The sequence below is a fragment of the Anomaloglossus baeobatrachus genome, chromosome 9 (genome assembly GCF_048569485.1).
Source record: "Anomaloglossus baeobatrachus isolate aAnoBae1 chromosome 9, aAnoBae1.hap1, whole genome shotgun sequence".
NCBI lineage: Eukaryota > Metazoa > Chordata > Amphibia > Anura > Aromobatidae > Anomaloglossus > Anomaloglossus baeobatrachus.
The window spans coordinates 151,491,068-151,635,246 of NC_134361.1; the positions used below are offsets into that span (position 1 = coordinate 151,491,068).

Consider the following 144,179-nt stretch of genomic DNA (forward strand, 5'->3'; position numbering starts at 1 on the left):
CTCCCAATAGGAGCTAGAAGAAAAGGAATTTACGGTAAGTAAACAAAATTCCCTTCTTCTTTGTCGCTCCATTGGGAGACCCAGACAATTGGGACGTCCAAAAGCAGTCCCTGGGTGGGTAAAAGAATACCTCGATAAAAGAGCCGTAAAACGTCCCCTTCCTACAGGTGGGCAACCGCCGCCTGAAGGACTCGCCTACCTAGGCTGGCATCTGCCGAAGCGTAGGTATGCACCTGATAGTGTTTCGTGAAAGTGTGCAGACTCGACCAGGTAGCCGCCTGACACACCTGCTGAGCCGTAGCCTGGTGCCGCAATGCCCAGGACGCACCCACGGCTCTGGTAGAATGGGCTTTCAGCCCTGAAGGAACCGGAAGCCCAGAAGAACGGTAGGCTTCAAGAATCGGTTCCTTAATCCACCGAGCCAAGGTTGACTTGGAAGCCTGCGACCCTTTACGCTGGCCAGCGACAAGGACAAAGAGCGCATCCGAACGGCGCAGGGGCGCCGTACGAGAAATGTAGAGTCTGAGTGCTCTCACAAGATCTAACAAGTGCAAATCCTTTTCACATTGGTGAACTGGATGAGGGCAAAAAGAAGGTAAGGAGATATCCTGATTGAGATGAAAAGGGAATACCACCTTAGGGAGAAATTCCGGAACCGGACGCAGGACCACCTTATCCTGGTGAAACACCAGGAAGGGGGCTTTGCATGACAGTGCAGCTAGCTCAGACACTCTCCGAAGTGATGTGACTGCCACTAGGAAGACCACCTTCTGCGAAAGATGTGAGAGAGAGACATCCCGCAGCGGCTCGAAAGGTGGTTTTTGAAGAGCCGTTAGCACCCTGTTCAGATCCCAGGGTTCTACCGGACGCTTGTAAGGAGGGACAATGTGGCAAACCCCCTGCAGGAACGTGTGTACCTGCGGAAGCCTAGCTAGACACTTTTGAAAAAACACGGAGAGCGCCGAGACTTGTCCCTTAAGAGAGCCGAGAGACAAACCCTTTTCCATTCCTGATTGGAGGAAGGACAGAAAAGTGGGCAAGGCAAATGGCCAGGGAGTAAAACCCTGATCAGAGCACCAGGATAGGAAGATTCTCCACGTCCTGTGGTAGATCTTGGCGGACGTTGGTTTCCTGGCCTGTCTCATAGTGGCAATGACCTCTTGAGATAACCATGAAGACGCTAGGATCCAAGACTCAATGGCCACACAGTCAGGTTGAGGGCCGCAGAATTCAGATGGAAAAATGGCCCTTGAGACAGCAAGTCTGGTCGGTCTGGTAGTGCCCACGGTTGACCCACCGTGAGATGCCACAGATCCGGGTACCACGACCTCCTCGGCCAATCTGGGGCGATGAGGATGGCGCGGCGGCAGTCGGACCTGATCTTGCGTAGCACTCTGGGCAGTAGTGCCAGAGGAGGAAATACATAAGGCAGTCGAAACTGCGACCAATCCTGAACTAATGCGTCTGCCGCCAGCGCTCTGTGATCTTGAGACCTTGCCATGAATGCCGGGACCTTGTTGTTGTGTCGGGACGCCATTAGGTCGACGTCTGGCATTCCCCAGCGGCAACAGATCTCTTGAAACACGTCCGGGTGAAGAGACCATTCCCCTGCGTCCATGCCCTGGCGACTGAGAAAATCTGCTTCCCAGTTTTCTACGCCCGGGATGTGAACTGCGGAGATGGTGGAGGCTGTGGCTTCCACCCACAGCAGAATCCGCTGAACTTCCTGGAAGGCTTGACGACTGCGTGTGCCGCCTTGGTGGTTGATGTACGCCACCGCCGTGGCGTTGTCCGACTGAATTCGGATCTGTCTGCCTTCCAGCCACGGCTGGAACGCCTTTAGGGCTAGATACACTGCCCTTATCTTATTGATCTGAAGAGAGGACTCTGGTTGAGTCCAGGTACCCTGAGCCCTGTGGTGGAGGAAGACCACTCCCCACCCTGACAGACTCGCGTCCGTCGTGACCACAGCCCAGGATGGGGGCAGGAAGGATTTCCCCTTCGACAAAGAAGTGGGAAGAAGCCACCACTGAAGGGAGGTTTTGGCTGCCCGAGAAAGGGAGACGTTCCTGTCGAGGGTCGTCGACCTCTTGTCCCATTTGCGGAGAATGTCCCACTGGAGAGGACGCAGATGAAACTGCGCAAATGGAACTGCCTCCATTGCTGCCACCATCTTCCCTAGGAAGTGCATGAGGCGCCTCAAGGGGTGTGACTGGGCCCGAAGGAGAGATTGCACCCCTGTCTGTAGTGAACGCTGCTTGTCCAGCGGAAGTTTCACTATCGCTGAGAGAGTATGAAACTCCATCCCGAGATATGTCAGTGATTGGGTCGGTGTCAATTTTGACTTTGGGAAGTTGATGATCCACCCGAATCTCTGGAGAGTGTCCAGAGCAATGTTCAGGCTGTGTTGGCATGCCACCCGGGAGGGGGCCTTGACTAGAAGATCGTCTAAGTAAGGGATCACAGAGTGTCCCTGAGAGTGAAGGACTGCTACCACTGTTGCCATGACCTTGGTGAAGACCTGTGGGGCTGTCGCCAGGCCGAAAGGCAGTGCTACGAACTGAAGGTGTTCGTCCCTGATGGCGAAACGCAGGAAGCGCTGATGCTCTGGTGCAATCGGCACGTGGAGATAAGCATCCTTGATGTCGATTGATGCTAGGAAGTCCCCTTGGGACATCGAGGCGATGACAGAGCGGAGAGATTCCATCCGGAACCGCCTGGTTTTCACATGTTTGTTGAGCAATTTGAGGTCCAGAACGGGACGGAAAGATCCGTCCTTTTTTGGCACCACGAACAAGTTGGAGTAAAAGCCGCGACCACGTTCTTGAAGGGGAACGGGGATCACAACTCCTTCTGCCTTCAGAGTGTTTACCGCCTGAAAAAGTGCATCGGCTCGCTCGGGGGGCGGAGATGTTCTGAAGAAACGAGTCGGAGGACGAGAGCTGAGCTCTATCCTGTACCCGTGAGACAGAATGTCTCTCACCCATCGGTCTTGGACATGTGGCAACCAGGCGTCGCAAAAGCGGGAGAGCCTGCCACCGACCGAGGATGCGGTTTGGGGAGGCCGAAAGTCATGAGGAGGCCGCCTTGGGGGCGGTTCCTCCGGCGGTCTTTTTAGGACGTGACTTAAACCGCCATGAATCAGAGTTCCTCTGGCCCTTCTGTGGCCTATTGGACGTGGAGAATTGAGACCTGGCTGAGGGCCGAAAGGACCGAAACCTCGATTGTATCTTCCGTTGTTGAGGTCTGTTTGGTTTGGACTGGGGTAAGACCGGTTTGCCAGAAAATGGCAAACCGGTTAAGAACTTCTTGGAAGCAGAGTCTGCCTTCCATTCGCATAGCCACATGGCCCTGCGGACTGCCACTGAATTGGCGGATGCTACCGCCGTACGGCTCGCAGAGTCCAGGACAGCATTCATGGCGTAGGACGCAAAAGCCGACGCCTGAGAGGTTAAAGACACAACCTGTGGAGTAGAGGCCCGTGTGACTGCATTAATCTCAGCCTGACAAGCTGATATAGCTTGGAGTGCCCAGACGGCTGCGAATGCCGGAGCAAAAGATGCGCCTATAGCTTCATAGATGGATTTCATCAGGAGCTCTATCTGCCTGTCAGTGGCATCCTTGAGCGATGAACCATCTGCCACTGCAACTATGGATCTAGCCGCCAGTCTAGAGACTGGAGGATCCACCTTGGGACACTGAGCCCAACCCTTAACTACGTCAGGGGGGAAGGGGTAACGTGTGTCATTAAGGCGCTTGGTAAAGCGCTTGTCCGGAAAAGCTCGGTGTTTCTGGACTGTATCTCTGAAGTTGGAGTGATCAAGAAACGCACTCCGTGTACGTTTGGGAAACCTAAATTGGAATTTCTCCTGCTGAGAAGCTGACTCCTCAATCGGAGGAGCTGGAGAAGGAAGTTCTAACACCTGATTGATGGACGCTATAAGGTCGTTTACTATGGCATCCCCTTCAGGTGTATCAAGGTTGAGAGCGGCGTCATGATCAGAGTCCTGATCTGCCACCTCCGCTTCATCCTCCAGAGAGTCCTCATGCTGAGACCCTGAGCAGTGTGATGAAGTCGAGGGAAGCTCCCAGCGAGCCCGCTTATCCGGTCTGGGACTGCGGTCCGTGTCGGAGTCCTCACCGTGGGACCTATGAGTCGCCCCAGGAGCACTTTGCTGCGCCGACCGAGGGGGGTCTGAGGGCAATGATTCAACAGTGCCCGGGGCCTGTGTTACCGGTCTGGACTGCAAAGCTTCTAATATCTTAGCAGACCATCTATCCATAGACTGAGCCATGGATTGAGAAATTGACTCAGAAAGTTTGTCAGCCAATACTGCAAACTCTGTCCCTGCCACCTGGACAGTGGCAGCCGGTGTTTCTACCTGGGCCGAGGGTCCCACTAGTGGCTGAGGCTCCGGCTGAGTGAGTGTCACAGGGGCCGAGCATTGCACACAATGAGGGTAGGTGGAACCTGCAGGTAGCATAGCCGCACAAGAGGTACAGGTTGCAAAATAAGCCTGTGCCTTGGCACCCTTGCTTTTTGCGGACGACATGCTGTTGTCTCCTCTTAGAGCAAACAGTGAGGGTATATAGCCAAAAGCAAATAGTGCGGCCGAATAAAGTAAATGTATACAATATAAGTATATAAATATACACTTCGGGACCCAGGGGGGCCAGCACCTAGTAACAGGTGCGGCTTACCGACCGCCCTCAGCGGTTGTGTGACCACCAGATTCCCTGCCTGGGCCTCCCAGAGCTATGGAGCTCGGCTGTTGTCTCCCCTCTGAAGTTCTCCAGCGTCAGACGTGCTGATAGGAATGGCTGCCAGCGTTCTGAGAGGAGGAGGGAGCCGTGGGCGTGCCTCAGAAAGTGCGGGAATCTGGTGCCCCGCAGTGCTTAGTGAGGGGGGAGGATACCTCAGTATGCTCCAGCCCTCACCGCTGACGTCTGGTCTAGCGTCCCGCCCTTACCCCTGACTGGCAGGCCCGGGGGCGGGAGTTTGCGGTACTAGGCCGCAAAAGCCGGGGACTAAATTTATTAGCGCGGCCGGCAAACAAGCGCGGTCGGCGCGGTAGTCCGGCGACACAAATCACCCAGCAGCTGCTGCAGCGTCCATTACACAGGCGCTCTATGCGCCGTCCCCAAGGGGACACAGAGTACCTCAGAGGAGCAGGGCCCTGTCCCTGACGATACCCGGTCTCCTGTCCAGCAGATTCCCCCAGGGGCTGCGGAGGGAGCACGGTCCCAGTGCATGGTGACCGGTTAGGATCCCACTTCACCCAGAGCCCCGAAAGGATGGGGAAGGATAACAGCATGTGGCTCCAGCCTTTGTACCCGCAATGGGTACCTCAACCTTAACAGCACCGCCGACCAGAGTGGGGTGAGAAGGGAGCATGCCGGGGGCCCTTATGGGCCCTCTTTTCTTCCATCCGATAAAGTCAGCAGCTGCTGCTGACTAAAATGTGGAGCTTGCGTGCATGTGTGCCTCCTTCAACACAAAGCATAAAAACTGAGGAGCCCGTGATGCACGGGAGGGTGTATAGGCAGAGGGGAGGGGTTTACACTTTTAAGTGTAATACTTTGTGTGGCCTCCGGAGGCAGAAGCTATACACCCAATTGTCTGGGTCTCCCAATGGAGCGACAAAGAAAAAAGAGAACATGGACCTGAAAAACAAACGTGAGACACGTACATTTTTTATGCGGAAGTGTGTTTTAGGCCTTTAATGGTGGTGTATGTACTATGCAATACAGCTCCTATAATGAGCTATGTCTATAGAGAGTAATACTGCCACCTTGTGGTCATAATATGGTAGTGCAACTCTTAGGCCTAAGCCACACGGCGAGAAGGGAATTTTGTTTACTTACCGTAAATTCCTTTTCTTCTAGCTCTAATTGGGAGACCCAGACAATTGGGTGTATAGGCTATGCCTCCGGAGGCCGCACAAAGTATTACACTTAAAAGTGTTAAGCCCCTCCCCTTCTGCCTATACACCCCCCGTGCTCCCACGGGCTCCTCAGTTTTGGTGCAAAAGCAAGAAGGAGGAAAAGATTATAAACTGGTGTAAAGTAGATTCAATCCGAAGGAATATCGGAGAACTGAAACCAAACAACATGAACAACATGTGTACACAAAAAACAGGGGCGGGTGCTGGGTCTCCCAATTAGAGCTAGAAGAAAAGGAATTTACGGTAAGTAAACAAAATTCCCTTCTTCTTTGTCGCTCTATTGGGAGACCCAGACAATTGGGATGTCCAAAAGCAATCCCTGGGTGGGTAAAATAATACCTCGTAATAGAGCCGTAAAACGGCCTCTTCCTACAGGTGGGCAACCGCCGCCTGAAGGACTCATCTACCTAGGCTGGCATCCGCCGAAGCATAGGTATGCACCTGATAGTGTTTCGTGAAAGTGTGCAGGCTCGACCAGGTAGCCGCCTGACACACCTGCTGAGCCGTAGCCTGGTGCCTCAAAGCCCAGGACGCGCCCCCGGCTCTGGTAGAATGGGCCTAGAGCCCTGAGGGAACCGGCAGCCCGGTAAGCTTCGAGAATTGGTTCCTTGATCCACCGGGCAAGGGTTGATTTGGAAGCCTGTGACCCTTTACGCTGGCCAGCGACAAGGACAAAGAGTGCATCCGAGCGGCGCAGGGGCGCCGTACGAGAAATGTAGAGCCTGAGTGCTCTCACCAGATCTAACAAGTGCAAATCCTTTTCACATTGGTGAACTGGATGAGGACAAAAAGAGGGTAAGGAGATATCCTGATTGAGATGAAAGGGGGGTACCACCCTTGGGAGAAATTCCGGAACCGGACGCAGAACCACCTTGTCCTGGTGAACACGCCTGGACCAGGGAAATGCAGTGGATGTTGTGTATATGGACTTTTCAAAAGCTTTTGATACGGTGCCACACAAAAGGTTGGTACATAAAATGAGAATAATGGGGATAGGGGAAAATATGTGTAACTGGGTTAAAAACTGGCTCAGTGATAGGAAACAAAGGGTGGTTATTAATGGTACGTACTCGGACTGGGTCTCAGTTCATAGTGGGGTACCACAGGGGTCAGTATTGGGCCCGCTTCTTTTCAACATATTTATAAATGACCTTGTTGGGGGCATGCGGAGTAGAATTTCAATATTTGCAGATGATACTAAACTCTGCAGGGTAATCAATACAGAGGAGGATAATTTTATATTACAGGGAGATTTATGTAAATTGGAGGATTGGGCTGAGAAGTGGCAATTGAAGTTTAATGTAGATAAATGTAAGGTCATGCACTTGGGTAGAGGAAATAACATTTATGATTATGTACTTAATTGTAGAACACTGGGTAAAACAGACACCGAAAAAGACTTGGGTGTATGGGTGGATGGTAAACTTCACTTTAGTGGACAGTGTCAGGCAGCTGCTGCCAGGGCTAATAAAATAATGGGATGTATTAAAAGAGGTATAAGTGTTCATGAAAAAAATATAGTTCTACCTCTGTACAAGTCACTAGTGCGACCGCACTTAGAATACTGTGTACAATTCTGGTCACCGATATATAAGAAGGACATAGCTGAACTGGAGAGGGTGCAAAGAAGAGCGACCAAGATTATTAGAGGAATGGGGGGGCTGCAATACGAAGACAGGTTATTAAACTTGGGGTTATTTAGTCTGGAAAAACGAAGGCTTAGGGGAGATCTAATCACAATGTATAAATATATGAGGGGACAGTACAGAGACCTTTCCAAAGATCTATTTACACCTAGGCCTGCGACTGGAACACGGGGGCATCCGCTACGTCTTGAGGAAAGAAGGTTTAATCATAATCACAGACGAGGATTCTTTACTGTACGAGCAGTGAGACTATGGAACTCTCTGCCACATGATGTTGTAATGAGTGATTCACTACTAACATTTAAGCAGAGCCTGGATGCCTTTCTTGAAAAATTTAATATAACCAGTTATGTATATTAGATTTTATGACAGGGTATTGATCCAGGGAACTAGTCTGATTGCCGGATGTGGAGTCAGGAAGGAAATTTTTTCCCCATTGGAACTTGTTTGCCACATTGGGGTTTTTTGCCTTCCTCTGGATCAACATGTTAGGCTGCGGGTTGAACTAGATGGACTTAGAGTCTCCCTTCAACCTTAAAAACTATTATACTATTATTATTATACTATTATACTATTATAACCCCAGGAAAGGGGCTTTGCACGACAACATTGCTAGCTCAGACACTCTCCGAAGTGAAGTGACTGCTACTAGGAAAATCACTTTCTGCGAAAGGCGTGAGAAAGAAATATCCCTTATTGGATCGAATGGTGGTTTCTGAAGAACCATCAGCACCCCGTTCAGATCCCAGGGTTCTAACGGCCGCTTGTAAGGATGAACGATGTGACAACCCCCTGCAGGAACGTGCGTACCTGTGGAAGTCTGGCTAGGCGCTACTGGAAAAAACACAGAGAGCGCTGAGACTTGTCCCTTAAGGGAGCCGAGCGACAAACCCTTTTCCAGTCCAGATTGAAGGAAGGACAGAAAAATGGGCAAGGCAAAAGGCCAGGGAGAAAAACCCCGAGCAGAGCACCACGACAGGAAAATTTTTCCACGTCCTGTGGTCTTGGCGGACGTTGGTTTCCTAACCTGTCTCATAGTGGCAATGACCTCTTGAGATAATCCTGAAGAAGCTAGATCTAGGACTCAATGGCCACAGTGTCAGGTTGAGGGCCGCAGAATTCAAATGGAAAAACGGCCCTTGAGACAGCAAGTCTGGTCGGTCTGGTAGTGCCCACGTTTGGCCTACCGTGAGATGCCACAGATCCGGGTACCACGACCTCCTCGGCCAGTCTGGAGTGACGAGGATGGCGCGGCGGCAGTCGGCCCTGATCGTGCGTAACACTCTGGGCAACAGTGCCAGCGGAGGAAACACATAAGGGAGTTGAAACTGCGACCAATTCCGAACTAAGGCGTCTGCCGCCATAGCTCTGTGATTGTGAGAGCGTTCCATGAATGCCGTGACCTTGTTGTTGTGCCGGGACGCCATTAGGTCGACGTCCGGCCTCCCTCAGCGGCAACAGATCTCAATGAAACACTCCCGGGTGAAGGGACCATTCCCCTGCGTCCATGCCCTGGCGACTGAGAAAGTCTGCTTCCCAGTTTTCGACGCCCGGGATGTGAACTGCGGAGATGGTGGAGGCCGTGGCTTCCACCCACATCAAAATCCGCCGGACTTCCTGGAAGGCTTGCCGACTGCGTGTTCCGCCTTGGTGGTTGATGTAAGCCACCACTGTGGAGTTGTCCGACTGAATTCGGATCTGCTTGCCTTCCAGCCACTGCTAGAACACTTTTTAGGGCAAGATACACTGCCCTGATCTTCAGAACATTGATCTGAAGCGAGGACTCTTGCTGAGTCCACGTACCCTGAGCCCTGTGGTGGAGAAAGACTGCTCCCCACCCTGACAGACTCGCGTCCGGCGTGACCACCTCCCAGGATGGGGGTAGGAAGGATTTCCCATGCGATAATGAAGTGGGAAGAAAGCCACCCCCTAAGGGAAGCTTTGGTTGCCTGAGAGAGGGAGACGTTCCTGTCGAGGGACGTCGGTTTCCTGTCCTATTTGCGTAGGATGTCTCAATGAAGAGGACGCAGGTGAAACTGCGCAAAAGGAACTGCCTCCATTGCTGCCACCATCTTCCCCAGGAAGTGCATGAGGCCCTTCAAGGGGTGTGCTTGACCTTGAAGGAGAGATTGCACCCCTTTCTGTAGTGAACGCTTGTTGATCAGCGGAAGCTTCACTATCGCCGAAGGGTATGAAACTCCATGCCAAGACATGTCAGCGATTGGGCTGGTGTCAGATTTGACTTTGGAAAATTGATGATCCACCCGAAACTCTGGAGAGCCTCCAGAGAAGCGTCGGGGCTGTGTTGGCATGCCTCTTGAGAGGGTGCCTTGATCAGCAGATCGTCCAAGTAAGGGATCACCGAGTGACCCTGAGAGTGGAGGACCGCTACTACAGTAGCCCTGACCTTGGTGAAAACCCGTGGGGCTGTAGCCAGGCCGAACTGCAGTGCCACGAACTGCAGGTGTTCGTCTCCTATGGTGAAGCGCAAGAAGCGTTGGTGCTCTGGAGCCACCGGTACGTGGAGATAAGCATCTTTGATATCGATCGATGCAAGGAAATCTTCTGGGGACATTGAGTCGATGACGGAGCGGAGGGTTTCCCTCCGGAACCGTCTGGTCTATACGTGTTTGTTGAGCAGTTACGGGTCCAGGACAGGACGGAAAGACCCGTCCTTCTTTGTAACCACAAACAGGTTGGAGAAAAAACCCGTGACCCTGTTGCTGAAGAGGAACAGGGACCACCACTCCTTCTGCCCTCAGGGCGCCCAGCGCCTGCAGAAGAGCCTCGGCTCGCTCGGGAGGCGGGGATAACCTGAAGAATCGAGTCGGGGGACGAGAGGCGAACTCTAACTTGTAACCGTGAGACAGAATGTCTCTCGCCCAACGGTCTTTTACCCTTGGCAGCCAGGAGTCGCAAAGGCGGGAAAACCTGCCACCAACCGAGGATGCGGATTGAGGAGACCGAAAGCCATGAAGAAGCCGCTTTGGTAGCGGCACCTCCGGTGGTCTTTTAGGACGTGACTTAGACCGCCATGAATCGGAGAGCCCTTGATCTATTCAGAGGCCTTTTGGACGAGGAGAATTGGGACCTGCCCGCGCCCCGAAAGAACCGAAACCTCGACTGCCCCATCCTCTGTTGGGGTATGTTCGGTTTGGGCTGGGGTAAGGATGTATCCTTTCCCTTGTATTGTTTGATGATTTCATCCAAACGTTCGCCAAACAGTCGGTCGCCAGAAATTGGCAAACTGGTTAAACGCTTTTTTGGAAGCAGAATCTGCCTTCCAGTTCCGTAGCCACAAGGCCCTGCAGAGTACCACCGAATTGGCGGAAGCAACCGCCATACGGCTCGCAGAGTCCAGGACAGCATTAATAGCGTAAGACGCAAATGCCGACGTCTGTGTGGCTGCGTCAATTTGCGCTTGACCTGCTGAGATAGCTTGTAGCACCCATACGGCTGCAAATGCTGGTGCAAAAGAAGCGCTGATAGCTTCATAGATGGATCTCAACCAGAGCTCCATCTGCCTGTGAGTGGCATCTTTGATTGATAGACGCTATAAGATCGTTCACTATGGCGTCCCCGTCAGGCGTATCAAGATTGAGAGCGGCCTCAGGGTCAGAATCCTGATCAGCTGTCTCCGCTTCATCATCCAGGGATTCCCCCCGCTGAGACCCTGACCAATATGAAGATGTCGAGGGAATTTCCCAGCGAGCTCGCTTAGACGGTCAGGGGCTGGGGTCTGTATCAGAGACCTCACTCTGGGATCTATGAGACACCCCGGGGAGACCTCTGGTCCAACTGAGGGGGGCCAGGGAGCAATGATTCAACAGTGCCCCTGTGCTGAGATACCGGTCTGGATTGCTCAGTGGATCCTGCCGGCAGAGGGGTCGTACATGCGGCGCAGGCAGCATAGTAAGCCTGTGGTTTGGCGCTCCTGCCTTTTATGGGCGCCATGCTGTTGACTTCCCTGAGCAACACAATATATATACAGAATCAACTGTGCACCATACAGTGTAAAGCATATCTTATAAACATATGATTTAAAATTACACTCCTGCACAAATGTGGCTAGCACCACAGATGCTGCATACCCCCCGCATAAAGCGGTTGTGAGGCCACCAGGGTCCCTGCCTGGGTCTGTCAGAATTTGTCCCCCTCTGCAGCATTCAAGGAGCTGACAGGAGTGGCTGCCGGCTTCTGAGGAGAGGACAGTGAGGGAGGTGGAGTATGCAAAGCATGCTCCAGCCCTCAGTGCTGCTCATCCTGTGCAGCGTCCCGCCCTTCCCCTGCTTGTCAGGGCTGTGGGCGGGAGGAAGAAAGACTAGGCCGCAAAAGCCGGGGACTAGAGTAATAAACGCGGCCGCCGTAAAAAGCGCGGCCGCGCGGAAGTCCCCGGCGCACTACAAGTCCCAGCCGCGCCTCAGTGTCAAAACATGGCGGCGGCCAGCGCGGTAGTCTCCCTACATAAACACACTCAGCGATGCTGAGTGTGTAATGGCACGGCTGCCGGCGTCCTGAGAGAGGAGGAAGCCGTGGGCGTGACCCTTAGAAAGTGCGGGAACTGGTGCCTCACAGTGCAGTGAGGGGAGTGGAGTATGCAAAGCATGCTCCAGCCCTCACTGCAGCTCGTCTGTAAAGCGTCCCGCCCTTCCCCTGCCTGTCAGGGCTGTGGGCGGGAGGAGGAAACACTAGGCCGTACAAGCCGGGGACTCAAGTAATAAGCGCGGAAGTCCCCGGCGCACTACAAGTCCCAGCCGCGCCTCAGTGTTAAAAACATGGCGGCGGCGGTAGTACGGTAGTCCCCCTACATAAACACACTCAGCGACGCTGAGTGTGTAATGGCACATTAACCCGGTCAGCGCCGCGGTCCCCGGTGCACTAGCACACCCAGCAATGCTGGAGTGTTGCTGTGCGCGGTCCCCACAGGGACACAGAGTACCTCCAAGTAGCAGGGCCATGTCCCTGAACGATACTCGGCTCCTATCCAGCAGAGTCTTAGGAGCTGTGGATGGAGCACGGTCTCAGTGCCTGGAGACCGATAGGATCCCACTTCCACCAGAGCCCTGAGGGGGATGGGGAAGGAAAACAGCATGTGGGCTCCAGCCTCCGTACCCGCAATGGATACCTCAACCTTAACTACACCGCCGACAAGAGTGGGGTGAGAAGGGAGCATGCTGGGGGCCCTATATGGGCCCACTTTTCTTCCATCCGACATGGTCAGCAGCTGCTGCTGACCAATCTGTGGAGCTGTGCTGTGTGTGTGTCTGACCTCCTTCGCACAAAGCAAAAAACTGAGGAGCCCGTGGGAGCACGGGGGGTGTATAGGCAGAAGGGGAGAGGCTTAACACTTAAGTGTAATACTTTGTGCGGCCTCCGGAGGCATAGCCTATACACCCAATTGTCTGGGTCTCCCAATAGAGCGACAAAGAAAAACTGTGCGAGTGGAGTGCGATAAAACATCGCATTCCACTCGGACCAATATTATCCTGTTAAGAAATAACGTCTGGAACACCAATGCTGAGTCTGAACTGGGTGCAAAAACCTAAAAAATCTACACTATATGGAAAGAAGGTATGCACACCAGTGACTATGTAAGGGGAATATATGAAAAGCAGAAACTGTTGTGTGAATACTGACATGAAAAATCCAATAGCTATATATAAATATGAAAAATTGAACCTGCATTACTGCCATGAACATATGAATAAAGAGGAGGAGGAGAGTGTTCCAGGCGTTATTTCTTAATTGATTTGTAGTCTTTCGTTTGTGAACCCGGCCCCACCACACCTATTGCCAGTCCACATTATACGCATATATAGCCTGGGTCTCAGCTTCCCAACACTGTAAGTTTTTTTTAACTGCATGAGAGGACACACACTAGCTACGGACCCAAACGTAGAGAAATACTTTGGCGTAGTGTTGGGGCTGTATTGCATTGATCAATTCAATAGCTAAATTTCTCTTTATTCATATGTTCATGGCAGTAATGCAGATTCCATTTTCACATTTTCATTCTTACATATAGCTATTGGATTTTTCATGTCAGTATTCACACAGCAGTTTCTGCTTTTCATATATTCCCCTTACATAGTCACTGGTGTGCATACCTTCTCTCCATACAATATTATCCTGTGTCAGCACACGAGCGATTATTTTCTCAGCCTTAATCGGAGCGAGAAAACAATCGCAGCATGCTGTGATTGTAATGCAAGACTCTCTCTCGCACCCATTCAAGTGTATGGGACGAGAGAAAAATTACATTGCACTCGCGGTACACCAGTGTACTGCGCATGCAGAGCAAGAATGGGAATAGCCAGCTACGGAGGAGAGAGGGAGAGAAATCCCTCCCCTCCCCTCCTCAGTGCCGGCCCGCCCCTCGCAGCACCGGCCCGCCCCCCGCAGCTGAGGTCCGCTTGCACAGCCAGACCTCAGCGCAGGGACACTCGCATGACACTCGGCTCTGTCATGCGAGGATCGTACTAGTGCCCCGTGTGGCCCCGGCCATATGTTTATAATGTATTGGTGATGAATTTTCAGTGACCAAGAAACTTTCTTGTAGCACATAGGTAATGATGAGCAAGTTTCGAAATACTCGTATTCGCTATACTCATAACGAGTACTGTCTAATACTTGCGTAATCATTCCTAATAGTGTATGCAATGCAAGTCAATGGGGAATACTCGCAATATAACGAGTAACCCCAATGCCGTACTATTTGGGCGAGTAGTACTGCACTCAGGTTACTTGTTACATTGCGAGTTTTTCCCCATTGACTTGCATTGCACACACTACTCAGAACGAATATGCGAGTATTAGACAGTACTCGTTAAGAGTATCGCGAATCCAAATATTTCGAAACTCGCTCATTACACATAGCACTTCATTGAGCAGTTTATATATTTAATATTGCACTTGTTGCATGTCTTATTATACTAATATTTATCTGCTTGTCATATGAAGTTGTTTTGTATCAGCACCTAGCATTACACAGGGAAGTTCTTACGCCCAGTATTGTATGGAGATTTACTGGTCACTTTATTATTATTTTTACTCACCTTACTACCTTGTTACATGGAGAATTTGAGGCTTGTTCTTAAACTTGAACAGTGTTATACTTGATGGTCTGGCGGACAAGATCTGTACATTTCCTCAGGTCCTTTTTGTAGGTATCGCTTTTTTTTTTTTATTCTATACATTTTATCTTGATATCAAAATTATTTTATCCCAAGTTTTGGTTCCTTTTCTTAGGAGATGTACTATCTCCTATTTCCGTTCAATATTGAGAAAGAACAAGTAGTTTGTATGTACAAGCATGTTGGTAGCATCAGATAAACACCACCAGGAGAACATTTATTAAAAAAGAAAGCAGAATCAGAAATAAATACAGACAGACTGAATTGTTATGTCATGGGATCATCTAGTGTGAGAACAAAGGCACACACAATATTGTCAGTGAGTGACTTGTTGCACTTATGTATTGGCAATTCATAGCACATTCTTCTTATTTTACCAGTAATTTATGTAGATGCCTCTAAGGGAGTCTCTTTACACAAGACCAGTAGTAATATTAGCCCATATTCTTGCGGTTTCCATATCCCCGAGGATGGGTATCTTTCCAGTCATCCCAATTCCGAGCCTTTTGCAGTGTGTCCGGATCATCCAGCTCTTCTTTACGCTCCTGTTCAGCTGCTTCCTGCTCCTCATCTATAGGAAGAATAAAAAAATAACATATTTGCAATGCAGCTTTTATAAACTACAATACGACCTCTGATGTTAGTGCTGACAGCCGGAGTGACCCCTCTTAGTACAAGGCACTGTTAATACCTTTTCAGGCTTATTTTGTCCAGGTTATTTGCAGCCCTTATAACTTGGAGCTGCAGTGAGTCTCTGCATCACAGATGGAAGCTGGGAATACAAACAGTGATGGCCTTTAATATAAGTCCAAGAATGATCCGCTAATAATAAGTCAGCGAAGTGCCAACCCCACCTCCTGCCATCAGCCAGGGAGCAGGAGACGGCAGGGGAGCAGCCATGTGACCCTCCTCCTGTCCCTTTTATAGCATTCTTATACTATATTATTATTATTATAGCGCCATTTATTCCATGGCCCTTTACATGTGAAAGGGATATACATAGTAGGGACAAGTACAATAATCATAAACAATAAAAAGCACAGACTGGTACAGGAGGAGAGAGGACCCTGCCCGCAAGAGCTCACAGTCTACTAGGGATGGGTGAGGATACATTAGGTGAGGGTAGAGATAGCACACAGCGCTATATCAGACTGTGGGTTACGGCAGGTTGTAGGCTTGTCAGAAGAGGTGGGTCTTCAGGTTCCTTTTGAAGCTTGTCAAGGTAGGCGAGAGTCTGCTATGTTGTGGCCCAGAGTATGGGGGAGAAACGGGAGAAATCTTAGGTGTGGTAGTGAGAAGAAGAGGGGAATAGAGAAAGAGATCTTGTGCAGATCGGAGGTTACGTGCAGGTAAGTACCAGGAGACTAGGTCACGGATGTAAGGAGGAGAAAGGTTGTGGATGGCTTTGTAGGTCATAGTTAGGGTTTTGAACTGGAGTAGTTTGCCAATCCCTTCACTGGCTTCCCATTGCCCAAGAGGAGAGGTTGGGGAATAGAGAAGAGATAGGTGTATCAGCCGGGCAGTATAGTTTAGAATAGATTGTAGGAGTGCAAGACTCTTAGAAGGGAGGAAAGAGAGCAGGGGGTTGCAATAGTGCAGGTGGGAGATAAGGGCATGCACTAGTGTTTTTGCAGCTTCTTGGGAAAGGAATGTACAGATCCGGGAAATATTTTTGAGTTGGAGACGGCTGGAGGTGAAGAGGGCTTGGATGTGTGGCTTGAAGGAGAAAGAGTCTAGAGTTACTTCCAGTCAGCGAGCACGTGGAACTGGAGAAAGTGAGCAAGTACGTATACACATAGCATGTTGTTTTTGTAGGTGAATAACTGACAGAAATAAGAGTCAGCACTAGGGAGGAATGTAGACTACATTTCTGACAGATGAAAAAGTTTTCCTTCAGTCAGAAATGACGGTTTCTATAAACAACTATTTTTGCAGTTTTCTTTTATGCATGCGCCTGTGGAAGTAGAGGTGAACATTTCATTTATAATGGGATGTCCCCAAGTTCACAATTCAGTTGCAAATTTCAGTGAAGTGTTTGCTTACATGTGTGGTGATGCAAAGTTGCAGGAAGGGAACTGTAAAAATAAAAAAAGAACCTGACATGTTGAGAATGGCATCTGATCTGCAGGCAGGAAGTTACAGAGGAGCTGAGCAGACAGAGGTTTTATTGGAAATGTTTCAGTAAAACTAGCATTTTATTCATTTAAGTCCCGGTGTGTACACGGTCCAGTGGGCAGTCCTATTCAGTGATTGACAGTCTTCCTTGCATGACTGTATTCAAAGATAGCTGTCAATCACCAATGAGGACCACCCACTGGACTCCTATGTATACAAACACCAGAGATTTCAATAAAATAAAAGTTATACTAAATAATTTTCCCACAAACCTATAGATCATGCTGCATGTCTCCTCCCCCTTTGTACCACACTGTCTATACATCAGTTTGCATGTGAAACGTGACAGGTTCCCTCTGTTGTATTTTTATACACATTATGTTGTGTACTCTCAAAGAGAGATTTGGGTAGCTATAGTCGCTGATTGCAGACTACAATTTTAACTTTAAGACGTTTATGCTTAACAGCCAAACATTAAACTGATCAGTTTCGGTGTTCTGAGAGTGTAGGTTCCTATTGGTGTAGATATAGCTAGCATAAATACTACCGTTCAAAAGTTTAGGGTCACTTAGATATTTCCTTACTTGACATAAAAGCATATTTTTTTTTTCAATGAAACTAACATTAAATGAAACAGAAATACACTCTATACATTGTTAATGTGGTAATGTGGTATTCTAGCTTCAAACGTCTGCTTTTGAATGCAATATCTACGTAGGTGTATAGAGGCCCATTTCAAACAACCACCACTCCAGTGTTCTAATGGTACATTGTGTTTGCTAACTGTGTTAGAAGACTAATGGATGTTTAAAAATCCCTTGAAAACCCTTGTGCAAGTATGTTAGCACAGCTGAAAACAGTTTTGCTGATTAGAGAAGCTATAAAACTGACCTTCCTTTGAGATAGTTGAGAATCTGGAGCATTTGTTGGTTCCTTAAACTCACAAAATGGCCAGAAAAAGAACTTTCATGTGAAACTTGACAGTGTATTCTTGTTCTTAGAAATGAAGGATATTCCATGCGAGAATTTGGCAAGGAACTGAAGATTTCCTACAACTGTGTGTAGTACTCCCTTCAGAAGAGAGCTCAAACAGGCTCTAACCAGAGAAGGTAGAAAGAGAAGTGGGAGGCCCCGCTGCACAACTGACCGACAAGTACAATAGAGTCTCTAGTTTGAGAAATCGACACCTCACAGGTCCTCAACTGGCAGCTTCATTAAATAGTACCCGCAAAATGCCAGTGTCAACGTCTACAGTGAAGAGGCGACTCCGGGATGCTGGCCTTCAGGGCAGAGTGGCAAAGAAAAAGCCATATCTGAGACTGGCTAATAAAAGGAAAAGATTAATATGGGCAAAAGAATTATAGAAGTAATATATTTAGAAGTGTATATGGACAGATGAATCGAAGTTTGAGGTGTTTGGATCACACAGAAGAACATTTGTAAGATGAAGAACAACCGAAAACATGCTGGAAGAGTGCCTGACGCCATCTGTCAAGCATGGTGGAGGTAATGTGATGGTCTGGGGTTGCTTTGGTGTTGGTAAAGTGGGAGATTTGTACAAGGTAAAAGGGATTTTGAATAAGGAAGGGTATCACTCCAATTTGCAACGCCATGCCATACCCTGTGGACAGCTCTTGATAGCCAATTTCATCCTACAAAAGGACAATGACTCAAAGCACACCTCCAAATTATGCATGAACTATTTAGGAAAGAAGCAGGCAGCTGGTATTCTATCTGTAATGGAGTGGCCAGCCCAGTCACCAGATCTCAACCCTATTGAGCTGTTGTGGGAGCAGCTTTACCGTATAGTACGCAAAAAGTGCCCATCAAGCCAATCCAACTTGTGGGAGGGGGGGGGGGGGGAAGCATGAGATGAAATATCTCCAGATTACCCCCGCAAATTAACAGCTAGAATGCCAAAGGTCTGCAAAGCTGGAATTGCTGCAAAGGAGCACTCTGTGCCGAAAGCAAAGTCTGAAGGAGAAAATTATTATTTCAAGTAAAAATCATTATTGCTAACCTAGTCAATGTCTGGACTATAATTTCTATTCATTATGCAATTGATTTGATAAATAAAAGTATGATTTTTCATGTGACCCCAAACCTTTGAACGATAGTGTATAAACTTTTCACACCATGAATTATTTTTACATAAAACAACATCTCTGCTAAGCGATTTATGGTGCAAGTATATATTTTACTAACATAATTGCTGTTTGGACTTGACTTATGACAACAATTGTCAGGTCGACTGCTTTTTGGAAATATATACAGCATAGGGGTGCACGTATTTTTAAAAGGTGTAATTCCTGAATAGATTGTTACCTTCCTAAAATCTACAGCACAAAACCAGATTTTAGGTCTGTCCACTTCTAGTAATTTTAGAAAGATATTAAATGTAGACAAAAGCCTAAGTACTATGTATTAATACAACTAAACATGCTGCAACTATACTATAGATTTCTAACATAAGACCGCTGCTATTTTAATGTACTATTTACTGTATTTTTTGGATTATAAGATGCACTTTTCCTCCCAAAAATTTGTGAGGAAAGTGAGGGCTGTGTCTTATAATCTGAATGTAGCTTACCAGGGGTGGTGGAGAGAAGTCGCAGAAGGCCGGGGAATGATACGGCGGCTGGTGCGGGGTGGGCAGTGAGGACTTCAAATAATGGCACCCAGAGTTGGTGCTTGCGCAGAGTTCTCAGCTCAAGAGCTCATGTGCACATGCACTGCCTCCGGCCCGTTGCTCTCCCAGCAGTGGACTAAAAGAAAACAGCACCCGAAGGTGGAGCTTGCGAAGATGAGATCTCAGCTTGCCATTGAGCAGAGAGCTCAATCTGCGCACTCGCTGACTCCGGGTGCCAATTCTTTGAAGCCTTCACCGGCTGCAGCCGCAGCTAGAGCCTCAGCACAGCTACCCCAGCCACCACCGCAGCCCCAGCACAGCTGACAGTTTCTTAAACTGCATCTGGGACACCCACCACCCACAGCATCGCCCTGCTCTACCACCGTCCCTGCCTCCTGTAACCCCACCCCTGCTACCGCCTCCTCCATTAAGACACCATTGGTTAAGATGGATACACTTTTTTTTCACCCTTTCTTTCTGAATTTGGGGTGCAACTTATCAGGTGCGTCTTATAAACCGAACAATATGGTAATTAAAAGGAAGTGCATTTATTATGACACCTTTGATTTTTTATCTATTTTTAATTCCTGAAGGATAGGTTTAAAACAAGTCAATTTTATTGAAGAATCTGACATACCTGTTGGTTTGCTGACAACACCCTGGTCAGGGAGGACTCCTTTACTGCGATGCTGCTCATACCAGTCATCAACCGTCATTGTAGGAAGGCTCGGATATCCGGCTCCGTAAACTCTGATTTAAACAGGGTTTTTTTTTGGTTTTGTTTTTTAAATGTAGACTATAATTAAAAAAAAATAAACTAAAACATGATAGACAAAATAGAATTAACTATCACATACTTAGCCTGAAGGGCATCTCGAGTCAGAATAAATGGTTTCATAGGTGGTCTTGTTGGCCGTGGAGGACGAGTAACCTCGGCTCCCTACAGGAAGAAGGAAAAAGTAGTACATAATATACCATCCAAAATGGGAATAGGGCACTTTAAAGGGTATCTATTAGCAGCTTTTTTGCTATTTAATCTGAAAGCACAAGAATAAAGGAGCAAAGATCCGGATTTATTTATTTTACTCATATAGCACCATCATATTCCACAGTGTTGTACAGACATCATCACTGAACCCATCAGAGATCACAATCTACATTCCCCATCTGTATGTCTTTGGAGCTTGGGGGGGAAACCAGAGAACCTAACGGAAGCCCACGCAAACACGAGGAGAACATACAAACTCCTTGCAGATGTTGCCCTAAGTGAGATCCAGGGATGTATCACTTACTGAACAGGTTTTGCTGTTTCATTACAATCAGTATTTTATCCACAGGAGATTATGTCAACAAGACAAATTGCCTCCGCCTTTGCCCAGCCACTGATTAGCAGCTCTCTTGTCACTATACAATGTACACAGAAAACGGATGTTTGCAGGATTATACGCAGATCAACAACTGAGCTCTGCAAGAGAGAAAACTGTGATTCTATCATAACTGCTGCACCCAGAAAACTTTAGTGTTACACAATATAAATCAGGGTCTCTGTCCCTATCTTATACTGCTGGTAAGATTATGTAGCAAAAAAAAAAAAGAAAGAAAGAAAACCGCTAACACTAGTAATTTGACAGTCATATTACAACCAAATAGAATAACTTGTGCATAAAACAACACTCTGCAAAACAAAATTCTGGATAAGGTCATCGCAAAAAGTGTTGACACCCTTGAAATTGTTAGAGAAAATTTTGTTTAAAGCATGTGATTGTGAGAATCTTTCCAAAATTGTGGGTAAAAAGCTTTGTTTCAAGTATGTGATGTTTGTTCAAACTCACCACACTTGGCAAGTGACAAGTGTGGGCAATATGAAAATCACACGTGAAATCAGATAAAAAGGGGAGAGGTTGACTCAATTATTGCATTGTGTGTGCCACACTAAGCATGGAGAACAGAAAAAGTAGAACAGAACTGTCTGAGGACTTGAGAACCAAAATTGTTGAAAAATATCAACAATCTCAAGGTTACAAGTCCATATACAGAGATCTTGATGTTGCTTTGGCCAAGGTGACCAACATAATCAAGACTTTTATAACCCATGACACTGTAGCTGTACGGATGGTGGATAAGCAGCCCCAGTCAAGTTCCAAAAAAATTAAAGCTGTCTGGCAGTCTCAGGGTGCATCAGGGTCAGCACAAAGTATCTGTCGACATTTGAATTAAATAAAACTCTATGGCAGGAGACCCAGGAGGACGAAACTGCTGACACAGACATAAAAAGCTAGACTGTAGTTTGTAAAAAAAACCTCCTGAGGAAGCGTCTTGTGTACAGAGGAGACCAAGAGCTTTTTGGCACATTATACCACTCTTTACCATAAACAGATTGAGGCTTACAAAAGAAAACAACACAGTACCTACAGTCAGATATGATGTAGGTTCAAAGATATTTTGGGCTGTTTTGCTGCCTCTGGCAATGGGTGCCTTGACTATGTGCAAAGCATCATGAAATCTGAAGATTACCAAAGGATTTTGGATTGCAATGTAGTGCCCAGTGTCAGAAAGCTGGGTTTCCAACCTCAGCCATGGGTCTTCCAGCAGAACAAGGACATCAATCATACATCATGAAGACCAAAGAAATGGATTGAAACAAAGCACTGGAGAGTTCTGAAGTGGCAGTGATGAGTCTGGATCCAAATCCCACTGAAGTCCTGTGGTGAGATTTTAAAATTGCTGGTGGGAGAAGAAGCCCTTCAAATATGAGAGACCTGGAGCAGTTTGCAAAAGAGAGGTCCAAATTAACAGGTGAGAGGTGTAAGAAGCTTGTTGATGGTTATAGGAAGCGACTGATTGCAGTTATGTATTCCAAAGGGTGTGTAACCAAATATTAAGCTGAGGGAGCCAACAATCTTGTCTGGACCATTTTTAGAGGTTTGTGTGAATTTATGTCCAATAGAGTGCGTGTGTGTGTGTGAGTATGATTATCCTCATAACGACGGCCGTACAACTTAAAGTGGCGGCAAAACAGGGTACTTATTCTGTTCCGCCGCTTTAAAGCGGCGGCCCGAAAAAACCCTGTAGTGCCCCCCAGCGACCGAAAATCTCGGGGGTTTCAGCTACCGGGGGTAGCTGAGACCCCCCAGATTATGAATCGGGGTGTTTTTTTTTGGACCCCGATAATGTGATCGCCGGTATACACCGTATACCGACGGTCACATAAAAAAAAAGAAATGGCCGGTAAAACTGATTTCTTTTTCATCTGACATGATCAAACATGTCAGATGAGAAAGAAATCTAAACCCCTAGTGCCCCCAAAGCCCCCGGTACCGGAGAGTCCCTCCCCCCATCCCTACCCCCCCTCCGGAGCAGTCAAAATGGCGCCGAAGCGCACAGAAAACTGCCGCCGGCTCTGCATTCATTTCCCTCCGATCTGAAATGATCAAACATTTCAGATCGAAGGGAAATGTCCTCTCCCTGACCCCTCCTCCGGTCCACCGGAGCCTTCTGCTCACCGGAGCCCCCTCCGGTTCTCCAGAGCCACCCCCCCTCCCCCCTCCGGAGCGTGGAAGATGGCGGCGCGCAGCGCACAGCGCGCGGCCGCATTCATTCTGCTCTTTCTGCCGCATGTGACACGTCACATGCGACAGAAAGGTGTCCCCAGGTCCCGCTAGGTCACCCCCCGTCACCCCCCCCAGCCCCCGGTCTTACGTTACCTGTCTGGTGATCCGTCCCGCGATCACGCCGCCTCCTTCTTGAATGCTGGCGGCGCATGCGCAGACAGCGGCTGTCAGCTGGATCCCTGCAAGCAGGGACGCTGACGTCGCTGCTGCACAGGCTGCTCCACTGTGGACCGGGGGAGAGTGAATGCAGTAATCTGCAGCCACACTCCTCACATGGAGAGACTGCTGTTCCAGAAAATGGGGGGGTACGTTCTGTGAGCGTGCCCCTCATATTCTGGAATGAGGTTACTGCAGATCACTCTGCCCTAAGTTGGACCGGGGCAGTGTGAGTGCAGTATTCTCAGATTACTGCACCCACACTGCTCATGGAGAGCTTGCTCTTCCATAAAATGGGGGATACGTTCCCATATTCTACAAGATCCAGAGTCGGCGTGGGACCTCCAAAATGGATTACAGCGACCGGAATTTCTTTATTTTCAATAAATTGGGGAAAGAGGAATGTTTCGGGGAGTGTTTTTTCAAATAAATTTTTTTTTTGTCTTTATTTTTTTCTATTACTGACTGGGTTAGTGATGTCGGGTATCTGTTCAGATGCCGTGACATCACTAACCCCGGGGCTTGATGCCAGGTGACATTACAGCTGGTATCAACCCCATATATTACCCCATCTGCCACCGCACCAGGGCGCGGGATGAGCTGGGGCGAAGCGCCAGGATTGGCGCATCTAATGGATGCGCCACTTCTGGGGCGGCTGCGGCCTGCTATTTTTAGGCTGGGAAGAGTCCAATAACCATGGCTCTTCCCACCCTGAGAATACCAGACCCCAGCTGTCCGCTTCACCTTGGCTGGTGATCTAATTTGGGGGGGACCCCACGTTTTTTTTTTTTTTTTTTTTTAAAAAACGCCTGGGGAGCCCTCCAAATTGATCACCAGACAAGTTGAAGCTGTCAGCTGTGGTTTGCAGGCTACAGCTGTCTGCTTTACCCTAGCTGGCTATCAAAAATAGGGGGAACCCCACGTCGTTTATTTTAATTATTAATTTTTTGGGGGGCTAAATACAAGGCTAGGCACCCTTTAGTCCCACATGAAAGGCACTAAAGGGCGCCAGCTTAGAATATGCAGGGGGTGGGACGTTATATATGTTTGACATCTATCCATTCATCCATTGTAGCATTTTAGGCTGTGCGCCCACAATCGGGATTTGCAGCGTTTTGGGCGGAGTGTTTTCCCTGTGTCCATAACGCTGCATTGTGCAGTAGAAGCACAGTGGAAGGATTTTTTAGAAATCCCATGCCCAATGTGCTTGCCCAATGTGCTTCTTTTCTCCGCAGCATACACTGACCTGTGGTGCAGCTTCCCGAGCCTGAGCATGTCAATTTATGCTGCGGAGACAAGAGTGTTCTCTGCAGGTAGCATAGAGCTCCACAGCGGCCTGAACCCAAATCGTGGGCATGGGCAGCTGCGTTCTCCCGTGGACAACACTCACATCTCTGCAGGAGGCTGACACTGTGTACTAGACGCCGTGTCGCTGGATCATGGCCACATAGCCTAAAAGTGAGACATTTGTTGCTACAGCAACATTTTTGTGAAGTACCTATGGATTCAAAATGCTTACTATACTCCTGAATAAAATCCAGTTTCCAAAATGGGGTCACTTGTGGGGGGTTTCTGCTGTATAGGTACCCAAGGGGCCCTGCAAATGTGACATGGTGCCCGCAATTTATTTCAACTTTTCCAGAATTCAAATGGTGCTCCTTCCATTCCAAGCTCTCCCATTTATCCAAACAGAGGTTTTTGGCCACATGTGGGGTATCACTGTGCTCATAAGACATTGGATAACAACCTGTTGGGTCCACGGTTTGTTGTTGTCTCTTGAAAAAGTAAGAAATTTGATGCTGAAGCAACATTGTGAAAAAAATGAAAATTTTCAATATGGCAACCTAAGCTTATCAAATTCTGTGAAGTACTCGTGGATTCAAACTGCTCACTATACACCTAGATAAAAGCCTTGAGGTGTCTTGTTTCCAGAATGGAGTCACTTGTGGGGGACCGCCACTGTTTAGGCACCTCAGGGGCTCTCCAAATGCAACCTGGCGTCCGCTATTGATTCCAGCCAATTTTGCAGTCAAATGGCACTCCTTCCCTTCCGAGCCCTGCCATGCGCCCAAACAGTTGATTTCCACCACATATAAGTTATCGCCAAACTCAGGAGAAATTGCACAATAAATGTTATGCTGAATTTTTTCCTTTTACTCTTGTAAAAAAAAAAGCTACCTGGTTGAAATAATTTTGTGGTAAAATTTTATTTTTTTATTTTCATGGCTCAACGTTATAAAATTCTGTGAAGCACCTGGGGGTTCAGGGTACTCACCAAACATCTAGATAAATTCCTTGAGGGGCCTAGTTTCCAAAATGGGGTCACTTGTGAGGGGTTTCTGCTGTTTAGGTACCTTAGGGGTCCTCCAAATGTGACATGGTGCCCGCAATCTTTTTCAGCCAAATTTCCTTTCCAAAATTCAAATATTGCTCCTTTCGTTCCAAGCCCTCCCATTTGTCCAAAGGTTTCAGACCACATGTGAGGTATCACCGTGCTCATAAAAAAGTGGTTAACAAACCTTGAGGTCAAATTTTTGAAATTACCTCTTGAAAATGTGAGAAAATTGATGCTAAAGCAACATTTTTGAGAAAATTAAAATTTTCAATATGACAACGTAACGTTAACAAAATCTGTGAAGTACCTGTGGATCTAAAATGCTCACTATACCCCTAGATAGAAGCCTTGAGGGGTCTAGTTTCCAAAATGGTGTCACTTGTGAGGGGTTTCTTCTGTTTAGGTACCTTAGCGGACCTGTAAATGCAACATGGTGCCCGCAATCTATTTCAGCCAAATTTGCTTTCCAAAATTCAAATATTGCTCCTTCTGTTCAGAGCCCTCCCATTTGTCCAAACAGAGGTTTCTGACCACATGTGGGGTATCAGCGCGCTCATAAGAAAGTGGGGAACAAGTTTTGGGGTCCATTTTGTTGTGTTATTTCTTCTAAAAGTGAATAAATTTGGGTTAGAGCAACATTTTTAGGTAAAATTTAATTTTTGCTTTTTTTCATTCTACATTGCTTTTGTTCATGTGAAGCACCTGAAGGGTTAATAAACTTCTTGAATGTGGTTTTGAGTACTTTGGGGGGTGCAGTTTTTAGAATGGTGTCACTTTTGGGTATTTTCTGTCATCTAGGCCTATTGAAGTCACTTCAAATGTGATGTGGTACCTAAAAAAATGGTTTTGTAAATTTTGATGTAAAAATGAGAAATCTCTGATAAACTTTGAACCCCTCTAACTTCCTATCAAAAAAAAAATTTTGTTTCCAAAATTGTGCTGATGTAAAGTAGACATGTGGGAAATGTTATTTATTAACTATTTTGTGTGACATAACTCTCTGGTTTAACGGTATAAAAATTCAAAAGTTAAAAATTGCTAAATTTTCAAAATGTTTGCCAATATTCAATTTTTTTCATAAAACGCAAAAAATATTGTCCTAAATTTGGTACTAACATGAAGTCCAATATGTGACGAAAAAACAATCTCAGAATCACCGGGATCCGTTGAAGCGTTCCAGAGTTATAACTTCATGAAGTGACACTGGTCAGAATTGCAAAATTTGGTCTGGTCATTAAGGTGAAAATTAGCTCCGTCACTAAGGGGTTAAATATATATTATATTTCTCAATATTGAAATTGCAACAAAAAGTCATGGATTTCTGGAATTCACAGTTGATAACTATGTGCAAATAATGGGGGCAATTTTTTGTTTTTTTCCTCCCCTTCTTCAGAGCCTTAACTTTTTATTTTTCTGTCAATATAGCCATATGAGGGCTTATTTTTTGTAGAACAAGTTGTACATTTGAGTAACACCATTCATTTTACCATATAGTGTACAGAAAAACAGGAAAAAAAATCCAAATGTGAAGAAATAGTGAAAAATGTGAAATTCCACAATGATTTGTGGGTTTTTATTCACCACGTTCACTATATGGTAAAACAAATGTGTCCATATGACGCCTCAGGTCAGTACGAGTTCGTAGATGCCAAACATTTATAATTTTACTTTTATCTATATATTTATCTAGTGGTAAAAAAAAACAAAAAAAAAAAACAGCGCTTTTGCACCATTTTCCAAGATCTGCAGCGTTCTAATATTTCTGGGGCTCAGGGGCGGATTTTTTTTTTGCATCTTGAGCTGGTTTTTTAATTGTACCAGTTTTGTGTAGATTTGCAGTTTTGATCACCTATTATTGCATTTTAGTAAAATGTTGCAGTTACCAAAAAACGTAAGTTTGGGTTTTGGATTTTTTTTCTCGGCACGCTATGTACGGATCAGATTGATTTTATATTTTAAATAGATCGGACATTACTGAACATGGCAATACCAAATATGTGTTTCCTTAATGTTTTTTTTTTTAATTGTTTTAGTTTCAGATGGGGCAAATGGGGGTGATTTGAACTTTTATTTTTTTCGTATTAATATATTTTTTTATTGACCTTACTAGTCCTCCTAGGGGACTTCATCACTGAACTATCCGATCACTTCTCGTGAACACAGTGATGCTACAGCACTGCTCTGATCAGCAGAAATGCTGCGTTCCAGTGAATGTCGGTGCTCTGTCGACTCTCACAGAAATGGAGTCATGGAAGCGTCAGAGGTAATCAGTTGACCCTACGCTACCATGGCAATTCCATAATTCCACACCTTTTCTTGGTGTTGACTGGTTTAAGATTTCTGTCACAAGGACCACCACAGGTGGACAGGACTTAGACGAGCCGTGATGTCCCACCCTGAAAACAGCTCAATTAGCTCCACCATATTGGCATACTTGGAAGAAACTGTTGTAAAACACTAAATATTTTTTTTTTCCAATTTAAAGTTTTATTGAGTTTTAAAGAATACATTAAAAGGAACATGGATCCATGTTATAACTGACAATGCGAAACCAAAGTCTATGCGACACAACACATTCGCAAATGTCATGACAGTATGTAAATGATTGGTATGATACATGGATGGGTCATTTTGAACCACAAAGAATAATAAGCCAAAGAGGAAAGGTGAAGAAGCAAAAGAAGGATAAGTCAGGGCAAGAGGGGAAGAGATGGAGAGTAGAGCGCATCGGCCGGGTCTGATACTTTGTCTGATGGACGAAGACATGTTGGAAGGGTGGTGTATATTATCTGAAGTAAGAGGGGCCAAGGTGCCTATCTTCCGGAGATTTTTTGCCAGAGAGGAATGATTCCCATTGAAACCATTTAGTGGCTTTCGCCACAGTCTGTCCACGCGACTGGGCCATCACCATTTCCATGTGGTGGATCACATTCACCTCCATTACCCACTCATCTATCGTAGGGGGGGGGCAGGGTCTTTCCAGCGCCGTGGGACCACTATCTTGGCTGCCTGGAGAAGGTGGCCCAAGAGGGACTTTTTATAGGCCTTTTCCGAGACATTAAAAATGTATAGTAGGACTGCCTCTGGGTGGCTGGGGACTATGATCCCTGTGACCTACTATATGGCTGCTAGTACTTTTTTCCCAAAAGACCCCCAAGCCCGGGCAGTACCACCAGATGTGGGACATGGTGCCTCCCTGTGCTCCACAACGCCAACAGGTATCAGGCACCTCGGGACACCACGCATGAAGAGACGCTGGGATCCTGTACCGCCTGGAGAGTATTTTATAGCTGGTTTCTTGCATTCTGGTGGCCACGACGGACTTGTGGGTCAGTCGGAAGCAACGTGCCCACTGGTTCCCGAGGAACGTCTGGTTGAGCTCTGCTTCCCACGCCGCACAAAAGCGAGGAAGGGACGCCTCTGCCGCGTTGGTTATGATCTTATATATTTTTTATATCGCATGACGTGTATCTAAGGACCCAGTGCAAAGGTTTTCAAATGGCGTTTGGGGTGGAAGATGCGCCATGACAATGTTTTATGAGATTATGAAGTGTTTGAGTTATGTATATTCAAAATGAAACCGCATCCTGAAATTACGATTTTCCACAATCTCCAGAAGCGGTAGAAGGGATCTCCCAGGAGCCACCTGGTTCAGTCTTAAGGGGCTCTGTTTCGTACTGCCCAGGAAGTTGTTGGATGATGCCCCCGGTAGAAACTCTGGGTTATCGGTTAATGGCAGAAGGGGTCCTCCCGGCTGAATCAGGCGATTGCGTAATGATGTAGAATGTACAGTTTTCAATGTTTGTTTAGTGCTATAAGACATTTCGATCTTATGTTTGGTAAGGAGTGGCCATGTCCACGGCAGGGTCAGCACTGACAAGAGGCATAGATCCTGCGCTAGGCAGACCCAAAGCTTAGACCTAGAGCTATGTAAGAGGCCCAGAACTCTGGCATGGGCGGCCGCCATATAATAACGCCTGCAGTCGGGCAGCCCCACATCTCCTGCGTTCTTGGTCCCAGTTAGAACGCTACTCCTGAGATGGGCGCGTTTCTTTGACCAAACAAATTGATTAAATAAGCGCTGTATCCTGGCCCAATAGGCTGCCGGAACGTAAACCGGGACAGTCTGTATCAAGTACAGCATGTGACGGGGTGTACATCAGAGCAAAGAGAGACAACAGGCCGAGGATGATCCAACAGGTTTACTAACAGGAATACAGGAACAGCACACGACAAGTCCAAATAAAACAGATTCGGGGGCACCTCCCGATAATCCAAAGTGCCAGATCACAACGTAATAGTCCTTTTCAGAGTCCCAGAAATCCCACACAATCCACTGGACGGCGAGGTCTGTCCGCAGATTCAGATCTCGCTCCCTTCCTCTTCAAAAACTCAACTCCCAACTGCATTTAGAAACAGGAGTGAATTGTTTGAGCTCGTGGGCCCGCCCCTCAAGGGTAGGGGTCTATGCAATGGTTGGGCCCACTAGAAGATTCTAGAAGGTTGGCTCCGAGATGTCTACAGGTTTGTGTAGTTGGCGTTATCCACTGCTTACGAAACAATGAGAAGTTCCCCTGGCTGTGTGGACAAGAGATAATTGCATTATGGGCCCAGAGACACAGGACATGGGGGGGAAGGTATGGTTACTTACATCCCAAGACATTTCAAAGTGTTCAGTAAGTACAACCAAAGGAAAGTGACATCACATCCTGACATAGTATTACAGCAAATACAGTGAGAAGGTAAAATACATCATGACAATTCCTTCCCCTCCCAACTTGTGTACGTACTAGGGACCTCTACAGGTCGCTGGTTAAGTACACGCAGGCATGGCTGACAGGACTCAAGGCTCCTCTTGCCTGGACAGTCCATCTGCATTTTGGTGTTGGCTGCCCCTTCTATATTGTATGGTAAAGTTATAGGGCTGCAGAGCCAGGCTCCATCGCAGTAAGCGTCCATTGTCCCCAGAGACTCTGTTCAGCCAGGTGAGGGGATTGTGATCAGTAACCACAGTGAATTCCCGTCCATACAGATACGGCCGTAGTTTCTTAAGGGCCCACACTACAGCCAGACATTCCTTCTCAACAGTTGCATAGGCCACTTCTCGGTCCAGCAGTTTCCGGCTGAGATAGGCGATGGGGTGCTCGTCCCCAGCTGCATTCACCTGGCTGAGGACAGCTCCCAGTCCATAAGCAGAGGCATCCGTTTGCACAATGAATCTCCTCTTGTAGTCTGGAGCAGCCAGGACAGGATCGCAGATCAAAGCATCCTTCAGCCGGTTAAAAGCCTCATCACAGGCTGGAGTCCAGATCACCAGCCGGGGCATTGTTTTCTTGGTCAGGTCGGTAAGAGGCTTGGCCACAGTACTGAAATGAGAAACAAATTTTCGGTAATAACTGGCAGTGCCCAGAAAAGCCATAACTTGTTTCTTAGTTTGGGGTACAGGCCAGTCTCTAATAGCCTGGATTTTGGCAGGCTCAGGTCGGAGCTTCCCTCCTCCCACTCTATGTCCTAGGTACTGGACTTCCCCCATCCCCAATTGGCATTTATCGGGTCGAATAGTTAGGCCGGCTGCAAGAATCAGGTCCAAAATAATGGCTACTTGATTCAGATGTTCCTCCCATGTGTGGCTGAAGACGGCGATATCATCCAAGTAGGCACAAGCAAAGTCATCACATCCCCGGAGGATCTGATCCACCATTCTCTGGAAGGTGGCCGGGGCATTTTTCATTCCAAAAGGCATGCTTAGAAATTCATACAGACCAAAGGGGGTTATAAAAGCGGACCGTTCTCTCCCTTCATCCGTTAGAGGGATCTGCCAGTATCCCTTACTGAGATCCAAGGTAGTGACATATCGGGACCCAGCCAGTCGGTCTAGAAGTTCGTCAATACGAGGCATTGGGTAAGGATCGCTGACGGTATGGTCGTTTAGTCGCCGATAGTCCACACAAAATCGAGTACTCCCATCCTTCTTGGGTACTAACACCACAGGGGAGGCCCAAGGGCTATGGGAGGCCTGGATTACCCCAAGCTGTAACATCTCCTCCAGTTCGTGCTGCATGGTGTTTCGAACTGATTCAGGTACCCGGTAAGGAGCCAGTTGTATGGGACGGATGCCCTGAGTGTCCACATGATGTTGGGTGACGGTGGTTCGACCTGGTTGGGATGAGAAAGCAGCCCGTCTCTGTTGAAGCACTTCCAGCATCTGGATTTTCTGTAAGGAGTCCAGGTAATCTCCCAGGGGAACCTGTTCCACAGTGGATGGGGCTCTCGCTGCTTCCACGAGATCAGGTAGAGAGTCCTCATCCTCTTGACCATCTTCTGAAGCCAACCGACAGCTTGCTATCATTGGAATGTTCCGGTCATGGTACTCCTTAATCATATTCACATGGACAGTCTTTTGCCTTAGCCCCTGATCATCTAAAGCAAGAAGGTAATTGGTATCATTCAGTTTTCTGAGAACCCGGAAGGGACCCTCCCATGTGGTCTGCAGTTTATTCTGCCGATGGGGAACAATCATTAAGACTTGTTGTCCTTCTACAAACTCCCGATAGCGTGCGTTACGGTCATACCATGTCTTCTGTCTGGTTTGAGCCATACGCAAATGACTCTGTGCAAAACTAGCAAGTTGGGCCAAGGTTTCTCGCAGCTTTAGGACATAAGGGACAACAGGGGTTCCTGTATCTTCAACTTGCCCCTCCCAGTATTCCTTGAGCAGGGTTAAGGGTCCTCGGACCTTTCTTCCATAGAGTAGTTCAAAGGGGGAGAACCCAGTGGACTCCTGGGGAACTTCCCGATAGGCAAACAAGAGATGGGGTAGGTACTTCTCCCAGTCTGAATCTCGGTCAGTGAAGGCCCTCAGCATATTCTTCAGAGTGCCGTTGAATCGTTCACAAAGTCCATTTGTTTGGGGATGATACGGGGTCGTTCGGATCGCTCGTACTCCACAGGTGCGCCACAGACACTGGACCAACTCTGACATAAACTGGGAGCCTTGGTCCGACAAGATCTCACTGGGGAATCCTACTCTGGTAAAAATAATAACCAAGGCCTCGGCCACCTTGGCTGCAGAGATACTTGACAAGGCCACGGCTTCTGGATATCGGGTGGCGTAGTCCACAACAGTGAGAATGTACTGCTTTCCAGATTTACTTGGTTTAGCCAGAGGTCCAATGATATCAACAGCTACTCTTTGAAAGGGTTCTTCTATTATAGGGAGCGGTTGCAGGGGTGCCTTTGGGTGATCTCCGGGTCGCCCTCTACGCTGACATATGTCACAAGTTCGGCAGAAATGCGCCACTGCTTGGGAAATCCCCGGCCAATAAAAAGTTTGAGTCAATCGTCTCTCGGTGCGGGTTTTGCCTTGATGGCCAGCCGTAGGAATGTCATGAGCCAGGTGTAATAGGGGAATTCTGTACTTCTGAGGAACAATCAGCTGTTTGCTATAAGTCCAGGGCTTATCTAGGGAGTCGGCATTGGCAACCCGATACAGAAGTCCATTTTCTCTGATAATTCTTTCTCCGTTTTCCCCTAGCTGCCCTATTTCAGCTCGGGCTCTAAAACTAGCAAGGGTGGGGTCAGTCTCTACTTCTTGTCTAAACTGAACTTTATCCCAAGTAACATTCCTATTATCCCCACAAGAAGAATCACTCACCGGCTGTAATGGCAGTTCTGGTGGCCTCAGTTCCATGGATGGGTTGTACACGTCCACATGGGCTGCTCTCTTGGCTTGACTTCTGGTTACCGCACCGACAAAGTGGCAATGAAGATTCCCCACATCATTTCCTAGAAGAACGTCTGCAGGGAGGCCGCTCATCACACCGACCACACATTGTTTTGCCCCAAAGCCATAATCCAGGGTCACACTCGCTCTTGGAATATATCTCTGGGTACCTCCTGCCAGTTCAATGGCAATTCCTGGTCCCTTTTGAATTGCTTGTGGTTGAATTACTCGGGGATCGGCTATGGTGAGGAAAGCCCCAGTGTCACGGAAGCCAACAACTTTTTGGCCATCCAGCACGACCTCCTGTAGATGTTTGTCCTGAAGATCAGAAGAACAGGTGGCTGGAGCTCGCACCCCATAGACTCCGGGTAGGGGAGCCAGGATATCTGAGTCACTTGGCAAGTCATCAGGCACAGAATCCAGCTCTTCTCCTGGTGAAGGTGTCTGTAGGTAATGAACAGGCAAAGGCGGTCTGTAGCTGTTCTGTCTACGAACACCTGGACATTGGAATTGCATGTGCCCAGGCTGCCCACATCCATAACATCTGCGCTCTGGGATTCTTCCTCCGCGTCGTATTCCCAAAGGTGGAGCATGAGTAATGCGAGGCACAGTCACACGAAGGTCCCCATGAGTTGACGGTCTAGGGTGATGGTGAACATTGGGGCCAGAAGGACCAGGGGCCACCAGCGTTGGGGGGTTGGTGTTTTTTTTTCTCACTGGGTAGTAGTTTTTTCCACTGAGGCTTGATGGTGAGAGCCTCATCAGCTAGAGCTGCAGCTTCCTCCACAGTGGCTGGTCTCCTTTCACGCACCCATTCCCGGATCTCAGCGGGGCACTTGAAGTAAAACTGCTCTTTTAGGAGGACCTGGAGGACGGTCTCCAAGGTTAAGGCCTCCTCTGCCTCCAACCAACGATGCCACAGATGTTTGAGTTTGTGGGCATACATCTTGAAGGACACTTCCTCATCACATGCTAGAGTACGGAACTGAGTCCTGTAAGTGTCTGGCGTTACAGCATAATGTTCTAGAATAGTCTGTTTAATATCCGCATACTCACAGTTCCACCGAGGGTCCATAGCTCTATAGGCTGCAGCAGCTCCACCCTCTAAGAGCCCAACCAGATGCCGGACGCGCTCCCTTTCTGGGACTTCCATTAATCGACACTGATGCTCAAAGTCCTGGAAGAAGCCCTCAATGTCACCAGCAGCCTCATTAAACTGCTTGAAGTCTTTGCGGGACACTCTGGGAAGTTCCCTCATGATGGGTGCTGGGGTTACAGTCTGTCTGGAACCTCTCGCGGCTTCCACAGCGAGCTGCTTATCCAGCAATGCCATCTCCTCCATCCTGCGCTCCTTCTCTTCAGCTCCACGCATGGCCTCCCTCTTATCTTCTATGGTGGCCTCATCTCCAAGCAGTGCCATCTTTTCCTTGTACCACACAACCCATTGACTTTTTTGGGTATTCACCTCCGGCTCCCGTCTTTGCTCCCCTTGCTGTGGAAATTGTTCCTCGGTGCCATCTTGCAGGCAAGCGTGTTCCAATGCCTCAATTAGTTGCTCCTTAGAGAGTCCTTTGTAGCCGACACCTAATTCACGGGCCTTTGTTTGTAGACTCGCCACAGTCCAGTTCCTGTATCCTGAGGTTCTGGTTTCAGACGTCGATTGGCTGTTGTCCTCCATTTCTTCTGCTCTGATCCCGCCGCTGCCACCAGTTTGTGACGGGGTGTACATCAGAGCAAAGAGAGACAACAGGCCGAGGATGATCCAACAGGTTTACTAACAGGAATACAGGAACAGCACACGACAAGTCCAAATAAAACAGATTCGGGGGCACCTCCCGATAATCCAAAGTGCCAGATCACAACGTAATAGTCCTTTTCAGAGTCCCAGAAATCCCACACAATCCACTGGACGGCGAGGTCTGTCCGCAGATTCAGATCTCGTTCCCTTCCTCTTCAAAAACTCAACTCCCAACTGCATTTAGAAACAGGAGTGAATTGTTTGAGCTCGTGGGCCCGCCCCTCAAGGGTAGGGGTCTATGCAATGGTTGGGCCCACTAGAAGATTCTAGAAGGTTGGCTCCGAGATGTCTACAGGTTTGTGTAGTTGGCGTTATCCACTGCTTACGAAACAATGAGAAGTTCCCCTGGCTGTGTGGACAAGAGATAATTGCATTATGGGCCCAGAGACACAGGACATGGGGGGAAGGTATGGTTACTTACATCCCAAGACATTTCAAAGTGTTCAGTAAGTACAACCAAAGGAAAGTGACATCACATCCTGACATAGTATTACAGCAAATACAGTGAGAAGGTAAAATACATCATGACACAGCAATCTTAGCAAGGCCGTCATTCTGAGGGCGCCAATCCTGCCGAACCATGAAAGAGTACCTCTCTGCCACAAGGTCAGGTCTCCCTCAAGCTTTGACAAGAAGCTTTGATAGTTTAGTTGAAAGAGTCTTGACAAATCAGATGGGATATTGATGCCCAAGTATCCAATACTGCCGTGGGGTGGTCATCTGAAGGGAAAGTTTGGTTTTATTGCATTTATTGTCGTTTGTGGCAAAGTAATATTTAAGGCCTCTGATTTATCAACATTAATTTTAAAAGTTGGACCATTTACTAAAGCGGTTTAATTCTAGCATTAGGGGTGGGAGTGATCTGAGGGGGTTACAGAGGTAAATAAGAAGATCATCGGCAAAGGCGGCGCATTTATGTTCCCGATTGGCGATCCTAATTCCCTGTATATCCGGGTTGGTCCTAATGGCCGACAACAAGTGCTCCATGACCAGGATATATAGCAGAGGTGACAAGGGACACCCCTGCCTGGTCCCGGTATGGAAGGAGAAGGGCCTCGACAGAGTGCCATTAAATTTAAGGTGTGCAGTCGGAGAATGATATAAGGCCATAATCCTGGACGAAAAAACTGGCCCCAGGCCCATATGGTCCAGTGTTTGTGAAAGCGACTGCCAGGAGACTCTGTCGAAGGCCTTCTCAGTGTCCAGAGATAGCAACATCAAAGAGCGTTTTTTTGTGTGAGCATGTTGGATCAGTTCCAAGGTCTTTATTGTATTGTCCCTCGCCTCCGTACCCGGGACAAATCCGACCTGGTCCAAATGTATTAGGTCAGGGAGTAAAGGGCCAAGGCTATTTGCCAAAAGCTTGGCATAGAATTTTAAATAAAGATTAAGGAGTGAGATCGGTCTAAAACTGCTACACGCCGTGGGGTCTTTTCCAGCCTTGCGGAGCAAGGAGATGTGGGCCGTAGTGGAATGGGGCGGGAAAGGGACAGAGTCAGAAATTGAATTGAAGGAGAGCATTAAGGGAGCCAATTGTTCAGAAAAGGATTTGTAGAATTTGACGGGGAACCCATCTGGTCCAGGACTCTTATTACCAGGTGAGTCGGTAATCACCGCCAACAATTCCTCCAATGAAAATGGGCTTTCCAAGTTTTCAACTATAGAGCTATGAAGACGTCGGAAAGGTGAGGGCATTAAAGGACCGCCTACCCTCGACTCCGGGGGCTCGACAGGTAGGTTATATAACTTTGAATAAAAGTCATGAAAGGTGTTTGAAATGTCGGGGGTAGCATAGAGCAGTTCGTCGCGTGAGTTTTTGATGCAAGGAATGAGAGTATGGGCTCTCCCTTCTCTCAACGCATTAGCTAACAGTCTTCCTGGCTTGTCCCCAAACTCATAAAACTTCCCTTTCCCCACCTGTAGTAGGCGCTTATAAGAGGAATCTAACAGTTTTTTAACCTCAATCCTAGCTTGCAGAAGAGCTTGTAAGTTTGTGGCCGATAAAGATCGCTTATGGATGAGCTCCAGTTCAGAGACCCTATGGAGAGCGTTTACTATGTCTTGGGCCCTTTCTTTTTTAATTTGGGACCCATGCTTGATAAAAATACCTCGTAGGACACACTTCAGTGCTTCCCACTTGTAAGGCTGGTTTCACACTACGTCTTTTTAACATCCGTCCTTAACGTTATTTTAGCGGACAAGCGGATCCAGTGCAAATGCGTTTTCATTTCAATGCATTTGCAATGGACTCGCGTTAACATCCGTTCACCTGCGTTTGCCTGCGTTATAGTGAGGATCCAGTGACTTGCAGTTTTTTAACATGTTTCAAAAACGCTACTTGTAGCGTTTTTGAGCTCCGTCCAAATACTGCAAATTGCTGGATCCTGACTATAACGCACGCAAACGCAGGTGAACGCTGGCGTGCTGATAGACAGGATCCTGCTTTTGTACTGAGCATGCCCAGAAAGTACTGAGCATGCCCAGAACCAGTCTCGCGTGATCTGTCCATCTCTCTACTCCCTCCCTCACCCTCTCTCTCTCTCTATCTCTGTCTTTCCCCCTTCCTCCCCTCCCTCTCTCTCCCACCTGACAGCTGCGGACACTCGTAACCAAGGTAAATATCGCGTAACCACTTCTCTTAGTTACCCGATGTTTACGTTGGTTACGCGTGCAGGCAGCCCTGCTCCTAGCAGCTGCAGACACTCGTAACCAAGATAAATATCGGGTATCCAAGGCCGATGTTTACCTTGGTTACCAGCGTCTGCAGCTGTCAGAAGCCTCCTCCCAGTCTAGTTCCCCTCACTCCCGATCACATGACTCCAATGCCCGCCCCTAAACATCCAGTGCAGGATCCTGCAAAATAACATATGCGTTTGCATACGTTATTTGCTGTAAAAGCAGGATCCGTACTTCCGCTAAAAAAACGTTTTCAGCGGATGTTAAAAAGACGTAGTGTGAAACTAGCCTAAGTGGGGGCTGTGTCGTCCACCGAGTGGTCCTCCATGAACCTTGTGATAGAGGTCTGAACGTCTGACGCAGAGCTCATCCAACAGCAACGACACATTCAGCCGCCACGACCCTGAAGGGGCCGAGAGAGAGGGAATTGCAATCGTACAATAGACCGGCGCGTGGTCTCACCACAAAATGTTATCCATCCTAGAATGTTGGATCCATGGAAGAGCATTGTGTTGCAGTAGTATATAGTCTATACAACTGTATGAGTCTTGTGTATGGGAGTAGAAGCTATAGTCTCTGTCCGACGGATGTTTCAGTCTCCATGTGTCGAACAGTTGAATACGCAATAAAGCTTTTTTGATGCGTTTAATGATAGTGTAAGAAATGCTGGATTTCCCCCTGGAATTGTCCAATGTGGCGTCCAGGGTGACATTGAGGTCGCCACACAGAATTGCAGTGCCCTGTATCAGTGGGATCGCCTCGTCGAAAAAGTGGGTAATAAAGCTTTCCTGCCTTTAGTTTGGGGCATAGGCATTGATTATTGTGAGAGTTTGGTCCCCCACTCTCAGAGAGAGGATGATATATCTGCCAAGACTATCAGTCGAGCATTTTAAGATTTGATGCAGGAGGGATTTATGGATGGCAATCGCCACTCCTCTAGAACGGGAATATGGGTTGTCAGAGAATACCCATGTCTGGTAGTACTTATTTTTAATAATGGGGGCATGTCCGAGCTTGAAATGGGTCTCCTGGAAACACACTATTCCCACCTTCCGTTTGTGAAGGTGGTAAAGTACCTGTAACAGTTTCTCCGGAACATTGAGGCCCTTGGCATTGAAAGAAGCGATGGTTAGGTCCGCCATCTGTAAAGGAATGAGACATTACAGATATATGAAAGAGGGGATCGAACACGATCAGCCCGGCCGCGAAAGAGCAGAAGAGAGAAAGACTTGGGAAGGGTAGAGTGTATCAGAGAAAAAAAAACAACAAGAACAGCAGGTAGAAAGACCTTACACAATAATCTAAGGCTAGTTTCACACTTTCGTTGTTTTGACGCAAATGGAATCCGTCACTAATGTAGTACAGTTCATTTATTTACATTGTAAGCGCGTTACTATGGCGCGTGTGTGTGTCATACAGTACCCGCTTGTGTCCACATGATGTCGCGCTTCCACTGTAAATAAATGAACTGTACTACATTAGTGACGGAACCAGATTCCGTCAAAATAGCGCAAAATGTGAAACGGCCCAAAGTCCGAACAAACGTTCATAGGGAACATATCTGCTTCAACTAAGCAGGACAGGGGATCCCAACCTATTTGGGGGAAGACGATGTCAGACATAACCGAGCAGAGCTCAATCTATACTTAAAACATTAAAGATAACCATAAACACCGGCAAAGGTAACAAATGTTTACGCAATACGGGCAATAAATAAATGACTAAGTAATATAAGTCATAAAGGTGTGCGAAGCCTCCGGGCTTTTCTATGTCGTCTACCACAGGCGGCCCCCTTTGCGACCCCTTTCTCCACTCGGGGGTAGCCCCCTGCTGGATTCTGCAGGTTGGTTCGACTTGGGAGCGTTCGGTCCCCGCCCGGGGACCCACGGCTGAAGCAGGGTGGTGGGCCATGCTGAAATGGAGACTGAGGGTAGACCCAGGCTCGAGATGAAGGCCGGGAAGTCCTCTGGGGAACGTAGGACCCACCACCGCGAGTCCTTCTGCACAGATAGGGAGAAGGGGAATCCCCATCGGAACAGTAGACCCTTCTCCTTTAAAACATCCAGTAGAGGCTTAGGCCAGGGTGTGCCTTGAGAGATCCGGCATTATGCGGATGGCGGAGCCATTGTATGATGAGGTCTGTTTCCTCCTAGCAGCTTGCAAGATGGCCTCTTTGACGGCAAAAAAGTGCACCCGGCACACAACATCCCTCGGGTTGGAGTCCGCTGGGTCAGGAGGACGTAGGGCCCTGTGAGCTCCGTCAAGTTCTAGGGGGGCACCTAGTGGTCTCTTTAGCAAGCCATTAAAGAGTGAACGGAGGACTGCTGGGATATCGGGAACGGCAATGGACTCAGGAAGGCCCCTAACACGTAGATTGTTCCTTCTGTTTCTGTTCTCTAAATCCTCTACGTGCTGTTGGAGGGCAAATAATTGCTTGGACTGGTTTTTTACTGTTTCTTGGACAGATTGCATAGAGACCTGAGAAGTTGATTGCCGCTCATCAAGGGCGTCTACCCTGTGGGTAAGTATGGAAAGTTCAGACCGTAATTGAGTGAATTCTTGTTTACATTCTGCTACCACTTGGCTGGCCAGTGCAGCAATATCATTCTTGGTAGGAATCGCTTGTAGCAATGACCGCAGGTCTGCCAAGGATGCCGGGCGGTCCTCGCCGATCGCGGCGGCTATATGAGATACGTTAGGGTATGCACGAAAAGAGTCCTGTAGAGTTGGACCATATATCATATTTTGCGTGCCATGAGGGTTTTTTATGTCATCCCACGCCCGTGGGACTGCAGCAAGACGGAGTGAAGGAGACCCCAGCATCCTGGATCTCCCGTTCACGGGCATCAGTGTGCCTCTCTCTAAATCCCCATTAGGGCCCGACAGGCGCTCAGCCCAGGAGGATCCTGTGGACCAGCTCCCTGAGGGTGTGGGGGATACTTCTCTCTGAGGGAGTCCCCACGATTCACCAGCATTCACCAGGAGCTCCTGTGGCCTCCCTCCTTCTCCAGCCCCCACTGAGGGCTGTGGGACCTCCATATAGAAGGTATGGCTGGGGTTAATACTGTTGCCCCCAGCCTGAGCCCTGTCCATCAGGACCCCCTGCTGTCCCTGCTTCTGGGTAATACAGCCAGGCAGTCCCTTAGGGTTGGTCATTATACCCCCCCTCACCCCCAGCCACAGCACCGGTGTTTGATGATGATGGAGGTGATGATGGAGGTTCCTGCCGGTCAGCTTCACTGCGAAGCAGCTGGTTCCTCAGCGCCCGCTGCTGTAGCGGTGAGTCATCGCCTGAGCCCAGGCCCACGTGTATCTCGCGTCTGCCTGTCCCCGCCTCCCGGATTCCACCAGCGCCGGTCTCAGGTGAGTTATGCTGGCTCTCTGGTCCCAGCTGGGCTGCAGCGGGGCGCGCGGCCTGCAGGGCAGCAGCCGCGGGCACCCCCTTCTCCACCGCCGATCCACACTCCCCAGGTATGCGACCACCATCTTGCAGAGGCGCCGCTGGGCTCACCGTCGCTCCATTCACGGGGCTCCCGCTGCCTCTCGCCGCCGTCGGACCGGCTGGGAGACCCTCCACACCACGGGGGCTCCCCGTTGCTTCTCCTCTCCTCTGGTTTTCTGTGGCTGTAGCAGCTTCGGGCACCAGGTCAGGGACGGGATCAGGGTCTGCAGGCCTCAATTCCCGCCCTGGTAGTGAAACGGCCCGAGCTCCCGGGAGCGGGTAAGATGTGCTCCGATGTTGCTTTGGGGTGTAGGTGGGCGCCCTGGGGTGCAGTGTTTGTTCTTTTTAGTGGAGGATTTGCCCATTTTGAAGTTAAAACCGGCTTTATGGGAGAATGTAGAGAGGAGCTCAGGAAAACAGTGTCCTCACTCAGCCATGTACGGCTCCGCCCCCCCAAAACACTAAATTTTGACACAACTCAACTTATTAATGCAATTTCTTCCAAAATGTTGGTAAAATTGCTTTGATGAGTTGGAGCCTGGGATTTTTTATTACTTCTGGCAATTACGACAATTACGAACGCAGCGATCCTTTTTTTTTTTTTTTACCATTTACATTTGGTAAAAAAAGGGAACTATACTTTTAAGTGTCTTAAGATTAACCTTTTCACGACACATGACGTACTGGGTCAGTCATGGATCGTGTGAGGTTAATCCCTGCTGGCTGCCACGGGCATTCAGCAGCGATTCCTGCACGTGTCAGCTGATTTGAACAGCTGACATCTGCGGCTATCAGGCACAAGTGAATCCGCATTCCACACGTGCCCGTTAACCCCTTGCATCTCGCTATCAAAATGGGACAGCAAGATGAAACTGCGCGCAGTGCGATAAACATTCACTTGCCCAGCACCATCGGAAGCCACGTGACGTGATCACATGGATCCGATGGTTGCCATGGTAGCACAGGGTCATTTGATGATTCCTGTAGCTATCATAAGTCACTTCCTTTAACATCCGGCAGACTGCTGTTTGTAATAGGAGAGCTGCTTTTCTGCAGATCTCAGCTGTGTATCTGTGATCTGGAGAAATGGAAGAGCGATCAGACTGCTGATCCTTATAGTCCCCTAGGGGGACTAGAAAAAAGAAAAAAAAAAAACCCTAAAAAGTTCAAATCATCCCCCATTTTCCCCATTGAAAATTAAAAAGGTTAAAAAAAAAATGCACATTTGGTATCGCCGCGTTCAGAAATACCCGGTCTATCAAAATATAAAATCAATTAATTTGATCGGTATACGGCGTAGTGGCAAAAAAATTACAAACACCAAAATTACGTTTTTTTGGTCACAGCGTATTTTGCGCAAAATGCAATAGCAGGGGATCATAATGTAGCATCTGCGCAAAAATAGTACCGTTAAAAATGTCAGCTCGAGACGCAAAAAATAAGCTGTCACTGAGCCCTAGATACTGAAAAATGAGTGCAAAAAGGGCGACTTCTTTTTGGACAAACTTCTGAATTTTTTTTAAGCCCTTAGATAAAAGTAAACCTATTCATGTTTGGTGTCTGCAAACTCGTACAGACCTGAGGCATCACACAGACACATCAGTTTTACCATATAGTGAATACTGTGAATACAATATCCCAAAAACAAAATCAGGCAGTCGCACTTTTTTTTTTTTCACACTTGGAATTTTTTTTGCCGTTTTCCAGTACACCATTTGGTAAAACTAATGGTTTCATTCAAAAGTACAACTCGTCCCGCAAAAAAAAAAATAAGACCTCATATGGCTGGATTGTCAGGAAAAAAAAAAAAAAAAAAAGTTATGGCTCTCAGGTGAAGGGGAGAGAAAGAAAAACAACTGAAAAACAGAAAATCGCCCAGGGGTAAAGGGGTTAAAAAAATATAGCTGCATCCTGAAATGCTATATGTAAACATTGAATACATGAAATTGGAATTGCATTACTGCAATAATATGTTAAAAAATTAGGTATTTAGCTCACAAATTGTGAAATTCATGAGAGCCAGCGACAGGCGTACCCCTGTGTTCAGACCCTAACCTTACATGCCTCCCCCAAGCTGAAAGCCTACAATTTTAAAGGGCAGGCATTTTATTTAATTACCGTATATGCCGGCGTATAAGACGACTGGGCGTATAAGACGACCCCCAACTTCTGCCCTAAAAATATAGAATTTGGGATATACTCACTGTATAAGACTACCCCGCTCCCAAATGAAAAAAAGTCTGCTTTGATTGCAACATGTTAATTTTAATTCCGCGAGAGCCGTACAATATGTTTTTAAAGGGCCATTGACAGATCAATTGCTCCAATGTTCACTTAGTACAGCAAGGAATGCTCCTCCCTGCTGTATAAAGCCACAACTGGACTGAAACAATGGTACTACACTCTGCTACAAACAGACACACACAACTCTGCTACAAACAGACAAACACACACAACTCTGCTACAAACAGACAAACACACACAACTCTGCTACATGCAGACAAACACACACAACTCTGCTACAAACAGACAAACACACACAACTCTGCTACATACAGACAAATACACACAACTCTGCTGCTCTGTGGGGCCTGCACCCGCGGCTCGGCGGGTACAGCACCCGCGGCATCGGCGGGGGGGGGGGGGATTGGCAGGGCATACATCTGGGGGGTTAGAAGCAGCTCACTGGGGCCCATAATAGGCACAAGTCCCCCTGTGTTAGATATCTCCCCCATAGTGCTGCCCATGGCCCCTATAGATCGCACAAGTCCCCCTGTGTCAGATATGGCCCCTAGGCTGCTGCCCAAAGTAAAATAAAACCCTCTTTCCTTATCTCCTGTCTGGCTCCGTGCTTCTGTTCCTCCACTTCCTGGTTGTCAGTGCGGTCATGTGATCGGCACAGCAGGCTGAGATCTCTGCCTGCCTGATCACAGTGGAAGCAGGGACACGGAGAAACGCTGCAGGGGTAAGTAAAGCTTTTTTATTTTAGAATGAGCAGCAGCCTGGGGGCCAAATCTAACACATGGGGGACATGTGCCATCACACTGGGACGCAGGCTCATATAATATGCACCGCTGCCCCAGCCCCTCACTGCGTGCGATTTCAGCACCATTGGAGATGGACAGCGGCTGTGCATATTATATGAGCGGGTGCAGGAGATCAAAGGATGCAGGCCGCAGCGTTCCCCTGTGCTCCAGAGCTGCTGCCCCCACCTCCCCTGGACGCTGCAGTGTACATACACACCTATATCCGGCGTATAAGACGACCCCCCACTGTAGCCATTATTTTAAGGGGGTAAAAAGTCGTCTTATACGCCAGTATATACGGTACCTAAGATTAGGTTTTTTTGGGATAGAGTGATTGAAGAGCTGAAGAGGCAGTGATGGGTGGGAAATGGCTCACAAGTGGAGAAAAACAGAATTTTTATATTTGTCTGTCCTATAGATTTGTGCAATGTTAGTTGAGAGTACAGTTCCTACTTCACTCTTCAGCCCCGGACGATTTTCCTTTTTTATTGTCTTTCCCCTCCCTTTTCTTCTTCCAAGAGCCATAACGTTTTTATTTTACGTCCACATATCTGTGTGAGGGCTTGCGTTTTGCAAGACGAGTTGTACTATTGAAAGGCTTTGTTCATTTTATCACATACTGTATTGGAAAACAGAAAAAAATGCAAGTATGTTGAAATAGTAAAAATAAAAGTGCAATTCCACAATTGTGTAATTTTTATCTTTAGTTACCATTTTCACTATATGGTAAAACGGACCTAGCAATAGGATTCTGCAGGTCAGTACGAGTACGTAAATATCAAGCATAAACATTTTTTTTTTTTTTGGGGGGGGGGGGGGGTCTTTTTTTTATTAGGAGGTGAAAAAAATATAAAAGTGGAAATTTAAAAAAAAAACAAACAAAATAAACCTGTTTTCCTTGGGTCACCATTTTCCGTGACCCGTTCTCATTTTTCAGGATCTGAGGCTGTAAGACTGCTTATTTTTTGTGCCCTGAAGTGATGTTTTTAATTATTCCATTTTGGTGTAGATGCGATGTTTTCATCACCTCTTATAGCAATTTTGTGGTGGGAAAAAAAAAAAAAACCTTAAAAAAAATAAATAATTCTGGCATTTTGATTTTCTTTACGGTAGTTTACAGATTGGATATAGTTTGATAAATCGGACATTTATGATTGCGGTGATACCGAATGTGTATTTTTTAGTATTTTATATGGGGAAAAAGGGGGGTGATTTGAACTTTTTTTTTTTTTCTTTTTTTAAAGAAGAGTTATTTTTTTACTTTCTACTGTGTTTTCTAGTCTCTTTAGGGGACTTGGAGCTGTGCTCATCTGATCGCTTGTGCTATACGTAGCCGTGCATTAGCACAGTTTTGTACGGCAGAAATCACAGTCTCCTATGAACACCGTCTCACAAGAAGATCGTAATGACAGACACATGGGTTATTTGCTGATCACCGCCTTTCATGACAACCCATAGGCACCAGCGATCATGTCAAGGGGCCGCTGAGGGGAGCGAGAAATGACAAGCTCTCCACTGGCGCATGTTAAAGCCCGCTGTCAGATTCAATTCTATTGGTCGGTGCAACATTGCAATAAAAGGCAATCAAAACATTGTATCCACTGCACAATAATATCAGTAAAAATGTCAGCTCAGGGTGCAAAGATAAGCCCTCACACAGCCCTAAACCTCAAACATGAGAACATTACGGGTCTCAGAATATGGTGACAAAAGCCAAGTTCTTTTTTTCTGACAAATTTCTACATTATTTTTTTTTAATCACTAAAAATAAATAAAATAAACACACTACACGTTTGACATCTGCATACTCCTGCTGACCTGGGAAATCAGAACGCCAATTCAATATTACCAAATAGTGAACATCGTAAATAAGAAGCCCCAATAACAATTGTGGACTTGCATTTTTGTTTTTTTTCATATTTCACTGTCCTTGGAATTTTGACTTATTTTCCAGTATATGGTATGGTAAAATTAACGTTTTCCTTCAAACTTACAACTCGTCCCGCAAAAACAAGCCCTCATACTGAAGGAAAAATGAAAATGTTACGGCTCTTGGAAGAAGGGGAGGAAAAAATGAAAATTCATCCCGGGGTGAAGCGGTTAACATACTTACATGATGAGCGCCTTTTTCTCTATTTTATGAACGATTTTGTGTATTAATGGCTGATCTTTTGAACCACTAACAAAAGGCATATAAAGACTTCTTTGGAAATGAAATATGCTTAGAAGAACACTACAACTCAGAGGTGAAGGAAAGTCGGCAAATATTGCTGAACCATATACCACCATGCCACAGGCCATTCACCGGCCAACAGACCACTTCACATACCACCCTCCCACCGACAGACTGCCCCCCCACCGGCTGCCTATCAGCCACAGTATGGGAACCACAGTAAATGGCATGGCACTAGCAGGACGTGATCTCTTCTGTTATATACTTATACCCCAATCTGTGAGCTACTCCTGGCACTATAACCCCAGCACCAGGCATTACTTTCCTACTAAGACCACAAGCTGGCTCACCTTCATCATCTCCCTTGCTTTTACCATGGGCAGCTCTTGGTCGATGCTCTCCACCTCTTCTAAGGCGCTGCACACCCAGTGCTGGAGATGCAGGAGGTAATATTCCCGCACTTGCTCTTCTTCGGCAGTGCCACTTTTCACTGCTGCTTTCAGGCCGGACAGTCTGTTCTCCAGCTCCTTCTTTTGCTTATACCTGAAGTCCATTAGATAACATCATTAGAAAAAGTGATAATGTACATTTATACATACCACATACACTGCCCGTGAATATGTGAACCAAAGAAGCAGTCAAAATTTGGAATTCATGTTACTTATGGTAAAAAGATTATTGTCAGAAGCAGGCAATTTTTGATAAAAAAAAAAAAAAATTATAGAAGAGTGGCCAGAATTATTGATGAGCGACCACAAAAGTGCCGGATCACTGAAATCGAGCACGTTGGATGCTTGGACCGGCTCAACGCAAGTATAATGGAAGGAACTGATTCTGATTGGGCAGTTCAGGTCTCCGCCCACATACAGCCAGCCATAAACACATCACTTCTGGAGGAGGGGGGGGGCTTTTTCTTTACACACAGCATCTGAACACATTGGCTCTCACTGAAGGTAAAAACATTCAGAGACTGCAAGCAGCTCTCACTAGGCGGGGAAATGCTGACTCCATTCTTCACTGACGAGACCCGGCGCTTTGTGTCGGATCGTTCAGCAACGTCACATCCGAGCACCCGCGATACTCGGCCGAGCACCAAGCATCGAGCAATGGCTTGGTCGTCATTAACCACAATACAGCAATAATGATAATTTTGTTAGCATCTTAGGTATAATTGTGACTTTAGCATTGCTTGAATATGTCAGATGCTAAAAAGCTAACTTAACCCCTTAACTGGGTCAATTTTGTTTTGGTTTTGTCTTTCAGCAACCAGAAGTTGTTTTTCTTCACGGATGTGGCTGTATGAGGCTTTGTATTCTGTGCAACAAACTAATCTTTCTTAGTCTTGCTTTGGGGTAAAGGTAAAGGGAACCAATCACCAGGATTTTCCTATATAACCTAAAGCCAGTACTATACTGACACTATCATGCTGATTCTATACATACCTATAGTGGTCAGATTGGATGTATAAGTTTTGAAATCCAAGAAAGTAAAGTTTTTAAAATCGGTAGCTACTTTAGTGACAGCAGCTGAAGAGCAGATAATATCTGGGGGGTATTCATAGTTATCCCCTCCCCTTGTTAGAATTAGCATAAAGTATTATACAATTGATGTAACTTTTCTCTTTCAGGACCTGTGGTGAGGTCATACCTATGTGACTAGAAGGGGCAGGGCCTCAGCCAACAAATCTGATATCAGGAAGCAACATTTTCCTACTGGCTGAGGCCCTGCCCCTTCTGGTCACATGGGTATGACCTCACCACAGCTCCTGGATGAGAAAAGTTACATCAATTGTTTAATAGTTATGCTAATTCTAACAGGAGAGGGGATAATTATGAATACCCCCAGATATTATCTGATCCTAAGCTGCTGTCACTCAAGAAGCTGCCGATTTTATAAACTTTACTTTCTTGGATTTCAAAACCTAAAAACCAGGGCTGTGGAGTCGGTAAACCAAACCTTCGACTCAGACTCCTCAATTTCCCTTGCACCGACTCCTACATATATTGCTTATAGTTAAGTGAAAAATTTTATAGTACATGAACATGTGTATGTGAACATCAGACATTTAATAATTTTTATGATACAATAATCAAGATATTTGGATAGAACATAAAAAATATTTATTGGAATACAACTTTAGAACACAAAAAAAACTAATAAATTGTAAATATGTAATACACTATGTAATATACAGTAGATTACACACATACCGTATTTTTCGGACCATAAGACGCACTTTTTTTCCCCCAAATGTTGGGGGAAAGTGGGGGGTGCGTCTTATGGTCTGAATGTGGCTGCGGGGAATGTGGGTGCTGCGGTGGAGCGGGTCATCGGGGGCACGAGCAGGCTGTAGCAGCCTGCCGTGACCACGTGGACCCGCTCATTTAATATGCGCGCCCATCCCCCGCCCATCATCCCTCAGCGCTGAAGCCGGCGCTGACAGGAGGGCGGGATGATGGGCGGGGGATAAACAGCCGGCTCGCATGATCACCCCTGGCAACTACGGCCTGGAGTGATCATGTGCGGCTGTATTCACTGCACCCCGTGCATCATCAGTGCGGGGAGCAGTGAATCAGTATACAGTACTCACCGTTCCCCTGCAGCTTCGCTCGTCCTCCCGTCTGTGTCAGCGGCAGCGCCGCTGATTGGAGCCGTCCCCATTGACCTGCTGGATCGCGATCATCTCCTGTGTTTGTGCCGGCGGCTGAGTGGAGACTAGCGGCGCGCACAGCGATGACGTCATCGCTGTGCGCACGTGTCCACACGCAGCCGCCGGGACACTGGCACAGACACAGGAGATGATCGCGATCCAGCAGGGTAAATGGGGACGGCTCCAATCAGCGCTGCCGCTAACACAGACGGGAGGACGAGCGATACTGCAGGGAGTGAGGTAAAGTGAGGTGAGTATGAACGTTTATTTTTTTTATGTGCCACAGGATGCGGCCATACACCAGGATGGGGGCATATTATGAGCCGGATGGGGGCATATTATGAGCCGGATGGGGGCATATTATGAGCCGGATGGGGGCATATTATGAGCCGGATGGGGGCATATGATGAGCCGGATGGGGGCATATGATGAGCCGGATGGGGGCATATGATGAGCCGGATGGGGGCATATGATGAGCCGGATGGGGGCATATGATGAGCCGGATGGGGGCATATGATGAGCCGGATGGGGGCATATGATGAGCCGGATGGGGGCATATGATGAGCCGGATGGGGGCATATGATGAGCCGGATGGGGGCATATGATGAGCCGGATGGGGGCATATGATGAGCCGGATGGGGGCATATGATGAGCCGGATGGGGGCATATGATGAGCCGGATGGGGGCATATGATGAGCCGGATGGGGGCATATGATGAGCCGGATGGGGGCATATGATGAGCCGGATGGGGGCATATGATGAGCCGGATGGGGGCATATGATGAGCCGGATGGGGGCATATGATGAGCCGGATGGGGGCATATGATGAGCCGGATGGGGGCATATTATGAGCCGGATGGGGGCATATTGTGAGCCGGATGGGGGCATATTATGAGCCGGATGGGGGCATATTATGAGCCGGATGGGGGCATATTATGAGCCGGATGGGGGCATATTATGAGCCGGATGGGGGCATATTATGAGCAGGATGGGGGCATATTATGAGCAGGATGGGGGCATATTATGAGCCAGATGGGGGCATATTATGAGCCAGATGGGGCCATATGCCATGATGGGTTATATAGCAGGATGCGGCCACATGCCAGTATATAGCAGGATGCGGCCATATGGCAGGATTATGGTATATAGCAGGATGAGGGACATATACTGTATATACCAGGCAGGGAGGATCATTACCAGGATGCGGCACCTTAGTAGAGAATTTGGGGACATTACCCCCATAAAAGTGTCAGCAGCAGATCCTCACCCCATAATGTGTCAGGACCACATTTTTTGCTTAAAATTTTATTTTCCCCCTCTAAAACCAGGGTGCGTCTTATAGTCCGAAAAATACAGTATATATATATAATATATATATATATATATAGTGTGCGTATGTATGTATGTATGTATGTATGTATGTATGTATGTATGTATGTATGTATGTATGTATGTATGTATGTATGTATATATATATATATATATATATATATATATATATAGTTATATAGTGTGTGTGTGTATATATATACATACATATACATACATACATACACATATATATATATATATATATATATATATATATATAGTATGTATGTATATTATATATATATACACACACACACACACACACACACACACACACACACACACACACACATATATGTATATTACATATTGTATTACATATTTACAATTTATTAGTTTGTGTTCTAAAGTTGTATTCCAATAAGTATATTTTATGTTCTAAATATCTTGATTACTGTATCATAAAAATGATTAAATGTCTGATGTTCCCATTGTACTACAATTCATTTTTCACTTAAATATAACCAATATACTAAATGTTATTATTTAGTATGTTTTTGATGAAAACAGTTTTTTGCCACTTACATAGTTTATTATATAGTGTTATATATAACACTATGTAATACACTATGTAAGTGGCAAAAAAACAGTTTTCATCAAAAACATACTAAACATTTGTGCAGTCTATAAATTTGTTCTAAGAAATAGAATTGCCTCCATCAGATCCTCCTTCGCAGATAACCTCAAATCTGACCTAATAATTCTAAGGCTAGAGAACAACCTCTCTACAGTAACTTGGGTTGGAGGCAAAGCCGTAACCACAAGGGCAACATCTCTAACAATTTCTGGGTATAAAGGAATTGCCTCATGCACAGTCAGTTGTGATGAACAGTTGAATTTTTCTATTTCTTTGAGAGCAAGTGAAAAATTTTACTGAAATCTGGTCAATCTGCTGCTATAGGAGACGGAGTGAAATCTTTTTCCTTGCGGCAACGCTTTGCCTGCTCCATGTCATCCAAATACTTGTCAAAGTTAAACTCTTCATCTGATGAAGATGAAGATATGGCAGCAGTAGCACTGTCAGGCCCCAAGTCCTCTTGCGCCTGGCAGTCCTATAGCCGCTCATCCTAACTGCTACCTCACTCAAAGCTTCTTTTCCTTTAGTAAGCTGTTGATCATCAAGCAGCATACGATGACTTGGGTCCACATAAACAGCTGCCAGAAGAATTTTATTTTCCAATAGCTGTGTCTCTCTCCGTTGCATTGAAGCAGAAATGATCTGCGAGTAAACCTCCTCTTTGGGACAGGCAAAATAGCAAGTTCTTCCACTCCCCTATGAAAATGCCAGGAGTTAAATCCTCAGCTTGTAATTTTTTAGTCACGGTAAATGGGTGATTAAGCAATTCCTTCAATTCAGCCACCTGTGTCCATTGACCTTTATTAAATGTTACTTGAGGGTTCACCATACCTATAAGAAACAATTTTAGTTCAAGCTATTGCTCAGTCATTAAATAAGTGCTGCCTCACCTTGATCAACAATTGCCCCTTTCCCAGCACGTCTCTTCAAGATGGAATCAATTTTAGGGATTCTGGCGGCAATAACCATCTTCCTCACTTTTTCAATTAGATTTCCAGCATGTCCACCCAGTTTCACACATCCGGCTTCTCGCCGGATTGGCGGATGCAGCGCACGTAGTACAGTACGATACAGTACAGTGGCAGCGCCGCAACTTCCGGGTCACATGCTCCGGTCACATGACAGCATGTGACCGGCGTTTGTCGCGCTGTCACTGTACTGTATACACTGAACCGGAGTGCACCGCATCCGCCAAACCGGCGTCCCTCTTGCACTCTCTCTTATTGCCAGCTGCAGCGTGTGCACAACACAGCGCATGTGATGAATATGAAAGTGTTTTGAAGCAGCTTCAACAAGATCATCTAATCCTAAAGTATCATTTTGCTGTTCTTCTGTTGTAATATCTGTTTGTTCCTCAGTTACATGGACAGCACTGTGCCCTTCCATCTCACACATACTAAATCCGAAATTTTCTTCTAGCTGTTAGTCATTACTCTCATTTATCAGTTTAATTGTACAAGTTTGAAGCATTGTCCGTTACAATAGCAAGAACCTGTTCTTTTTTGCGTTCCTAATCTTGCAGAACTTTTTCCACTAAGGCCTGGAGAAACTGGCTGGTGTGATGAGCTTTAGTATCTTTTACTGCTAGCGTCTTCCTAACAATTTGTTTCTTGTCACAAACATATCGAACATTGATGGCAAAATAATTCAGTGGAATACAGTGACTCTGGCATCCCAGCAAAGGCAATGGGTTTCAAGATAGGACATTCAGACACAGTTTTGTGAGGATCCTCACAAAGAATGATTATGTCAGTTTGTGTGGCCTTTTTCTAATCTGCTTCTGCTATTGATAGCATTATTTATGAGCTCAAAAACCTTTCAGGTGATGCGGTTTTTTAAAAAGCTGATCAGCTTTTGCAGCTGACAAACGTATCCTCAAAAAACGCAGCAAAAACGCTGTGTGTGAATGGAGCCTTAGATCAGGAATATAACACATTTATAGGACATTTCATAACTTTCCCAAATTCCTATGAAAAAATATTCAGCACATTCTGCATTGCACTACTGTACCCAATTTATTATATACTAGCTGTACTACCCGGCTTCGCCCGGGTTAATAACTGCTGTTAACAAAATAGAATGTATTAACAAAAATGTATTCTGCACACAAAAACCACAAAACAAATAGATAGAAATGTAATTATTAAATTGTTGCCTATATTAACCAATCAGAGCAAAATAGAAGCTAAGCTGTGATTGGTTGCTATTGGCAGCCTGATAAATCTCCAGGAAACAGAAAGCCCTCCCCCCTGACAGTATATATTAGCTCACACATACACAAAATAGACAGGTCATGTGACTGACAGCTGCCGTATTTCCTATATGGTACATTTGTTGTTCTTGTAGTTTGGCTGCTTATTAATCAGATTTTTATTTTTGAAGGATAATACCAGACTTGTGTGTGTTTTAGGGCGATTATGTGGCGAGGTTGGTGTATGTGTGGTGAAATGTGTGCTGAGGGTGGTATGTGTGTTCAAGTATGTGGTAGCGTGTGGCGCATTTTGTGTGTGTGTGTTCATATCCCCGAGTGTGGTGAGTATCCCATGTCGGGGCCCCACCTTAGCAACTGTACGGTATATACTCTTTGGCGCCATCGCTCTCATTCTTTAAGTCCCCCTTGTTCACATCTGGCAACTGTCAATTTAGCCCCAACACTTTTCGTTTCACTTTTTCCCCATTATGTAGATAGGGGCAAAATTGATTGGTAAATTGGAACACGTGGGGTTAAAATTTCGTCTCACAACATAGCACCCGGCACTGCCCGGGATAGTAACTGTCTCTCTGTTTCTCACCCATTCTCTGCCTGTCTCCCACTCTGTATATATCTCTCTTTCTCTCTCTCTCTCTCTCTTTGTCTGTCTGTCTCTTTCCCTGTCTGTCTTTTTGTCTGTCTCTTTACCTGTCTCTCTCTTTCCCTTTCTGTCTCTTTCCCTGTCAGTCTGTCTCTTTGTCTCTGTGTCTCTTTGTGTCTGCCTCTTTCCCTTTCTGTGTCTGTCCCTTACCCTGGCTGCATTGTGACTCGCCAACATTCCATAAAAGGGCGTGGCTGCGCATTCTTCTGAAGTTCTGGCTGCACTGTGGCTCCCAGCTCCATTCGCTTTAATGGAGGCAGGTTTTTTGATGAATAACTAAAGCGCGGGGTTAAAATTTCCCCTCAAAACATAGCCAATGACGCTCTCGGGGTCCAGAAGTGCGAGTGTGCAAAATTTTGTGGCTGTAGCTGCGACGGTGCAGATGCCACACACACACACACACACACACACACACACACACACACCCCTTTATATATTAGATTTTAGGAGTCTGAGTCGGTGCATTTTATACAGACTTCGACTCCACAGCCCTGCTAAAAACATCAGAGCTGACCACTACAGGTATGTACAGAATCAGCCTGATAGTGCCAGTATAGCACTGGCTTGGCTTTATGTTATATACGAAAATCCTAGTGATTGGTTCCCTTTATACCACTCTGTATATGTAATCATGGTTAAATGGAACCAGACCTGCTTTGGCTACATTTCGGGGGCAGTACCTTTAACCGCACACTGTACATTCACAGCAGCGCAGGGTTAGAGACCAGGACCGGGTGTCACATGCTTCTAGCACCAGGTCCTTATGAGGTTAATGCGGTAAATAATATGGCTGCACTTCTTTTAACAGTCAGAATTATTTCTGCCGCAAATTAAAGTTACTCACAGATAATTTGATTTTCATCATAACATGAAAGTGCCATAAATCTGACAGATGACTCTCCGCAATAGTGGTGTTCTCTCAATCTCTGCACAGCGCATCATCCTGTCCCTCCCGTCTGTCTGCTCAGTAAGGAACGGGCACTCCAGATGACAGTGTTCACACCAGACAGATGGCTGCCCAAATTCTGATTTCTTCGGTGTAGAAAGAAGCAGCAGCTTTTCCTCTGCGGCATCAAAGGAGCTATGGTAAACAGCTTGTAAGCACTGCACACCTTGTCTAGAAGGTCGGCCACTGCTGTTAGACTGCACAGGTGGGCGGTAACCCAGGCAACAAGCAGTAAACAAAAAAAATTCTTAATTCTTGAGAACGTAGAGGATTTTTTACTAAGTTGCCTAATGTTACAGCACATTCCAAATATATAAATATCTGAAGATGAGAATGAACCTTTAAGAGGAAATCTGGATATAAAAAAAATAGATGTCTCAGAAGATTACTGAGATTTATAAACAGATGACTAGCTAATAGGCATCAAAGAATAATAAGTGAATAATACATATAAGAAACCTTTGTAAGTGAACAATCCAAAAAAAGGTAAGAAATGGGAGCTGCTGTGGGTATGGAAAAATTAAAAAATACAGCCCAGTGACATCGCTGGAATCTGAATCTCTGCCCCTACAATATGCTGATCTCAGATTAGGTGTTTAACCCCTTCAGCCCCAGAGCGTTTTCTGTTTTTGTTTTTTGCTCCCTTTTTTGAGAGAGCCTTAATTTTTTTATTTTTCCGTTAATCTTGCCATATGAGGGCTTGTTTTTTGCGGGACGAGTTGTACTTTTAAATGAAACCATAAGTTTTACCATATAGTGTACTGGAAAGCAGCAAAAAAAATTCCAAGTGTGGAAAAACTGCAAAAAAAAGTGTGATCGCACAATAGTTTTTGGGATGTTTTATTTAGTGTTCACTATATGGTAAAACTGAAAAACTGATGTGTTGTGATGCCTGAGGTCGGTGTGAGTTTGTAGACACCAAACATGTATAGGTTTACTTGTATCTAAGGGGTTAAAAAAAAAATTCACAAGCTTGTCCAATAAAAGTGGTGCACGTTTTGCGCCATTTTCCGAAACCCGTAGTGTTATTTTTTGGGATCTATGGCTCAGTGACTGCTTATTTTTTGCATCTCTAGATGACATTTTTAACGGTACTATTTTTGCGCAGATGCTAAGTTTTGATCGCCTGTTACTGCATTTTCCGTAAAACTTGCGACGACCAAAAAAACGTAATTTTGGCGTTTGGAATATTTTTGCCGCTACGTCATTTACCAATCAGATTAACTGATATTATATTTTGATTGATCGGGCATTTCGGAACGCGGCGATACCAAATGTGTATATAGACTTTGCTGGGAAGTCAAATGTCAGAAAGTTCGGACAACAAAACTGCAGCCAAAAAAGCCGCAAAAAAGCAGGAAAAAAAGCAGCCTGCGCATGTAGCCTTAGGCTGCTTAGCTGCTTTTTTGCGGCTTTTTTGGCTGCAGTTTTGTTGTCAGAACTTTCTGACATTTGACTTCCCAGCAAAGTCTATGAGAAGTCAGATTTGTCATGCGCACGTTGCAGTTTATTGGTCAGCGTTTTATTTGTCAAAGGTTTGTGACAAATAAAATGCAGCATGTTCATTCTTCCTGTGTTTTTGTCAACATTTGTCACAAAAACGCAGCAAAAACGCAGGGTGTGAAAAACGCACCGAAAATGCACCAAAAACGCACCTAAAATTACATGCATTTTTTGTGACATTTCCAGGCTCTTTCTGACAAGGTGCAGTTTTGGCTGCAGTTTTGGCTGCAGTTTGTGAACACAAAAAGATGCAGCGTGCGCATGTAGCCTAAGGCTACATGCGCACGCTGCTTCTTTTTCGTGTTCACAAACTGCAGCCAAAACTGCAGCCAAAACTGCAGCTTGTCAGAGAGCGCCTGGAAATGTCACAAAAAATATAGGTGCTTTTTTGGTGCGTTTTGGTGCGTTTTTGGCTGCAGTTTTGTCAATTGTTTCATGTATTTTTCAGTTCAAACAAGCCCATAATGCTTGTCTTGATCCGGCAAAATTTGCTTGTCTGGTGGCCGGATGGAACGTTGAGGGGAACGTTTTTGTACCCGGTGTGAGGTAGCGGCGTTGCTTGGGCAAAAACGTGAGGCAGCAGCGTGTTCACACCAACAGTCTATTTATTGTTGCAGCATAAATAGATCCAATTTCCCACAATCAAAGTCTCTTCCGGAGCACAGCCGATGCATATAGACAAAATCCTTGGTATAAAAAGTCTTGTTACCTTAGGACCCCGTTAACCACAGGGGTCTTGTTAAGGTTCTCCTAGGCTCACACTCTTGGCCTGTGTTCACTCCACACAGAGCCAACTCAGCTCACACAGCATGTCGTAGCTTCATCAAGCCTGGCTCTCAACTGAGACACACCCTGATGTGCTTTGCCAGATTTAAACGAAAATGCTGGACATGAGGATTTCTACAAAACCTGGACTGGGAGGAGGGATCTGTCTCCCTGTTACCCTTTGTGCTATACTCCCCGTAATAGCTATAGCAAACTCAGAGGGTTTCCAGACACATTCTGGGGGACACATAGCGGTCTTCAAATATTACCCTGTCACTGCCTCACACCGGCAAAAATACGGATCTGGTGGGGTGTTTTATAATGATAGCCTATGGACACCGGATCATATGCCGGAAGCCTGTGCCGGTTTCATTTTTGGGCATGCCCAGACTGTGTGTAAATAGTCTCTCTGTCGGTCGGTCTCTCTCTCCCTCCTTTATACTCATCAATCACGGGCGCGGCGGTGCATGGTTGTCACACTGCTCTGGCGGCCTCTCCTCTTTTGAAAATGCCGGCTGCTCATTATTCCATCACATTTTCCCTGCTTCCCCCACCCACCGGCGCCTATGATTGGTTGCAGTGAGACACGCCCCCCCCCCCCCCCGAGTGACATGTGTCTCACTGCACCCAATCACAGCAGCCGGTGGGCGTGTCACTATGGCGCATAGAAATAAATAAATAATTTAAAAAACGGCGTGCGGTCCCCCCCAATTTCAATGCCAGCCAGATAAAGCCATACGGCTGAAGGCTGGTATTCTCAGGATGGGGAGCTCCACGTTATGGGGAGCCCCCCAGCCTAACAATATCAGTCAGCAGCCGCCCAGAATGGCCGCATCCATTAGATGCGGCTGTTCTGGCACAGTACTCGGCTTTTCCCGATTTGCCCTGGTGCGTTGGCAAATCGGGGTAATAAGGAGTTATTGGCAGCCCATAGCTGCCAATAAGTCCTAGATTAAAGAAGTTGTCCAGTTACCAAAACTGATTTTTTTTTTTCCTGATAAATCTTGCTAATATGTGCCCCTCAACACATCTATTATGTTTTTTCAGCAAAATTACCTTTTATTGTGCACTAGCAGCACATTCTCATTGCTGGCTCCAGCTCTGATGGGGTTAATCTCTCCTCTGACTTCCTGTGTTCAGTTCCTACAAGTCCCAATTATGATTATTAGTCGGCGCAACATGTGAAAAAAAATAATTGGGGAAAAAAAGTGACGGGGTGATGCGATTGCTTTTTTCCCTCTTGCCTAGTCTGTGTGTCGTCCGTATCATCCGCAAACCGCATATGACCGGATCCTGTGGATTAAATGTGCAGCGCATGCAACCGTTATTTTACCGGATCCTTCTGCAGCGGGACACAGAATTTATCGGCCGACGCTGGAGTCAGCTGACTCCTGATCTCAGTCCGCATACGCTGCAATAGCTGCAGGTGGGCTCATTCACATGACCGTTCCGTTTGTCCTGGTCAGTTCCTGTTTTTTTGCGGCCCCACGGACAGGACCATCTTTTCAATCTCTTTTGTGTATGATCGGATGGTACACGGTAGCACTTCCATGTGCATCCGATCCTACAAAAAAACCCACATCGGATGCCGTATGTCCGCTCCGTTATTATGGAACATGTCCTATTCTGTTCCGTAATAACGAACCGTGACTCAATACAAGTCAATGGGTCCGCAAAATTCCCGGAACCAACACGGAAGCACTTCCATGTGACTTCTGTTGGGTGCCTGTGCAGTCAGTGTCCCGCTCCAGCCCCAGCCCCGCAGCTGTCCGCTTAGCAGTGTTAGCAGCGCTACCGTCAGGAGGTTAATAAGTTCATTACCTACGGTGATGAAGTCCTGCCCTCCTGACGTCAGCGGTTGTCACTGCCCGCCGCTTGTCACATCACCTCTCGGTGTCGACCCGAGACTGTGACTAGTGGTGACGTCACAGGCCGCTCGCGATACTTTGTTTGTGAAGGCGGCGATCATTGAACTCGGTGACAGCGCTGCTGTCAGGAGTTCAGCGATCATCGCAGGTAATATACCTCGCTAACCTCCTGATAGCAGCACTCGTCATGCCCTGCAGTGACCTGGGCTGACCTATTGATGTTAGCTCAGGTCACTGCACGGCTCTCCCAGCAAATAGGAAACATTCTGTTCTTCATTGACTGGGACATTGACTATGGTATGGATCATCTTGGGACCCCCTTTTATTACACCAGACCTGGATTTGTTTTTCTTTCTAATAAATTGGTGAAAGAGGGAATGTGTTGGGGAGTGTTTTTTCAAATAAAAATGTGTTTGTTTATTTTTTTTTTTTTTTTTTTATTACTGCCTTGGTTGGTGATGTCGGGTATCTGATACACGCTTGACATCACTAACAGGTCTTGATGCCAGGTGACATTACACATCTGGTATTAACCCCATATATTACCCCGTTTGCCACCGCACCAGGGCAACAGGATGAGCTGGCACGAAGCACCAGGACTGGCACATCTAATGGATACGCTACTTCTGGGGCGGCTGCAGCCTGCTATTTTTAGGCTGGGGAGTGTCCAATAACTGTGAACCTCCCTAGTCTGAGAATACCAGACCACAGCTGTCCGCTTTACCTTGGCTGGTGATCCAATTTCGGGGGACCCCGTGTTTTTTGTTTTAAATTATTTATTTAATTTAAAATAACAGCGTGGGGTGCCCTCTGTTTTGGATTACCAGCCAAGGTGAAGCTGCCAGCTGTGGTTTGCAGGCTGCAGCCGTTTGCTTTACCCTAGCTGGCTACAAAAGATAGGGGGACCGCATGTAATTTTTAGTATTTATTTATTTTTTGGCTAAATACAAGACTAAGCACCTTAGTGCCACATGAAAGTCACAAAAGGGTGCCAGCTTAGAATATGCAGGGGGTAGGACATTATATATGTCTTATCTATCTATCTATCCAGCCCTCTATTCATTCATTCATCCATCCCTCTCTCCCTCTGTCTCTATATCTATCCATCTCTATATCTAGTCATCTATTTATCTTTCTTGCTGCTTCCGTTTTTTGCGGTCCGCAAAAAAAAACGGAAGGCACGCAGAAGTCACACGGATGCCACTAGGATGCATCCGTGAAAAAAAAGACCGTTTTTTGTGGCCCGCAAAAACGGAACGGTCATGTGAATGTAGCCTTAACAACAGTCACTGCCTGCTGCCGATCACATGTGACCGTGTGCGGGCTGTGTGTGCGGGCTGTGTGTACAGGAGTTCAGCTGAGTTCAAATCAGCTGACTCAAGTGTCGGCCGATCAGGCTGGGGCCACACGGAGATTACTGCGATCCCCTCGCATTACACTTGGCTCACGCTTAGTACAGCAGAGCTGAGTGTCATGCGTGTGTCCCTGCGACTGAGGTCCGACTGTGCGAGCAGACCTCAGCTGCGGGGGGCGGTCCGCTACTCGAGGGGTGGGCCAGCACTGAGGAGGGGTGGGAGGGATTTCTCTCCCTCTCTCCTCCGTAGTCCACCGATGTACCGCAAGTGCAGTGCGATTTTTTTTTCTCTCACCACATACACTTGAATGGGTAAAAGAAAGAGTCTTGCATTACAGTTGTAGCATGCTGCGATTGTTTTCTCGGTCCAATTAGGGCTGAGAAAATAATTGCTCATGTGCGCTGACACACAGGCAAATATTGGTCCGAGTGGAATGCGATGTTTTATCACACTCCACTCACACTGTTTTTCTCGCCGTGTGGCTTAGACCTTACTTGTTCTATGTCCCCCTGCATCCATCGCAGCGTGTGCAGGCTGGAGTTCAGCTGAGTTCTGATCAGCTGACTCCAGTTCTGGACTGAACTCCGCTGACCTCAGAGCCCGTACACGCTGCAATGGATGCAGGGGGACACAGAACAAGTAATCAGCCGACACTGGAGTCATCTGATTACTTGGGATGAATTGAGCAGTAAAATGCTCTGGTGCTCGATGGGCGAAGCCCAAGTCGATTTTTTTTTTTAAAAATTAAAAAAAAAAAAAAAAAACAATCACATTGCTAACCCCCGCTGCTTGGTGTTACTTTCACTGGCAATAGAAATCCAGGGAAGCATTTTTTTTTTATAAAGGTTTTTGCCTGAAAACTTTTTTAAAAAAAATGAAGTGGGCTTCGCCATATTTTTGTATGCTAGCCAGGTACAGCTACGGGCTGCCCCCAGCTGCCTATTTGTACCCGGCTGGGAACCAAAAATATAGAGAAGCCTTTTTTTTTTTATTTCATGAATTTCATGAAATAATTAAAAAAAAAAAAAAAAATGACGTGGGCTTCGCCGAATTTTTGAGTCCAGCCAGGTACAACTAAGCAGCTGGGGATTGGAATCCGCAGTGCAGGGTGCCCAAAGTTTCTGGGCCCCCCGCTGCAAATTGCAGTCCACAGCCGCCCCAGAAAATGGCACTTTCATAGAAGCGCCATCTTCTGGCGCTGTATCCAACTCTTCCAGTGGCCCTGGTGGCAGGTGGCACGCTGGGTAATAAGGGGTTAATACCAGCTATGTTTTACCAGCTGGTATAAAGCCCGAGATTCTTAATGTCAGGCCAAGTTTGACCTGGCCATTAAGAATCTCCAATAAAGGGTTTAAAAAAAAAAAAAAGACATCACACAGAAAAATACTTTATTAGAAATAAATACACAGACACAGTAGGGACTCCATGTTTATTACTCACCCCTCCACGGTGGAGAGATTTCTTTACTGACCATGCCAGGAGAGAGCGGGGGGGGGGGAATAGGGAAAAGAGCGCGAGGGAAAAGAGCGCGAGGGAAAAGAGCGCGAGGGAAAAGAGCGCGAGGGAAAAGAGCGCGAGGGAAAAGAGCGCGAGGGAAAAGAGCGCGAGGGAAAAGAGCGCGAGGGAAAAGAGCGCGAGGGAAAAGAGCGCGAGGGAAAAGAGCGCGAGGGAAAAGAGCGCGAGGGAAAAGAGCGCGAGGGAAAAGAGCGCGAGGGAAAAGAGCGCGAGGGAAAAGAGCGCGAGGGAAAAGAGCGCGAGGGAAAAGAGCGCGAGGGAAAAGAGCGCGAGGGAAAAGAGCGCGAGGGAAAAGAGCGCGAGGGAAAAGAGCGCGAGGGAAAAGAGCGCGAGGGAAAAGAGCGCGAGGGAAAAGAGCGCGAGGGAAAAGAGCGCGAGGGAAAAGAGCGCGAGGGAAAAGAGCGCGAGGGAAAAGAGCGCGAGGGAAAAGAGCGCGAGGGAAAAGAGCGCGAGGGAAAAGAGCGCGGGGAGGAGAGAGGGAAAAGAGGGGGGAGAGGAGAGAGGGAAAAGAGATGGGCAGAGAAGAGGGGAAAGAGGGGAGGGGTAGAAGAGTTGGGGGAGAGAAGAGAGTGGGGAAAGAAGAGGGGGGGCAGAGGTGCTCTGTCATTAACTGTCTCCACTCTGTGACTTGTGGTGCAGGTGACAGAGTGCAGACAGTTGGTCCCATGCAGCAGGACAGATGGCAGAGCACAGCGGTGACATGCCTGTCAGTGCCTTGCTGCGTCCTGTAGTGCTGCTGGGAGGAGCACATGATCACACTGCCCGACACCGGCCGCTCTCCTGACATCGCAGCAGAGCGGGCGGGTGGAGAGTGTGATCAGATACTTACGTGCAGGGGGGGGCTTTCAGCTGAAGAACCCCCCCTGTACTGCACACTGGCGCCCCGTGCCTCACCATATGGCAGGACGCTTACCCGGCTCCACACTGACGTCCTCCGTCTCCTCCCCTCGATACTGGGTTGTGCCGTGCGGTAGTCACCGCCCACAGCCCTGTCACTCAATCTGAGTGGTGCCAGCCTCCTCTGACGTACCCGACAAGTTTGAGAGCCCGGAATTGCCAAGACGTCAGAGGATACTGGCGGCCACAGCTCCAGGGGGTCATGTGACAGGCACGGAGCGTGCAGGATAGCGCCGCTCAGTGCCAGAAATGGAAACAGAAGCCAATGGAGAAAACGCCTAGAATGGTAAGTAGAACTCATACAGAAAATAAAAAAAATGGGTGAACCACCCCTTTAATTATGTCAGGTGTCTCCCTGAGATACCTTCCATGATTAATCTGTAAGTTACAGTAAATAAACACACATGAAAAAATCCTTTACTAGAAATAAAAAACACTAACAAATTCCCTCGTTCTCCCATTTAATAAGCCCGACAAAGCCCTCCATGTCCGGCGTAATCCAGGATGGTCCAGCGTCGCTTCCAGCTCTGCTGCATGGAGGTGACCGGAGCAGCAGCAGACACCGCCGCTCCTGTCAGCTCCACGCAGCAAGTGAAGACAGCCGCGTGATCAGATGATGTCACTGAGGTTACCCGCGGCCACCGCTGAATCCAGCGGTGGCCGCGAGTAACCTCAGTGACAGCTCATCTGATCGCGCGGCTCACCTCATTTGGTGGCTCTGGCAGCTGAAAACATTGATTTTCCCCTCTCGCTGCTGCCGCCGCTGATAGTCATGTCCTCCACATCATCTCCCCTCTGCGTGCACGCTGGGGACAGCGGCCCTTCGGGGAACACGTGGAGGACGGGACGGACATTGGCAGCTGAAAACATTGATTTTTTCCCCTCTCGCTGCCGCCGCCGCTGCTGATAGTCCCCGTCCTCCACGTGTTCCCCGAAGTACCGTGTCCCCAGCATGCACGCACAGGGGAGATGATGGACCCCTCTCGCTGCCACCGCCGCTGATAGTCCCCGTCCTCCACATCATCTCCCCTGTGCGTGCACGCTGGGGACAGCGGTACTTCGGGGAACACGTGGAGGACGGGACTATCAGTGGAAATTTTGGAAATATACTTACCAATTCAATCAGCTTCCTTACATTAATCTGCATACGTTGATACCAGGTCATGTCTTCTGCTGCACTCCAAAGTACTGCTCCTACACTATTTAGCATGGAACAATGGGGTTTTCACTTGCCTGTTACCTCACTTCCTGACAAATCACCTGCGTTTTTGGTACCAAAAACGCAGGTAAAACGCAGGTAAAATGCACCACTTTTGATAGCATGCATTTTTCCTGCGTTTTTGATGCCCTCATTGATTTCAATGGGTGACAAATGTTGACAAAAACGCAGGAAGAATGAACATGCTGCATTTTTTTTGTCACAAACTTTTGACATAAAAACCGCTGACAAATAAACTGCAATGTGTGCATAGCAAATCTGACTTCTCATAGACTTTGCTGGGAAGTCAAATGTCAGAAAGTTCTGCTGACAAAACTGCAGCCAAAAAAGCAGCAAAAAAAGCAGCGTGCGCATGTAGCCTATTTGGAGCTATCTAATGATATTTTTCCCATTCGGTTAAAGTTGCTGACAGAAAATAATAATTGTACTATGCTAGGGATAAATACTGTATGGATATCACTAATATAAATTAATGAAAATGTCTTAAATTAATATTATGTATATGCTTATGGAAAGAGGTAAATCACTTTCATTGTAAAAGTAAATTTTTTTTGGAATTTTTTCTTGGTCGGCTGTTATATGAGTCCTGTATAGATGTCTCTGTAGATAATTCCCCTTCGTTTTTTCATGCATTGATATAGAGGTAGAAATAACGGAGAGTGAGCACATGAGGGTGGAATTTTTAAGGTGAATTAGCAGTCAATATATAAAGAGACTTCTTTTGGTGGAATTTGATATGCTTGTTAAGTAAAGGTTCTTTTAAGATGTATCGTTAAAATTCTTCACAGGGCTTTCTATGTAAAACTGCATGCGTTATAAAATCCACTAACAAATAGAAACGCATGCATTTATTGCTGTTGTGGGGTAACTACATAACGATATATGGGAATACAGATATAATGGCTCTTTATACAGAACCACATGCGATATAAAATCTACTTATAAAAACTAAAACGCATGCATATATTGTATAAATTGTGGTGGGGTAACCACATAATGACACATAGGAATTCAGATATAATTTAAACGATCTTTACATTCAAAAATTAAGCAATTAAAAACATAAGAAAAAAATATATTTACTAATTTGATCTGAGGAATCCACCGTATTGAACTCACTCCCTTTTTAAATTGCTAAGTGGGTAGTTGTCCAGTGAAGTAGTAACTATCGCATGCGATATATGCAATAAATTGTATTTCTTCATTTTTTAGACCTGTTTTTATATCTAAGAAAGGGGTTTATACAGGTAGAATGAAGACATAACATTAAGGCATGCGATAGATATATATATATATATATATATATATATATACACACATACATACATACACATACACATACATACCATATGTTAGGAGAAGAAGGGAATTTTGTTACTTACCGTAAATTCCTTTTCTTCTAGCTCCAATTGGGAGACCCAGACGATTGGGTGTATAGCTACTGCCTCCGGAGGCCACACAAAGCATTACACTAAAAAGTGTAAGGCCCCTCCCCTTCTGGCTATACACCCCCCGTGGGATCACGGGCTGCTCAGTTTTAGTGCTAAAGCAAGAAGGAGGAAAGCCAATAACTGGTTTAAACAAATTCAATCCGAAGTAACATCGGAGAACTGAAACCGTTCAACATGAACAACATGTGTACCCGAAAAAAACAAAAATCCCGAAGGAAACAGGGCGGGTGCTGGGTCTCCCAATTGGAGCTAGAAGAAAAGGAATTTACGGTAAGTAACAAAATTCCCTTCTTCTTCGGCGCTCCATTGGGAGACCCAGACGATTGGGACGTCCAAAAGCAGTCCCTGGGTGGGTAAATTAATACCTCAAGTTAGAGCTGCAAAACAGCCCTCCCTTACGAGGAGGCAACCGCCGCCTGCAGGACTCTTCTACCTAGGCTGGCGTCCGCCGAAGCGCAGGTATGCACCTGATAATGTTTGGTGAAAGTGTGCAGACTCGACCAGATAGCTGCCTGGCACACCTGTTGAGCCGTAGCCTGGTGTCGTAATGCCCAGGACGCACCCACGGCTCTGGTAGAATGGGCCCTCAGCCCTGATGGAACCGGAAGCCCAGCAGAACGGTAGGCTTCAAGAATTGGTTCCTTGATCCATCGAGCCAGGGTGGATTTGGAAGCCTGCGATCCTTTGCGCTTACCAGCGACAAGGACAAAGAGTGCATCCGAGCGGCGCAGGGGCGCCGTGCGGGAAATGTAGATTCTGAGTGCTCTCACGAGATCCAACAAATGCAAATCCTTTTCATACCGATGAACTGGATGAGGACAAAAGGAAGGTAAGGAGATATCCTGATTGAGATGAAAAGAGGATACCACCTTAGAGAGAAACTCCTGAATCGGGCGCAGCACTACCTTGTCCTGGTGAAAAACCAGGAAGGGAGCTTTGGATGACAGCGCTGCCAGCTCGGATACCCTCCGAAGAGACGTGACCGCTACCAGAAAGGCCACTTTCTGTGAGAGTCGAGAAAGTGAAACATCCCTCAGAGGCTCGAAGGGCGGCTTCTGGAGAGCAACTAGTACCCTGTTCAGATCCCATGGATCTAACGGCCGTTTGTACGGAGGGACGATGTGACAAACCCCCTGCAGGAACGTGCGTACCTGAGGAAGTCGTGCTAGACGCTTTTGAAAAAATACCGATAGCGCTGAGACTTGCCCTTTAAGGGAGCCGAGCGATAAGCCTTTTTCCAAACCAGATTGCAGGAAGGAAAGAAAAGTAGGCAATGCAAATGGCCAGGGGGACACTCCCTGTGCCGAGCACCAGGATAAGAAAATCTTCCACGTTCTGTGGTAGATCTTAGCCGACGTGGGCTTCCTAGCCTGTCTCATGGTGGCCACGACCTCTTGAGATAATCCTGAAGATGCTAGTATCCAGGACTCAATGGCCCACAGTCAGGTTCAGGGCCGTAGAATTCAGATGGAAAAACGGCCCTTGTGACAGTAAGTCTGGCCGGTCTGGTAGCGCCCACGGTTGGCCGACCGTGAGATGCCACAGATCCGGATACCACGACCTCCTCGGCCAGTCTGGGGCGACGAGCAAGACGCGGCGGCAATCGGACCTGATCTTGCGTAGCACTCTGGGCAAGAGTGCCAGAGGGGGAAACACATAGGGCAGCTGGAACTGCGACCAATCTTGCACTAAGGCGTCTGCCGCCAGAGCTCTGTGATCGCGAGACCGTGCCATGAAAGTTGGGACCTTGTTGTTGTGCCGGGACGCGATTAGGTCGACGTCCGGCCTTCCCCAGCGGCGACAGATTTCCTGAAACACGTCCGGGTGAAGGGACCATTCCCCTGCGTCCATACCCTGGCGACTGAGGAAGTCTGCTTCCCAGTTTTCTACGCCGGGGATGTGAACTGCGGATATGGTGGAGGCCGTGGCTTCCACCCACATCAGAATCCGCCGGACTTCCTGGAAGGCTTGCCGACTGCGTGTCCCACCTTGGTGGTTGATGTATGCCACCGCTGTGGAGTTGTCCGACTGAATTCGGATCTGCTTTCCTTCCAGCCACTGCTGGAAGGCTTGTAGGGCAAGATACACTGCCCTGATTTCCAGAACATTGATCTGAAGGGTGGACTCCTGCTGAGTCCACGTACCCTGAGCCCTGTGGTGGAGAAAAACTGCTCCCCACCCTGACAGACTCGCGTCTGTCGTGACCACCGCCCAGGATGGGGGTAGGAAGGACCTTCCTTGTGATAATGAGGTGGGAAGAAGCCACCATTGAAGAGAGTCCTTGGCCGTCTGGGAAAGGTAGACTTTCCTGTCTAAGGACGTCGACTTCCCGTCCCATTGGCGGAGAATGTCCCATTGAAGTGGGCGCAGATGAAACTGCGCAAACGGGACTGCCTCCATTGCTGCCACCATCTTCCCCAGGAAGTGCATGAGGCGTCTTAAGGGGTGCGACTGGCCTTGAAGGAGAGAGTGCACCCCTGTCTGTAGTGAACGCTGCTTGTCCATCGGAAGCTTCACTATCGCTGAGAGAGTATGAAACTCCATGCCAAGATATGTTAGTGATTGGGTCGGTGACAGATTTGACTTTGAAAAGTTGATGATCCACCCGAAAGTCTGGAGAGTCTCCAGCGCAACGTTCAGGCTGTGTTGGCATGCCTCTTGAGAGGGTGCCTTGACAAGTAGATCGTCCAAGTAAGGGATCACCGAGTGTCCCTGAGAGTGCAAGACTGCTACCACTGCTGCCATGACCTTGGTGAAAACCCGTGGGGCTGTCGCCAGACCAAATGGCAGGGCTACGAACTGAAGGTGTTCGTCTCCTATAACGAAGCGTAGAAAACGCTGGTGCTCTGGAGCAATCGGCACGTGGAGATAAGCATCTTTGATGTCTATTGATGCTAGGAAATCTCCTTGAGACATCGAGGCAATGACGGAGCGGAGAGATTCCATCCGGAACCGCCTGGTTTTCACGTGCTTGTTGAGCAGTTTTAGGTCCAGAACAGGACGGAAAGAGCCGTCCTTTTTTGGCACCACAAACAGATTGGAGTAAAAACCTTGACCTCGTTCCTGAAGAGGAACAGGGATCACCACTCCTTCTGCCCTTAGAGAGCACACCGCCTGCAGAAGGGCATCGGCTCGGTCGGGATGTGGGGAAGTTCTGAAGAACCGAGGCGGAGGACGAGAACTGAACTCTATCCGGTACCCGTGAGACAAAATGTCTGTTACCCACCGGTCCTTGACCTGTGGCAGCCAAATGTCGCAAAAGCGGGAGAGCCTGCCACCGACCGAGGATGCGGAGAGAGGAGGCCGAAAGTCATGAGGCAGCCGGCTTGGAAGCGGTTCCTCCGGCTGCTTTCTTTGGGCGTGAGTGAGCCCGCCAGGAATCTGAGCTCCTCTGCTCCTTCTGAGTCCTTTTGGACGAGGAGAATTGGGCCCTGCCCGAACCTCGAAAGGACCGAAACCTCGACTGTCCCCTCCACTGTTGAGGTTTGCTTGATCTGGGCTGGGGTAAGGAAGAGTCCTTACCCTTGGACTGTTTAATGATTTCAGCCAATTGCTCACCAAACAGTCTGTCTTGAGATAATGGCAAACTGGTTAAGCATTTTTTGGAAGCAGAATCTGCTTTCCATTCCTTTAACCATAAGGCTCTGCGTAAAACCACAGAGTTGGCGGACGCCATTGACGTACGGCTGGTAGAGTCCAAGACCGCATTGATAGCGTAAGTCGCAAACGCAGACATTTGCGAGGTCAAGGACGCCACTTGCGGCACTGATGGACGTATGACAGAGTCCACCTGCGCCAGACCAGCTGAAATAGCTTGGAGTGCCCACACGGCTGCGAATGCTGGAGCAAACGACGCGCCGATAGCTTCATAGACAGATTTCAACCAAAGGTCCATCTGTCTGTCATTGGCATCTTTAAGTGAAGCCCCATCTTCCACTGCAACTATGGATCTAGCCGCAAGCCTGGAGATTGGGGGGTCCACCTTTGGACACTGGGTCCAGCGTTTGACCACGTCAGGGGGAAAGGGATAACGTGTATCCTTAGGACGTTTGGAGAAACGCTTATCTGGATAAGCATGGTGTTTCTGGACTGCTTCTCTGAAGTCAGAGTGGTCCAGAAAAGTACTCAATTTACGCTTGGGAAACCTGAAATGGAATTTCTCCTGCTGTGCTGCTGCCTCCTCCGCTGGAGGAGAAATATCCAGCAGCCTATTGATGGCCGCTATAAGATCATTCACCATGGCGTCACCATCAGGGGTATCCAGGTTGAGAGCGGTCTCAGGATTAGACTCCTGATCACCTAGCTCTGTCTCATCATACAGAGAATCCTCTCGCTGAGACCCTGACCAGCGTGATGACGCCGAGGGTCTCTCCCAGCGAGCTCGCTTAGGCTGCCTGGGACTGTCGTCCGAGTCAGAGCCTTCAGCCTGTGATGCCTGGGACCCCCTTGGAGCACGGATTAGTTCCAACTGAGGGGGACCGGGGAACCTTGAATCAACAGTGCCCATGGTCTGAGTGACCGGCCTGGACTGCAAAGTTTCTAGAATTTTTGTCATAGTCACAGACATCTTATCAGCAAAAACTGCAAACTCTGTCCCCGTCACCGGGGCAGGGTTCACAGGCGTCTCTGCCTGGGCCACTACTAGCATAGACTCCGGCTGACGAAGTGGCACAGGGACCGAACATTGCACACAATGGGGGTCAGTGGAACCTGCCGGTAGATCAGCCCCACATGCGGTACAGGCAGCATATAAAGCCTGTGCCTTGGCACCCTTGCTTTTTGCGGATGACATGCTGTTGTCTCCTCAGAGCAATATAGGGGTATAAGCCAAGAAGCGACCGTACAGTGCAATATATAGGTACAGACAAAAGTACACAAAACAACACTGTGGCACTAGTGGGGTCAGCACCTAGGTGCTGCTTACCGCCCGCTTAACAGCGGGTGTGTGGTCGCCAGAATCCCCTGTCTGGGTCTCCCAGGGCTATGCCCGTTCTCCAGCTCAGACTGCGTGCAGGAATGGCTGCCGGCGTCCTGTGAAGAGGGGCGGGCCGTGGGCGTGCTGCAGACAAAGAGCGGGAAACTGGCGTCCCACTGTGCCCAGTGAGAGGGCTGGAGTATGTAAATAAGACTCCAGCCCTCGGCGCCGACTATTGTACAGCGTCTCTCCCCTTCCCTGACTGACAGGGCTGGGGGCGGGAACGAAACGTAACTAGGCCGCAGAAGCCGGGGACTAGATTTATAAGCGCTGCCGTCGTAAAAGCACGGTCGGCGCGAAGTCCCCGGCGCACCACAAGTCTCAGCCGCGCCGCAGTCTCCGGGGGCGGCCGGCGCGGTAGTTCCCCACACATAAACTCACTCAGCTAAGCTGCAGTGAGTATAACCCAAGCGCGCAGCGCTACTGTCCCCGGCGCACTAGAACACCCAGCAACGCTGGAGTGTGTCTGTGCCTGTCTGTACGGGGACACAGAGTACCTGAATGTTGCAGGGCCTTGTCCCTGACGGTACCCAGCTCCGTATCCAGCAGGATCTCCGGGTCTGTGGATGGAGCCCGGCCTCAGAGCCTGGAGGCCGGTAAGATCCCACTTCACCAGAGCCCTCAGGGGGATGGGGAAGGAAAACAGCATGTGGGCTCCAGCCTCCGTACCCGCAATGGGTACCTCAACCTTAAACACCGCCAACAAGAGTGGGGTGAGAAGGGAGCATACTGGGGGCCCTTTAGCATGGGCCCTCTTTTCTTCCATCCGATATAGTCAGCAGCTACTGCTGACTAAACAGTGGAGCTATGCGTGGATGTCTGACCTCCTTCGCACAAAGCTTGAAAACTGAGCAGCCCGTGATCCCACGGGGGGTGTATAGCCAGAAGGGGAGGGGCCTTACACTTTTTAGTGTAATGCTTTGTGTGGCCTCCGGAGGCAGTAGCTATACACCCAATCGTCTGGGTCTCCCAATGGAGCGCCGAAGAAAAACAATTTTATAGAGATAGAGATAGAGATATATATCTATATATTTATTTACTGGATACTCCTTATTAAAAGTTTTGCCTCTATATACGCTGTAAAAAACGGATTTTTGTGTACTCACCGTAAAATCGTTTTCTCTTAGCCATCATTGGGGGATACAGGACCATGGGTGTTATGCTGCCTATCCATAGGAGGACACAAAGTAGATGCAAAAGCATAGCTCCTCCTCTGCAGTATACACCCCCTGGCCGGGCCAGGCAAGCTCAGTTTTAGTACCCAAGCAGTAGGAGAAAAAAAAAAAAACAGTAAAAACTTACCTCAACAGAGAAACAGAAGAAAAAAAAAAAAGTCATAACCAAATAAGGTACTGAGAGAACCAAGGCCCAACAGGGCAACAGGGTGGGTGCTGTGTCCCCCAATGACTGCTAAGAGAAAACGATTTTACGGTGAGTACACAAAAATCCGTTTTTCTCTGACGCCTCATTGGGGGACACAGGACTATGGGACGTCCTAAAGCAGTCCATGGGTGGGAAACATAAAAGAAGACAACACAACCCAAGGACTAGGAACCAGTCCCAGACGGACTGGAGTGCCTACTGAGAGAGGTGCTCTACTGCCGTTTGCAGAATTTTCCTACCCAGATTTGCCTCAGTTGAAACCTGGGTATGGACTCTGTAATGCTTTGAAAACGTATGTAGGCTAGACCAGGTCATAGCCTTACACACCTGTTCCACTGAAGCCTGATGCCGAATGGCCCACGAATCTCCAACTGCTCGCGTGGAATGAGCCCGCAGCCCACTAGGAATGGGCTTGAGTTGCAAGCGGTAGACTTCCTGGATCGCAGAGCGAATCCAGCAAGCCAGCGTCGCCTTTGAAGCTGCCTCTCCCTTCTTAGGCCCCTCAGGAATGACGAACAAAGAGTCCGTTTTCCTAAAGGGGGCTGTCCTGGATATGTAATATCTGAGAGCTCTGACGAGGTCTAATGAATGCAGAGACCTTTCCACCCTATGAACCGGGTGTGGACAAAAGGAAGGCAGGACAATGTCCTCGTTCAAATGAAACGGGGTAAGAACCTTTGGAAGGAAATCCGGAAGGGGGCGCAGAACCACCTTGACCTGGTGGAAGATCAGAAAAGGCTCGCGGCAAGAGAGTGCTGCCAGCTCCGAAACCCGTCTGATGGACGTAATTGCCACTAAGAATGTTACCTTACAGGACAGAAGAGCAAGGGAGGATTGCTTGAGGGGTTCAAACTAAGGGAGACCTCTGGAGACCGTCCAGAACGAGGTTGAGGTCCCATGGTTCCAGCGGCCGTTTGTACGGGGGAACTAGATGGGAAACGCCCTGGAGGAAGGTCTTGACTTGCGGTTTTTGAGCCAGGCGGCATTGGTAGAAGATTGAGAGCGCTGAGACCTGCCCTTTAAGGGAACTGAGAGCCAACCCCGCTTGCAAGCCAGACTGCAGAAAGTCGAGAATTCTGGGGATGGCCAGAGGCATAGGCTGGACGTTAGTTTCCCTGCACCATGAAAGGAAGATTTTCCACGTACGGTGGTAAATGCAGGATGAAGCAGGCTTTCGGGCGCTGATCATGGTGGCAATAACCGCGGGGGAGAATCCCGCTCTTGTTAATACCCAGGTCTCAATGGCCATGCCGTCACCTTCAGGGCTCTGGAGTTCTGATGGGAAATGGGCCCTTGGGTCAGCAAGTCTGGGATGTCTGGAAGGCGCCTCGGTGCGTCTGTGAGCATTTGTACTAATTCGGCGTACCAGGCGCGCCTGGGCCAGTCCGGTGCTATCAGTATCACCGGGACTCCCTCTGCCTTGATCTTCTTGATTACCCGCGGCAGCAGGGGTAGAGGTGGAAATATGTAAGGCAGGCGGAAGTGGTGCCAGGAGCAGACTAGAGCATCCGCGCCGATGGACTGCAGGTCGCGTGACCTGGCTATGAACGCGAGTACCATTGCATTCAACCTTGAGGCCATTAGGTCCACGTCTGGTGTGCCCCAGCGAGTGCAGATGTGTAGAAACACATCTGGATGGAGAGACCATTCTCCGGCAGCCAGGCCTTGGCGACTCAGAAAGTCTGCTGCCCAGTTCTCTACCCCCGGTATGTGTACCGCTGATATCACTGATCCCGTCGATTCGGCCCAGCTGAGGATCTTGTGGGCCTCGAGATAAGCCGCTTTGCTGCGGGTGCCCCCCTGCCGATTGATATAGGCTACAGCTGTCACATTGTCCGATTGGACTCGAATCTGACGACCCGCTAGCAGAGGTCAGAACGCTCTGAGCACGAGGAAGATCGCGCGGAGTTCCAGGATGTTGATGGGAAGGAAAAACTCCTGGGGCGTCCAACGTCCTTGAGCAGTGTGGTGCCGGTACACTGCTCCCCAGCCTAGGAGGCTGGCGTCCGTGGTCAGGACCAGCCAGTTCACTGGGAGAAAAGATCTCCCCTTCGATAGGGATGAGGACCAAAGCCACCAGCGGAGTGCGTACCTGACTGAAGGCGTAAAGGTGAAGATGTCTGTCCAGGGAGAAGGGACTCTTGTCCCAGGCCGCTAGAAGGGCTAGCTGCAGTGGGCGGAGGTGCAGTTGAGCAAAGGGTACTGCGTCCATAGCCGCCACCATCCTGCCGAGCACTTTCATGCTGAATCGAATGGAGCGAGACGGAGGACGTAGAAGGCAGCGTACAGCTCGTTGAAGAGCGAACGCCTTGTCCTGAGGGAGAAGGATCAAGCCCAGACGGGTGTCCAGGGACATGCCCAGGAAGGTGATGGATCGTGATGGGATCGGGGATGATTTGTCCAGATTCACTAGCCACCCTAAGCGGGATAGGGTGTCCACAGTGATCTGTACGCTGGTTGAGCAGTCGCGGAAGGAGGGGGCCTTGATGAGGAGGTCGTCCAAGTAAGGGAGAACGACTACTCCCCTGGCGTGAAGGACGCTCATGGCGGCCACCATGACTTTGGTGAAGACCCTTGGTGCGGTGGCAAGGCCGAAGGGTAGAGCTACGAATTGAAAGTGGGAGTCCTGAATTGCGAAGCGGAGGAACTTTTGGTGATCTGGGGCGATGGGTATGTGCAGGTACACGTCCTTGATGTCTATGGAGGCGAGGAGTTCCCCTTCGACCATGGATGCAATAATGGACCTTAGGGACTCCATTCTGAATCTCCGTACGTGCACATGTTTGTTTAGGTGTTTGAGGTCCAGGATGGGTCGAACTGACCCATCCTTTTTGGGGACCACAAAGAGGTTGGAATAACAACCCCCGAACTTCTCGTCGTCTGGGACAGGAATTATCACTCCTGCTGTTTGGAGCGAGTGGATTGCTGAGAAAAAAGCTTTGCGTCGTTTTCGAGTCTTTGGGGGGTTTGAGAGAAGAACCGACTCGGGGGTCGGGTCCGAAATTCTATGTGGTAACCAGAAGACACAAGGTCTCGCACCCATTTGTCGTCTGAGGCGGCAGCCCAGATGTGTTGAAAGAGCCGCAGTCGACCTCCTACAATGAGTGTGTCTTCCGGGGCGCCGAAGGAGTCATGAGGGGGGAAAACGTCGTGGCCGAGTCTCCCTAGTCCTGGACTGCTTCGGTCTAGGCTGCCATGACGAAGTGGGTTTCGTTTCGGAGAGAGCTGAGAAGGTTGGTCCCTGCATACTCCGCGGCTGGTGGCGGGGACAGCACGGGATGTCGACCAACCAAATGAGTTCCGAAAGGAGCGGAACGAGGACTGTGGACGTCTGGTGAAGGACGTCCTGGAATTCAGCTGGGGGAGGGAGGTACTCTTTCCTCCCGTGGCGTCAGAAATGAGCTTGTCCAGCCAAACAAAATCGGTCTGGAAAAAAGGGAAGGCCCGTGAGAGACTTCTTGGAGGCAGAGTCCGCTCGCCATTGTCGGAGCCAGAGCGCTCTACGGATGGCTATGGTATTTGAGGCGGCAAACGCTGCGCAGGTAGCAGCGTCCATGGAGGCCTGGATGAGGTACTCCGCCGCAGCGGCAATTTGAGCTGTTACCTCTGTGAAGGTATGAGTGAACTGGGATTCCTCAAGCGAAGTGTTAAGGGAGTCTGCCCAGACCGAGATCGCCTTTGCGACCCACACAGAGGCAAAGGAGGGCGAGAGGGAGGAACCCGCAGCCTCAAAAAGCAGAGCGGGCGAGGTGCTCCACCTGTCTGTCTGTCGGGTCCTTGATGGAAGAACCATCGGGTAAAGACAGGAGCGTCTTTGTGGTAAGGCGGGAGACCGGGGGGGTGGGGGGGGGGGGTCGACCGAGGGCGGAACGGCCCAGCCCTTAGGGGCAGGTGAAGCAAAAGGGTAGCGAGACTCCATGAGTTTTCGGTTACCGAAGCGCCTGTCAGGCTTCTCCCTTTGCTTTGTGAGGATATCCTGAAACTCTGGGTGATCACCGAAAACCTTTTGGGGTTTCCTTGCCCTCTCAAAGGAGACCGCATGGTCAGTGGTAGTGGATGGGGGATCCTCCACATGCAGAGTTTGGTTGATTGCTGCTATAAGGGAGTCTATTGCAGTTTGATCATCTGGGGGTGATGAAACCAAGGAATCCTCCTGGTACAAACAGCATTCTCCCTCCTCCAGCTCTTCAGAAGACGTGGAGCGTGTGGGAGAGCCTGCCCTGTATGTTCCCGAGGGAGAGCACGCTGGAGACACCCGGCCGTGTGCTCTTTTCCTGATCCCTGCAACCGGTGAAGCATGTGCCCGGATTACCTCAGAAGGATCTTCCATACGTGTATCCTCAGGCTGCGTTCCGTCCAGGGACCCAGAAGGGTGTGGAGGACGACATTGCATAGCCAGAACCAGGTTCTGTGACAGTTTTTCCATGGATTGGGACAGAAACTGTGCCCATTCCGGTGGGCTGGGGGCCCTAGGCTCTGGGCTGCCGGTTGCGGCGGTGGTGGCAGGGGGGTCTTGGGGGGCTATAGGGGCACAGGACTCGCAGAGAGAAGAGGTGTGTTTACGTGGTAGCTCAACGTGGCAGGCAGTGCAGGCTGAATAATAGACTATGTGGGCCTTAGTACTCTTAGTGCCCTTAGATTTCTGCATGTTCCTAATAGGAGTATGCCAGGAGGGGGAGCAATGCTCAGCAGAGCTACAATTGAAGCAAGCACCTCACCAGAATCAGCAGATGGCCCTGTCCTCAGGAAGGATTAAGCTCTATGAAGATCTTCGCACGCTTTCCTGGGGGGCGGGGCTTATCGCGGCCGTGGGTGGGCGGGGCTTAGCCCTAAAAGAGCGGGAAGATGAGTCAGTGTGCCCCCCCGCTGTGGGTAGTAAAAAGAAAAAAAAAATGGCGGGAAGGAAGCTTCTGAGTTTTCCTCCCTCTCCCTACAGTCAGCACACAGCTTGTCACCGGTGGTTATCAGCCGGCTTTTCTGCTAGAGCAAATAAACAGAGCAGATAATAAACACCATGAGTCCCTGAGCCCTGGGCCCTCCCCCCTGCCACCGGGAAATTATCTGCAAGACTTTCTGCAAACAGCAGAACTTCCCCCTCCTCCAGCCAGCAAGCTAGAGAAAGTTAACACTGTGTGCAGGATCCTTGCTCCTTGCACATAATAAATACTGTAAATGTCCTGGGAACCTTCCCTGCAGCGTCTTTTCTCCCTTTGTCTGGGAAACCAGTCAGGGGGGATCTCACCTTAAAACACTGCTTTCCAGGCAGTGAAAATAGCAGAGTCAGCTTGCTGTGTCGGTGTCATATTCAACTCAGAGCCTGCAGAGAGGGGCTGAGGAATTGGGCTATAGGGCACAGGCCTCTACCCTGGGCTTTGGAAAATCGGTGTCTATGGAACCCGTCGTCCAGCCCAGGATCCAGCGTCGTGGGAGGGGGCACGTGTAGGCAACACTTCACGTTCCCGCCCGTTGATGGTAGTGGGAGATCGGTCCCAAAAGGAAACCGTCTCCCTCAAAAAATAACAAACCTTGAAAGGAAGTGCCTCCTACAGACACTAAGCTAAAACTGGGCTTGCCTGGCCCGGCCAGTGGGTGTATACTGCAGAGGAGAAGCTATGCTTTTGCATCTACTTAGTGTCCTCCTATGGATAGGCAGCATAACACCCATGGTCCTGTGTCCCCCAATGAGGCGTCAGAGAAATCATGCTATATTGGATAATAGAAAATATACATAAAGTTCCACTAGGGGTTAATCAAAATAATTTATCATGCTTTTTCATGTGAAAATGTTTTTATTTTTATCTTTGTATATAGGTGGTTTATGCTACCAACTCTGTCTTTGTAGGACATTTTATATGCATGCACCTGTGTTTCATTGGGTGTGGTAGCACTAAACCTGACGCACTATGGGATTTTTAAGAGGTATTTAACCCCTTCACGACCTTGGACGGATCTATCCGTCAAGGATCATGTCCCGTTAAGCCCCGCCCCCTGCCGCGGGCAGGCGGCAGCGGACGGCCCACATATCAGCTGTTTTCAACAGCTGACATGTGTGCCTGCATGTTGCGAGTGGAATCGCTTCCCCTCGCAACATTTAACCCCTTAAATCTCGCTGCCAAAGTCTGGCAGCGAGATCTACATGCGCGCGGCCATGTTTTTTACTTACCGCCGCCCCCACCGGAAGTCACGTGAGTGATCACGTGACGTTCGGTGGTTGCCATCGTAGCACAGGGTCATGTGATGACGCCTGCAGCTACGAAGTTTCACTTTCGTTTTTCCTCGGCACGGAGCAGAGGGAAACCGGAAGTGACTGAATCTGCTGTTTACAGCTGTATATCTGTGATCAGCAGATAGATAATAGCGATCGGCTTGCTGATCGCTATAGCCCCCTAGGGGGACTAGTAAAATAAAAAAAAAAAAAAAAAAGTTAAAAGTTCAAATCACCCCCCTTTCACCCCATTGAAAATTAAAGGGTTAAAAAATAAATAAATATACACATATTTGGTATCGCCGCGTTCAGAAATGCCCGATCAAAATATAAAATCAATTAATCTGATTGGTAAACGGCGTAGTGGCAAAAAAATTCCAAACGCCAAACTTACGTTTTTTTGGTCGCCGCATGTTTTACGCAAAATGCAATAACAGGCGATCAAAACGTAGTATCTGCGCAAAAATGGTACCATTAAAAATGTTAGCTCGAGACGCAAAAAATAAGCCGTCACTGAGCCATAGGTCCCGAAAAATGAGAACGCTACGTGTTTCGGAAAATGGCGCAAAACATGCGTCACTTTTATTGGACAAACTTGTGAATTTTCTTAACCCCTTAGATACAAGTAAACCTATACATGTTTGGTGTCTACAAACTCGCACCGACCTGAGGCATCACATACATACATGAGTTTTACCATATAGTGAACACGGTGAATAAAACATCCGAAAAAGTATTATGCGATCACACTTTTTTTGCAATTTTTCCACACTTGGAATTTTTTTGCTGTTTGCCAGTACAATATATGGCAAAACCTATGGTTTCATTTAAAAGTACAACTCGTCCCGCAAAAAACAAGCCCTCATATGGCAAGATTGACGGAATAATAAAAAAGTTACGGCTCTCGGAAGAAAAGGAGCAAAAAACAAAAACGCAAAAACGGAAAGTGCCCGGGGGCTGAAGGGGTTAAAGGTATGTGTCTGTTGTAAAAGTATCCATGAATAAGACATTATGACATAATTATGTATTGAAACGCGTTGGATGTAATGAAAAACCTTTATCTGTGGATACTGGTCTCCTGAAGAATTTTTATATGCACTAAATAAAGGTAAAGTTTTAAAGAAAAAAAGCCTGGATCCACTGGATGTTTATTTTTTATGGAGACATCTCTATCAATGCCACAGAGTACCTTCGCTGTCAGATCACTCATGAGCAGGGAGGCAGCAGGAAGCCACTGAGCATGTGCGTCCAGCACCGGAGGAGGCCCCAACATTCCCACCCGAGAGCAAACAGCAGGGGGCACTAATACAGGAGGAAATGGAATGGGCAAATCCACACACTATAGTCACTGACTACTGGGAATGTATTATCGGCTCTTCACACGCACCACTCAGCTGTGATCAATGTTTTATATTGGACAACTGATGTAAGTTCCGAGAGAAAGTAAAAACAGGACCACTAGGGATCATTATTCATGTCCTCTTACCTCTCAATCTTGGCCTGTCTCTGCATCGCCATGGCAGTCAAATTAGGAGGCGCCCCTGCTCTGGTACTGTGCACCGGCTCACGTGCTCCTTCCTGTCCAGGGAGGCTAACACTGGAAACTTTGTAGTCATTACATCTTTTCAGGAAGTCTAGAAAATAGGAGCGGGCAGCCTCAAGGTGCTGGCGTCTGTGACTGAGGTCCACCTGCTTCAGGGTCAGTGCTCCAAGAAGAGCAGGCAGCAGAAGATACCGGATATCTGCAGAGGAAATCTCATCCAGATCCTCATTGGAGCTGCGGAAAAACAAAGGCGAGTCAGAAGGGAAGCCAAGTCAGAATATTGCCAAACTGTGTACTGCAGCGCCACAGGCCACCTTAACTGGCACCACGTCACGGGCCAACACGCCGCAAACTCCCCCCTCCCCTCGCGGGCCAACACGCCGCAAACTCCCCCCTCCCCTCGCGGGCCAACACGCCGCAAACTCCCCCCTCCCCTCGCGGGCCAACACGCCGCAAACTCCCCCCTCCCCTCGCGGGCCAACACGCCGCAAACTCCCCCCTCCCCTCGCGGGCCAACACGCCGCAAACTCCCCCCTCCCCTCGCGGGCCAACACGCCGCAAACCCCCCCCCCTCCCCTCGCGGGCCAACACGCCGCAAACCCCCCCCCCTCCCCTCGCGGGCCAACACGCCGCAAACCCCCCCCCTCCCCTCGCGGGCCAACACGCCGCAAACCCCCCCCCTCCCCTCGCGGGCCAACACGCCGCAAACCCCCCCCCTCCCCTCGCGGGCCAACACGCCGCAAACCCCCCCCCTCCCCTCGCGGGCCAGCACGCCGCAAACTCCCCCCTCCCCTCAGGGGCCAGCACGCCGCAAACCCCCCTCCCCTCAGGGGCCAACACGCCGCAAACTCCCCCCTCCCCTCAGGGGCCAGCACGCCGCAAACTCCCCCCTCCCCTCAGGGGCCAGCACGCCGCAAACCCCCCTCCCCTCAGGGGCCAACACGCCGCAAACCCCCCTCCCCTCAGGGGCCAACACGCCGCAAACCCCCCTCCCCTCAGGGGCCAACACGCCGCAAACCCCCCTCCCCTCAGGGGCCAACACGCCGCAAACCCCCCTCCCCTCAGGGGCCAACACGCCGCAAACCCCCCTCCCCTCAGGGGCCAACACGCCGCAAACCCCCCTCCCCTCAGGGGCCAACACGCCGCAAACCCCCCTCCCCTCAGGGGCCAACACGCCGCAAACCCCCCTCCCCTCAGGGGCCAACACGCCGCAAACCCCCCTCCCCTCAGGGGCCAACACGCCGCAAACCCCCCTCCCCTCAGGGGCCAACACGCCGCAAACCCCCCCTCCCCTCAGGGGCCAACACGCCGCAAACCCCCCTCCCCTCAGGGGCCAACACGCCGCAAACCCCCCTCCCCTCAGGGGCCAACACGCCGCAAACCCCCCTCCCCTCAGGGGCCAACACGCCGCAAACCCCCCTCCCCTCAGGGGCCAACACGCCGCAAACCCCCCTCCCCTCAGGGGCCAACACGCCGCAAACCCCCCTCCCCTCAGGGGCCAACATGCCGCAAACCCCCCTCCCCTCAGGGGCCAACACGCCGCAAACCCCCCTCCCCTCAGGGGCCAACACGCCGCAAACCCCCCTCCCCTCAGGGGCCAACACGCCGCAAACCCCCCTCCCCTCAGGGGCCAACACGCCGCAAACCCCCCTCCCCTCAGGGGCCAACACGCCGCAAACCCCCCTCCCCTCAGGGGCCAACACGCCGCAAACCCCCCTCCCCTCAGGGGCCAACACGCCGCAAACCCCCCTCCCCTCAGGGGCCAACACGCCGCAAACCCCCCTCCCCTCAGGGGCCAACACGCCGCAAACCCCCCTCCCCTCAGGGGCCAACACGCCGCAAACCCCCCTCCCCTCAGGGGCCAACACGCCGCAAACCCCCCTCCCCTCAGGGGCCAACACGCCGCAAACCCCCCTCCCCTCAGGGGCCAACACGCCGCAAACCCCCCTCCCCTCAGGGGCCAACACGCCGCAAACCCCCCTCCCCTCAGGGGCCAACACGCCGCAAACCCCCCTCCCCTCAGGGGCCAACACGCCGCAAACCCCCCTCCCCTCAGGGGCCAACACGCCGCAAACCCCCCTCCCCTCAGGGGCCAACACGCCGCAAACCCCCCTCCCCTCAGGGGCCAACACGCCGCAAACCCCCCTCCCCTCAGGGGCCAACACGCCGCAAACCCCCCTCCCCTCAGGGGCCAACACGCCGCAAACCCCCCTCCCCTCAGGGGCCAACACGCCGCAAACCCCCCTCCCCTCAGGGGCCAACACGCCGCAAACCCCCCTCCCCTCAGGGGCCAACACGCCGCAAACCCCCCTCCCCTCAGGGGCCAACACGCCGCAAACCCCCCTCCCCTCAGGGGCCAACACGCCGCAAACCCCCCTCCCCTCAGGGGCCAACACGCCGCAAACCCCCCTCCCCTCAGGGGCCAACACGCCGCAAACCCCCCTCCCCTCAGGGGCCAACACGCCGCAAACCCCCCTCCCCTCAGGGGCCAACACACTGTAATCCCCGTCCCCCACCGGCCAACAGATCGGGCCCCACAGGCCACCCTCACCAGCCACAGTATGGGAAGCCCGGTGTAACAATTGCACAGCAGCATTAGGACATCTCTCCACCTGGTACATGGACGCGATATCTTGGTATAGCTCAATCTGTGAAAGCCGCTAGTTCTGGCTCCGGGCATTAGGCGGCACATCCATGGTGCGGGGCCGCTGTCAGCCCCTGACGTCTGTGCTGCTGCTTCTCACACGTCAGACTGACACAGTACAGCCGCCATACCGCTGACCTGTCCTCAGGCCAGGAATGTGCGGCCCCAGGGACTAATGCTGGTGACCGGGACACGCAATGAGGTGATCCTGCCGACTGCCCCCACATTAATGCCCCTCTGTGGCCAGGACCAGGCCGCCTCCATCAGCGCAGTACCTGAAGAGCTGCAGTTGGCTGACCATCCGTGTGGCCTGCTCCAGCAGCCACAGTCCGCGCTTCACCTTGTCCTGCACCTCCCGCACGCCCGCCGGCTGGCTGCTGTCCTCCACCTCCTCCAGGACCCGCCAGCCGTCATCCAACAGCTCTGACAACTTAGGGTGTTCAGGCTCGGATTCATCCGCCATGTTTGTTGAACATCTCTGAGCTAGGCAGCTTCCGTAGTCAGGAAATGACGTTGTTGGCTGCCATGTTGTGTGTGGCGGTAGCACACGGCTGTAAGAACGCGCCATGTTAGATGCGGCAGAAGTTATATGTTTGTCCTGCTCGTTTTTTATCGCTAGAGGGCGCTATATGCTAATGATGAGGCCACTTCTTGTCTCCGGCCGCCCGGTCCTGCAGTCTTTGTGCACTCCCTAATGTTCTGTCTTCTTGTCTATTGCCGTCCGGTCCTGCAGTCTTTGTGCACTCCCTGCTGTTCTGTCTTCTTGGCTCCGGCCGCCCGGTCCTGCAGTCTTTGTGCACTCCCTAATGTTCTGTCTTCTTGTCTATTGCCGTCCGGTCCTGCAGTCTTTGTGCACTCCCTGCTGTTCTGTCTTCTTGGCTCCGGCCGCCCGGTCCTGCAGTCTTTGTGCACTCCCTAATGTTCTGTCTTCTTGTCTATTGCCGTCCGGTCCTGCAGTCTTTGTGCACTCCCTGCTGTTCTGTCTTCTTGGCTCCGGCCGCCCGGTCCTGCAGTCTTTGTGCACTCCCTGCTGTTCTGTCTTCTTGGCTCCAGCCGCCCGATCCTGCAGTCTTTGTGCACTCCCTGCTGTTCTGTCTTCTTGGCTCCAGCCGCCCGGTCCTGCAGTCTTTGTGCTCTCCCTGCTGTTCTGTCTTCTTGGCTCCAGCCGCTCGCTTCTGCAGTCTTTGTGCACTCCCTGCTGTTCTGTCTTCTTGGCTCCGGCCGCCCGGTCCTGCAGTCTTTGTGCACTCCCTGCTGTTCTGTCTTCTTGGCTCCGGCCGCCCGGTCCTGCAGTCTTTGTGCACTTGTAGGGGGTGGGCAGACCCCCTACAAAGGGAGCATAGTTAACCCGGAAATGTTATTAATAAAAATGTTTTATTTGTATATGTATTGTGTTAGGGTACCCCTAGTGGCCGGGTGGGACGGCTGTCACCACAGTGGGGAGGAGGAGCCGGCAGAAGCAAGGGGAGGGGAGAGCAAGGGTTGTGAAGGAAAGAAAAAGATCAGGAGGGCAGTTGTCTCGGGGACGGGAGCGGGGCAGAGTGTGGGAGCTGAAGAACAGGGAAGCCGCAGAGAACAGGAGCGGGGGCGGAACCTTATAGAGTGAAGCAGTACGGTGTGGGTCTGGGCTGTGGGTAGCCAGAAGTGGGAGCCGGGCGAAGAAGAGTAGTCAGGCACATCCCCACTGGAGGGGACGCAAGGGCAGGCTTTCCCCAGCTAAAGAAAGCGTAACATCACCTTTATTGCCTCGTGTGGAGCTTTGTGAAGAATAAAGAATGTTTGTTAATTGCATTGAACCATGCCTGAAGAGTGTTTGTGCGCCGGACAACACCACCACCACCACCACACTCTGCCCCACCATGACATCTCCGGTCCCCAAAGTGACGGCGGAGCCAGGGGTAAGCCTGATAGCAAGGGCCACGACTACAAGCCTTGAGGCGCCCCTGGCCCCCCGTTACACACTCCCTGCTGTTCTGTCTTCTTAGCTCCGGCCGCCCGGTCCTGCAGTCTTTGTGCACTCCCTGCTGTTCTGTCTTCTTGGCTCCGGCCGCCCGGTCCTGCAGTCTTTGTGCACTCCCTGCTGTTCTGTCTTCTTGGCTCCGGCCGCCCGGTCCTGCAGTCTTTGTGCACTCCCTGCTGTTCTGTCTTCTTAGCTCCGGCCGCCCGGTCCTGCAGTCTTTGTGCACTCCCTGCTGTTCTGTCTTCTTGGCTCCGGCCGCCCGGTCCTGCAGTCTTTGTGCACTCCCTGCTGTTCTGTCTTCTTGGCTCCGGCCGCCCGGTCCTGCAGTCTTTGTGCACTCCCTGCTGTTCTGTCTTCTTGGCTCCGGCCGCCCGGCCCTGCAGTCTTTGTGCACTCCCTGCTGTTCTGTCTTCTTGTCTGTCCACAACATTGGCGGCATTTGTCATTAAAATTTGTAAACTTCAGTAAAAGCAGAGTCCTCCCATAACCAGTGACACCATTGTATCTAAGTGATGAAAACAAGTACAGAGATTTGTCAACTAGAGAGTATGGCAATTGGGCCCATTTTGTGCGTCTTGAGTTGACATTGTGATGCGATGTTTTGATCTCCTGTTATTGCATTCTAATGCAATGTTGTGTGGAACCAGAGAGCAATGAGTGGATTGCTGGTTAATTCATTCTTCATCTAAAAATTTGAATAAAATGCGATAAAAAAATATGTTCCCAAAAAATTTCCAACTCGTCACGCAAAAACTAAAGTTACAGCTCAGAATATTGCAACGGAAAAACAATTTACTATATATATATATATATATATATATATATATATATATATATATATGGTCATTCCATGTCAAGTGGACCAGTTTTAAAAATCGTCCCCACTCGACCTCCGGTTTTGTTGAAAATGTATAAGGATGTACATGTATGTTTGAAAAGAGGTTGTGTAAATTTTTAGGGCCAGATCTCAAATACATTGGGCACTGTTGACCTTTCACTGGAGGGTCCACCAAGCCTGCGGCTTCAGCTATGAGGATTTTGCAAACTTTGGCACATAGCCATTAGAGTTCTATACTGGCTATGATGCTGAAATTTGGCATACTAGCTCAACTTTTGTTGCTAAACACGATAAAACTATTACCAGCTATGACAAAACAATATTTTGGCCGCAATTTTGTGTCAAAGTAGCTTGTAAAACGCCTCGCATAAAATTTATGCCTAACTTTGCCCATATATAACTCAAGACCAAAAACCAATAGTAACTGGTGCTTTGCCCTGTACACCAAACATCTACATGACTTTGCATTGCTGCAATATCACGGTCAAACCATATGTATTTGTGGAAATATTCACACCCACATATGATGAAAAACTTAAAAAACCCGAATTTTACCTATTTTTAGGTCAAATTTCTCAAAAAGGGTACCCCTAAAATATATTAATTATGATATCATTAGAAAGAGCACATTTTTCTCTACAAGGATCATTGGGGTTTTTTTTGGAGTCTCTCAGTTTAAGAAAAGAAAAATGCCACTGAACATGGTGTTATTTATTAATACGCAATGAATGGTAACTGCACTACTCAAACCCTTGCGTTGGTCCATGGGGGTTATACCACAACCAATTCCCTAAGAATTGGTCTTATAATACTATTAAGAATTGTAATAATGCTGTCTTTTGAGAATTAGCAGCCCCATCGCCTAGGAGCCATGGCCGATAGCCGTGCAAGGCCAGCCGCAGGCGGTCTCTTTATCGCAGGTTCCGAAGCCTGAGGGTGGGTGTCTTTGCCTAGGATCCCAAGCCTAATATTGGGTATCTTTTATTGGTTTCCAAGCCATAATGTTTAGTCTAAGTGGTCTGGAATTGTTGCTGAATTTGCAACATAATGGGTTCAGAGAAGCTGTATTGTCGGCCCATTGCTGTTGCAGCTGGTGCTGGAATTATTGCAATGATTGACTGCTCGGGAATACAGCATGTATCATTTCTCACAGGCCAGTGAAAGAAGCTAGCTGGTCCATGAGGATGCATAAAATTTATTAATGCATCATGGTCGTCGACTGAAATTTCAGAAATATTTCCAATCCACCAGTTCCTATCGTAAATGCAGGAAATGTATTGCCCTGGCTGGAGGTTTGCAATTGGCACAAAAGGCATTTCTGATCTGACAGATCTATCTACATGGGCAATGAAAGATGATGGCTCATTTCACACCCTTGAAATGCCAATCTTTTTGTCATCAATTGGCACAAACTGGTGATTTTCTCTTGTTCCAGCAATTCTATGTCCATCTTTGAACCTTTCCTCTTGAACTACCAGTATTTCGTCAATTTTTTCTTTTGGAACAAAAAAAAACTTGATTCCATGCAGTTGCTCGTTGCAAAAGTTGAGTAAATCCACCTGGGATTTTGCTAAAGTTCGATAGTTCTAGTTATGTTCGAGAACGGTTCTAGCAGCAAAAAGCAGGGCTTTTTACAGCTACAGTGTGCAGGAGCCATCGCTGGCACCCTGCCAGAAGCTGGTAACCAAGATAAACATCGGGTATCCAAGCAAAGCGCTTTGGTTAGTAACACGATATTTATCCTAGTTACGTGTGCAGGAAGCCGACACTTCCCCGCTCAGCTCGCTCTGCCCCCTCCTGCACGCGGCATGTACACATACATACACACACACACACACTCACACTCACACTCACCTGTCCCCAGCCATGCAGTCCACGACACTGACGTCCTCAGCGCCACATGACCCCGCTAGGCTCCACCCACTTCGCACTCCGCCGCCAGCACACATGGCTCCGCCCACCTGGCACTCTGCACACATGGTCCCGCTAGGCTCCGCCCACCTGACACTCTGCACACATGGTCCCGCTAGGCTCCGCCCACCTGGCACTCTGCACACATTACCCCGCTAGGCTCCGCCCACCTGGCACTCTGCACACATGGCCCCGCTAGGCTCCGCCCACCTGGCACTCTGCACACATGGTCCCGCTAGGCTCCGCCCACCTGGCACTCTGCACACATGGTCCCGCTAGGCTCCGCCCACCTGGCACTCTGCACACATTTCCCTGCTAGGCTCCGCCCACCTGGCACTCTGCACATATGGTCCCGCTAGGCTCCGCCCACCTGGCACTCTGCACACATGGTCCCGCTAGGCTCCGCCCACCTGGCACTCTGCCCACATGGTCCCGCTAGGCTCCGCCCACCTGGCACTCTGCACACATTTCCCCGCTAGGCTCCGCCCACCTGGCACTCTGCACACCCGGCACTCTGCACACATTACCCCGCTAGGCTCCGCCCACCTGGCACTCTGCACACATGGTCCCGCTCACCTTACCTGCGGTGATGAAGTCACGACCTCAGCGCTGTCACTGTCCTCCATGGCCGCCGCTTGTCACATCACCTTCTCTCGCTTCCGACCCGAGACTGACTAGCGGTGACGTCACGGGCCTCTCGCGATACTTGGCTGTGAACGTCATTGAACTCAGTGACAGGTGCTGTCAGCAGTGCAGGAGATCAGTGCAGGTAATGTACCTCGCTGACAGCAGCACTTGTCATCCCCTGCAGTGACCTGGGCTGACCTATTGATGTTATCTCAAGTCACTGCATTGCTCTCCCAGCCAATGGGGAACATTATGCTCTTCATTGACTGGGACAGTGTGGATCGTCATGGCAACCCCTTGGATTACACCAGACCTGGATTTGTTTTTCTTTCTAATAAATTGGTTAAAGAGGGAATGTATTTGGGAGTGTTTTTTCTAATAAAAATGTGTTTGTCGTCTATTTTTTTTTATTACCGACTGGGTTGGTGATGTTGGGTATCTGATAGACGCCTGACCTCACCAACTCCAGGGCTTGATGCCAGGTGACATTACACATCTGGTATTAACCCCATATATTACCTCGTTTGCCACCGCACCAGGGTACGGGATGAGCTGGGGCGAAGCACCAGGATTGGCGCATCTAATGGATGCGCCACTTCTGGGGCGGCTGCGGCCTGCTATTTTTAGGCTGGGGAGAGTCCAATAACCATGGACCTCCCTAGTCTGAGAATATCAGACCCCAGCTGTCTGCTTTACCTTGGCTGGTGATCCAATTTGGGGGGACCCCTACGTGTTTTTGTTTTTTTTTTAAATTATTTAATTTAAAATAACAGCGTGGGGTGCCCTCAGTTTTGGATTACCAGCCAAGGTGAAGCTGCCAGCTGTGGTCTGCAGGCTGCAGCCGTCTGCTTTACCCTAGCTGGCTACAAAAATAGGGGAAACCCCACGTCATTTTTTTTTTTCATTTTTTTGGCTAAATACAAAGCTAAGCACCCCTTAGTGCCACATGAAAGGCACCAAAGGGTGCAAAATTACAAAATGCAGGAGAGTGGGACATTGTGTCTTTCTGCCATTATAATGACAGAAAAGACTGATATGAAGTGTACAAGCACAAGAAAATCACCAGCCGCTCTACGATGTGAAAAGCAGTAGAAAATGGCACTGGAGTGAACATGTGACCGTCTCATGTAGGTTGAAGCTATGGATCCTGGGTGAATTTATGTATTTTCCCTCCTTCAGTTTTTTTGCAGTACACAAAAAAAACGGAAGGCACACGGATGACAAACAGATGACATACGGACCGTCTACAGAATGGAAACGGATGCCACACGGATGCACCCTTGAAAAAAACGGACTGTTTTTTGCAGACCGCAAAAATGGATCGGTCGTGTTATTGTAGCCTTATTCTGATCTGCCGTTTATAAACAGCATGCAGAAATAAGTGAATAGCGCCCCCCAGCGTCAGAAAATCTCCGGGGTTTCAGGGGTAGCTGAGACCCTGGAGATCATGATTCAGGACGGTTTTTCCGGTCCCGCTCACCGTATACCGATGATCACGTTACAGTAAATGACAGTGTCGGTAAAAAATTATTTATCTCCCATCTCCCATCTGGCATGAACAAACATGATAAATCTCCTCCCCGGTCCCCCGGTGTCGCCAAAGTGCCCCCACTGACCCCCTCCCGGAAATCCAAGATGGCCGCGCGCACAGCAGCGCGCTGGCCGCATTCACCCTACTTCTCTGATTTCTGTCGCATGTGCCATGACACATGCGACAGAAAACTCCTCCCCAGGCCCTGCCAGGTCACCCCCTATAACCCTACCGGTGTTCCCCGGTGTCCCACGGTACCGATGCAGCGTTGATCCCGCACGGCCCTCTCCTTCACAATAGACGCTGCCGCATGCACAGAGCGGCTGTCAGCTCAGCTTCCTGTGTTCAGACACAGTGAGTGGTGGTTATGCATCTGTAAGCTAAATGGGCAGCACGGTGGCCCAGTGGTTAGCACTGCAGTTTTGCAGCGCTGAGGTCCTGGGTTCAATTCCCACCAAGGACATCATCAACAAGGAGTTTGTATGTTCTCCCCGTGTTTGCGTGGGTTTCCTCCCACACTCCAAAGACATACAGCGCTATGGAATTAATAACGCTATATAAATGAATAAATTATTATTATTACTGCAATGCCCTGCTCATGAGGTAAGGAACATAATTGATCAGGAAAGCTATATACTACATTTCCAAATGGAGGGATTTGCTTTTATAGTTGCCCTGCTGAATGACTACCAAACATGAGAGTCCGTTATACGCCACAAGAAAACACATCTAAATAGCGAGCTCTGTTGTTAAGTATTCATTCAGCTGGATAACTGGACTTAAAGGGGTATTCCATCTCCAAGATCCTATCCCCAATATATAGTTGGTGGAATAGCAATAATATCAGCAAATACCAATATTTGGAAATGTAGAATAGTTCTCCTGATTAGGCATGCCCTTACCTCATGAGCAGGGCATTGCAGCTTTGGTAGCAACCATTACGACATGGACTCTGCTGCTGTGGACCCGGGGAGAGTGAGTGCAGATTCATTGCACCCACACTCCTCACATGAAGGGTCTGCACTCCTAGAAAATGGGGGATACGTTCCCTGAGTGTCTCCCCCCATATTCTAGGCGGTCCAGAGTCGTCGTGGGACCCCTTTATTTTTTTTCTTACAATCCGTAAGTCCGCTCCCCGGCTGCATGTATGTCGGGAGAGCCCGTTTGCCTGCAGACGCTGGCCTGTGGGATCTCTCTGCCTGTGCAGTGGCGTTCTATCCCCCTTAGTGGGCTGATGTCTTCAGTCGGGACTTGGGTGGGAAAGGACCTATAGTCCAGACCGCAATCAGTTAATTAACTCAGTCCAGTGGATTCTGGACCTCGTTTCAGGGTCTGAGTACCCCCCTGTGTGCTCCGGTTTCCAGTCGGTTCCCCGGGTCGGTACCGGCGGGCCACTACCCTGTCCCGGTCCACCACGGTTCCTCCGAGCCGTCTTCCCGGCTCCTGCAGGCTAGGTCACCGTATGCCTCCTAGCCAAAGGTGTCCGGGCTCCAACCCCGGCACCTGTCAGACTGCTGCAGACCTGCTACACAGACCTCCTTCCACTCTCTTTCAATCCTGTCACTAATCTGCTCGTGTTTCCTGCCTCAGGCCCTCTGAACTCCTCGGTGGGCATGGACAATCGCCTGGCTCCGCCCTCCTGGTGTGTCCATCAAGCACTGAGGGAGGTGACTAGGTTTTGTAGCTTGGCTGGTGTTACCTTATTGGGGGACAGGTGTAGTGCGGGGGTCTACCTGTGACTACCTGGCTAGTCCAGGGCATTACAAAGAAATCGCAGAAATAGCTATAGGGTCAGTGTTAGTGCATTACTTTATTCGGTGAGATTTGTTCCTGTTTTAAACCGCCAAAAAAAAAAAATCCTCTTATTAGTGATGCATACGATCTGTTACTGCAGTGTGTGATATAGGGAGAGCTTTTTCACAGGCAGGGAGAGATTTAAAGCTGTCCTGACATCTGCTACTAATAATCAACAATCCCAGCACTGCTACATCCCTTATGTGTGTTCTACTAGGAATAGGTATTACAACTTCCTAAAAAAGGTTCCAAAATTCACAAAACAATGGGTTCAGGTGTAGTGCCTGTCAGCCACCATCTCAATTCACACCAGCACAGTTGCGTCCTTGTGTTGGCTTCATAGCGTACATAAACTCCATAGTACCCCACTGATAAAAAAAAAATAGTGAAAGTTTAAAAAAAAAAAAAAGAAGAAAAATTGCTGTCACAGCCTGTAGTTTTGCATGAAGCCAAATACCATAATATATAGCATCCTGGTGATGGCTTCATATCTTACAGAACTTAGTGGCCTACTGCAACTAACGCACAGTGTCAGTGTTACCAAATTTTAATTAATACTTGGTGTCAGTGGCTCTACTTCTTCCTGAAGGCCAATACCTTACTAGCAGCAACCAAGCATACAGGTGGCGGCTTCATATCTTACAGAACCTACATAGTGTCCTGCTCTTATTAAAACACAGTGTCAGTGTTACCAAATTTTAATTAATACAATGTTTGTGGCTGTACTTCTGCCTGAAGCAAAATACCTTTGTAGCGTACCACGTGGCCTTAGGGTACTCGTCACCGGGCCAGTGGTTTCTTGGGGTAGCTGTGACTGGCCTGACCCGGCTCCATGACCCCATCGGCGACATGAAAAAGAAAAACAGCAAAGTGTCCAATACAGATGGGGATGGAAGGAGGGTGACAGGCCCCTGGGAAGTGTGTCACTGGTTGGGGTGGTGACTAGGGTCTCGGCCTGCCCTGCCGCCGACCCTTCCTGTGACTAGTCCTCTCCCAGGGGCAGTACTGGATGGGGAATGGGGATGCTTTGCAGCGCCACCCTTGGTATGCGGCCAAGAACTAGCCGCCGCTGCACAGTCTCTCTCCGGGGCAGGTGTTATGTGCAGCCGGGATGGTATCGCTTCCCATGGGATAAGTGGGGTATCCCAGAAGGTTGGTGAGAACGGGGGCGGCAGTCCACGGGAACGCCGGAGCGCAGGGCGGCAGCAATTACTCACAGAGTCACCAGGTGCGGTTTCCAGTCACTTTATTTACTGGCTCAAGTGGTATCGCACCCTGGGTGCTGGTCCTTGCCATCGGAGACTCCGGTCGCTTCCCGGGCAGGTCAGAGGCTAGATACGGTTTGGTAATCTATGGCCTTTCTCCTCCATGCACAACTCTGTACTCTCCCCCGATCCTGGCCCGTACAGGCCGGCAGCCTGGGCCTCTCGTGGGTTGGACCTCTGTCCCATCTCCCCAGGCTCCCTCTCTGTTGCCGCGCCGCGGACACCCGAACTGGGGCACTAAAAGTGTCTCTACTCCTAACTGCCCATGCCCCTACGTTTGCAAGTTGTTATGGTGATTTGGGTCTGCTAAGAACTGGCTGAGTCACTTCCTGACTGTGTTTGTAGAAACATTGTTAACCCTTTCCTAGTGACTGCTTCTCCCTGCTGTATGGTGGTGTGAGGTGTGTGTAAACTTACCAGATTAACATCTTGACCTGCTTGGGAAGGATATAATGATATACCCTGTAGCGACCAGTCTCAGGGGCGCTATGTGACACCTCTGACTCTATCAGGGTGTCACAGGGAACTGCACCCTTGTCTCTTATGGTGCAGAACTCACCCTTCATGGTTCTGGGTTCCTACACACTGGTATTGCTTCCATCACCACTCAAAACCTAACCACACCTCACACCATACCCTGTCTGGTACATCAGTGGGTGGTCTAGCTGGAAAAGGGCCACCCGCCTAGGGGTCAGGCAGACTGGTGGGAGGGAGGAAGTCAGTTCAGTAGTAGCTCCCAGAGAGTGAGGAGCTGAGAGAGTTGGAGCTCCCTGTGTGATCTTTGTTGGTCTGGGACCAGAGGAGTCAGAGACCCGGTCGCAGGGTATTGGAAAAGGGTGTACTGACTTAGTTTTGGAGAACGGTCAGCACTGGAAAGTCCAGTAACCGGATCGGTACCAAGCACGGTGGGGTACAGGACCCTAGATCAGGGAGTAGCTTCACGCAACCTGATAATTCACCTGTGGAGGATAGTCTCTTTATGAACTTTCCCCAAGAGCTCAGAGATCGAAGGCACCAACACAACGAGGGGGATAGGGATTTCCAGCTTATGCGGCCTACAGAAATCCCAAGTGTCAGCCATCGAGAGCACAGCTCCACTGTACCATTATAGGGAGCGGGACCCTGACAGCTTCAGGCTTAAGGGTCACTTAGGAAAATCTACAAAATTGTGCATGGAGGCAGGCTCCGGACCACTAAGCAATACTAGTGGGATTGGATAAGCGGACGAGCTCCCTCGAGTGGCAGCGGCACCCAGAGACTTGGTTTACTTCTGTGTCAGAGTCTGCTTAATGGTTGCATTAACGTCAACACCACCTGAGTGAGTACACTTCTCTCCCTGTGTCCTGCCTGCCCGCATAGCCTTCACAACGCTATCCGCCACCTATCTCCAGAGTCCCGGGGTCTCCCCTGTCCGTGGAGGGATCATCATCTGGCTGCCCCACTCCATCTCCCCCGGGTACTCCCATCGGCAGCAGCGGTACTCCCCTTACCGCGAACCACGGGTGGCATCACAAACTATCCCTTGTAAATAACCCCCCTTTACATTTGAAGTGGCCGCAAATCCCCGGGTCCGGAGACCCTCAAGCCACAGAAACCCTGGATTCGAGCAATTCGACTGCTGCAGGGGCGGTACACGCTACACCTTCATAGCCCCAAACTAGCATACTGGTGGTGGCGTCTTCCTATCTTACAGAACCTACATAGTGTCCTGCTCTTACTAAAACACAGTGTGAGTGTTAATTTTTTTTTAATTAATACTCGGTGTTAGTGGCTATTAGGGATGATAGAATACCCTATTATTCGATTTGACGAATATCCGGCGAATGCCTCGCCGCTATTCGAGTATTCGTGAATATTCGACCCCCAATGTAAGTGTCGTGGGCAGGGGGTGACTGACCACATCAGTGAAGGCTACTCGAGGCGCTCGGATTCAGTATCGTGGCTTGAGCTTGAGTGGCAGTCGGATCCGGGCTCGTGCAGCGGCCCGTCGCCCACAACAATAAAAAGTGGGTATTTACAGGGGAAGAGTTTGTCAGTGATGCAACCCGTGGGTTATGGTGATGGTTGGTGACACCGCCGCTGCCTTAGTATGGGACGCCTGGGGCTGGTGGAATCGGGCAGCAGGGTGGTATCCCCTCCACGGGTAGGGGAGGTGTAGTCCCGGGGCCCAGGTGTACGGGAAGAAATCCTGCGGAGCATGTTCTGCAGGGCTGGACTGGGTGGTAATGGTGTACTCACAGTTCCAGAGAAATTCACACAGAGTCCAATAGTAAACCAAATTGCCAGTGACCGGTGACCTCCGGCGGGTGTATTCGGGTCCCACACCCTGGTACAGCAAACAGGGGTCCCTTCCTCCTGCACTTAGTGTTTGTGTCTTCAGTTTGACTACTCTGCTTGAAACGAGGAAGTCCACTCTCGGTGTTTCTATGTGTTGGGAGCTGTGGCCCGCGAGAACTGACCCGTGAGATCTTAGCAGGCAATTGCGGAGCCCTATGCCCCTCATTGGGCTTCCGTCTCGCTCTCTGGGCTTGCTGGTGGGACAAGACTTTGAATCTTGTCCCCGGCTGGCTAATTGACAAGGGGCTTGAAGCAATGCTCGCCCTAGGATCTAGGCACCCCGACTGTGCATGGCCTCCGGACCGGATTCCCGCTGTCGGCACCGGCGGGCTACAACCCTGCCCTGGTCCACTTAAGGTCCCCCGCGACCGGATCTCTGTCACTTGTGGCCCTGTCTGCCGACTGCCACCTAGTCAGTAGTCCGGTAGTCCAGAGGCTCCAACCCCTGACTGCCCTGTCACTCCACACTCTCCTCACTTCCACTGTCAGTACTGTTCTGTGTCTGCACTGTTCTGTCCTGTTCCCTCCCAGAACACCTCAGGACCCCTAGGTGGGCGTCACCATCTGCTTGGCCCCGCCCACTGGTGTTTTTCCTATTGTCTTTGGGGGTGACTAGTAGTTATGGGCAGTCCGGCTCTTTTTTTGTGATCCGGTTCCCATGGCTCCGCTCACCAAAAAGAGTTGGATCTTTCAGCTCGTTCTCGGCTCCTTATTAAATATGTGTTCACCGCAGGTGAACACATATTTAAGATTATAGTAACACCGCCAAAACCCCGCCCACCCACGGCTAAACCCCACTTACTTACAAGTGACCAATTAGATTGTTGAGTAGGCGGAGTTTAGCCATGGGTGGGTGTTGTTTCAGCTGCGAAAAGCGCTGTTTAGAGATGTTAGTGGCTCACACTGGTGATCTGGCTCCTGTCGGTCACAGCAGGGATCCGGATCTTTGTGTCGGATCGTTCACGACCAACACATCACTAGTGACTAGGCTTTGCTGGCTGATGTTGTGTACCAGGGTATGGGTTTGTGTTGGTAAGCCAAGGAGGATGGAGTCCTGCACCTGGAAGATTTGTGCAGTCTCTGTGACAACCTGGTTTTGCCAAGGCGTCACATAAGTCTATGGGAAACCAGAATAATTTTACGTTGAACCTAACGGTGACATGTGGTGACTGAGGAAAAGGCTGAAATGGATGGGAAAAGGCAGAATCAGTATGGGCACAGCCTGTAGAAGGTACCTCACTGCATTTCTGGTGTCTTGGAATAACGTGGTCAGAGCAGCATGCAGTGTTTACGTAGTCGCCAGAACAGCTCTCAAACCAAAGTAAAAGAGGGGAAATTGATAAGAAACAGTTTCTGGTGCCTAATCACTGTAATAAAACGTCAAATCAAGCCCCGACCTCCCAAGAAAAGCACTTAAGCATATGTTCACACGTTTCGCTTTTTACATTTTTCCTTCTTTTTCGATTAGAAAGGGCTGTAACTTATACATTATATTTTTGTCTGTCACACACCTCCTTTTTTGGTAACTGAGAAAGGTAGAGACGGGTGTTCATATGCCGCACCAATGATAACCATTCAGAAGATCAGATTAATGTATCTTTATTTTTTGCACAGGTCTACGCGTTTCAGGAGCTCAGCTCCCTTCCTCAGGACCGTGAGGCACAAGGCAACATCAAATCTACCGTAGTAGACACAGACATACAATAAGTAACCATGATGACGTCAAAGAAACACCCCTTCTTAAAAAAAACGGCGGGAAAGGGTGCATAGTGATACAGATATGATGCAATATATGTGACTTCATAATAAACAAGCAAAACACAGATATTCTTATCACCGATCTCATAGTAATGTTATCTGAATATAATAAAACTTGTGAAAATAAAATAAAATGAACCATCAAAACACAAGTATTCATGAATGTGTCAAAAAAAAATATATATATACATATATATATTATACACATATGTATATGGCTGAGATGTGAGAAGAGCCTAGAACTCACCTAAATGTGTCAACAGTGGAGATCAATAGAGCCAGAAACAAGTAGGTGGAAGCATGAAGCCACACTACCACCAAAGCGTGTAGTATTTTGGGATGTGAAAAGAGAAAAGACAAAAATCATCACAGACCTCCACTGCAGAAAGAAGGGGCCAAAGCTCTGATGATATGCAGGAAAAAAACCCCGTAGTAAGAGCAGAGAAAAACTCAGGAACCGCTCATGACTCCCATATAGAGAAAGAGTTCACAGGAGTTCATGAGCATGGGAAAAAAACGATCCGCGCCTGCGCCAGGAGCAGTTATCAGAACAAGGTAAGGTCGTGTGAGTTCAGGACCGTGGGAAAAAAAGAGACAGTGCATGCATCCACCGGGGAAACAAAGCAAGTGTCATGATTAACACAGAGTGAAAGGGAGACATCGTAAAACCAAAACCCCGGCCAATGCGCACAACGATGTTATGCGCATGGCCCTAAGATATGATCCCAAGGAGACAAAGTGTAGAAACAAAATAAATCGAAAAAGAAAAAAAAATGTGTATATATATATATGAAATAATCAGAATCCCCAAGAATTAAAATGAAATATATTGTGCTGGCAAATGCAGGTGGGGGAAGATTGCAGGATAAATTGTGAGTAATAAGCTTAAACCAAGGACAAGGGAGAAAATAGCCGCTACTCCAGGGTGGTGGATTCAGGGCCGGCCTTAGCCTGAATGGCGCCCTGTGCAAAACTGCCCTTTGGTGCCCCCCCTACTTATTTTGTACCCAGTTTCCAGGAAACAAATGAGGATCAGAGGCCATTTTTTTTTATATCCTAAGAAAATTGATTTCTTCAAATGTACAATAAAGTCCTCCAGATTTGTGCTGGAGAATCTGATTCTCAATCCACATTAATTCCACCACATCTAAAATTATTGTTATTGGGGGTCTTCTCATCTCGTACATGGTGTATGCCTGGATATTACATTATGGATGGTACATATGGATCCCCCCCAATGGGGCGCACATGTATCTGCAGAATGAGGCGCTGCTGCTCTTTGTGGAGAGATGGTATAAATTCCTATACACTAAAGGGGGCTTTACACGCTGCGACATCGCTAATGCGGAGTCGTTGGGGTCACGGAATTTGTGACGCACATCCGGCCGCATTAGCGATGTTGCTGCGTGTGACACCGATGAGCGATTTTGCATCGTTGCAAAAACGTGCAAAATCGCTCATCGGTGACATGGGGGTCCATTCTCGATTATCGTTACTGCAGCAGTAACGATGTAGTTCATCGCTCCTGCGGCAGCACACATCAGTATGTGTGACGCCGCAGGAACGAGGAAGCTCTCCTTACCTGCCTCCCGGCCGCTATGCGGAAGGAAGGAGGTGGGCGGGATGTTACGTCCCGCTCATCTCCGCCCCTCCGCTGCTATTGGGCGGCCGCTCAGTGACGTCGTTGTGACGCCGCACGGACCGCCCCCTTAGAAAGGAGGCGGTTTGCCGGTCACAGCGACGTCGCCGGGCAGGTAAGTATGTGTGATGGGTCTGGGCGATGTTGTGCGGCACGGGCAGCGATTTGCCCGTGTTGCACAACAGATGGGGGCGGGTACCCACACTAGCGATATCGGGACCGATATCGCAGTGTGTAAAGTAGGCTTTAGAGCGGCACAGGTCGTAGTCCCATTGGTGGGATTAACATCTACTATACAAATCCTGAGGATAAATATACCAGATGATAGCAGACAAGGCACCATGGATCCGGCGGCCGATGCTGTGTGTTCGCCGGACCAAAAAGTCCAAAATACAGATGTTAAAGGGGAATGTACGAAATTAGAAAAAAAATCTCTGCTTTCTACATAATAAAGAGTCCTCAGGTTATATGTGTCGCTGCCTCTCAGCTCCAATGACCTGAACAATACTAAGGATAACTGAAGTGAGCACTAGAGATGAGCGAACCGGTCTCGGTTCGGCTCGAGGTCGGTTCGCCGAACGGAGGTCCCGTTCGAGTTCGGTTCGACGAACCGAACTCGAACCGCATAGGAAACAATGGCAGGCATTCACAAACACATAAAAACACCTAGAAAACACCCTCAAAGGTGTCCAAAAGGTGACAAACAACTCACAACACAACACAAACACATGGGAAAGTGACAAGGACATATACTCATGCGAAAACAAAAGAGCTGGACAAGGAAAAAGAGGAGGACACACAGATATATGAGTATATGCAAGGAAACATCGATGCCATTATTGTGCAACTTGAGCCCTGCTCATTTTAGGCTTCCAATCTGGATAAATTGCCTGAGCTCGCCACGTACGCCTTGGGGATCTTGTCGTGTCCTGCAGCCAGCGTTCTCTCGGAACCTGTCTTCAGTGCTGCTGGGGGTCTGCTGGCAGATAAGCACACGTGTCTGTCCACTGACAATGTGGACATGGCTCTCAGAGGACTTTTCTTCCCCTGGGTCAGCCAGGGGAGGCGAAAGGCACGCGTATTTTTGAGAGTGCTTCATGCAAAGCATCTTTTTCTTTTTCAAAAGGGGGGTCAACTGATGCCAGTCAAGTGGGGTGTGTGTGGCCCAATTAGTGGCAACGAGAGAGACTGTGGTTGGAGTCCCCTCGCTGTGTTTCTAAAAGAACCAAGATGAACAAGTCATGGCTCTCAGAGGACTTTTCTTCCCCTGGGTCATCCAGGGGACGGGAAAGGCACGCGTATTTTTGAGAGTGTTTCATGCAAAGCATCTTTTTCTTTTTCAAAAGGGGGGTCAACTGATGCCAGTCAAGTGGGGTGGGTGTGGCCCAATTAGTGGCAATGAGGGAGACTGTGGTTGGAGTCCCCTCGCTGTGTTTCCGAAAAGAACCAAGATGAACAAGTCATGGCTCTCAGAGGACTTTTCTTCCCCTGGGTCAGCCAGGGGACGGGAAAGGCACGCGTATTTTTGAGAGTGCTTCATGCAAAGCATCTTTTTCTTTTTCAAAAGGGGGGGTCAACTGATGCCAGTCAAGTGGGGTGTGTGTGGCCCAATTAGTGGCAACGAGGGAGACTGTGGTTGGAGTCCCCTCGCTATGTTTTACATGATTTTCGAAGGGCATGACATGCCTAAGAGGTTGAGTTTCATCATCTGCAACTTGTTGGCAACAGAAAGGCTGCCTTTACACCCTTTTGAGACCGAGGATTTTCGAGACCTTATGCCCATTGCAGTGCCCCAAGAGCCGATGGCCAGTCGTCACTCCTTCTCCAAGAAAGGCGTGCCCGCGCTACCACAGTAGGTCGCACACAAACTCACCAATTCCTTGAGAAACTCTGTGTGTGACAGGGTGCATTTCAACACAGATACTTGGACCAGTAAGCATGGACAGGGGAGTTACATGTTGCTGACTGGGCACTGGGTAACTATGGTGAGAGATGGAGAAGGGTTTGCTGTACAAGTCTTGCCGTCCCCACGACTTGTGTGTCAATCCTTCCTCTGTATGTACAAGTTTCTCCACTGCTTCTGCCTCCTCAACCTCGTGTGGGTCCTCCACCTCGGCCCAAACCCTGTGTGGTCAGGCCACCCTTCCTTGTAACTGCGCCCAAGGAATCCCACACACCTCCTTACTATGCTGGCAGCAGAGCTCAAGGCCATCAGGTGGTCAAATGTTTACTTTGAAATGTAGGGGGAAATGTGAGACACCGCTGAGGAATTGTGGACGGTTAGCTCTGGAGAGTGAGACCGAGTTTCATCAATGGTTGTCTACAGTCAACCAGCAGTCAGGGAAGGTCGGCTGCGACAATGATGCAAACCAGTCTGCGACCCTTCTTCAGGGCAATGTGACACACGTGCCTTGTATGGCTCACGTGTTGAACCTGGTTGTCCAGCAATTTTTAAAATACCATCCCGGCCTGCATGGCCTTGTGCAGCGGGCACGCTGCTGTGTGCTCACTTTCATCCTTCGCACCCAGCAGCTCAACAACTGTCATCGCTCCGGAAGTCTTAGGGTCTGGCGGTTAAACGCCGGAAATGCGATGTTCCGACACGCAGGAATTGGAATCTGCACATGTTGCAGCGTGTGTGGCAGCACCGCAGAGCCCTGCTGAAATACGGTATGACGTATACCCTGGGCTAACTTGATCCAGAGGTGGTGCAGATCACGCTGCTGGAGTGGTGTCAGATCAAGGACCTATGCACCCTTCTACACAGTTTCCAAATGTCGACGAAGATGTTTAGCACTGGCAATGCCATTCTCAGCGTGACAATTCTGGTCATCTACATGATGGAGCACACTGTAAGCATTATTCGGAGTCAGGTATTGGTCCAAGAGGAAGGTGAGGAAGTACAGGAGGAGTCATATGCAGAAGGGATAATAAGATCTACAAGGTCCATACGGTAAGCGGCACCTAGGCAGCAGTTATGGTGGGGGATAGGGATTAACAAGGGCGCATAGTATCAGCAAAAATTGTTGAGGAAGGTGCAGGAGCCATGAAGAAATGGAGGACGAACTTGCGATGGGCATGGAAGACTCAGCAGATGAGTGAGAGCTTGCTCACATTTCGGTTGTGCGAGGTTGGGGGGAGAGGGCAGAGGAAGGAGGCACGATTCTCACCTCTCTGCCACCAACACACCAAGGACTTGGTCCTCCTGGATGCACAAGACACATGAGCGTCTTCTTGCTGCACTACCTACAACATGACCCTCGGATTGTAGGAATTCGAAGTAATGCTAACTACTGGGTTGCCACACTGTTAGATCCCTGGTACAAGACAAAATTTGGCGAAATAATTCCTGCCATATAAAGGGACGCACGTGTACAGGAGTATCTTCAGAAGGTGTTACGCAATCTTCGATCTGCTTTTCCACTAAACACCAGTGCTGCACAGAGTGTATCTCAACGGTTTGTCATGGATAGGAGGAAATGGTCTTTTACTTGTCCAAAAAAGGTGCAAGATAAATTGCACACCAGTGGCGCGCATAGGGCACTGTTCACACTTGTATGCGCATGGTGTGTTGGCCTGGGCTGACTGGACTGGTTGCCCTTTTTTGCTGTGAGTACATTTTATAATACATTTTTGGGGGAGTTTTTAGCTCCTCTTTTTGTTGCTATTTTTGATATTTATCAGTGTAGGGACCCGCAAGCGTGAGGATCCGTGATGAGGATTGTGGGCTTACGTACATTGGCCAATTTACAAACTAATACCTCACATATATTTTATGTGTATTTTTTGCACTTTGACTATGCGGGGTGCAGCCGGGCCTCTTAATACGGCCGTGCATAGTGGAATTTCTGTCCCTTGCGTGCTGCAGTGTGTAGTGTCCGGGTAACCCGCCTAATCTAATAGTAAGGGCGTGGTAATAGGTTGCTGGCTGGACACCATGCGCATACAAGTGTGAACAGTGCCCTATGCGCGCCACTGGTGTGCAATTTATCTTGCACCTGTGAAGTGTCCATCATGTTGAGAGGCTTGTCTGCATCCTGTTTGTGCATTAGATGTGTTGGCCTGGGCTGACTGGACTGGTTGCCCTTTTTTGCTGTGAGTACATTTTATAATACATTTTTGGGGGAGTTTTTAGCTCCTCTTTTTGTTGCTATTTTTGATATTTATCAGTGTAGGGACCCGCAAGCGTGAGGATCCGTGATGAGGATTGTGGGCTTACGTACATTGGCCAATTTACAAACTAATACCTCACATATATTTTATGTGTATTTTTTGCACTTTGACTATGCGGGGTGCAGCCGGGCCTCTTAATACGGCCGTGCATAGTGGAATTTCTGTCCCTTGCGTGCTGCAGTGTGTAGTGTCCGGGTAACCCGCCTAATCTAATAGTAAGGGCGTGGTAATAGGTTGCTGGCTGGACACCATGCGCATACAAGTGTGAACAGTGCCCTATGCGCGCCACTGGTGTGCAATTTATCTTGCACCTGTGAAGTGTCCATCATGTTGAGAGGCTTGTCTGCATCCTGTTTGTGCATTAGATGTGTTGGCCTGGGCTGACTGGACTGGTTGCCCTTTTTTGCTGTGAGTACATTTTATAATACATTTTTGGGGGAGTTTTTAGCTCCTCTTTTTGTTGCTATTTTTGATCTTTTACTTGTCCACATCTGAGGGACCGAGGGCTGGCTGTTGTGCTGAGATGCCATTGAGTACGGTGTCCCTGCAGAGTTGCACTTTTGGTCATATACAAAATGAGTTGAAAAAGGACAGATGCGGGTGAAAAGGGGAACAGGTGTGTTGAAAAGGGGAAAAAAGTTTTGGTCCGTGGGTTTGGTGGTTAAGCAAAAGTAACATTTGATGAAGAAACGCCATCTGTTACAGTGGGACTGGCAGATTTGGATAAGGTGGTATATACTATGTTACCGTTATATAACGAAAATTAATAAGAAAAGAAAGAGAAAGGTATATATCCCCATCAGCAGTCAGTGTCCACCGTGCTCCCAGATGGAAAAGGAGAGGTTGGCAACTGGAAGGTTCGGTGGAGGATACAGAGCTGTGTGGCTATGAAACTAATAGTAGCCTGAACCAAGTTAGACGCCACTCGGATCTTGAGACTGGGAGCCCTGTTAGCGTAACAGGGTCCACACGCCCACCCAGCCCAGGAACTCCCTGTTAACATCACAGGGGCCATTCAGGACGCTGACCGTGTGCATTGGGGCCACACCTGTGAACAGCAGGCGCATCAGCAGCAGGCCTGTTAATGCCACTGGGCTGCACAAGCAGGACTTGTAGGACAGGAGCTGGTCTTAACCGTTCTGCGTTACCAACTGTGGTGGCGGCCTGCATCGACACCCTATCCCTGCCTACCTCTGGCCTAAAGCCGCAATGGGTTCAACACAGGGAGGTGTGCTCTTTCGGAGCATAATAGAACACTGCGCACCTCCTTGTTGTCTCCAGCCCCTTTTATAACCTGGGTCCGCCACAAACCAGGGTGGACCACAATGCACCTCCTGGAGACAAAAGCAGAGTGATACGTCATGAGTGGCATAACTAGCGTCCTATTTGGAACCGCAACTTCAATGATGACCTCATGGCTGTCATGACCCAAACACCTCACCAGTCATCGTCTGACCATCAATAATGAGGTGACAAGTCATAGGGGCGGGCCTCTGCAAGCCATTTGGGAGTGGCCTGGCCACATCGTCAGGACACCTGATGCCCTGTGGTCTAAATGGGCCCCCCACATCAAGGGCAGGGCCAAAGAGTTCATTACCGGACCTAGTTTCTGATGCAGTAAGTGCCTGACCATGGTCAGTTGCATGAAATACAGTCTCTGAAAAAAGACTATCAGCTTTAGCATGGTGTCTATGCACAACACAGGACTTAGACCCGGCACGGAGTGCAAGTACCTGTGCAAAGAGGCTTTTCGCACTAAGTGTGGGAGCATGCGCTGTAGCCCGAAATGAAGACTTAGCCTCAGGAATGGCACAGTCAGGCTGAGCATACTCACTAGGCGAAACACTGGAGTTAGGCTGCGGCTGGGGTAAATCGGCACACGCATGCGCACTAGCTGCCTCTCCACACTTAGACTTGGAGGAGAAAGCAGCCAGCTGGACAACCCGAGGCACAGGCCTAAATGGCAGCTGATGCCTGGGCGCAACTGAAACCGCAGCAGGCTGCTTGCGTTTAAGGCGTCACCGTTTTGTAACAACAAATAACATCAAAAAGAACAGGTGTACTTCTTCCCATGGATAATCTGATATGATCCCTTTTTTCATGGACACGACCATCGCTAACAAATTTAGATGAGGCCAAATCAGCAGCTGCTTCAATGGATCTGAATTGCTCCATAAAGTGGCCTCTCCTCCACCCCAATTTCAAGATCCCAAATACTCCATTCCTCTGTGGTGTCAATCCAATCGCACTTGCTTCCTAACAGCTCTCAAGTTTCCACCAGCCCTGCTGAGTATGGGGTGACAGAGATGGTTGAGTTTGCATAGCTGTTCAGTCGCACTATAGCCTGGGAATCAGAGGTCTGCTCCAAAGCTGCAATGAGTACAGACAAGGAAGTTATTATTATTTTTATTATTATTGATTTATAGAGCACCATTGATTCCATGGTGCTGTACATGAGAAGGGGGTTACATACAGAATACATATACAAGTAACTATAGACAGACTGGTACAGAGGGAAGAGGGCCCTGCCCTTGCGGGATTACATTCTAAAGGATTTTTGGGAGGAGACAGTAGGAGTTGTTTAGGTTGAGCGTCAAGTACGTATGGTGGTGGTGTCATTGAAGGTTATAGTCATTTCTGAACAGATGAGTTTTCAGATTCAGTTTGAAGCTTGCGTGTGTAGCATATAATCTAACGTGTTGAGGTAGCGAGTTCCATGAGACAGGGGAAATGATCTGCGCAGATAGCCTGAAGCTTTGTGACTGGGATCCAGGCCCCGATGAAGAAGGTGCTGTGCCTAATCTACACCCTCATTTCCAAAAATTAAATCCTCCTGGTGGAGACAATGGGGAACATGATGAGGAGCACAGATACCTGATTGGAAGGACAACTTTACTATTCGGTCAGGGCAGGAAGAGGTTGTCTCGGAGGACTCAGGACGAGGGGAATGAAAACACACATGGTTATTGAAGAGGTTGGAGACAACACTTACTGTCAAACCAAAGTCAGCCAGTCGATGAGGTCAGCAGAGGAGGTGGAGGAGGATGCTACTGACGACGAGGTTACGTTGCGTCTTCCTGGCCAGAGACAAAGTACTGGAAACACGTCAACAACTGAATCCTGGACCACAACTTGGACTCTGAGCAGATGTCGTGTTGGCTATGCAGGTCGCATGGGCTGTAAGCCTTTCCAAGCCTGTGAATTTTTGGACATCGCAAAGGATCACCAAAGTCATGTAATCTGTAAGATTTGTCAACAATCTGTAAGTAGATGGCAAAAACTCACACTTTTGAGTACTTCCTCCATGAAGTATCACATGGATATGAATTGACAGCGTGAAGGTGTATTGCTCAGCTTTAGCAACTGTCAACGCAATATGCTTATTTGCCGTTCATTGCATGCATTGTTGCAGACTACACACAAGGGGCTGCTGTTTTTTTGGATCTGCCTTTGGTCACTATAGCAATATAAAATTGCTCTTCGGGTGTGGACTTGGAGATGCTGTCTATGAACAGAAGGAAAAGCTAAAGGTATGTGTTACAGCAAGGAGCCACCGCGGAAACACTTCGTTCAATTGTGAGGGGAGTTGTGTTGTACTTTGATGATGAGCACTGTAACGTCAGTGAGCAGCATCCTGTGCCACAGACCAACATTCTTACGGTGCTGTCTATACTGTTTACCGTGAGAGGAGCGTAAAGTCTGTATTTCTGGCAACTGGACATCACAGTACCCGGGTACGGTAGGCTGTGCCCAGACAATAATGCGGGCACGCAACACTTTGTTTTATTAGCAAAACACATATCTGTTCTGGGTAGGCCGACTATATAGACAATAAGACTTGCTACCTCTGCACTGTCAAATTGTCACGTACAGTTTAAATCATAGAGGGACAGCAACACATGTTTGCATTGACTGTTGCTTTTCAAGATTTCCATGACTGTGTTGCAGAGCTGTGTGGTTTGCATTCACACTGTTATCATCTGCATTATCTGTGAGGCTTCAGCTAACAAGGGTATTCAGGGGGGGTCATGTGTTTTGTCTATGTTTAGGTAGATAACTTGTAAGCTCTTGTGATGCGCCACTGGTAAGTCGTGTTCGCACACACACACACACACACACACGCACAAACACACAATTACTGCTACACAGAGGGATTAGCAGGTAGTAGGCAACAGAATAGATTGTTCAATTATTTTAATTGTATGCATGGTTCTTATTGTTTGTTTTGGTAAAGTTAAACAATCATTTATCAACCCAACTGCCTAGAGTCCTTTTCCTTTTGCCTGGTTTTGCTGCATACTGGGGAGCCCACCCTGTACACGACTTAAAATGAAGCATAAGTCGCAATGTGAATTTCACTGTGCTACAATGCGGCCTAGCAAGCCTGTGCAACCACCGCCTGCCCCATCAAGTGCATCTGCGTGCTCTTCATCCTCTGTGACTGTGGGGACAGCAGTCACACATGGTTTTTCACACTGAACTTCCACTCCTTAACCCGCAACAGGGAGTGTGATTGGCAGGTCATCACTTGTGTTGGAAGTGGAAACAGAACGTATTGTTGAGCTGTCAGACATCGAGAGAACCATCATTGGATGCAGGCTACATTATATCCACGCCTGCACCTTCGTCACAGATTGCCTGGACTACCTGCAGTTAATAATTGCATTCCAGAAATGGAAAGGAGTGTAGAATGCACATGTGTTGTACCTTGCTTGGCAGCAAAGGAACACTAACTTAGTATTCCAGACAATTTTAGGAAGGCAGAAAAAGAGTCAGCTCTTTGTGCAAATTAAATAGCGTGGCAAAAGTGGACAGATGGGTACAGTGGCCGTGTTCTGTGGGTACCAGGACAGTAAAATAAGCCTCACTTTCTATCCCTCCTAATGATCAAATGCAGCAAGGAATTCCCTGAGTTTGCTATAAAATTAGCATAGCTAAATGTGCAGGAGGGTGTCATGCAGAGGTGCTAGAAATAGCTTGGCACCAGTGGGCCACTAATGGAATACAACAGCCAGTTCTATGATGCCACTAAATGGCAGTATTTTTTGCTATCATTATAGCTTATTAAAAACAGAGCAGGAGGGTGTCATGCAGAGGTGCTAGAAATAGCTTGGCACCAGTGGGGCACTAATGGAATACAACAGCCAGTTCTATGATGCCACTAAATGGCAGTATTTTTTGCTATCATTATAGCTTATTAAAAACAGAGCAGGAGGGTGTCATGCAGAGGTGCTAGAAATAGCTTGGCACCAGTGGGCCACTAATGGAATACAACAGCCAGTTCTATGATGCCACTAAATGGCAGTATTTTTTGCTATCATTATAGCTTATTAAAAACAAAGCAGGAGGGTGTCATGCAGAGGTGCTAGAAATAGCTTGGCACCAGTGGGCCACTAATGGAATACAACAGCCAGTTCTATGATGCCACTAAATGGCAGTATTTTTTGCTATCATTATAGCTTATTAAAAACAGAGCAGGAGGGTGTCATGCAGAAGTGCTAGAAATAGCTTGACACCAGTGGGGCACTAATGGAATACAACAGCCAGTTCTATGATGCCACTAAATGGCAGTATTTTTTGCTATCATTATAGCTTATTAAAAACAGAGCAGGAGGGTGTCATGCAGAGGTGCTAGAAATAGCTTGGCACCAGTGGGGCACTAATGGAATATGTCACGCTCCCCAGCTCTCCTGCTAGGCTCCCCGGCTCTCCTGCCATGCTCCCCGGCCCCTCTGCTTTGCTTACCGGCTCCCCTGCCACGCTTCCCCGCTCTCAGGTCGCGCTCCGCCGCTCCCGTGCCAGGCTTCCCGGTCCCCCGCTCCACAGCCTTCCTGCTCCGTCGCCTGCGGTCCCCAGACAGCCCGGTCCCTGCTCCCGGCGCCCGTCGGCAACTCGGCCTCAGCCCGGCTCTCCTGCTTCCTACACACCGCTCCCTCCTCTGGCTTCTGGCACCCGGGCCTCGCGCATGCGCATTAGGGCGCGCGCGCGGTCATTGACCCTCTCTTAAAGGGCCAGCACCTAGAAACAGGAAATTGCATAGACAGGTACAGGGTATATTAAGGTTCACTTTCCTGGTGGGCGGGGCCTGTTCTACGTGTTTAGCAAGCTAGTGTTCAGGTCCCCTATTGCTTTGCCTGCATTAACCCTGTCCTGTCTCGTAGAGCCTGTCCTGCCACGCCAGACGCTCCGAACCACGCTCATTTCCGTACCCTGACGGTGACTTCGGCGGATGTTCCACCACCTCTGCAGCTCCGCCAGTCTCCAGTCCCTGGCTCCATTTGGTGACCCGTTCCATCGCTCAGCAGGTTCCGGATCTCGCCTGACCTTACCACCTGGCCTCGGACTCTGAGCCTCGTCACCCGGACTACCATCCAGAACTCTCATCCACCTTTTCTGCTCCCCTACGGACTGTCTGACTACCACCTGTGCTTCGGCTGCCGTGCACCCAGACCCTCTGGCGGGGTGACCTGCCTGGCTGCCTCCTCAAGGGAAACCGGTGTACGGTCCAGAGGTTCCACCACCCGGACGTAACAGCTAGAACAGGCCATGGATCCCGCCGAAGTACTAGCGGCCTTGCAGCAGGAACTCACACGCCAGCGTGAGACCCAGACCCGCATGCTGAACTTTATGTCTTCTGTGGATACCCGCCTGAACGCGCTACAAGCGGCGGCCACATCCTCGGCATCTCGGGTTTCCACAGTACAATCCACGGCCACTGCTCCCGTGGCAGCCTCCTCGGATGCCTCCAGTCTTCGTTTGGCCTCACCACCCCGGTACGCCGGAGATCCCAAGACCTGCAGGGGATTCATCAATCAATGCTCTCTCCATTTCAAGCTGCTGCCGCACTTGTTTGCCTCCGACCAAGCCAAGGTCGCGTTCATGATGTCCCATCTAGAGGGAGAGGCACTGGCCTGGATGAACCCCTTGTGGGAGAAGGAGGATCCGGTGACCACTGACATCCAGGAATTCCTGCAGGCTTTTCGTAACACCTTTGACGAGCCCGGACGCTCCGCAGCCTCTGCTTCATCCCTCCTCCGGCTACGTCAAGGGACTCTGACGGTGGTCCAATATGCTATTCGTTTCCGCACCTTGGCCTCGGAACTCGGGTGGAACAACGAGGTCCTAACCGCCGCCTTCTGGGAAGGACTCTCGGGTCGCATTAAAGATGAGCTGGCTGGTCGTGACGTGCCTTCCACCCTGGATGCCCTGATTGCTCTAGCGACTCGCGTGGATCTTCGCTTTCAGGAACGATCCAAAGAGGTGTCCCCCGAGAGGCGTCCAATACGGCACTCCTCCCCACCACAGAAGCCCATCGCTCCTCAGTCGGCGTCACCTGGCGCGTCTACCTACGAGCCCATGCAGATTGACCGCCTGAGGCAGTCGGAGCAACGCCAAGCAGAACGACTAGCAAAGGGTCTCTGCTTCTACTGCGGTGATGGCTCACACCTGCTACGCTCTTGTCCCGAGAAGCCGGGAAACTCCAAAGCCTAGGCCTGGTAGGAGAGGCCACCCTAGGTGCTGGGACTCTCTCAGACTCCGTTACCTGGACTATTCAAGTCACTACAGAAGAGACCCGGTTCACGGCAGAGGCGTATCTCGATTCCGGAGCAGCAGGCAACTTCATCCAGCAGGCCACGGTGGATAAGTACCAGGTGCCTGTCCTCCCACTAGAGAAACCGCTGGTGATCGCCTCTGTTGATGGGAGACCCCTCTCTGACACCGTCTCACTGATCACCAAGCCTGTGGAAGCACGGATCGGTGCCCTGCACACCGAGAAGATCACCTTCTACGTCCTCCCGCGCATGTCTCACCAGATCCTGCTGGGACTCCCATGGTTACGGACACACGAACCATCGGTCAGCTGGAGTACAGGTGAAATCACCCGATGGGGCTCCTCGTGCCACGAGAGATGTCTGAAAACCATCCAGCCCGTTCGACGCCCTCCGGTTCCAGAGTCTCTACCAGGACTGCCTTCTGCCTACTGGTCCTTCTCGGACGTGTTTGATAAAAAGGAGTCAGAGGTACTACCGCCTCATCGTCCCTACGACTGCGCCATCGATTTACTGCCAGGAACCACGCCTCCTAGAGGAAGAATATACCCCTTGTCTCCTGCTGAAACACGAGCTATGTCTGTCTACATTACCGAGAGCCTGACAAAGGGGTTCATTCGGAGGTCCTCATCCCCTGCCGGCGCAGGGTTTTTCTTCGTCAAGAAGAAGGAAGGTGATCTGCGCCCTTGCATTGACTACCGGGGTTTAAACCAGATCACCGTAAAGAACAAATACCCTCTGCCGCTTATCCCAGAACTATTTGATCGGCTCCGAGGAGCCCGTATATTCACCAAGTTGGACCTCCGTGGGGCCTATAACCTGGTTCGCATTCGCTCTGGAGACGAATGGAAAACTGCATTCAACACTCGGGATGGGCACTACGAGTATTGTGTCATGCCCTTTGGTCTGTGTAATGCTCCGGCTGTCTTCCAAGAACTGGTGAACGACGTGTTCAGAGATCTCCTCTATGTCTGTGTCGTGGTATATCTAGATGACATCCTGATCTTCTCTCCGGATCTACAGACCCACAGAGAAAACGTGCAGCTAGTTCTTCAGAGGATTAGAGAAAACCGTCTGTACGCCAAATACGAGAAATGCATTTTTGAAGTCATCTCTTCCCTTCCTGGGTTACGTAATTTCGGACACCGGCCTGCAGATGGACCCTGAGAAAGTGTCTGCCATCATCAACTGGCCTCCTCCTTCAGGACTGAAGGCTATCCAACGCTTTCTCGGCTTTGCGAACTATTATCGGCAATTCATCCCGCATTTCTCGCCTTGACTGCGCCTCTCTCTGCCTTGACCAAGAAGGGAGCTAATCCTAAGGACTGGCCCCCGGCGGCCGATGCCGCGTTCTGCTCCTTGAAACAGGCGTTTGCTTCTTCCCCGGTTCTCCATCGCCCTGAATTGAACCGACAGTTCACCTTGGAGGTGGATGCCTCTTCCTCAGGAGCCGGGGCAGTGTTGATGCAGAACTCCCCCTCCGGCAAGATGGTCACTTGTGGATTCTTCTCCAAGAGCTTCTCGGCACCCGAACGCAACTACACCATCGGGGATCGGGAGCTACTGGCCGTGAAGCTGGCCTTGGAGGAATGGCGCTACCTCTTGGAGGGAGCAGTATACCCTGTAATCATATACACGGACCACAAGAATCTGGAGTACCTGCGGTCTGCCCAAAGACTGAACCCACGACAAGCCCGCTGGTCCTTGTTTTTTGCTCGATTTGATTTCCAACTCCATTTTCGGCCTGCGGACTAGAAATGAGCGAACCGGTCGCGGTTCGGCTCGAGGTTGGTTCACCGAACGGACCTCCCGTTCGAGTTCGGTTCGTCGAACGTTCGACGAACCGAACTCGAACTGCATAGGAAACAATGGCAGGCAATCACAAACACAGAAAAACACCTAGAAAACACCCTCAAAGGTGTCCAAAAGGTCACAAACAACTCACAACACATGGGAAAGTGACAAGGACATATACTCATGCGAAAACAAAAGAGCTGGACAAGGAAAAAGAGTAGGACACACAGATATATGAGTATATGCAAGGAAACATCGATTCCATTATTGTGCAACTTGAGCCCTGCTCATTTTAGGCTTCCAATGTTGATAAATTGCCTGAGCTCGCCACGTACGTCTTGGGGATCTTGTCGTGTCCTGCAGCCAGCGTTCTCTCGGAACCTGTCTTCAGTGCTGCTGTGGGTCTGCTGGCAGATAAGCACACGTGTCTGTCCACTGACAATGTGGACATGGCTCTCAGAGGACTTTTCTTCCCCTGGGTCAGCCAGGGGACGGGAAAGGCACGCGTATTTTTGAGAGTGCTTCATGCAAAGCATCTTTTTCTTTTTCAAAAGGGGGCTCAACCGATGCCAGTCAAGTGGGGTGTGTGTGGCCCAGTTAGTGGCAACGAGGGAGACTGTGGTTGGAGTCCCCTCGCTGTGTTTCTAAAAGAACCAAGATGAACAAGTCATGGCTCTCAGAGGACTTTTCTTCCCCTGGGTCAGCCAGGGGACGGGAAAGGCACGCGTATTTTTGAGAGTGCTTCATGCAAAGCATCTTTTTCTTTTTCAAAAGGGGGCTCAACCGATGCCAGTCAAGTGGGGTGTGTGTGGCCCAGTTAGTGGCAACGAGGGAGACTGTGGTTGGAGTCCCCTCGCTGTGTTTCTAAAAGAACCAAGATGAACAAGTCATGGCTCTCAGAGGACTTTTCTTCCCCTGGGTCAGCCAGGGGACGGGAAAGGCACGCGTATTTTTGAGAGTGCTTCATGCAAAGCATCTTTTTCTTTTTCAAAAGGGGGCTCAACCGATGCCAGTCAAGTGGGGTGTGTGTGGCCCAGTTAGTGGCAACGAGGGAGACTGTGGTTGGAGTCCCCTCGCTGTGTTTCTAAAAGAACCAAGATGAACAAGTCATGGCTCTCAGAGGACTTTTCTTCCCCTGGGTCAGCCAGGGGACGGGAAAGGCACGCGTATTTTTGAGAGTGCTTCATGCAAAGCATCTTTTTCTTTTTCAAAAGGGGGCTCAACCGATGCCAGTCAAGTGGGGTGTGTGTGGCCCAGTTAGTGGCAACGAGGGAGACTGTGGTTGGAGTCCCCTCGCTGTGTTTCTAAAAGAACCAAGATGAACAAGTCATGGCTCTCAGAGGACTTTTCTTCCCCTGGGTCAGCCAGGGGACGGGAAAGGCACGCGTATTTTTGAGAGTGCTTCATGCAAAGCATCTTTTTCTTTTTCAAAAGGGGGCTCAACCGATGCCAGTCAAGTGGGGTGTGTGTGGCCCAGTTAGTGGCAACGAGGGAGACTGTGGTTGGAGTCCCCTCGCTGTGTTTCTAAAAGAACCAAGATGAACAAGTCATGGCTCTCAGAGGACTTTTCTTCCCCTGGGTCAGCCAGGGGACGGGAAAGGCACGCGTATTTTTGAGAGTGCTTCATGCAAAGCATCTTTTTCTTTTTCAAAAGGGGGCTCAACCGATGCCAGTCAAGTGGGGTGTGTGTGGCCCAGTTAGTGGCAACGAGGGAGACTGTGGTTGGAGTCCCCTCGCTGTGTTTCTAAAAGAACCAAGATGAACAAGTCATGGCTCTCAGAGGACTTTTCTTCCCCTGGGTCAGCCAGGGGACGGGAAAGGCACGCGTATTTTTGAGAGTGCTTCATGCAAAGCATCTTTTTCTTTTTCAAAAGGGGGCTCAACCGATGCCAGTCAAGTGGGGTGTGTGTGGCCCAGTTAGTGGCAACGAGGGAGACTGTGGTTGGAGTCCCCTCGCTGTGTTTCTAAAAGAACCAAGATGAACAAGTCATGGCTCTCAGAGGACTTTTCTTCCCCTGGGTCAGCCAGGGGATGGGAAAGGCACGCGTATTTTTGAGAGTGCTTCATGCAAAGCATCTTTTTCTTTTTCAAAAGGGGGCTCAACCGATGCCAGTCAAGTGGGGTGTGTGTGGCCCAGTTAGTGGCAACGAGGGAGACTGTGGTTGGAGTCCCCTCGCTGTGTTTCTAAAAGAACCAAGATGAACAAGTCATGGCTCTCAGAGGACTTTTCTTCCACTGGGTCAGCCAGGGGACGGGAAAGGCACGCGTATTTTTGAGAGTGCTTCATGCAAAGCATCTTTTTCTTTTTCAAAAGGGGGCTCAACCGATGCCAGTCAAGTGGGGTGTGTGTGGCCCAGTTAGTGGCAACGAGGGAGACTGTGGTTGGAGTCCCCTCGCTGTGTTTCTAAAAGAACCAAGATGAACAAGTCATGGCTCTCAGAGGACTTTTCTTCCCCTGGGTCAGCCAGGGGACGGGAAAGGCACGCGTATTTTTGAGAGTGCTTCATGCAAAGCATCTTTTTCAAAAGGGGGCTCAACCGATGCCAGTCAAGTGGTGTGTGTGTGGCCCAGTTAGTGGCAACGAGGGAGACTGTGGTTGGAGTCCCCTCGCTGTGTTTCTAAAAGAACCAAGATGAACAAGTCATGGCTCTCAGAGGACTTTTCTTCCCCTGGGTCAGCCAGGGGACGGGAAAGGCACGCGTATTTTTGAGAGTGCTTCATGCAAAGCATCTTTTTCTTTTTCAAAAGGGGGCTCAACCGATGCCAGTCAAGTGGGGTGTGTGTGGCCCAGTTAGTGGCAACGAGGGAGACTGTGGTTGGAGTCCCCTCGCTGTGTTTCTAAAAGAACCAAGATGAACAAGTCATGGCTCTCAGAGGACTTTTCTTCCCCTGGGTCAGCCAGGGGACGGGAAAGGCACGCGTATTTTTGAGAGTGCTTCATGCAAAGCATCTTTTTCTTTTTCAAAAGGGGGCTCAACCGATGCCAGTCAAGTGGGGTGTGTGTGGCCCAGTTAGTGGCAACGAGGGAGACTGTGGTTGGAGTCCCCTCGCTGTGTTTCTAAAAGAACCAAGATGAACAAGTCATGGCTCTCAGAGGACTTTTCTTCCCCTGGGTCGGCCAGGGGACGGGAAAGGCACGCGTATTTTTGAGAGTGCTTCATGCAAAGCATCTTTTTCTTTTTCAAAAGGGGGCTCAACCGATGCCAGTCAAGTGGGGTGTGTGTGGCCCAGTTAGTGGCAACGAGGGAGACTGTGGTTGGAGTCCCCTCGCTGTGTTTTACATGCTTTTAGAAGGGCATGACATGGCTTGGAGGTTGACTTTCATCATATGCAAACTGTTGGCTACCAAAATGCTGCCTTTCCAACAACTGTGGTTATAGGCAATGAGGAACATACTGATGAAGATGAGACGCAGATACCCGATTGGGATGACAACTTAAATATTCGGTCAGGGCAAGAAGAAACTCGGTCTGAGGGGGAGGGGAGTGCAAACACAACAATTGATGATGAAGTTCTAGATCCCACCTACTGTCAACCCACAGTCAGACACTCGAGGAGGTCAATAGAGGCGGTGGAGGAGGATGCAACCGACGTCGAAGTAACCTGGCGCCTTCCTGGACACAGTCGGAGCACTGGTAGCACGTCTACAACTGCATCCTCAGCCACCACTCTGCCTCTGAGCATTATTCGGGGTGGATCAACAGATCGCATGGCCTCTAAGCCTTGCCTAGCCTGGTCCTTTTTTGACATAAAAAAAGATCGGCCAAATTATGTGATCTGTAACATTTGGCATGGTTATCTTAGTAGAGGTCAAAACCTCAGCAGTTTGACAACTTCTTCCATGAATCGTCACATGAATAAATATCATATGGCCTGGTGGGAAGCTCACCGTGCTGCAATGCGGCCTAGTGGAGCCAACCATCCACCGCCTGCCCCTTCCAGGGCATCCGCGCGCTCGTCATCTTCTAGGACTGTGGGGACAGCTGTCACACCTGTTTTTCCACCCACAACTTCCACCACTGTAACCGCAACAGGCAGTTTGCTTGGTAGGTCGTCAGTTGGTTTGGAAGGGGAAACAAGTGAGTGTGTACAGCTCTCTCAGACATCGATAGCACCAACTTTGGATGAAGGCAACATCATGTCTCCGCCTGCACTTTCCTCACAAAGCTGCATTTTTCCAGGGACACCCTACTCAACACCGTCTACACACAGCAGCCAGATCTCTGTCCCTCAGATGTGGTCAAATAAAAGGCCACTTCCTGCGACCCATGACAAAGCGAAGAGGTTGACTCTATCCCTCTGTAAGCTGTTGGCTACAGAAATGCTGCCTTTCCACCTAGTGGACACACAGGATTTTAGAGACCTTATATCTGTCGCTGTGCCCCAGTACCAGATGCCTAGTCGCCACTACTTCTCTAAGAAACGTGTGCCCGCGCTACACCAGCATGTCGCACACAACATCACCGCTTCCTTGAGAAACTCTGTGTGTGAACGGGTGCATTTCACCACCGATACTTGGACCAGTAAGCATGGACAGGGACGTTACATGTCGCTGACTGGGCACTGGGTAACTATGGTGATAGATGGTGAAGGGTCTGCTGCACAAGTCTTGCCGTCCCCACGACTTGTGTGTCAATTCTATGTCTGTCCAAGTTCCGCCACAGCTTCTGCATCCTCCACCTCATCTGTGTCCTCCACCTCCGCCCCAAGCCTGCCTGGTCAGGCCACCAGCGTTCTCACTGCGCAGAAGGAATCACGCACCCCTCATTACTATGCTGGCAGCAGAGCGCAACGGCATCAGGCGGTCTTTAGCTTGACATGTCTTGGGAATAAGAGTCACACAGCTGAGGAGTTGTGGTCAGCTCTGCGGTCCGAGTTTAATAAATGGTTGTCTCCACTCAACCTGCAGCCTGGTAAGGCCGTGTGCGACAATGCTGCAAACCTGGGTGCGGCCCTTCGCCTGGGCAAGGTGACACACGTACCTTGTATGGCTCACGTGTTGAACCTTGTCGTCCAGCAATTTTTAACACACTATCCCGGCCTAGATGGCCTTCTGAACAGGGCACGAAAACTGTCAGCTCACTTCCGCCGTTCAAGCGCCACAGCAGAGCGACTTGCATCGCTCCAGAAGTCTTTCGGCCTGCCGGTTCATCGCCTGAAATGCGATGTGGCGACACGCTGGAATTCAACTCTCCACATGTTACAGCGACTGTGGCAGCACCGGCGAGCCCTGGTGCAATACGTCATGATGTATAGCCTGGGCCAACGAGATGCAGAAGTGGGGCAGATCACCCTGATGGAGTGATCTCAGATCAAGGACCTATGCACCCTTCTGCACAGTTTCGACATGGCGACGAATATGTTTAGCGCTGACAATGCCATTATCAGCATGACGATTACAGTCATTTACATGCTGGAGCACACGCTAAACACTATTCGTAGTCAGGGGGTGGGACAACAGGAAGGGGAGGAACTACAGGAGGATTCATATGCGCAAGACACAACAACATCACCAAGGTCCAGACGTTCATCATCACCAACGCGGCAGGCATGGGACCATGGGGGACAGGGATCAACAAGGGCGCATGGTAGCAGGCGACATGTTGAGGAAGGTGCAGGAGGACATGAAGATATGGAGGACGAACTGTCCATGGACATGGAAGACTCAGCAGATGAGGGGGACCTTGGTCAAATTTCAGTTGAAAGAGGTTGGGGGGAGATGACAGAGGAAGAAAGAACGGTTAGCACCTCTATGCCACAAACACAGCGTGGACTTGGTCCGCATGGCTGCGCAAGACACATGAGTGCCTTCTTGTTGCACTACCTCCAACATGACCCTCGTATTGTCAAAATTAGAAGTGATGATGACTACTGGCTTGCCACACTATTAGATCCCCGGGACAAGTCCAAATTTTGTGACATAATTCCACCCATAGAAAGGGACGCACGTATGCAGGAGTATCAGCATAAGCTGTTACTCGATCTTAGCTCGGCTTTTCCACCAAACAACCGTGCAGGTGAAGGGAGTGATTCTCCCAGTTGTAACTTGACAAACATGGGACGGCCTCGTCATCTTCAACAGTCTACCCGTACCAGTAGGACCGTATCTGGTGCTGGTAACAGCAATTTTATGGAATCTTTTCATAATTTTTTTAGACCCTCCTTTGCAAGGCCACCAGAGACAACAAGTCTGACACATAGTCAACGGATGGAGAGGATGATACAGGAGTATCTCCAAATGAACATCGATGCAATGACTTTGCAAATGGAGCCTTGCTCCTTTTGGGCTTCAAATCTAGAAAAATTGACAGAGCTCTCCAGTTACGCCTTGGAGATTTTGTCGTGTCCAGCTGCCAGCGTTGTCTCTGAACGTGTCTTCAGTGCTGCTGGGTGTGTGCTGACAGATAAGCGCACGCGTCTGTCCAGTGACAATGTGGACAGACTGACGTTCATCAAAATGAACAAGTCATGGATCCAGAAGGAATTTACTACCCCTGTGTCATCCTGGGGAGAGTAAATGCTTGTGGATTTGGAATGTGCTTGATGCAAATCAAAACATCCTGTTTGCAACTAGGGCACAAGTGCTGCCACTGATGGGGTGTCTGTGTGCCCAATTTTGGGAAAAAAGGTAGACTCCGCTTGGAGTAACCCTTGCTTGCTGTGTTTTTTAAAAATGATACAAGATGAACAGATCTGAAGGCAAGATGAAGGCAACATCATGTCTCCGCCTGCACTTTTCTCACAAACCTGCATTTTTCCAGGGACACCCTATTCAACACCGTCTACAGACAGCAGCCAGATCTCTGTCCCTCAGATGTGGTCAAATAAAAGGCCACTTACTGCGACCCATGACAAAGCTAAGTGGTTGACTCTATCCCTCTGTAAGCTGTTGGCTACCGAAATGCTGCCTTTACGCGTAGTGGACACACAGGATTTTACAGACCTTATGTCTGTCGCTGTGCCCCAGTACCAGATGCCCAATCACCACTGCTTCTCCAAGAAAAGCATGCCCGCGCTACACCAGCATGTCGCACACATCATCACCACTTCCTTGAGAAACTCTGTGTGCGACAGGGTGCATTTCAACACAGATACTTGGACCAGTAAGCATAGACAGGGTCATTACATGTCACTGACTGGGCACTGGCAAACTATGGTGAGAGATGGAGAAGGGTCTGCTGTACAAGTCTTGCCGTCCCCACGAGTTGTTTCAATCCTTGTTCTGTATGTAGAAGTTAATACACTGCTTCTGCCTCTTCAACCTCATGTGGGTCCTCTACCTTGGCGCAAACCCTGTGTGGTCAGGCCACCCTTCCTTGCAACTGCGCACAAGGACTACCACACACCTCCTTACTATGCTGGCAGCAGAGCTCAATGCCATCAGGCAGTCAAAGTTTTACTTTGAAATGTATGGGAAATGTGAGTCACACCGCTATTCCAGAGAATAGTAGTCAGGCAGGGTCAAAACATTAATTGAGGAACAGGAACAGAATGGGACGGCCAGGACTTAATCAGAAAACAAGCAGAGGTGAAATGCGTATCGGCCAACAAGGTACATAAACAGCAAGCAGGAAAAGTAGTCAGGTAACAAGCACACAAAATCATAAAACTGAACTGGGGGTAAAATTAACCAGAGGTTCATAGCTATGTCTGGCAGTGGTCTGCAGACAGGATGGGCATAAAAAAGGGTGTGGTGTCTTCCCATTGGTTGTAGCTGAATGATGGTATTTCATCTGTGAGATACCCACCAGCTACATTCAGCCAGAGATTCTGCATCTGTCAAGGTAATGCAGCCCAGTGGGTGAGCATAACCTGCGTCCACCTGCGCCGCTGGCATCGACTACTCTCCCATCATCAGCACTATTCATGAAAGGAACACGTTGTCACCTGGCAACCGGAGTACAAATTGACGGAGCGGAGTACGTTGGTGACTTAACAGCCGTGTGCGGCAATGATGCAAACCTGGCTGTGGGCCATCGTCAGGGCAATGTGACACACGTGCCTTGTATGGCTCACGTGTTGAACCAAATTCTCCAGCAATTTTTAAAACACCATCACGGCCTACATGGACTTGTGCAGCGGGCACGCTCACTATGTGCTCACTTCCATCGTGCGCACACAGCAGCTCAACAACTTTCATCACTCCGGAAGTCTTAGGGTCTGGCAGTTAAACGCCGGAAATGCGATGTTCCGACACGCAGGAATTGGAATCTGCACATGTTGCAGCGTGTGTGGCAGCACCGCAGAGCCCTGCTGAAATACGGTAAGACATATAGCCTGGGATAACTTGATCCAGAGGTGGTGCACATCACGCTGCTGGAGTGGTGTCAGATCAAGGACCTATGCACCCTGCTACACAGTTTTGAAATGTCGACGAAGATGTTTAGCACTGGCAATGTCATTCTCAGGGTGACAATTCTGGTCATCTACATGATGGAGCACAGTGTAATTATTATTCAGAGTCAGGTGTTGGGACAAGAGGAAGGGGAGGAAGTACAGGAGTCATATGCGGAAGGGATAACAAGATCTACGAGGTCCAGATGGTCAGCGGCACCTATGCGGCAGTCATGGTGAGGGAGAGGGATTAACAAGGGCGCATAGTATCAGCAAAAAGTGTTGATGAAAGTGCAGGAGCCCATGAAGAAATGGAGGACGAACTGGCGATCGGCATGGAAGACTCAGCAGATGAGTGAGAGCTTGCTCACATTTCGGTTGTGCGAGGTTGTGGGTAGAGGACAGAGGAAGTATGCACGATTCTCACCTCTCTGCCACCAACACACCAAGGACTTGGTCCTCCTGGATGCACAAGACACATGAGCGGATTCTTGCTGCACTACCTACAACATGACCCTCGGATTGTACGAATTCAAAGTAATCCAGAATACTGGGTTGCCACACTGTTAGATCCCCGGTACAAGACAAAATTTGCCGAACTAATTCCTGCCATAGAAATAGACGCACGTATACAGGAGTATCTGCAGAATGTGGTACGCAATCTTAGATCTACTTTTCCACTAAACACCAGTGCTGCACAGAGTGAATCTCAACGCTTTGTCATGGATAGGAGGAAATGGTCTTTTACTTGTCCACATCGGAGGGACCGAGGGATGGCTGCTGTGCTGAGATGCCGTTGAGTACGGTGTCCCTGCACAGTTGCACTTTTGGTCATATCCCAAAATGAGTTGGAAAAGGACAGATGCTGTTGGAAAGGGGAACAGGTGTGTTGGAAAGGGGAAAAAAATTTTGGTCCGTGGATTTGGTGGTTAAGCAACTGTAACATTTGCTGAAGAAACAACATCTGTTACAGTGGGACTGGCAGATTTGGATAAAGTGGTATATAATCTGTGACCGCTATATAACGAAAATTAATAAGAAAAGAAAGAGAAAGGTATATATCCCCATCAGCAGTCAGTGTCCACCGTGCTCCCAGTTGGAAAAGGAGAGGTTGGCAACTGGAAGGTTTGGTGGAGGATACAGAGCTGTGTGGCTATGAAACTAATAGTAGCCTGAACCGAGTTAGACGCCATTCGGATCTGGAGACTGTGAGCCCTGTTAGCGTCACAGGGTCCACATGCCCACCCAGCCCAGGAACTCCCTGTTAACAACACAGGGGCCATTGAGTACGCTGACCGTGTGCGTAGGGGCCACACCTGTGGACAGCAGGCGCATCAGCAGCAGCAGGCCTGTTAATGCCACTGGGCTGCACAAGCAGGACTCTTAGGACAGGAGCTGGTCTTAACCGTTCTGCGTTACCAACTGTGGTGGTGGCCTGCATCCACCACCCTATCCCTGCCTACCTCTGGCCTAAAGCCGCAATGGGTTCAACACATGGAGGTGTGCTCTTTCGGAGCATAATAGAAGACTGTGCACCTCCTTGTTGGCTCCAGCCCCTTTGATAACCTGGGTCCGCCCCAAACCATGGTGAACCACAATGCACCTCCTATAGACAAAAGTAGAGTGACACGTCATGAGTGGCATAACTAGCGTCCTATTTGGAAACGCAACTTCAATGATGACCTCATGGCTGCCATGACCCAAACACCTCACCAGTCATCGTCTGACCATCAATAATGCGATGACAAGTCATAGGTGTGGGCCTCTGCAAGCCATTTGGGAGGACACCTGATGCCCTGTGGTCTATATGGGACCCCCACATCAGGGCCAGGGCCAAAGAGTTCATTACCGGACCTAGTCTCTGATGCAGGAAGTGCCTGAGCATGCTCAGTAGCATGAAATACAGTCTCTGAAAAAAGACTATCAGCTTTAGCATGGTGTCTAGGCACAAAACAGGACTTAGACCCGGCACGGAATGCAAGCACCTGTGCAAAGAGGCTTTTCACACTTAGTGTGGGAGCATGCGCTGGATCCCGAAATGAAGACTTAGCATCAGGAATGGCACAGTCAGGCTGAGCATACTCACTAGGCGAAACACTGTAATTATGCTGCAGCTGGGGTACATCGGCACACGCATGCGCACTTGCTGCCTCTCCACACTTAGACGTGGAGGGGAAATTTGTCTTGGAGATGCTGTCTATGAACAGAAGGAAAAGCTAAAGGAAGCCTGACTTTCTATCCCTCCGAATTATGAAATGCAGCAATGAATTCCATGAGTTTGCTATAACATTAGCGTAGCAAAATGTGCATGAGGGTGTGATGTAGAGGTGCTAGAAATAGCTTGTCACCAGTGGGGCACTAATGGAATACAACAGCCAGTTCTATGATGCCACAAAATGGCAGTATTTTGTGCTATCATTATAGCTTATTAAAAACAGAGCACGAGGTTGTCATGCAGAGGTGCTGCACATAGATTTGCAGTAGTGTGAATAGACAAAAGTACAATAGCCACGTTTAGGATGCCACTAGGTACACTGAGTGTTTGCTAGTATAATGGCTTAGTTATAATGAGTTGGAGTGTGCAATGCAGGCAGACGTGCTGCAAATAACGTTCCAATACTGTGAATTGACAAAAGTACAATAGCCACGTTTAGGATACAACTTGGTACAGTGAGTGTTTGCTAGTATAATGGCTGAGTTTAAAAAAGTTAGAGTGTGCAATGCAGGCAGACGTGCTGCAAATAACGTTCCAATACTGTGAATTGACAAAAGTACAATAGCCACGTTTAGGATACAACTAGGTACAGTGAGTGTTTGCTAGTATAATGGCTGAGTTTAAAAAAGTTAGAGTGTGCAATGCAGGCAGACGTGCTGCAAATAACGTTCCAATACTGTGAATAGACAAAAGTACAAAAGCCACGTTTAGGATACAACTAGGTACACTGTGTGTTTGCTAGTATAATGGCTGAGTTTAAAAAAGTTAGAGTGTGCAATGCAGGCAGACGTGCTGCAAATAACGTTCCAATACTGTGAATTGACAAAAGTACAATAGCCACGTTTAGGATACAACTAGGTACAGTGAGTGTTTGCTAGTATAATGGCTTAGTAACAATGAGTTGTAGTGTGCAATGCAGGCAGACGTGCTCTGCAAATGTCTTTGCACTAGTGGGACTATAGCAAAGTCCAATAGCCACGTATAGGATGCCACTAGGTACACTGAGTGTTTGCTAGTAAAATTGCTTAGTTTAAAAAAGTTGGAGTGTGCAATGCAGGCAGATGTGCTCTGCTAATGTCTTTGCACTAGTGGGACTATAGCAAAGTCCAATAGCCACGTATAGGATGCCACTAGGTACACTGAGTGTTTGCTAGTAAAATTGCTTAGTTTAAAAAAGTTGGAGTGTGCAATGCAGGCAGATGTGCTCTGCTAATGTCTTTGCACTAGTGGGACTATAGCAAAGTCCAATAGCCACTTTTAGGATGCCACTAGGTACACTGAGTGTTTGCTAGTAAAATTGCTTAGTTTAAAAAAGTTGGAGTGTGCAATGCAGGCAGATGTGCTCTGCAAATGTCTTTGCACTAGTGGGACTATAGCAAAGTCCAATAGCCAAGTATAGGATGCCACTAGGTACACTGAGTGTTTGCTAGTATAATGGCTTAGTAACAATGAGTTGTAGTGTGCAATGCAGGCAGACGTGCTCTGCAAATGTCTTTGCACTAGTGGGACTATAGCAAAGTCCAATAGCCACTTTTAGGATGCCACTAGGTACACTGAGTGTTTGCTAGTAAAATTGCTTAGTTTAAAAAAGTTGGAGTGTGCAATGCAGGCAGATGTGCTCTGCAAATGTCTTTGCACTAGTGGGACTATAGCAAAGTCCAATAGCCACCTTTAGGATGCCACTAGGTACACTGAGTGTTTGCTAGTAAAATTGCTTAGTTTAAAAAAGTTGTAGTGTGCAATGCAGGCAGACGTGCTCTGCAAATGTCTTTGCACTAGTGGGACTATAGCAAAGTCCAATAGCCACAGATAGGATGCCACTAGGTACACTGAGTGTTTGCTAGTATAATGGCTTAGTTAGAATGAGTTGGAGTGTGCAGAGGACAAGAGGGTACAGTGGCAGGATTGTGGTGCTCTGGGTAGAGGAATGGAAGCCTGCCTTTCTATTCCCTCCTAATGGTGAAATGCACGGAGGAAATCCCTGACCTGGGCTACACAGACGCTGTTGCTGTTTGCAGGACCTGTCACCTATGGCTCTCTGACCCTGCCGCTTTGAGCCCTTAAAAGGACTGCTAGAAAGTGCTCTCCCTAAGCTGTCTAACGCTGTGTATGCAGCGCATACAGCTGTATCGGCTATAGGACTCAGGAGGACGGAGCTGCGACACTGATGTCTGACACCAAAGACGCAGAAGGCAGATAATGGCGTTCGTGAAGAAAATGTCCGGTTTTATAATGCAGGGACATGTGACATGCAGATCCTATCACACATGCCGTTGCTTCTCTGGCTCAAAGTCCACTTAGCTGTGTGTGTGTCTGTGATTGGCTGACATGCTGGCCCGCCCCACAAGACGCGCGCGCTTAGGGAAGGAAGACAAGAAAAAAAAAAAAAAAAAAATGGCGATCGCCATTATAGAAACAGCAGTGATCTGAAGGCGCTGTTCACGCACACTATACACTGAAATGTGATAATAGTTTGATTCACAGAGTGACTTACACTATTACAGCAGAAACCAAGCTATGATTTAGCTGTTTTTTGGCTGCTAGAACCGTTCTCGAACGTTTCTAGAACTATCGAGCTTTTGCAAAAAGCTCGAGTTCTAGTTCGATCTAGAACATGCCCCAAAATCACTCGAGCCTAGAACTGGAGAACCACGAACCACGAACCGCGCTCAACTCTACTGCGGACAAGAACGTGCGGGCAGACGCTTTGTCCAGGTCCTTCGTGCCCGTGGAGGTGGAGGAGGAGACATACCAGCCCATCATCAACCCCAGCAAAATCATTCCGGTGAATCCTGTCGCTTTAACGCAGGTACTCCCTGGGAAAACCTATGTCTCAGATTCTGACAGACAGAGAGTCCTGCACTGGGGCCATGCCTCGAAGATCGCCGGCCATGCTGGTCAGAAAAAGACTTGGAGTACGATTGTCCGTCACTACTGGTGGCCGTCCCTCCGTAAAGACGTCACAACCTTCGTCTTGGCCTGTCCGTCCTGTGCCCGGAACAAAACACCCAAGCACGTACCATATGGACGTCTCCTGCCTCTGCCCATTCCTTCTGTTCCGTGGCAATATATCGCAATGGACTTCATTACGGACTTACCCTTATCCTCCGGACACACAGTCATATGGGTTGTGGTGGACCGTTTCTCAAAAATGGCTCACTTCATTCCCATGGCCGGGCTGCCCTCTGCCCAGGAGCTAGCTGACTCCTTCATCCAACATATATTCCGATTGCATGGCTTTCCCGCACACATTGTGTCTGATAGAGGAACTCAGTTCACCTCGCGCTTCTGGAGGGCCCTCTGCAAACATCTGGGAGTATCTCTGGACTTTTCTTCGGCCTATCATCCTCAGTCGAATGGGCAAGTGGAACGGGTCAATCAGATCCTGACCTCCTTCCTGCGCCATTACGTTAATGCCCATCACGATGACTGGTCCACACTTCTTCCTTGGGCGAAGTTCTCCCACAACCATCACATCAGCGAGTCCACCTCCAGCTCTCCATTCCGAGTTGTTTACGGACTTCAGCCTTCTGTTCCATTGCCAGTATCCTCGGCTTCCGATGTCCCCGCAGCAGATGCTCTGGTCCAAGACTTCTCAGCCATATGGAGCTCTGTCAAGACCTCCCTTGAGCGTGCTTCATTGCGGATGAAGAGACATGCGGACAAAAGGCGCCTGGATCCCCTGTGTTTCTCCCCTGGTGATCTGGTCTGGCTTGCATCCAAGTATGTCCGATTGAAGTTGCCATCGTACAAGTTGGGTCCTCGTTACATCGGGCCGTTTAAAGTCATCAGCAAGATTAATGCAGTCTCCTACAAGCTGCAGCTCCCGGCTACGATGCGGATACCCAACTCCTTCCATGTCTCCTTGCTCAAGCCTGTTGTCCTTGGTCCCTTCTCCGCTGATGCCGGTACTGCTCCTCCTCCCATCGCTGACGATGACATCTATGCGGTAAGGGATATCGTGGCCATGAAGACCGTACGAGGTCGGCGGTATTTCCTGGTGGACTGGGCGGGGTATGGTCCCGAGGATAGGTCCTGGGAGCCCCGGGAGAATGTTGGCACTCCTCTGATTCGTGCCTTCCTGTCCCGGTTGCGGGGAGGGGGACGTGGGGGAGGGGGTACTGTCACGCTCCCCGGCTCTCCTGCTAGGCTCCCCTGCTCTCCTGCCATGCTCCCCGGCCCCTCTGCCTTGCTTACCGGCTCCCCTGCCACACTTCCCCGCTCTCAGGTCGCGCTCCGCCGCTCCCGTGCCAGGCTTCCCGGTCCCCCGCTCCACAGCCTTCCTGCTCCGTCGCCTGCGGTCCCCAGACAGCCCGGTCCCCGCTCCCGGCGCCCGTCGGCAACTCGGCCTCAGCCCGGCTCTCCTGCTTCCTACACACCGCTCCCTCCTCTGGCTTCTGGCACCCGGGCCTCGCGCATGCGCATTAGGGCGCGCGCGCGGTCATTGACCCTCTCTTAAAGGGCCAGCACCTAGAAACAGGAAATTGCATAGACAGGTACAGGGTATATTAAGGTTCACTTTCCTGGTGGGCGGGGCCTGTTCTACGTGTTTAGCAAGCTAGTGTTCAGGTCCCCTATTGCTTTGCCTGCATTAACCCTGTCCTGTCTCGTAGAGCCTGTCCTGCCACGCCAGACGCTCCGAACCACGCTCATTCCCGTACCCTGACGGTGACTTCGGCGGATATTCCACCACCTCTGCAGCTCCGCCAGTCTCCAGTCCCTGGCTCCGTTTGGTGACCCGTTCCATCGCTCAGCAGGTTCCGGATCCCGCCTGACCTTACCACCTGGCCTCGGACTCTGAGCCTCGTCACCCGGACTACCATCCAGAACTCCATCCACCTTTCCTGCTCCCCTATGGACTGTCTGACTACCACCTGTGCTTCGGCTGCCGTGCACTCAGACTCTCTGGCGGGGTGACCTGCCTGGCTGCCTCCTCAAGGGAAACCGGTGTACGGTCCAGAGGTTCCACCACCCGGACGTAACAGAATACAACAGCCAGTTCTATGATGCCACTAAATGGCAGTATTTTTTGCTATCATTATAGCTTATTAAAAACAGAGCAGGAGGGTGTCATACAGAGGTGCTAGAAATAGCTTGGCACCAGTGGGGCACTAATGGAATACAACAGCCAGTTCTATGATGCCACTAAATGGCAGTATTTTTTGCTATCATTATAGCTTATTAAAAACAGAGCAGGAGGGTGTCATGCAGAGGTGCTAGAAATAGCTTGGCACCAGTGGGCCACTAATGGAATACAACAGCCAGTTCTATGATGCCACTAAATGGCAGTATTTTTTGCTATCATTATAGCTTATTAAAAACAGAGCAGGAGGGTGTCATGCAGAGGTGCTAGAAATAGCTTGGCACCAGTGGGGCACTAATGGAATACAACAGCCAGTTCTATGATGCCACTAAATGGCAGTATTTTTTGCTATCATTATAGCTTATTAAAAACAGAGCAGGAGGGTGTCATGCAGAGGTGCTAGAAATAGCTTGGCACCAGTGGGCCACTAATGGAATACAACAGCCAGTTCTATGATGCCACTAAATGGCAGTATTTTTTGCTATCATTAAAGCTTATTAAAAACAGAGCAGAAGGGTGTCATGCAGAGGTGCTAGAAATAGCTTGGCACCAGTGGGGCACTAAGGGAATACAACAGCCAGTTCTATGATGCCACTAAATGGCAGTATTTTTTGCTATCATTATAGCTTATTAAAAACAGAGCAGGAGGGTGTCATGCAGAGGTGCTAGAAATAGCTTGGCACCAGTGGGCCACTAATGGAATACAACAGCCAGTTCTATGATGCCACTAAATGGCAGTATTTTTTGCTATCATTATAGCTTATTAAAAACAGAGCAGGAGGGTGTCATGCAGAGGTGCTAGAAATAGCTTGGCACCAGTGGGGCACTAATGGAATACAACAGCCAGTTCTATGATGCCACTAAATGGCAGTATTTTTTGCTATCATTATAGCTTATTAAAAACAGAGCAGGAGGGTGTCATGCAGAGGTGCTAGAAATAGCTTGGCACCAGTGGGCCACTAATGGAATACAACAGCCAGTTCTATGATGCCACTAAATGGCAGTACTTTTTGCTATCATTATAGCTTATTAAAAACAGAGCAGGAGGGTGTCATGCAGAGGTGCTAGAAATAGCTTGGCACCAGTGGGCCACTAATGGAATACAACAGCCAGTTCTATGATGCCACTAAATGGCAGTATTTTTTGCTATCATTATAGCTTATTAAAAACAGAGCAGGAGGGTGTCATGCAGAGGTGCTAGAAATAGCTTGGCACCAGTGGGGCACTAATGGAATACAACAGCCAGTTCTATGATGCCACTAAATGGCAGTATTTTTTGCTATCATTATAGCTTATTAAAAACAGAGCAGGAGGGTGTCATGCAGAGGTGCTAGAAATAGCTTGGCACCAGTGGGGCACTAATGGAATACAACAGCCAGTTCTATGATGCCACTAAATGGCAGTATTTTTTGCTATCATTATAGCTTATTAAAAACAGAGCAGGAGGGTGTCATGCAGAGGTGCTAGAAATAGCTTGGCACCAGTGGGGCACTAATGGAATACAACAGCCAGTTCTATGATGCCACTAAATGGCAGTATTTTTTGCTATCATTATAGCTTATTAAAAACAGAGCAGGAGGGTGTCATGCAGAGGTGCTAGAAATAGCTTGGCACCAGTGGGCCACTAATGGAATACAACAGCCAGTTCTATGATGCCACTAAATGGCAGTATTTTTTGCTATCATTATAGCTTATTAAAAACAGAGCAGGAGGGTGTCATGCAGAGGTGCTAGAAATAGCTTGGCACCAGTGGGCCACTAATGGAATACAACAGCCAGTTCTATGATGCCACTAAATGGCAGTATTTTTTGCTATCATTATAGCTTATTAAAAACAGAGCAGGAGGGTGTCATGCAGAGGTGCTGCACATAGATTTGCACCAGTGGGGCACTAATGGAGTACAACAGCCACTTCTTGTATGCCACTAGGTACACTGAGTGTTTGCTAGTATAATGGCTTAGTTATAATGAGTTGGAGTGTGCAATGCAGGCAGAGGTGCTGCAAATATCTTTGCACTAGTGGGACTATAGCAAAGTCCAATAGCCACGTTTAGGATGCCACTAGGTACACTGAGTGTTTGCTAGTATAATGGCTTAGTAACAATGAGTTTGAGTGTGCAATGCAGGCAGACGTGCTGCAAATATCTTTGCACTAGTGGGACTATAGCAAAGTCCAATAGCCACGTTTAGGATGCCACTAGGTACACTGAGTGTTTGTTAGTATAATGGCTTAGTAACAATGAGTTTGAGTGTGCAATGCAGGCAGACGTGCTGCAAATATCTTTGCACTAGTGGGACTAGACAAAAGTCCAATAGCCACGTTTAGGATGCCACTAGGTACACTGAGTGTTTGCTAGTATAATGGCTTAGTTATAATGAGTTGGAGTGTGCAATGCAGGCAGAGGTGCTGCAAATATCTTTGCACTAGTGGGACTATAGCAAAGTCCAATAGCCACGTTTAGGATGCCACTAGGTACACTGAGTGTTTGCTAGTATAATGGCTTAGTTATAATGAGTTAGAGTGTGCAATGCAGGCAGAGGTGCTGCAAATATCTTTGCACTAGTGGGACTATAGCAAAGTCCAATAGCCACGTTTAGGATGCCACTAGGTACACTGAGTGTTTGCTAGTATAATGGCTTAGTAACAATGAGTTTGAGTGTGCAATGCAGGCAGACGTGCTGCAAATATCTTTGCACTAGTGGGACTATAGCAAAGTCCAATAGCCACGTTTAAGATGCCACTAGGTACACTGAGTGTTTGCTAGTATAATGGCTTAGTAACAATGAGTTTGAGTGTGCAATGCAGGCAGACGTGCTGCAAATATCTTTGCACTAGTGGGACTATAGCAAAGTCCAATAGCCACGTTTAGGATGCCACTAGGTACACTGAGTGTTTGCTAGTATAATGGCTTAGTTATAATGAGTTGGAGTGTGCAATGCAGGCAGAGGTGCTGCAAATATCTTTGCACTAGTGGGACTAGACAAAAGTCCAATAGCCACGTTTAGAATGCCACTAGGTACACTGAGTGTTTGCTAGTATAATGGCTTAGTTATAATGAGTTGGAGTGTGCAGAGGACAGGAGGGTACAGTGCCATGATTGTGGGGCTCTGGGTAGAGGAATGGAAGCCTGCCTTTCTATTCCCTCCTAATGGGGAAATGCAGCGACGAAATCCATGACCTTAGCTACACAGACGCTGTCTCTGTTTTCAGGACCTGTCACCTATGGCTCTGACCCTGCCGGTACGAGCCCTTAAAAGGACTGATAGAAAGTGCTCTCCCTAAGCTGTCCAGCACTGTGGATGGAGCGCATACAGCTGTATCGGCGATAGGATTTAGGACGGAGCTGCGCCAGTGATGTCTGACACCAAGGACGCAGAAGGCAGATAATGGCGTGCTGGAGGAAAATGTCCGGTTTTATAATGCAGGGACATGGGACATGGACATCCTATCACACATGCCGTTGCTTCTCTGGCTAAAAGTCCACTTAGCTGTGTGTGTGTCTGGGATTGGCTGACATAATGGCCCTCCCCACTACACGCGCGCGCTTAGGGAAGGAAGACAAGGAAAAAAAAAAAAAATGGCGATCGCCATTATACAAACAGGAGTGATCTGAAGGCGCTGTTCACGCATACTATACACTGAAATTTCATAATAGTGACAATATAGTCACAGAGTGACTTACACTATTACAGCGGAAAGCCAGCTAGGAATTAGCTGTTTTTTTGCTGCTAGAACCGTTCTCGAACGTTTCTAGAACTATCGAGCTTTTGCAAAAAGCTCGAGTTCTAGTTCGATCTAGAACAGGCCCCAAAATCACTCGAGCCTAGAACTGGAGAACCTCGAACCTCGAACCGCGCTCAACTCTAGTGAGCACTAATATATATTATGAGTGCAAGCCAAAAAAAATACATAGTACATAAGGATAAGGCTGCACATCAAAGTTAGATAATAGTATAATGGTATAAGCATACCGAAAAACATTGAAGCATACAATGAAAAATGCCACTTGCTAACTTGAAAGTGTGAATAATGAAATGCATACCTGCCATGAATATTAGGAAAAAGGAGATATTTAGCAATCGCATTGATCAATGTAATTGAGCCCCAAAACCTCGTCAAGGTATATCTCTATATTGGGGTCCCTAGCTCTATGACCCTAACTGTGTGTCATCTCATTGCAATTGAAAACTGCTGTGTGTGGAGAGGGGTAACCAAGGACTTTCTTATATAGGAGATGGAAAAACCATGGCCGAAAGGGACGGAGCTGTGATCACATTCAGAAAAAAATGTATATAAGAAATATAAGAAAGTCCTTGGTTACCCCTCTCCACACACAGCAGTTTTTAATTGCAATGAGATGACACACAGTTAGGGTCATAGAGCTAGGGACCCCAATATAGAGATATACCTTGACGAGGTTTTGGGGCTCAATTACATTGATCAATGCGATTGCTAAATATCTCCTTTTTTCTAATATTCATGGCAGGTATGCATTTCATTATTCACACTTTCAAGTTAGCAAGTGGCATTTTTCATTGTATGCTTCAATGTTTTTCGGTATGCTTATAGCATTATACTATTATCTAACTTTGATGTGCAGCCTTATCCTTATGTCCAATGACCTGAACAGACTGAGGTGCAGCGCCACATACACACCATAAGGACGGGGGGCGCTGTGCATATGTCGCTGCCTCTCAGCTAAAATGACCTGAACAGACTGAGGTGCAGCACCACATACACACCATGAGGATGGGGGGGTGCTGTGTATGTGTCGCTGCCTCTCAGCTCCACTGACCTGAACAGACTGAGGTGCAGCACCACATACACACCATGAGGGAGGGGCACAGTGTATGGAAGAACTACGGCATATATATTGTAATCCCTTTATTAACCAGACTGGGCACACCCCATTTGGCAATGCTGCAAATAATTTGTTGGAAAATTTGTAAGATAAATCCACACCGAATAATGTAATATTCTCTAGAACTTCATAATGCACTCCTCAGCTGCTGCAGAACCTCAAAATATACTCCTCAGAAGCTATAGAACCTCATTATACACATCTCAGCTGCTGCAAAATCTTATAATTCCCATCAGTTGCTTCAGAACCCCATAAGACACACTTCAGCTACTGCAGAACCCCATAATACACACCTCAGCTGCTGCAGAACCCCATAATATACACCTCAGCTGCTGCAGAACCCCATAATACACATCTCAGCTGCTGCAGAACCCCATAATACACACCTCAGCGGCTGCAGAACCCCATAATACACACTTCAGCGGCTGCAGAACCCCATAATACACACCTCAGCTGCTGCAGAACCCCATAATACACATCTCAGCTGCTGCAGAACCGCATAATACACATCTCAGCTGCTGCAGGACCGCATAATACACAACTCAGTGGCTGCAGAACCCCATAATACACATCTCAGCTGCTGCAGAACCCCATAATACACACCTCAGCTACTGCAGAACCCCATAATACACATCTCAGCTGCTGCAGAACCCCATAATACACACCTCAGTTGCTGCAGGACCTCATCATACACAACTCAGCTGCTGCAGAACCTTATAATACACTTCAGCTGCTGATGATGCATTACATTGATAGAATGGCCTTCATAACAACATTAAGGCTAAGTTCACACAGGACATCTTTTGTAGCATTTTTGAGGTCACAAAGATGCCGCTGCATGCATTTCCTCCTCCCAGCAAAGTCTATGGGATTTATCTTTTGCTGTCCACACTGGGCATCTTTTGTTGGCTGCATCTTGGCTGCATTTTTGAAGATGCAGCATGTAAGTTCTTTTTGCTTTTTCGTTTTTGAACCCTTCCAGTCAATAGATTAGACTTAAAAACTGCATTAGGCAAAACGTGGTAAAAATGTGTCAAAAACACATTGAGTTTTTCTATGCGTTTTTGCCACGGTGCATTTTTGGTGCATTCTTGGGACAAAAACACTGCATATTTGTGGTAAAAAAGAAGCCCCGTGTGAACATCCCCTAAACCATTCCATGTGATGTGCAGATGGCAGTGACGCCATGTAACATATGAGATTCCACTGTTATTTTCTACCAGGTAAGGAATCTGACAGCGGATTCCTCCTACACGACCCCAGCATGGAAGGAATCAGACACCGGCTCCATTATTGCAGTCGTGTATATTTTGCTCTGATGCTTCCACATTTCAGATAAAGCACATTTTATCTCTGCCGAGGACGATGCAGTCAGGATGAGGTGCTCGGGAGGTCGGAGCCCAATGGCTTCTCCCTGCTCTGCTGCACATTGACTGGTCGAACCCCCAAAATGTGTAATACACACTGTTAGGATTTCATTTGCCAATGAAATCACTCACAAGTGATTTGCAGACTCGGGGTCATCCGCTGAATGACGTCTCCTCCTGCGTCTCTCATTGTTATCATTTTCAATTTGAGAGGAACAGGAGGAGACGTCATTCTGCAGATGACCACACATTGCAAAACGCATGTGAGTGATCAGGTGACAACTACTCGAATCAGCAAGTGAAATCCTAACAGAGCGCATATTACACACCTATAGGATATGGAAGGTCAATATTCAGAATTACATTACATTACACACTATACGTGACATGTACAGGGCATATGTAGGGTGTATAATCTAATATATAAAGCTGACGTATGTGTGTGTGTGTGTGTATCCGTCCAATAAAGGAATCTGCACCGTCACATTTACAATCACGAAATTTTGCACAGACTCCTCATGTGACTCAGGGAACGTCACAGACTATGTTTTGATGAGAAATTTTAACCCCGCACTTTACAGTTATTCGCCGCAAAAACCTGCTTACACTAAAATCAATGGCGCTGGGAACTACGGGTCATTAATAAGAGCTGTAATTGGTTGCTATAGGCAACAAAGGACATTCTTTTTTTAAGACAGGTAATGTGTCAGATAATATGATGTCAATAGAGACAAACACACACACACAGAGACAGAGACACACAGACACATACAGGGACACAGAGTCTGAGACAGAGACACACAAACACTAGGCAATAACCATAAGGGCCTGTGCAAAATCTCTGAAGATATAATACTACTGTAAAAAAGCATTATTGCACAACCCCTGTATGCCATTTAACCTGTTATAAAGTGACATGTATAGTCACGGCCAGAATCACATACAAAAAATCCCCATTGCTCCTCAATGCATCGCTGCGAAAACTGCTTCCCAGGATTGGCTGCGCTGAGTGGCTAAGTCCACTAATGCAAGTGCGTCCTGTGAGTAGCGGAACCGCAGAGAGAGGCAAAGAGGAGCAACTGGGTCAATATGTGAAAAAATGCAATAAGATTGAAACAGACTCGATATTAACAGCAGTTATGGTCATAAAATATAATTATGTGCTAAATCCCTGTTGCTCCAAAGGATGTTATAACCAAACAGCCTCTATAACGAAGGCTGCACACTGTAAGACTCCATAGACAATCACTAATGTGTCTGCCGTAAGGCAGTATTACGCAATGTGCTGAACGTAAATACGTTCACTAAGTCCTATATCCATAACGTCACTAAAGGGCAAGAGTCACCTGGGATAATGATTTCACCGCAAACACCCGATTCCCCGACACGTGTTTCGCTCCCGCCTTCTACAGCCCCCTGGGATTTAGCACATAATTATATATTATGACCATAACTGCTGTTAATATCGAGTCTGTTTCAATCTTATTGCATTTTTTCACATATTGACCCAGTTGCTCCTCTTTGCCTCTCACTGCGGTTCCGCTACTCACAGGAAGCACTTGCATTTAGAATTCGTTCTGCGCACGCATAGTGGACTTATCCACTCAGCGCAGCCAATTCTGGGAAGCGGTTTTCGCAGCGATGCATTGAGGAGCAATGGGGATTTTTTGTATGTGATTCTGGCCGTGACTATACATGTCACTTTATAACAGGTTAAATGGCATACAGGGTTTGTGCAATAATGCTTTTTTACAGTAGTATTATATCTGCAGAGATTTTACACAGGCCCTTATGGTTATTGCAATAGGCCTTTAGCACTGGTCAGTTTATCACCCCTTTTTTTGTGCAATATATATTGGTCCGCTTGTTTACTCCTAGAACAGATATACAGCATAGGTCACTTTATTAGAGGTTTATGTGCAATATAATACCGCTTAAGGCCCGTTTCACACGTCAGTGAAAAACACTGACGTTTTTCACTGGTGTGTAAAACACGTACATGTCCCTCCATGTGCCGTGAATCACGGCACACGTGGGTTGTCTAAGTGCAATCCGGGCTCGTTAATTAAACCCGTATGATATACCCGTAGGGTATATCATCATATCCTTCCCAGGAAGAGGTTAACCCAGTAAGTTTATACACACTTCAAATGGCTCATCTAAACACAGTCAGGAAGTGACTGAGACAGTTCCTAGCAGACACAAGCACTAGGGGAACTCCAGGTCACCATAACAGCGATCTGGATCCTTGCAAAGGTGGAGGGCAGGAGTAGGAGTAAGTTACAAAGCAGACAGGAAGTCGAGGTCAGTTCCAGTCAGACAGAGACAGAGCAGACACGCTGTGGAGCAGCTCCCTGAGGTCTTGCTGCCAGGCACCCCTCAAGGAGGCAGAATAGAATTGTCTGGGATGTAACACCACACCAACCTCTGCAGGAGTCTCCTCCTAGACCGGGCTAGTAACACCTGGAGGGACGGGACTCGGTACCAGTAATCGTGGGCAAAAGGAGTACAGTCGCCAGGGAGAGTACGGTGTGAGTACTCAATGACTGAGCACAGGTGGGGTACAGAGCCCTAGTTCAAAAGGACGCTTCAAGCTCACCTGATAATAATCTGCCCAGTGAGGGGACCATCAAAGACCTTACCGACGTTAGTGTCCGGGGCACAGCAGCAAAGAGGGAACCTAGGAATGGGGACAGAGGTCCAACCCAATAGAGGTTCAAGCTGCCTGCCATATGGGCCAAGACAGAGAATGAGAAAGAGCAGGAGGGGATCCCAAGACGTTTCAGACCACGGGGACCCACCAAGTACAGAGTTGTGCACGAAGGAGAAAGCCCACTGCTTACCAGACCGGACCGAACCTTGAGACCTGCCTGAACCTTGAGACCTGCCTGGGATCAACCGGAGTTTCTGACGGCGAGGGCCAGCACCTGGGGCATGATACCATCTTAACCAGAGAATAAAAGCATCTGAAACCTGCACCCGGTGACTCTGTGAGTAAATACCACCGCCCTGCGCTCTGGCGCTCCCATGGACTGCCACCCCATTCTCGCCAACCTCCCGGGGTCCCGATATCATCCTGGCTGCACCCCACATCTGCCCCGGAGAGAGACTCTGCAGCGGCGGCTAATTCCTGGCCGCACACCACGGGTGGCGCTGCAAAGCATCCCCCATTCCCCTCCAATGGGAGAGGAAAAGTCACAGGAAGGGTCGGAGGTGGAGGAGGACGAGACCCAGTTGCCATTGCAACCGGCAACATGCTTCCCAGGGACCCTTCGCCCTCCTTCCATTGCCCCTCACAATTGTTTGTCTTTTCATGTAGCCAACGGGTCCATAGAGCCGGGTCAGGCCAGTCACACCAACCCCAAGAAACCACTGGCCCGGTGACGAGTACCCTAAGGCCCCATGGGGCGCTATATGTGGGTGTGAGAAAAAAAAATGGAGGGCACACGGACCATCTCTATGTTGCATAATTTTTACGCACACATCTTAAAAAAAAGTAATGTAAAGATTTAGATAGATGATAGAAAGATATTAGATAGATATCCTGCAGATATATAATTTCAAGTCTCCCCCACATATTGTAAACTTGCACCTTTTACTACATTTCATGTGGTGGTTATACTACAGCTGTTTAGGCTTCTTTAACTTAAAAAATAAAGAAATGGAAAAAACAACATGAGGTACCCCTACTTTATGAAATCAGTAAAGGTATAGCCGATACCTCGGAGCTGATTTTACCATATCTAGACAGAAAGGCCCATGGTTATTGGGCCATTCCCAAATTATAAAAATACAAGCCGGCAGCCACCCCAGAAGTGGTGCTTCACATTCGATGCCCTGGTGTCTTGACAATCAGGGTAATAGTTATCGGGGTTGATGTCAGCTGTGAATTACCAAAACCACAGCTGAAATCAAGCCCTGGTGTTAGTAATGTGGAGGGGTCTATCAGACACCCCAATAACTAATATAGTAAGTCAAAAGAAAAAAACACACAAAAATACTTTATTTAAAAAAAATCATTCCACAACTCTCTCCCTGGTTTACCACTTTATTTGTTAAACAAAAAAAAACCCAGGCAGGTGTGACGTAGTCGTGGGAATCCGATGTAGTTACCAAATGGAAATCTGAAAAACATAAAAAGAGAAAATAAAAACTAGACACTGTCCCTCACCAATTTATTAAAAAGCAAAGTTCCCATGCAGGTCCGACGTAGTGCAGCGTTTCTAACGGCATTCCCTTATTTCCTCGATCAAAGTCTATGGAGCCTGTTTCCGACACTCCATCGGCGTTGTGCAGCATCCACTCCTGGCTCCTGCACCCCATGAGATTCAGCAACTGTGAAGATAGGTGATGTCAGGAACACTATATTACTGATGTCACCGGTCTTCACAGTTGCCGGGTCTCGCAGAGCGCAGCTTGAGCCAGGAGTGGCTGCTGGTCCTGATGAAGAAGGTAGTGATGAGCGAGCCTGCTCGTCACTGCTCATTACTAGATCAAGCATTAGGGTGTTCAGACATGACTCGAGTACAGAGTATAATGTAAGTAAATGTAATGTAATGTAATGTAAGTCAATGTAACTCAAGCATTTTCAAACTGAGATGTTCGAGGCTCAAGCTTTGTCCAGCACACTCGCTCATCACTAGAAGACGCTGATGTAAAATGAGCATCGGGATTCTGTTTCAGGCGGGTTCTGGTTACCCCTCTGCATGATGTGATATACAGTACCTAACTATTTTAGCCATTGTGATATAGTCTATGAATTTATAAGCCCTAACAGGGTAATATCCGAGTTTATGCATTTATTTCCATATTTAAATGCAACGAACTCTTTTGAGCACTGTCTTTTTACATTTACATTACAATTACGACTATCAGATGTTACATCCGATGTTAACTGTTTCATCTATAGTGACGTGGACTGTATTTCTGTGTCTTCATTCTCCTTTTTCGTATGTATGTTTACCTTGATCACTAATAAACTCTTTTCATGGCATTTTTTGCTTCTAATTTTCTTTGGTTACTACACCTTAATAAAGAGTGTTGCCTCATCCTCTCATTACACAAATACACATCACCTGATCTGCTTCATCCAATACGCCATATGAACAAAACCGACCACCAGTGTAACGGTAAATGGGACCTTATCAGGAGTTTGCTATACGTAATGGCACATATCAGAGTGCCCGCACTCTCTCCTTTATTGTTAGGGTGTGTACACATATTGAGCATTTGGTTGCAGAAAGTTCTACACCATTTCTGCATCTCTTCGCAGGAAACAAATCAGCTAAAAAACGAGCAATTTTGCATCCGTTTTTGAATTGAATTCAATAGGTGAAAAATGCAAGCAAAAACACAGGAAGAATTACAGAGTTACATAGGTTGAAAAAAGACCTAGGTCCATCTAGTTCAACCTTCCTCCACCTATTATACATTTTGTCACTAAGTCACTTATAACCAACAATGTTGTGTGTACTGAGGAAATCATCCTGCCCTTTTTTAAAAGCTGTTATAGAATCTGCCATTACTACCTCTTGTGGTAGGGCATTCCACAGTCTGACTGCTCTAACTGTAAAGAACCCTTTCTTATTTAGCTGCCGGAATCGCTTCCATTCGCAGTGTATGCCCCCTGTTCCTTAGTATCGTCTTTGGAAGGAATAAGTCATGTGCCAGTCCTTTATATTGACCACACATGTATTTATACATATAAATGAGATCTCCTCTGAGACGTCTTTTTTCTAAGCTAAAAAATTCTAACTTTTTCAACCTCTCATCATATGTGAGGCCTTCCATTCCTTGTAGTAGTCTAGTTAGCCGCTTTTGAACTGATTCTAACTTCTGTATGTCCTTTTTAAACTTTGGAGCCCAAAACTGGATCCCATATTCCAGATGTGGCCTTACAAGTAATGTATAGAGGGGTAACAATACTTTGGGATCATCTGATCTAATCTCTATTTTTATACACCCTAAAACCTTGTTTGCTTTAGCAGCTGCTACTTGACATTGAATACTGCTGCTCAGCTTACTTGTAACCAGAATACCCAAGTCCTTCTCCTGTTCTGTAGTCCCGAGTTTACTACCATTTATTGTATACTCAGCTATAGGATTACTCCGTCCTAGGTGCATTACTTTACATTTATCAACATTATCTGTCAATTGCCAAGTATCTGCACATTCTGACATCTTATCCAGATCTTTTTGTAATATTGTACTATCAAGGTCAGTTTTTATATCCTACATAGTTTGGTGTCATCTCAACATTTAGTCCTAAATAGAGTAGCACTTCAATACAATGTAAACAACAACTTTGAACATGTATCCATGTTCAAAAAAGAAGTGACAATATAAATAGATTAAAAATGAATTTTTATTGAAATATAAATTAAAATCATACAAAATATACAATAGAAAAACAGCAAGAAAAAGTGCAAGATGATAAATACAGTACTAAGGGTCATGGACTGGATATCACATTTAATTATACCATAAAAATTCCATATATATACATTTCATGGAAATTTTTAAATAAATAAATAATTGCCACCTATATTAAATATGTATGGCCAAATAATATCAGGCAAGGATTGTTTCAAAAGAAAGATTTTCTCGAAGCTAATGCAATTAAAGTGCCAATGTGCTGGGGGAAGGGAATATGAAAGCCACCAAAATAAATAGAATAAATAGGTATATAAATAATTAGATGCTCATATCAAAATTCAAGCAATAATTTAAGCGGCCATCCTATAGAATACAACACTCCCAACCATAAATATACAGACACATAATTGCAATTTCTAGGGCAAAATGTTAAAGACAATATATTTACCAAGATATATAGGTGGTATAGTAGACAGTCCACGGCCCCTCACTCCGACACATGTTTCGCCCTGTTGCTTTATCAAGGAGCGTGACCGGAGTGGGAAGCATCGCAGTTTAAATATCCCCATTGACCAATAAATTAGTGCCAAACAAATTGTTTATTAGGGTTCAGCCAATCGGCTTTTGTTATACATACTAGCGTATATTTGCTCACTTCCTGGTTTTATCATGTGATGTACTACGTCATCATTACCATAATGCACTGCGGTGTGAGCGTTCCGGCTACCATGGTGAATTTACCATGGAAGCACAGACGCTAAGGCCCACGTGTGAACGCGTGACGCCACACGCCACACCTCCATTGATTAGGTCAGGTGGATGCCGGACACGGTCGTCATCCAACGTCCTAAACATCACGCCCACCGTTGTCATGGGGATCGACTCTTAAAAATACGGGAGGTGTGATTCATGAACAGTCACATGATATCGCAAAAGGCACGCCCATTAATTATAGCACCAATGACGAGTCCGATCCCCACGCAGGCGCCTAAATTATTGCGTCCTGCCGTAACCATGGGAATGTCCACGTCCTACCCCGCACTGTTACCAACTATGGGGTTGGGTCCGATCCTCCCGGACGCACGCAAAGTGCCACGTCCACCAACACCATAGGGGCATCCACCTTTTAACATCATCAGACATACGACGCTGAAGCCCCACCACAAGCCCCATGGCCACGCCTAAACGTCGCCATGGAGATCTGCGGTGCGGCCACCAGCGCCATACCCCTGGAATAATCATATAAAGGTCACGCCACGCCCCCACAAGCATCAGTATATCCATGATGCCCAGAGCGGCTGGCAATGTAAGTGTTCCTGGTATGACATATCATGTTATCATGGGAACTCAGAAAGGATAACATTAAGATGGGAAGCAAAAAATTGTGACTACCTCTAAACAATAATTACTTAAGCAAGCATTGTTGACCTTAGGGAGATCAACATATCCACTGCGGAGACACCATCACGTGTTTCTCAACGCAGTGATTCTAGAGCATTGCCCCCTGGGAAGTATGCAAATAAGAAAGCCGCGGAGACACCATCACGTGTTTCTCAACGCTGGCAGGAAACTAGCCAGGTCTTTCACCGGGAAGGAACAACCACGGGAAGGGCAGTCTCCAGTCAAGGAGACCACCTATACCAAACATGGTATCCATCCACAGACAGCCGTTTCGGGGTATTTGCCCCTCATCAGTGTGGAGTAGGAATCTGGCTAGTGGGGGCAATGCCTAGTATAAGACTACTTAAGCAAGCATTGTTGACCTTAGGGAGATCAACATATCCACTGCGGAGACACCATCACGTGTTTCTCAACGCAGTGATTCTAGAGCATTGCCCCCTGGGAAGTATGCAAATAAGAAAGCCGTGGAGACACCATCACGTGTTTCTCAACGCTGGCAGGAAACTAGCCAGGTCTTTTACCGGGAAGGAACAACCACGGGAAGGGCAGTCTCCAGTCAAGGAGACCACCTATACCAAACATGGTATCCATCCACAGACAGCCGTTTCGGGGTATTTGCCCCTCATCAGTGTGGAGTAGGAATCTGGCTAGTGGGGGCAATGCCTAGTATAAGACTACTTAAGCAAGCATTGTTGACCTTAGGGAGATCAACATAGCCACTGCGGAGACACCATCACGTGTTTCTCAACGCAGTGATTCTAGAGCATTGCCTCCTGGGAAGTATGCAAATAAGAAAGCCGCGGAGACACCATCACGTGTTTCTCAACGCTGGCAGGAAACTAGCCAGGTCTTTCACCGGGAAGGAACAACCACGGGAAAGGCAGTCTCCAGTCAAGGAGACCACCTATACCAAACATGGTATCCATCCACAGACAGCCGTTTCGGGGTATTTGCCCCTCATCAGTGTGGAGTAGGAATCTGGCTAGTGGGGGCAATGCCTAGTATAAGACTACTTAAGCAAGCATTGTTGACCTTAGGGAGATCAACATATCCACTGCGGAGACACCATCACGTGTTTCTCAACGCAGTGATTCTAGAGCATTGCCCCCTGGGAAGTATGCAAATAAGAAAGCCGCGGAGACACCATCACGTGTTTCTCAACGCTGGCAGGAAACTAGCCAGGTCTTTCACCGGGAAGGAACAACCACGGGAAGGGCAGTCTCCAGTCAAGGAGACCACCTATACCAAACATGGTATCCATCCACAGACAGCCGTTTCGGGGTATTTGCCCCTCATCAGTGTGGAGTAGGAATCTGGCTAGTGGGGGCAATGCCTAGTATAAGACTACTTAAGCAAGCATTGTTGACCTTAGGGAGATCAACATATCCACTGCGGAGACACCATCACGTGTTTCTCAACGCAGTGATTCTAGAGCATTGCCCCCACTATAAGAGTAGTCTTATACTAGGCATTGCCCCCACTAGCCAGATTCCTACTCCACACTGATGAGGGGCAAATACCCCGAAACGGCTGTCTGTGGATGGATACCATGTTTGGTATAGGTGGTCTCCTTGACTGGAGACTGCCCTTCCCGTGGTTGTTCCTTCCCGGTGAAAGACCTGGCTAGTTTCCTGCCAGCGTTGAGAAACACGTGATGGTGTCTCCGCAGCTTTCTTATTTGCATACTTCCCAGGGGGCAATGCTCTAGAATCACTGCGTTGAGAAACACGTGATGGTGTCTCCGCAGTGGATATGTTGATCTCCCTAAGGTCAACAATGCTTGCTTAAGTAGTCTTATACTAGGCATTGCCCCCACTAGCCAGATTCCTACTCCACACTGATGAGGGGCAAATACCCCGAAACGGCTGTCTGTGGATGGATACCATGTTTGGTATAGGTGGTCTCCTTGACTGGAGACTGCCCTTCCCGTGGTTGTTCCTTCCCGGTGAAAGACCTGGCTAGTTTCCTGCCAGCGTTGAGAAACACGTGATGGTGTCTCCGCGGCTTTCTTATTTCTAAACAATAATTACACCCAGTAAATATAGCCATATATAACAAATTACAAAGAAACCCAAATTTCAATGGAACAAACAACTATAGCATATATTTCAGCTATACAATAACAATTGATTAGTAGCCAAACCTATAATGCCACAGTACATACATGCAGGCTGATCAGTCGTTATAAAGTAGACCAGATCCCCCTACAGTTATCCACCCAAACAAAAGGTATCAAGACAAAAACATGAGAGTATATCAAATTGCATTAAGAAAAAAATCAAGTAATATCCCATGCATGTTTTTCAGAACAGTCTTATCACAAATATCCATAGGGCTACCTCAATGCAGGGAAATGCCACATGATTCTTAAATTCCCAAGAAAAACATACACATAGACATGCAAATAGTCAGGACCGGACATACATACATCCCATATTATACTCTTTATTAAAGCTTTTTTTCCAGCGAATGCGCAATTGCCACATCCCCAATCTGAGCGGCTGGGTACCATAGCCGGTCAGATTATTCAGTGTCATCTAAAGCGCCCTAATGCTGGACATATGAGCACCAAATACAGTACATATCCTGATCATTCCATGCCTAGGAAATTCAATTCAACAGTAACCTCACTTAACTTGCAGACAATATATTATATGATAATATCGAAATCCATTTAGTGTGGTTTCACGGTGTTGATGTCGTTGGGTCAGAAAGTTGTTCCATTATTCAGAAATATAAGTAGATGGAAAACAGATTTCCATAGTATATGGGGATAAGGAAGATTAACAGTGTGATTCTAGAAAAAAGAAAAACAAACAGATTAAAATCTTAAAAAATGAAATCAAGCGATATCATTAATCCCACTGGGTCAAATGTTAAAAAGAGAAGCTAAAAACACCTGTTATATAAGGACTAATATCAATGTATAGACACAGAAACGCTCAGCACAAAATGTGGACCAAACCTTCAATTATTGGATGGACCTATTTGGTCAGACCTAGTTGAGTTGTATTATCCCCTTATAAGAACAACTCTAGACAAATTATGGGCTATACTTTGAACTACCAATTAGGCATATTGAGTTCTCATAAGAATGCCGAATATCCCATGTTCTCATTTAGCCCTTGAGGCGATAAAGTGCCCAGCCTATAGATCCATTTACATTCGGTCTGTGCCAGTGCCCGACCTAGGTTCCCACCCCTAGGACCCAATGACACAAGATCAATACCGTTTGCTTTT

The 144,179-nt window shown here is 48.5% G+C and overlaps 1 protein-coding gene across 3 annotated transcripts; it reads right to left on the reverse strand.

Moving 5' to 3' along the window:
• Positions 1 to 14,920: 14,920 nt before the first annotated feature.
• IGBP1 (immunoglobulin binding protein 1) lies at positions 14,921 to 82,701 on the reverse strand. 3 transcript variants are annotated; one of them, XM_075324015.1, is made up of 7 exons: positions 82,402 to 82,668; positions 79,426 to 79,716; positions 46,759 to 46,951; positions 38,844 to 38,909; positions 20,326 to 20,408; positions 20,106 to 20,218; positions 14,921 to 15,295 (listed from the first exon to the last, which is right to left on the reverse strand). In XM_075324015.1, the coding sequence occupies exons 1-7, from the start codon at positions 82,587 to 82,589 to the stop codon at positions 15,159 to 15,161; spliced, it is 1,071 nt and encodes a 356-aa protein (XP_075180130.1). In that variant the 5' UTR covers positions 82,590 to 82,668; the 3' UTR covers positions 14,921 to 15,158. The 3 variants fall into 3 exon arrangements, with proteins under 3 accessions (XP_075180130.1, XP_075180131.1, XP_075180132.1); XM_075324016.1 differs by lacking the exon at positions 38,844 to 38,909 and having other exon boundaries at positions 82,402 to 82,642; XM_075324017.1 differs by lacking the exon at positions 20,106 to 20,218 and having other exon boundaries at positions 15,206 to 15,295; positions 82,402 to 82,701.
• Positions 82,702 to 144,179: the final 61,478 nt, after the last annotated feature.

Excerpts from the sequence above, each read along its gene's own strand:
- IGBP1 (XM_075324015.1), bottom strand. The coding sequence starts at position 82,589 with ATGGCGGATGAATCCGAGCCTGAACACCCTAAGTTGTCAGAGCTGTTG. Across the intron at positions 79,717-82,401 it reads AGCCAACTGCAGCTCTTCAG|CTCCAATGAGGATCTGGATG; the intron begins GTACTGCGCTGA and ends GTTTTTCCGCAG. Across the intron at positions 15,296-20,105 it reads TGTTGTCAGCAAACCAACAG|ATGAGGAGCAGGAAGCAGCT; the intron begins GTATGTCAGATT and ends TTCTTCCTATAG.